The sequence below is a fragment of the Aptenodytes patagonicus genome, chromosome 14 (genome assembly GCF_965638725.1).
Source record: "Aptenodytes patagonicus chromosome 14, bAptPat1.pri.cur, whole genome shotgun sequence".
NCBI classification, from domain to species: Eukaryota; Metazoa; Chordata; class Aves; order Sphenisciformes; family Spheniscidae; genus Aptenodytes; species Aptenodytes patagonicus.
In genome coordinates, this window is record NC_134962.1 from 6,033,928 (window position 1) to 6,177,728 (window position 143,801).

The 143,801-nt window shown below is 40.4% G+C and overlaps 6 protein-coding genes across 8 annotated transcripts in view; 3 read left to right on the top strand and 3 right to left on the bottom strand.

Moving 5' to 3' along the window:
- The first annotated feature begins 678 nt into the window (after window positions 1-678).
- On the top strand, window positions 679-20,542 carry APCDD1L (APC down-regulated 1 like). Its single transcript, XM_076352356.1, has 4 exons — window positions 679-741; window positions 13,748-13,877; window positions 14,461-15,019; window positions 17,379-20,542. Exons 1-4 carry the CDS (start codon window positions 705-707, stop codon window positions 18,141-18,143), a joined length of 1,491 nt encoding a protein of 496 aa, XP_076208471.1. The 5' UTR covers window positions 679-704; the 3' UTR covers window positions 18,144-20,542.
- Window positions 20,543-25,729: 5,187 nt separating this feature from the next.
- VAPB (VAMP associated protein B and C) lies at window positions 25,730-60,156 on the bottom strand. Of its 2 annotated transcripts, none has more exons than XM_076352358.1 (6): window positions 60,012-60,156; window positions 43,694-43,846; window positions 35,731-35,834; window positions 33,394-33,474; window positions 32,176-32,229; window positions 25,730-29,758 (listed from the first exon to the last, which is right to left on the bottom strand). In XM_076352358.1, the coding sequence occupies exons 1-6, from the start codon at window positions 60,067-60,069 to the stop codon at window positions 29,600-29,602; spliced, it is 609 nt and encodes a 202-aa protein (XP_076208473.1). In that variant the 5' UTR covers window positions 60,070-60,156; the 3' UTR covers window positions 25,730-29,599. The 2 variants fall into 2 exon arrangements, with proteins under 2 accessions (XP_076208473.1, XP_076208472.1); XM_076352357.1 differs by lacking the exon at window positions 32,176-32,229 and adding an exon at window positions 31,944-32,120 and having other exon boundaries at window positions 60,012-60,155.
- Window positions 60,157-64,460: 4,304 nt separating this feature from the next.
- Window positions 64,461-86,662, bottom strand: RAB22A (RAB22A, member RAS oncogene family). Its single transcript, XM_076352127.1, has 7 exons — window positions 86,296-86,662; window positions 84,351-84,430; window positions 79,356-79,437; window positions 75,218-75,289; window positions 75,000-75,106; window positions 73,047-73,156; window positions 64,461-71,668 (listed from the first exon to the last, which is right to left on the bottom strand). The coding sequence occupies exons 1-7, from the start codon at window positions 86,329-86,331 to the stop codon at window positions 71,571-71,573; spliced, it is 585 nt and encodes a 194-aa protein (XP_076208242.1). The 5' UTR covers window positions 86,332-86,662; the 3' UTR covers window positions 64,461-71,570.
- Window positions 86,663-86,668: 6 nt separating this feature from the next.
- LOC143167077 (serine/threonine-protein phosphatase 4 regulatory subunit 1-like) lies at window positions 86,669-114,683 on the top strand. Of its 2 annotated transcripts, XM_076352124.1 has the most exons (20): window positions 86,669-86,731; window positions 86,852-86,896; window positions 94,421-94,553; window positions 94,916-95,022; window positions 95,666-95,808; window positions 96,340-96,486; window positions 98,895-99,002; window positions 100,187-100,252; window positions 100,836-100,994; window positions 101,522-101,715; window positions 102,077-102,513; window positions 104,390-104,625; window positions 105,690-105,782; window positions 106,310-106,495; window positions 106,787-106,948; window positions 107,564-107,664; window positions 108,827-108,947; window positions 109,653-109,787; window positions 110,349-110,490; window positions 111,479-114,683. In XM_076352124.1, exons 1-20 carry the CDS (start codon window positions 86,725-86,727, stop codon window positions 111,631-111,633), a joined length of 2,877 nt encoding a protein of 958 aa, XP_076208239.1. In that variant the 5' UTR covers window positions 86,669-86,724; the 3' UTR covers window positions 111,634-114,683. The 2 variants fall into 2 exon arrangements, with proteins under 2 accessions (XP_076208239.1, XP_076208241.1); XM_076352126.1 differs by lacking the exon at window positions 86,852-86,896 and having other exon boundaries at window positions 86,678-86,731.
- A 1,246-nt stretch (window positions 114,684-115,929) lies between these two features.
- Window positions 115,930-120,382, top strand: ANKRD60 (ankyrin repeat domain 60). The gene is made up of 4 exons (XM_076352406.1): window positions 115,930-116,104; window positions 116,951-117,081; window positions 119,014-119,179; window positions 120,099-120,382. Exons 1-4 carry the CDS (start codon window positions 115,930-115,932, stop codon window positions 120,380-120,382), a joined length of 756 nt encoding a protein of 251 aa, XP_076208521.1.
- A 21,047-nt stretch (window positions 120,383-141,429) lies between these two features.
- CIMIP1 (ciliary microtubule inner protein 1) overlaps window positions 141,430-143,801 on the bottom strand; it is a 4,635-nt gene continuing 2,263 nt past the window's right edge. Inside the window, exon 4 of the mRNA XM_076352218.1 lies at window positions 141,430-141,585. Within this exon, the coding sequence (XP_076208333.1) occupies window positions 141,430-141,585 (156 nt within the window). The remainder of the gene's footprint in view (window positions 141,586-143,801) is intronic.

Here is a 143,801-nt window from a genome sequence, read left to right on the forward strand (position 1 = left end):
GCCGGGGCAGCCCCACCCCCTCTGGTGGAGGTGCCACCGCCTTGGCCCTTCGCCGGGGGCTCCTGAGGCACAGAGCGGCACGCTGCAGCCGTGGCGCCCCGTGGCCAGGGCGGCCGTCGGGGCTGGTCCCTGAGGGAGAAGTGCCGGTCCCTGAGGGAGAAGTGCCGGTCCCTGAGGGGAAAGTGCCGGTCCCCGAGGCGGGGGTGGCGGCCCCGTGGCGGGAGTGCCGGTCCCGGTCGGGGGTGCCGGCCCCGCTCGGCCGGCGGCGGCGCGGCGGGGCAGCCCTCCTCCTCCCCCGCGTGTGCGATGCGCGGCCGCATGTGGGGCGCAGGCGGCGGAGTCTCCACCTCTTCTGGCAACTTGAACCTGTGGCTGCCAAGCTCCATTAAAGCTATCAGCAGTCGGGGGACGCGCTCCACAGCGAAGGCGGGGTGGGTTGTGGTGTTTTATTTTAAAATATATATTTTTTTTTTCTGCCTTCGCAAGGCTTGGGGCTGAGCAGGACGACTGCTCCGGAGCCTGCCCCGCCGCGCTCAGTCTCCCGCCGGCGGGCTGAAGCCGGGGTCCCGCCGCCGCGGGCACCGGAGCGCCGGAGGCGGCCCATGGCTGCACCGCCGGGCGCCGCGCCCCGCTGAGCTCCGCGGGCACCGGCGGCGATCGCGCCTCTCCTGCCGCCGGCTCGGCGAGGAAACAGAGCGGCCACCATGGTCCGGTCCTGGTGGCTCGCCGGGCTGCTCGTAGGTAGGTGGCACCGGCGGTCGCTGCCATTCTGGGGCGGGGGGAGGGCAAGGGGAGCGGGTGCCGGAGTCAGGGTCGTCCCTTCGGGGGGGTCTCAGCCACCTCCCTCCCCCCCGGGTTCTGCGATGGGGCAGGGGATTGCTAGGAGGGTGCAAGGAATTAGGGTGCAAGGGGATTGTATGGAGAGTGCAAAGAAATAGCAAGGAGTGTACAAGGAGTGTGCAAGAAGGGTGCAAGGAGAGCGCAACGAAATAGCAAGGAGGATGCAAGAAAGCTGTAAGGAGAGTGCAAGGAGATTGCAAAGAGGGTGCAAAGAAATGGCAAGGAGGGTGCGAGAGGGCTGCAAGGAGTGTGCGAAGAGGGTGCGGGAAGATTGCAAGGAGGGCGCAAGGAAGTTGCAAGGCGGGTCTTCGTGGGGCCGGCTCTGGGACGGGGGTCCCCCGGGGTGCCCCTGCTGCCCCGGGCCGTGCTGGCGGCGGGGCAGGAGGCACCTGGCGCCCGAAGCTCCGCTCGCTCGCTCCGTGCCCGGCTCTCCCCTCGGATGCCCGCCCGGCCCGGGGAGGGTTTCTCCGCCGTGCGCACCCTCGGCGTCGGGCCGGAGCGTCCGCGGAGGAGCCAGGGCAGCGTCCCCGAGCGTGCTCCGCGCTGCCCTGCACCATCTACCGCCGTTTGCCCGGGGAGGGGACGGGCGAGGAGAGCCCCGGAGGGAGCCTGGAGCCCCGGCGATGCTGCCGAGCTGTGGGGCCGGGGAGGAGGGACAGCCCCCCCGCCGAGGGGCTTCCCTGAAGCCTTTCCCGTCCCCCCCCCCCCCCTCTGAGCGGCGTGGGGAGATGCCAGAAGGGCTGGAGGTCCGGTGCTGAGCTGCCCAGGGCGGTGCTGGGCTGGGACTCAGCCTCTGCCTCCCACCCGAGGCTCCCAGAGTGGTGGGGATTGCTATCCCCGCCCCACAGAAACCCCTGTCCGGCTTCCCCTGTGCCATTGCAGCTTGCTCCTGCCCGGAGTGCGGAGCACGGTGAGTGCTTGAGCTGAGTTTAGATCCAGGAAGGGCTCAGAGGTGGTTCTTAGTGGTGTTTCACTGGGAATTGGGAATTATCCCTGGGAGGATCCAGCACCTGCCCTAGCAAGGGACAACTTCACAGGTAGTCTCCTGCTCCAGGGACATGCCACCAAGCCCCAGATGCGCAGGCAGACCCTCAGAGCAGCGCAGGCTGCATCTTTGCGGCTCCATTTCAGAAAGGCATCTTTCAACCCCACAGTTCTTGGAGCAGTTTCAGAAGAAAAGGTTCTGGCTTAAGAGACCATATGGGAGAACAAAGACAACTGTGCTGTGAAAAAAGGCAAAATGATTTCTGTTTATGACAAGGAGCAGAGCCTGAGGGAGGGTCCTCCGTCCTTGGACAGAGTATTTTCCTAGGAAATGCAAGGGAGACCCTTGCTTGAGATTCTGCACCCCTGAACAGAAGGGGCAGGTGAAAGGAAGGGTGGGAGGTGCCCCTGAGGCCCCTGTGCAGTCTGGACACTGAAAATCCAGACACCTGGGTATCCTGCTGCTAGTTTCCTTTCTACCACTTAGTTTACTCATCTGGGGTTTTGGGCAGCAAAATATCACACTGACTTGCCTCTCCAGCTCAGGGCTTAGTTTAGTGATCATTGCAAAAGAATTGTGTAGTGACAGCTATTGGACATTATTTGCATTAAGTGTAAAGGACCAGACTATAGAAAGAAATCTCAAGCAAGGTACTTCTATAGGGTTACTTTTTTGTTCTCCTTATGTGGGGTCTTTGTCATATGTTGTTCCCCAAAGATAAGGCTAAACAGGTTAAGAAATACATATTTTCCTTCTCTATATATTTTATTAGCTCAAGTTGCTCTGCTCAGAGATGTGTTATACTGCATTATGTAAGATTCATAGAATCATAGAATCATAGAATGGTTTGGGTTGGAAGGGACCTTAAAGTATCATCTAGTTCCAACCCCCCTGCCATGGGCAGGGACACCTTCCACTAGACCAGGTTGCTCAAAGCCCCATCCAACCTGCCCTTGAGCACTTCCAGGGATGGGGCACCCACAGCTTCTTTGGGGAACCTGTGCCAGGGCCTCACCACCCTCATAGTGAGATTACTCACTTAGGTCTAATTAGAATACTTCTTTCTTAAATCTTCATACAATTTATTTTAGTCCAGTCTAATTTAAACCCTGTGCTTCTTCCATCTGATGTCAGTGAGAGAATTTCCATTGATTTCAGTAAGAACAGAAGCTGGACCTTAAAACATGTATTTAAATAGCTAAGTCAGATCCAGAACTCATTAAAATCAAAGCAAGGTTTGCCAGTGACTTCACTGTGAGCAAGACTAGCATTCTGTATTTTGCATAAAACTGAACATCGGCATTAGCATGACACCAGTGCATAACTAGTTGAAAAAGCACTTTAGTTAGGTAACTGAATCTGATTTTGGAGTCTCCTCCAGCAAAGAATCACTCATTCCTGGAAATGTCCCCAGAGACTTGCTGAGTTTTACTTAAGCTTTCATTAAAGTTTTTACATTCCAATAACACCATGCTGATATTTTTCATGTGTAGCTTCTTCTACATGGCTTTAACATAAAAGATCTATTCTTGCTGTCAATGTTTATTTTAAAGTTTGAAAATTACAGTGTTGGGGTAAGATAAGATCAGCAGTTGCATTCAATTATGAGATTAGGAAGAGAATCCCATAAATGATAGTAGTACATTCAATATAGATATGTGTGTGTGTATATTTACACGTGCATATATATGTACTTACTATTAAATTAATATCACTGTCTTTGGTTCAAATATGTGATTAGGTAATGTTTACTTAGCTAATTTGTTTTTACCAAGTTGGTGGTTTTTATTCTTCATTTCTCAAGCTGGCCAAAAAATCAACAACTAATGTATTATGCCGGATCGTGTGATATGACTCTATTTGTTCTTTCCATAATTATAGGTTAGCCATGTTTCAAAGTATATGGATATAGATAAAAACAGGGCTGAGATGTAAAAAAAGCACAAGTGAAAAAAATATCGTGTGGTTTCTATATTTTCCCCACAAGCACAAATTGTTGAGTAAGGAGATTTTCAAAAGCCAGAAATTGCTATGAAGAAAACCGAAGCTGGAATCCAATGCTAGGGGAGGCTGCATCTGGCAGAACAAAGTTTGGAAAGAGATTTTGCTTTCAATGGGATCCTGTGTTTCCCCACAACATAGCATATGTCGTCTATAAAGACAACGCTTTCATGCATGAGATACAATCACTGCTAAAATCAACCTCAAAATTAGGAAGCACCTATACAATGCTGTTATGCAATTCCTTTGGTTTTCTTATTTATTTGCTGAGATAAAGCTATGAAAAAAGAGGATTCCTAACTTCATGATTTTAAGATGGTGCATCTCAGATATAAGAATACCGAGAAACTGACAGTGAGAATGTGAGAATTTTAATGTGTAACCCTTCTTCTGTAGGCTAAGAGTGCTGCCAGAAACTGAAAATATGATTCATAGAACAGCTCCTTCTCTACCTAGTTTAAATGGCGTAAGATCTGAGGGGTTAGTAATCTGCAATCTGTGGGGTTTTTTTCTTTAAGGAGTTAAAAGGTCTCATGCTCTAAAATGCAAAATTAGGGAAGTTCTGTTTCTGTGTATTAGGGATGAAACTCTGACGTCTATTTGAAATGCCAAAGCTCCAGAGTGTTAAGTGATAAGAGGGTTGAAATCCGTCATTATTTTTAAGTTTAGCAGGGTGATGGTGTGATAATCATGTCTTTCATAGTGATGTTTTCTCATTTTCAGTGAATAGCTTATTAAATCATCACAGTTTGAATTCAGCTGAAACTGAGAATGCCGCAATGAAGCTCAGCTCCTGTGGCACTGTTAGATAGACATTTGGATCAGCGCAGCAACAGCTCTCGACTTACAACTGGTGTGATGGTACATAAATCAACAGGAGAAGTCTCACCACTGAGTGTTTGTAGAGATTTGCTTGAGTTTAGTTTTTAAAATAATGCTTTAAACTTGAGTGTAACCCTTTGGTCGATCACTGAAAAAGTCCCCTGTGGTTTCTACTGGGTTAATAAGAAACACTGACAAACGTGTGACATTTTGGCCTTGGCTAAGTCGAAGACAGAGATTCTTGGAAGCGGGCTTTCACCCCGTACTCTGAGATCGATGTATACACCAAGCTCCCCACTGAGACAATTGGATTCACCTTGTTCACACTCTTACTAAATCCACAATGCGGGACACTAGCAGGTCATGGCTTTTAAGTGTCTCTTCTCCCCTGTTGATACAAAAACACAGTGACAGGTTATTTTTAAAGCTTTTCAGAGAAGCTTTTTCAGAGAAAAAATCCGTTTTTCCCAGTTAGACTCCCTGGAAAAGACGGATGAAAATATAAATGACAGCAAAGATTTGCTGCAGAAAAGCTCCTAAGTTTTGTTAGTTTTGAGTAGTGCGAGTCCCGTTATTAGATTATGCAGCACGTAGGTTGAATGTCAACTTTGATTTTAGCGTCTGTCGGCAGTGTTTAAGAGAACTGGAACACATCAAAACTTGGCTAATGTTGACAGGCAAAACAGTAGACTGAAATTTCAGGCTATCTAGAAACCACACCCAGACCCCAAAACACATGTTAGAAGTAACTTTAATTCTGTGCTTCAGCTGAACAAGTAACCTTTTTCTGTGGTCACTTGTGATTCTAAGTTAAACATGTGTGCGTATTTCTGGTGTGGGCTATGTATCAATTTTCCACCTTTCTGCAGAGCTTTTTTTCTGAGGATACCTTCCGCTATAACTGCTTTTGAATGCCCTTCTCATCCTTGGCTTTGCAGGAGCAAATAAGCGTCAGACTATTAGATCCTATTAGATCCTATTTTTATTACTATAAACAGTATCCTTGCAGGAGTGCCAAGAATCCTGTTGTGTTAGGTGCTAAATAAGGAGAGAACAAAAGGATCGTTCTTGCTTTAGTGGGTTTAGAGTCTAATTTCCTGAACTTAGATTTCCAACGTTGAGTACTTGACATTGCAGGGACCTACTGGGATTCCCAGCTGCGTCCAGCAGTTTAATATCTATTGCAGTCACTTATGTCTTCACGCACCTAAATGCCTTTGTGCATCTGGCCCGTATTTCTAGTCCCATGAAGGCCGAGCAGTGATTTCGATGAGCAAGACGGCGAACAATGTGCTTACACAGGAGAGCAGCTGTCTCCCGTGGGAGCAGGGAACTGGGATGGCTCCATGGCAGCGGGAGACTGAAAGGCCACTCAGAGTGTCCCGCCAACTCCCTGCCAAGAGGGGGTTATTCCCTGCTGTACTAATGCTTTGTTCAATCCCTCAAAATCCTGCCAAGCAAGTGGACTTGCGCTGCCTACTAGATTGTGCCTCAAGAAGTTCACCCTGATATACAAAACACATTTTTTCCTCTCTTCATTCACTCCCAACAGAACCTCTTTATTCACTGCAAGGAATTCCTTCCCTTCCTTGGTGTTTATGCTTTGTGAATATTTATAGGCTGTTATCATGTCCATCTTGCCCCAGCCATCACTCAGCCAGGCTACATGTACTCTGCTCTTTTAATCTTGCTTCGTAACTCAATCCCTCCCACCCCCTAATCGTTTTTTGTTGTTCTATTCTCAACTCCCGCCAGTTCCAGTTGCTCATTTTGCTTTGGGTAAACGCTATATTTATGTTAATACTATGTGGTGGGTGGTCCTCTCTGCGCTCATGGTCCATGTGAGTGATTTAGACGTTCGAAATGAGGTTGGCATTTCATAGCCAAGCCATGGCCTGATTACCGGTTCCGCTCTTCAGAGCACTCTGGGAAGAAATATGCTTAGCCATCACTATTAAAAATGGCTACGATAGCCACTAATAAAGCGTCTGTGCAGGGATTCAAGGGAATTGCCAAAATTGCATGGGTGCTCTATACATTTGAAATGATGGTGTGCCATTAATTTTAAAATCATATGCTGTATTTTCTAATGAGTTTCCAGCTCATCTAAATTAAGGAAGATAGATGTAATATTTCCCATTTGGTAAGAATATGAATTCCAGTTAGAATTTAACTGAGTCACGATTGTACCCCCGGGGTATTGTTCAGCCTTGGACTGAGTTGGTTTGCTTTCAGTTTTGAAAATAAATGCTTTCCCCCATGTATTCTCGCCAATCTCTCACTGTCTAGGTACCCAGGGGATTAGAGATCATCTCACTATGGTCTCACCTGTCTCCCCAAAATAAAACTTAAACTTTCACCAGTGTTCAAGGAAAAAAGCTCTAGCATCGCCCTTCTTTCCTTCGGTTTCTTTTGCTTTTTGGTTACATATTTCTCTGTGCCAAACTTCTGCGGCAGTACTGACCAGAGTTTAACACAGGTTAAACGATGTGTTAGCGTAGCCTGAACCCATTTGCTTTCTTCAGTGCTTACCGATGCCGAAAAAAGAAGGCACATAGCAATTATCCCATTAGTTCTTACCTCTCCTGACTAACCATCCCTCTCCCTGCAGACTCTGTCCTGTAGGTTCATGTGGAGGTAGTGAATTCTTGCAGGGGAGCCCTGTGATTTCTCTGATTTTGGCTCACAGCAAGACCCTGTTCTTGGCACTCTTGTCTGCTCTCCTGGACCTCCCAGCTGGGCTGCCCGGCACGGGGCTGGCAGCAGGACAGGACTCTGAGCTAAGGGCCGGCTACCGCTGAGCTGACCACAATGGTTGGGCCAACTGGGGCCGTCAGGCCGTATGGAATTGCTCAGCTGTTCTCCAGTATATCTTTTGACATTGACCAATTTAGCTGTGGAAGAAGCACATGACGCCTCTTTCTGAGCCTGCGCAATATCTTTTGGGAGGTGGGAGGGAGAAACACAAAGTGAAATGGCTCCTGTATCTGTCAGGACAGCAAGTATGTGGTGAGTGAAGCTCTGTTGTGGAATTGGAAAGCGTAGCGCTTTGATTAACATTAACTGTAGGAGATCTCTTGGGAAGATGTACTCGCATCCGCCTCTAGTGCTTTTATTTGTCATCACAAGTCCTCTATGCCAACTCTGACATGTCTTGCTTAGTTCACTCCATTTGAGAATATCCCATATCCCGTTTCTCCTTTGTATCCCTTCGTTCTCCAGATGGAGTGTTGACTGTCAGTTTATGGGGATGGGCATTTTCTGAATAAGGTGCTGATGCTGTGTTGGTACGGTCATGGGATCTTTCCTGTTTATGGACTCCAATGAAACTGGGCTCAAGCCCCACAATCCCATTTACAGTGTTAGGTCTGGTTCTCTTCTTTGAGGTAAGCAGCTAGAGAGGGCAATTTTAAGAAGCCATTTTATTTAAACGTAGTTTATACTGAAGAAGACCTTTGAGGTGCAGAAGAGAATACCTTCTCCCTTCTCCCCTTCCCTACCACAAATCCCATCTGTCTTGTCATCTATCGCTAGACATGACACTTATAGGAGAAATAAATGATTCCGTGATTCCAAGAGCCAAATGTTTTCTTCTCTAGTGCCTTAAAAACCTCCAGTCAACTCACCACAAGTGCTTCACTATTTTAATTGTGGACATGAGACAAATTAGGCAATGATCACATCCTCAGAATAAAGCTAGGCTAAAAGCCATAGAATATGGTGTCTGAACCTGTTTGCCAATGTGTTGAAAGTATGTGGTGAAAGTATGTTTTGAAAATTTCTCTGAAATCCTGAGCTGCTTGGGAATTCTGAGTCGGCTGAGCTCCCTCTTAGGATCTGCAGAATTTCATATATGATTATGCTGTGTTATGCACAGGCAACTCAAGGTGATGCTCTACAGTCATAGCTAACGTAATACATTTATCGTGCCATCACTCATCTAGTGAATTCGAAGCATTTTACAAATAGCATGAACTGAGCATCAGACTGGTGAAACAGCTATATGTAATTATACCTGTTTTACAGACAAATAAGAGAAGGGATGAATAATAGAAATACTTTTCCAGAAGCCAAACAGTACTCCAGTGGAAGCACTGGCATCCTCCCTCAACCACTTGACCACATTCTGGCTTCAATTCAGGGAGGCATTACTAATCAGGAAAAATGCTCATGCATTGGCTTAATTTCAAGCACATGCTTAAGTTTCACTGAAACCAATTAGACTTAAGCATATGCTTAAGTCCTGTCCTGAACTGGGTTCAGTTTGCAGATAGGCAAAATGCAAAGTTCTGCTGTGATACAGTTTTCCACCCCCAGTGGGTTATATTTAAGTTTTATAACTTCATAATATCATAATATAAAATGTATCTCTTCCCACAGAGTTGTCCTCTTGGGAATGCCTTGTTCTGAGTGAATTAAAAGCACCACTAACTTAACCTCCACACAAATGCAAGAAAAATTGATTTGCTAAATACAAACATTTTCTTTGCTTTTAAAAGAACGCTTATTCCCTTAGTGGCTAACCCAAAATCCATTCTGCGTGCTCTCAGGAGAGAAAAATGCTAAGGAAACACTATTTTGCTCTGTTAATGAAGTCTGTGTGGATAAGTATAATTCGCTTATGCAGAATCTATTGATATGTTTCTTATCGTCCATTTCATTCCAGTCTGAACATTCCTCAGAAAATATCAAAGGTTTTATGTCATCTCTAAATGAAGAAATGTGTAATGCTCCATGACTTCAGGCACTGATCTTATCCCTGTGAATGGGTGACTAACTGAAACATTAGAATTATAAATGGGAATAATAAATTCTGGCCATAGGAGGCAATAACATGTAACAGATTAAGCAGTCTAGCTCTGGAGAAGAGTTGATCTACAGTAACTAATTTGGTGCAAACTGTAATGTATGCATTTTCTCCTCCATTTATAAAGAAACAGATGTATGACTCAACTTTGCTTTTTTCCAAAGTCAATCCGCTTGGAGGAACACAAACAAGATTTGTTTCCAATGAGGCATATTACAGTATTTCTCTCCTGGTTGGTATTTTTTTCCTTTAAAAGTGAGAAGTGGGTCTGAATCTGGAGCATGCAGCAGTTATGTAGCACAACCCCACTGGCAGGCTGTCATGTTCAGGCTTGGCCATTGCCTAGGAAGCTTTTGTCTTAATTTTACCAACAATTTACTTTGTGAAGAATTTCCAGTTCTGCCTTTCTATCATTTGATGCTGTGGGTCTGATTTTTCTGAAAGTCGCTTATACAAGTAAGCGTATGGAATAGTTGGTCAGTATTTGCTACTGCTGTTGTCTCAAGGCTTGATCCAGTTTCTGCTGATGCCAGTGATCAGTTGCCGTTCCCGGTTGCTGGCATTCCTGATTGCCTGAGTGCTTGTGCAGCCCCATTGCTCGGAGACTTTGGGCCAGTACTTTGGATGCAGCACGCACCAGAAAGCTGGCAAAAGATACCGTTTTGTCTAGCTGCTGTACCGAGGAGCTCTCTGGAAACGCTTGTGGTTAATTGATACAGACAGACGGGATAATGAATGAGTGGAAGAGATCACGGATGGGCATTTTTTTTAGATTTTCCTATGAATGAGTATTTTTGTTTTGAAGATGAATTGTGAATAATTCCTTCCTCCAGCCCAAGAACTCTATAAAGCAGTTAATTTGTGTCTCTCTCAAGATGGAGAGTGGAGCTGCTCTGATGTGCTTCACCAGGGGCTGAGTGAGAGAGTGACGTATGAGTGACAGCCACTCTAAGCTGCTCTTGGAATAGAGATGTGCCCTAACTACAGATTTTAGGTCTGGAACTGAACTTTTCAAGCTTGAAAGGATGTTTGGATCTGGTGGGGCTGGGCTGGAGTATTTGAGAGAGAAAGGCAGCCACAAAATTTGGACACAAGCCAATAGCTTTTGGTTTGAGGATGCATCCAGCTTAGAGTCCTGTGTACAGTTAAGTAAGACAAAATCCCTAGGAATTCCCATCATGTCAAATATTTACGTTCAGGGGGCTTTTTCTTTTTTTTTTTCCCCATGGAGTTTGATCCTGATTATAAAAATTCCCTTTTCTATTGAACGTGTCAAAATGTAGTGATTGCGTTGCCAAAGTGTCTGTGCTCTCAAACAATGTAGACTTTTAGAGTTTCTGCCAAAAGTAGCAGTAAGGGTTTAGTCAAATATTGAAGCTTCTGCTGCAGTAAACACACACAGAGCACAGTTAGCGAGTTGAGAATGGGGCTATATTCCATGCTTTGATTTCGGTATAGCTATAGACTACACCGACACCTCTGGAGTCTTTCTGTGGTTATGAGCAAGAGCAAATTTGACCCTTATAGTCCATTAGCTCTAATACAAATACAGTTATTTTTTAGTTTACCATATTCTCTAGGATAATGATTTCATGTTTGTTTTAAGTGTAATTCAGTTTGGACTATCCTTGTACTGAAGACTCTCCAAAAGCTTTGCCAGTAATTAGGCCTCTTGATAGGTCAGTCAGATGAAACTTGGCATATTTTGCAGGTGAGTAGAAAACGACACAGGAGTAAGGAACACACAGGAGTAAATTTGCCCAAGGCTACAGAGCAAAGTCACGGCAGAACCGGGATGAGGATGCAGAGCGCCAGCTCCTAATGGGCTCTGCTAACTGGGCACCCATGGGGCAGCCTGCATGGGTGCTGCAGCTGCCAAATTAAAGGCTTAACTAATAGCAATGGGTTTTGTCATCCAGTATTTTCCCCTTTTCGTACGAGGACTCACAGGAACTGCTTTTTAGGAAGCATTAGTGCAGGCAGTTGTGAAGGAGCTGGCTATCCCTGCTCGCCACATCCAGCCCTTAAAGATGATAAAAACAGTACAATTGTGAGTCTGCTCCAAAAAGAACCCTTAACGCTAATAATGCGCCTTTCCAGCTAGTTTATGCACTCCAGCGTATAGTGAGGTAACAGAAAATCCGAGGCCGTTTTCACTGGCCTTTAGGTAGGTAGGCTGCTTCTGTTATTGCTCTCCTGCTTCGCTGGGGGCTTCACTTGCCATGTGTTTATTCCCTTTGTGGTAGTTTCAGGGTTTGCGTGCTTAAATCTACACAAACACATTTCAAGGACCCTGTTACTGTGACATGTAGAGCCTTTGGAAACGGCAGTGCCACAGTGAAGTGACTCCGAATTTGTCCATCAGACGTAAGTCTAAGTTAAATATTACCAGATTAGTAATAAAATACTATTTGAGTGGAAATCTCTCTGCTTTGCCACATGTTCAGGAGCCTCTGACTTGCACAGCAGACGTTTAATTACCGAGTTCCCATTTGACTTGGTCTAGGGCTTGTATTTGTGGCAAACTTGGATGCTGAAGATTTGTGACAGGGATTTAACTGGGGGTGGGGTGATGTGTTGATGCCAGGGATGAGAGGCTCCTATCTCGGAAGAAGTTGGCTGTGGGAATCGGGGGAGCCTCCCTGGCAGACCCCAGCTGTGAAGCTCACCCTGAGTGTTTATATTGGTGTTATATCCCGAGCTTGTGAGCCAGGGAATTTTGCTGACGTTGCTCAGCACCTTGTAGTCTTCCCCATGGTTTGCGGCAGATCCGTATGCGCTGGCTTCATCTGCAAACACATCTTGTTAGGAAGATGGTTGCACTCTCCAAGCCGCACTTGGGCCCTTCACAATCTCAGCTGTCACTTCTCTCACGCGCAGGCAGATGGTTGGGATTTCTCTTCCCAGTGAAGGGTCTGGTTTAGTCAGATCTCCCTATAAAGATCACGGGATGGTTCAGGTTATATAGAAATACATATGTGGCACATAGGGACTAGGAGGAGTGGTTGTGACTCTGTATCTTGATCTCCTTGACTGAGGCACAGGGTGTGCAAATGTTTAGCATCCTCACTCTGTGGGAAGGTAATAGGTATACGTTAGATCTTTCTTTCTGGCTGATAGGCAGGCTGGAAAGCAACCTGTGTCCTAACCATTGGTACGTAGTGAATAAAAGTTGGCTTGAAAATTTCCAGCACGCTACTAGGCAAATTGCAAAGTACAGCTAGAGCGAGCGAACCCCGGCTGGGCTCATAAACCCCAGGCAGCCCTGGGCTGGGCTGAACACCATCAGGCCGAGGGACCGGGCTCTGCCAGACGGGGCAGTTGTACGATAGCAGAAAATCGGTGGGGTTTCAGGAGGAGCTTCCCTGAGAGCTCATTTCGTAGTGCTATAAAGAGGCAAATCCCAAGTTTCTTACTGAAGCAAACTCACGATGAGTACAACAGAAGTTTGCCTAAGTAAAGAGTGACTAACATATAGGAATATACGTACGTATATGTGTGCATGCAAAGGTCTTCAGGATTTAGCTGAGTGTTCACACATTCCCTAAGCCAATAACATCCGTTGTTATGGGAAATGAGGTAAGTGACAGAATTACTGTCCTTATGGCGGGCGACAGGCGAGTCTAATGTTCCCATGCTGTAATTCCCTCTTTCACTTACTGCTTCAACAATAGCTTGAGAGAGAGAGAACACGAACAAAGAGCACTCAGTTTTATTTGAAGATTTCATCTAAAAAATAGTTGGATTCAGATGAGACTCAAGCTGGAAAACAGTAAAATAAAAAGTCTGTATCCTTAACTAAGAGCTTGCTGCTTAGCTAACCCATTTGGGGGTTTCATTCTCTTAACTAGCTCTTCTAGTTAATGCAGCCAAAGGAGTTTTTCTAGGCAATGGCGTTTCAGATGTTTTCTGTGTCAGTGAAGCGGTCAAGGAACGCAAGTGCCGAGGACTTGGCAGGACCCGAGCTGTACCTGCGGGTACCTGGCAGACCTCGCAGTCCTTCTAGCCTGGGACCGCAGCTCTCCGCCGGCACAGCCCCGGGGGCTTCCTAGGGCGCGTAACCCTCAACAGCCGGTGCCGGCCCCAAGAAGAGCCCCCGGGGGGGCTCCCCCCCGCCCCCGGAGCCGCGGGGCCCCGCAGCCGCGCAGGGCCGGAGGAACCTGCTGCCTGGGGGGGTGGGGGGGGGGTGTGGAGCGGGCGCAACCTCCGCGCTGCCCCGCGGTGCTGACGGCTTCCCCCTTCCCCTCCCTCCCTCCCTCTCTCTCTCTCTCTCCCCCCTCCCCCCCGCGCAGCCTGCGCGGCCGCGGAGCCGCCGCTGCGCTGGGAGCCGCGGTGCCGGCAGCAGCTCCACCACCTGCAGGACGGCGCCAGGATCGCGGCGCGGCTGCCGCCCCGCCTGGAGGGGCGCTGGGTCTCCACCGGGTAAGGCACCCCCCGCCCCTGGGAAGGCACCCCAAAGCCCCGGGCGACCCCCCCGCCCCAGCCCAGCCCCTCTGCACTGCTCCTGCCCCCCCCCCCCCCCTGTGCTGCCGAGCTGGGCTTGGCGGCACGGAGAAAGCAAATAGGTGAGCAGCAAAAAGAAAGCCTGTCCTCCTCCATCTCCGCCCCAAGCACCCACCCCCGTCTGGAGGGAGGCCTGAGGTCCCCCCTGCCCCCCGAGCACCCTTAGAGCCTCTTGCCTCTCTCCCCCATTAGGGTGCAGCTGACCAGCACACCCGGCTCAAATGGGCAGAGCAGCCTTGATCCCCCCCTGCCCTCCTCCCTGGGGATGTGGCACAAAGTGCAAGACCCTCTATCCGGCACCGTCACGTTTTGGTAGCAGATGCCCAGATCTTAAAATCATCCAAGGGTGGCCACCGGGTGTGGGAGGCTCCTGCCCGTGATGCTGCTCCCACCCATGCTCGCCCCTCTCCTCCCGCACCCCGGGTGCCCCTGGGGAGGGATTTCACCCAGTACACCCCCCGGCCATGCGCTGTGGGTGGCTCAGGACTGCCTTCCTCCCCAGGTGCGAGGTGCGGCCGGGACCCGAGTTCCTCACCCGATCCTACCTCTTCTACGCCAACCGCCTCTTCAAGGCTTACCAGTTCTACTACTGGGACCCCTCCTGCCGCGACCCCTCCTACTCGCTGGTCATCAAGGGCAAGCTCCGCCTGCGCCAGGCCTCCTGGATCACCCGCGGGGCCACTGAGGCCGACTACCACCTCCACAAAGTCGGTATCGTTTTCCACAGCCAGAAAGCCATGCGGGAGGTGGCCGCCTGGATCAACCAGACCTCCGGCGAGGGCTGCAGCGGGTTCCTGCCTCCGGGGCGCACCTGGGCTCCCGGAGCCCTCTACGAACTGCTGAGCGCCAAGACCGAGCGCGACTGCACTGCCGCCTTGGGCTTCGCCATGCACGAGCTGAGCCTGGTGCGGGTGGAGAAGCATTACCAGCCCTTGCTGCAGCCGCAGCAGAGCGGGAGCCGGCTGGTGGAGGAGCTGTACCTGGGGGACATTCACACGGAGTGGGTCGAGAGGCTCCACTACCGACCGACCGGTTATCAGCGACCTATGCAGAGCGCTGTGGTAAGGACGATGTCTTTACGCGGTCCCCTCATCGGTTCATGCCAAGCACGTGTTATTTCCGAGAGAGCGGGACTGAGGTGGGTGAAAGCTCAGCAAAACCAACATCAGAGACAAGCCTGTGTTGGCACGGGCCTGGAGTTAATGGCTTTTCTTTGGCTCTGTGTTTTCCTAGGAAATGCAGTTTCCTCGTTTCCCGCACCAAAGTCAGTGAAAGCTTCGGGCTGCACATCGTTAGAGGCCGCCTGCTCTGTCGTTTGTCTTCCTCCCCTCTCTTTCACTCTTTGTCGTGTCCTCCAGGTTGAGGAGAGGGGCGAGGAAGCAACATCTGCTATTAAATCATTACTCCTCGGTGTAATGCCATTAGAAGAGGAGCTTGCCCTGAATACAATTATGTTATTACACAGAAATCAAACTTTCACTTTGACGTAAATAAAACTGAGCAGGAGACATGGTTGCATTTTTTAAATTTTAATTTATTTATTTTATTTTATTTTGCAGCAGGTTAGTTTATTTCCAGGAAAGCACATTTCTATCTGAATCATAGCTAATCAATTCAGAAATGATTGAGCAGTGAGATGGGGTGAAAAAACCTCCCTGAACTTTACCAGAAGAATTGAATTAACTGAAAAAAAAATTATTTTGGGGGCAACATTTCCCCACACCCCAAACTAGACCAACTGAACTCTGAAAAACACAGAGCAACACCCCTCTCCCCCTCGAAAGTAACATTCTCAAATTGGTTAAACTTGTGTTATCTTGGGCCAAAACCATATATATGAGCAAAACCAGATGGTAAACATAAACACTTTTAAAAGTTAATTTAAAACCAAACCTAAAGATACTGAAATTCACTCTCTGAATATAGCACTGTAATTAATCAGCTAACAGCTCTCCAATGGACCAGCACATGATGTCACCACTTGGCACTAATTAGAAGCTGCCATACATTAGAAATAACTTCACACGACTGGTTTAAGCAAGTAAGATTTTTGGCTCCATGTCTGTAGTGATAATTTTATTGGGCACGGGATTTTTCTTTCTTTTCTTTTCCTGAACTAACATCCATTTGCTTGAGCTAGTGAGGGTTACACAGCTATGTTAGGAATTATTTTTTAACCCTCTTTGTGAAAATATCACTCTTTTCCCCTTAAATTTATATCTGTTTTAAAGAAACCCATTCTCCCCAAATTACCTTTCATTATCAAAGAATTTCCTGTCTAAGGAGAGCATATATATTTGCCAACTTCTGGGATTATTTAGCCATAATGTACTGTGTACTGTCAGCACTCATTAATGTGACAGTAGCAGTAAAGCAAGCTGAAAATGACTAAATTACAGTAGACTCCAATCAACTTGCATGTAAATTACCCACCCTACAGTTAACTACCGAGTTATTTAACCTTGTTGCGTACGACAGTTCAGTAGATTAGCTTGTGTTCTAGAAAATGATACAATGTTCAAACCCTGGTTATTTAAAAATAAATCAGTTGTGATATATGAAGTATAAGAAAAGGTTGCAAGCTGCACAAAAAAACCCTCCTGGCGTTGGATCAGCTGCAGGACTGGTTTGACTCAGAGCTCTGCACGAAGCGCAGGCAGAGAAGCAAAGGTCAGGTCCTCGTTTTGCAGTAGGTCTTTTTCTTCCCTGTCTCCGGTGCAATGCCCGTTCTGGCTGCTTTGCAAAGCCCCTGCCTCCCTCCCGAGCCGCCTCACCTGCCGCCCGGCCGGCGACCTGCAAACGCAGCCGCAGATGCGGGAGCGTGGGCAGGGGCTCTGTACGGCCGCGGTAGGAAGGGGGCGAGGGGGAAGCAGAATGCGCCGTGCTTTTGGCTGTGCTGGAGAGGCTGCCATCAGTGTGGTGTAGTACAGCCACAGAAGCCTGCCCACGGTAAAAGTTTCACAGCCTTTTTGATTGCCGAAAAGGCTGCATCGTTTTTTCTGGATCAGTGCAGAAGCACGGTGATGTAGCTGACGTCTCCCAGCACCCTCACCCTCACCCGTGGGTACGCGCAGCAGCTTGCAGTGGAAAACCTGTGGGGGAACAACCTGGATGGCCCGAGGGACCGTTCCCTGCCCTTACAGCAGCTCTGCCCTTGCTCTGTCCTCCTCCCCGCAGGCTATCCTTAGCGGCCCTGGCACAGGGCAGAGCGCAGCCTCAGGGCACAGACCTCTCCGTCCTTCCAGAACAGCAAAGAGCCAGGGCAGCGCTTTATCTCACTTGATCTGCTTGAACGTCTTGGGCCAGGTTCATTGCAGTTGAATACCCCGGTGCAGGAGAGGGGAGTTTCAGCTTTTAAAATATTCTGAAAGGGTTTTTTGCCTATCAGTTTACAAAATTGTTATTTTTTGTCTTCTGCAGCACCACGTGCATCCTTGCCCGGCCTGTGGGATTATATACAGAGCTGATGAACACCACCCACCCATACTACCCGTCAGAGCTCAGCTGCCAATGCAGCTCAGCGGCAGCTGGGTGAGCACCCACTGCGAGGTCCGACCTGCAGTGCTTTTCCTTACCAGGTACTTCATATTCCACGGTAGCAACCACACCTGGGAAGGTTACTACTATCACTACTCCGACCCACTCTGCAAACAGCCGACTTTCACCATCTACGCATCTGGGCATTACAGCCAAGGCATCCCCTCCTCCAAAGTGAGAGGTGGGACAGAGCTGGCTTTTAAAGTCACGCAGGCTCGGGTGACGCCAATGGACCAGGTGACGGTGATGATGCTGAACTCCTCAGAACCTGGAAGCTGTGGGCTGACAGGCTCCTGGAGTGCTGGGGTGGAGCAGGATATAACATCCACAAATGGATGTTTGGCTTTGGGCATCAAGCTGCCCCACACGGAGTACGAACTTTTCAAAACGGAGCAAGACGCGAAAGACCGCAGCCTGCTGTACATTGGCGAAAGGCCCACGGACGGATCCAGTCCCGACAGCCCAGACAAGCGACCCACGTCGTATCAGGCACCTCTGATTCAGTGTGCTGGAGCGTCGGAGGAATTCTCTAACTATGTTAGTCTAAAATACTTGGGAAAAAAGGATGCTAATGGGAATGAAGCGCTAAAACCTTTGCCTGTGGCCTTTTTATTGTTTATAGCACTTCTGTTTTTAAGATGGGACTAGTTATCTATTCAGGTACAGCACAGAATTCAGATAGTCTTGGTGCTAGCGTGACTTTTATAGCCTTCAAATGAGCACATCTGGAGTCAGTTTTACTCAGATTTGGAAACACTTTTTTAAAAACCCCAACAACAGTGAACGAAGCCAAGAAGATACGCCTGGCTACATACTGTTTGTCCTGTGGCATTATTGCCTAATCTCCCCTCTTCTTCGCGTACAAATTTAATGTAGTGACATGAATGCGCTCCACGTTGCAATAGATAATTTAGCAATATGAGGGGGGGGGGAAGCGACATCAATTACAATTGCTGCTTTGAGCTTTTGACATTGCTAAGATTTAATCAAGAGCTTGATTCAGATGTAATTCAAACATCCAAAGGGTCGGCTGCTGAGTTTCTTTGAGGTTAAGTTCCCTCCTATCATACTCCTTATTGCTGTTCTTGCAAATTTAATCTGCAGAGTCAGTCAGCAATAGATAAACAGTCAGCAAGTGCTCTTGGTAAGGGCACGGTTAATCATGCCTTTCTCAGTTTACAGACATTTTCTGCAGTTTTCGGGTGTACGTACGCACACAAAGATGCAACATACAATCTTCCACTTACATATGTACATAAAGCAGCCCTCACAAAGCATTACCTCGACAGACTGTTGTGCCTGACCCTGGTCATAAAAGAAGATACAGTAAATGGAAAAGGCTTCTGTGCACAACCGCTCCACCCCTCAGCATTACCTGGCTGCAGACGCTGCACCCTTGCTGCATTATTCTGGCTTCCCCAGTGCGGTACTGGCCTGCACTTTGGTACGTCAGCAATGGCCCCACGTCGCTGCCCGCCTTGCCCAGCAGGCAAAGGCACTGCCAGGCAATCGCGTCTCCCACTCACCGTGCACCGAGCGAAGCAAAAGATCGCTTACAAGTCTTCTCAGGCCATATATTTTCACTGTCTCCTCTTTAGTAAGTGCACTGGCATACCAGTTGTTAATCCAGCTCTCCGTTCAATCAAAATGTCACTTCCAGCCTCATTCCTGTACAGATGTTTTATAAATCTGCCTCTAGTGACCAGTGGGCTGAGGAGACACTCGAATCAGACAGCACAGTCAGGTCAGACTGATTTCTACTGACAAGAAGGGCAAACTAAGAAATTATATTCCCTGTCTGCTGCAGCTAAGAAGCATATAACTTACTTGGAGAAGACCTCCCAGTAGCTAAATCCTCTCCAAATAAGCCTATATATCTTACTCACAAAGGATATTTTCTTAAACCAGCTATGCAATAGCTACCTTCTTAATGCTGTATTTACGAACTTGCAGCTTGTACTTAGATAAATTATGGGTTTTATAACATAAAAATACCTTTGGGGGATCTGTACATTAACTAATAATTCAAATGAGATGCTTATTAAATGCATACAATTGTGACATAAATGTTGTGATCATGTTCGCATGTTCCAGGCATGATCAAATATTAATCATGCGCATACACTTCTAAGATGATACACAAAAAGGCCAAGCTTGGCTACCTCACCTTCGGTTCCCTCGACAATCAGTGGAGAATGAGGCTTCTCCGGGGTTAGTTCAGCAGGCAAAATACCTCCCTGTTTCTAAGGGTTGTTGTGTTTTGTTGCCTGCTACTGCGTGGAGATCCACGGGCAAACATTTGAAGAACTGGAAGCGCATCTTGGAGAATGTGGCGTCTCCTCTGGGACGTCCCCGTTGAGATGCTCTGAATCGGGGCAAGTCCAGGGTAGCCCAGCTGCATCTCAGCAAACCACACACGCGGCAGAACCTTTTCTTCAGCAGACCTCTTTCCCATCTCCATGCGAGAGCGGTCACTCACCACAGCCTACAGGAAAGGCTCCTGTGACTCAAATCAGCAACGCTACATGTTTCTGCAGGACCCAAGGATGTCCATGGCAAGATAGGGAACAGCCTTGTGCTGTCTTTGGAGGGTGGGTGGAAGAGGGGGAAGGCAATTCCTGCCCTACATTTACCCCCAAGAATAAGATTTGTGTGCAGATCCTTTTTTTTTCATTTACATAGTATGGAAATGTATTAAACTTAGCAAGCGTTCAGATATTGCATGGTGTAAAAGCTCCTCCAAGACCACAGATCCTTTCAAGGTGGTGATGGGATTAACATGATGTAAGAAGTTACAGGACAACACCACGTACTTATGCAACAACACTTGAGAAAGCTCCCACCTCCTCCCATAGCAGGTGAACCACCACCGGGGTCCGGCAGCACTGGATGTTTAGACACAGCTCCACAACTCTGCACGACGGACGGGCTATGCTGACTCAACTTCCCTGTGAAAGCCTCATCAGGAGCCTCTTTGTCCTCTGTTTCCCCCCCTTTAAGTATACTTCTGAAAGAAAAAAAAGCCATGAAAAAGCTATTTGCATAAATATCATAACGTTTATTGTTCTGTTCACAGTTTTTGGAGAAACATTCCTAAATTACACAGTTATTCTCTCTTAAGAATTTGTGCCTTTTTCCAATTTGAATTTGCCTGGCTTTGATTGCCAGCCAGTGATTCTTCTTGTGTTGCTCTTTTTAAGATCAGAGAGCTGCAGTGTTCAATATTTTCTCCCCGTGAAGGTACTTGTGCACTGTAATCAAGACATTCTCAATTTTGGTAGATAAACGCAGCCAACTGAGTTTCTCTCTCGCCCTCTCTAAGGCATTTTAACACTCCACCAGTAATTTTTGATCTTTTTTTGCATCCGTTCCAATTACTCAGCTTCTCTTTTAAAATGTAAATATCCAAATTGCATCCAAAATTCCCAACTCTCACAGCTGAGACATACAGAAGTATAATCACTTACTGCTAACGGTAATTAAAAACAAGAACACATTCTTACTCATTAGTCTTTCACCCCGGGACTGCACTGGGAACACGTGTGGAGCTCTTAGTCACTCGTCCTGGGTATGGATATTTTTGTCATGTTAACATTTTATCAGTAGTGGTTTTTTACCTATCATCTTCACCAGTGACCTGGAACGACTGAATCATATCGGGTCCCAGCAGAACCCTCCTATGAGCATCCCCATTTCATTATGGTTCTCTTTGAACGACCTTCTAAAGGGCCTGCGACTGTCAGAAAACACCAAGTTTTGCAGGGGCCCAGATATACTCAGTTCACTCTAATCCCCAAGAAAACTGAAAACCAGAGATAGAATGAAATGACTTGCATCACGCTCCTTCATTAACATTCAACTCCTTTTTCATCCCTTCCCTGGGGGCATCGGGCTAGTTAAGCACTTCACCCGGGGCCGTCCTGTCCTGTCTGCCATCCTTCTCATCAGCAGGTCAGAGACTGCCCCAGGCATCTCCCTTAGAAATACTGAGAGAAGGTTTCTAGACCTGAATTTTAAAATGTTGATTTTTAATATTAAGCACTGCTAATGAATGGCATCCAGTTCTCTTACATCATCCCCAGCAGTTTTACCACCTGCATCTAGTAATGGTCCTTATCCTACCGCAAAGATTTCCTCTGAACTTCAGCTCTCCGTCACCCTCTCCAAGCACTCCCACCCATACATTTTTCTTTTCCTTTGGCTATTGCTTTCCTTATTAATTTTCTACACTTCATAACTCTTATTTTGAGTTGATTGCTGTCAGCTTCCCTTTTTCTTATTTGTTTTGTATTACTTTACATCTAATTTTTCCCTTCATTTCATCACTGAAACAGGATGGGCAGTTAGCCAAAGTTGTCCCCCTTCTCAATTGCAAAATTGTTGGGGTTTTGGCCATTTAATAGCTTTCACTTAGAAACCTGCCAATTCTAATTCAGTTTTCCATCTAATTTCTTCTTCACTACCAGATTTGATACAAAATTTGCTCAGCTATGCCCTTTTGAAGCACCAATTACATTTATTAGCAGTTTGCGTGGCTGTATGCCTAACCTGAATGTAATCAGGATTCCACGGTAACCACCAACTTCTAGTTCTGCGACTCATTTATCTTGATCTGACGTAAACGAGACAAAACCAAATAACTGCGTGTTTCACGTCTAACACTGCATTAGAAAAACAGGTCTAGGACATAGACAACAAACATTAGTCCTGACTACTGGATTCCTTTCAACTGTAAAATAAATATATACCTTTTTATTGTACCTGTGAAGAAAAACCAGGCTAACAGATGCACTGGCAGGTTAGTACCAGCTGAAAGTCAATGGTAACAGGCACGTGTCTTGGAAAACTCTTCCCCGTTCACTTCTGACATAATACTTCTCAAAAGTTTAATCATTTTTTAAACACTCCAAAAAGCAGAGAAAAATAGTTTTCAAACACTCTGAATACATTTACGAGCTTCCTGCACTAAGTCTGAGCATGAAAGTCTTTCGTACCTTCTTTAATATCATATGCTACTCGGACAAGTTGCCTTTGCGATTTTCTGCCTCTCTAGCAGGCACAAAAATTTAAAGCCAGACAAACACAGTCATAGGTCTGATCTCCTCTTCACAGCTCAATTAACAGTGAGTTATTTTTCCAATTAGCCACCTTCATGCCCCCCCGTTTAAAATACCTTAGCATGGATTTTGCATTCTAGATTACCCAAACAATTCTTAAACTGAAACAAAACACACAAAAAAGTTTTAAAACACTTCTGGATATATTAACAGCATTGAGCTAGTGCTTCATTTGAAAAACAATCCACACTGAATATAAAAGCATGCTATTTACTATAAATAAACGTGCTGCATTGAAACAGCAGAAAAAGGCTGGAGACAGAAAGGAGATGGTAGGGAAGACTCATTGCTCCAAAATCTGTAGAGTGAAGAGGAAGAAGGAACGAATTTGATCAAAGAGGAAGCAGAAAGGTGAGTGGTTCCCTAGGATGGGAAGAGGCATCTGGGACCAGAGTTAGAGATGCCAAGGGAGCGCTCTGCCGGGAAGCCTGGGTGCAGCCACAGAGCGCTCCCGTGGGCCCGAAGGCAGTCTGGAGTCAGGCGGTCAGGGAAGAGCAAGACTGGAAGGGCGATGGGAAGAAAGAGACCGAGATGGAAAATAAATAGGCAGCAGAGAAGAAAAGCCATTTAAAGACACTGGGCTGAACATCAGTTTCTTTGCTAAGGAGCAGTGAAGGAACAAGGATGACTTGGATTGAACCAAAGGGCCGAGGGAGGGAATGGAGCGAGATTTGACAGCTTGGGCAGATTAGACCGGGGAAGCAATTGGCAGTTGGGCTGGAGAGTCTGCAGCCTTCACAGAAACGCTCCTTTGGGCTCAGAACTGAAGCAAAAATTCCTGGCTCCAATCGCACTTGTGTGCAGCCTGCCAGTGAACTGTGAAAACAAAACCTGCTGCTTCAGCTCAGAGTTACTCACCGCTACATCGGATGCTTAGGTCAAGAACGGGTGTCCATAGGCCGAACATAAAGGATTCAATCCTGACACACACGTGGATTACACATAATACCATGATGCCATTTCTTAAGTTCAACTTTTAAAAACCCAATTATACGTATCTTAAGAGACGTTAAGATTGTGTAAGGTCAGGTACACAAAGTTGGGCAGTTTTAGGCACCTTCTGGGCAGCCTTAGCTCACTTTCTGACCAGGTACTGAAGGCTTGATCAGATACTGCAACGTACTCACAAAAAGCGGCCAAACTAACAGTCCACAAACTTGGTTTTGCCATTTCCTAGCTTCCAAGTGCTTGACTTTGCACAGCATTAATAAAGGTCTTTTAAAAGTAGTTGTGTGTGGATAATGGTGCATGGGAATTTTGCCAACTCGGACATGAGGGAGTTCAAGAGGCTTTTCTAATGTTGCGAGTTTACCCACTGAAGAAAAAGATTTTATTAAAAAAAAAAGGAAGTACAGCTAAACTGGGAACAATACTTTACTACAGGCTGTTCTTCAGTTCTTCACAGGCACTTCGAAATCTTGAAAAAAAAAAAATCACAAAATTTAGAACTTACTAAATAGGAATGAAATGTACTGATGCAGAAACATAAACAGAAATGCCAGATGTATAATGTCTCCTTGTAATATGTGGCTTCAATTAATTCTTCTTAATTCATTTGTTTTCTTAACTTCTTTTGTTTTGCCATCTGGAAAAGGCCATTTTCTAATGACAGATCATAGGAGGAAAGATCCAAAGTTCAAGTTTGCTTCAAGGAAAAGCAGCCTCTTTTCTGTACTCGTAGACTCAGTGTTCCTTTTTGTAGTTTTCACTCACGCAGAAGCTTCAGGACAAACTTAGGCCTGGACCGGGAGGCAAAAAGATCTACATAGAAGTTTAGTAAAGTTTTCAAAAGTTTTACTCTTCAAAGTACAAATGTGAAAGCAGTTCTGTAAAAGGAAATGAAGGCACAGGAAACGGCGGAGTAAATGACAGGTATATAGTCATTTTGGAAGCGTGCAAGTGCATGCTTATTAGAATATTACATGTAAGAGATTTCTGGCTGGCTCTTACTTGTGTTATTTTAAAAAATAATCTACGTTTATCCAGTAAAAAAAAAATCAACCCATTAATAAAACAAACAAATTTTATAGTTAGGCACATTTGAGTAGTGGAAACACACAATTACTTTGTCCTCTGAAGCTAATCAAAATAAAAGTTAGTAACAGCATAATGAGTAACGTCACTTTTGCACTGACACCCATTAGACAAAGTGATTCAGTATACATGAAGCTGTCAGCGTAAGAAATCTTAATGGGGCATGGTCGAAGGATCAGCATTGCCCTGCTTGAACAATAAATCCCACTATTTATCTAACTGTAACAGATGATTTATACTAGCATTGTATCCCATTGTCATCTTTTAATGAAGTGTATCTGGAGAACTGCTAGGTTTCACTGTATGAGCAAGCAGCCTTGCCCAGTAGCTGCTTTTCTTTCTAAAATGCCTAAACATTGGTTTATACAAATATTTTCTAATTGGTAAATTAAATTTGTAGACATGTATCTGATTACAAAGAATAGTAACTTCCACATAGGGTATTGAACTAATCTCACTCCTGTACAGATTACTTTCTTCTTTTTATATTAGTGCTTCTGACTCAAAAAAAAAAAAATCTCAAATATGTACACTGAAATTCACTCACCACCTGTCCCTTCTCAACTTGCTCACTTGAGGGATTTGAGTAATGGATGCTAACCCATTTTCAAACAATGAAAGAGTGGCTCTCCAACCCCAAGCTGCTCTAGTGCTGCTGTGAAGTACTATTGCAGCTGTAACACAGCCACAACAAACATGAAGTTCAGAGTGCTTGTTTTACATGTTCTTTAATTTCAAACAGGGATTTTTTGGTTGTGTTTTTTTCTCAGTTACTTTATATAGAAAACAGGACTCAGGATATGGCATTTCAGGACATCGTGTAGAGCAACAAAAGTATAGTTTCAAAAACTTAGAATACTACAGTGAAGTCACTATTGTGCCCAAGAATTAAGGAAGCATTCCCATTAACAGATGAAAGTGTCATACACATTTTCTAAGGAAAAGGGATGACAGTTTTCTTTCATTAGGCAACTGCAACATCAAGTGTCTTAAGACACTAACAATCCGTTTTTGTGTGCACACCACTATGTAAATATGCTGACTGCTAAGTCAAGATTATAATAAGAATTGCAAGTTTACATGTGCAGTGAATAGAAACCCTTTATATTTTATTGGTGAGAAGAAACTCTAGTGATTTGCAAAGTGAGGTTCCAACTTTATCCCACTAACAGCATTTCAGGACAAAAAAGTAACATGGAATACCACTATCAAGCTATTACAATCCTGTATTTTTAGAAAATTACATCATGGTACATCAATCCCTCTCAACATGACACACGTGGTATTATCTTGCTCTTCAATCCCCAAGGCTATTCAACAGTAATTTGAAACTGGTGCCTAGCTTGCATATGCAATTGTTCCAGTTGTGCATTCACAGCTGACAACTGCCAGTGCAGAGCAATAGTTACCATCGTTCATGCACGGAGTATTTGCTTTAAGATGTGGATAACTACACGAAAATAGCAGAAACCATTTTCCATTCATTTCCCAGTACTAGGCTTCAAGACATTTTAGATATCTATTTATACCAAATTTGCCCAAAGAGTGCAGACAGGAGTGTAAAGCTCCACAAAACGAAGACTACCTAAGCAGCCTCTACTGACTCTTACAAAAATTAACAATAAATGTATATGCAAGCGGGCATCTTAAAATAACAGTGAGGACAATAATTAGATTAAGTAATAACTTGATTTCTACTATCATGTATGAATTACAGTTTTCTAATATCTGGTGTTGTGCGAGGACACCAGACAATAATCTTATTTAGAAACTCTATGTTTCATGCATAACTTCCTAAGATATACAATGCCCTCCAGAATAATTCACTTTCTATGAATACTTCATGAAAACATTTGCTCTGGTGTCATCATGTAAGGAACAACTTACAAAAGATCCACGCGGCTTAAGAACATCTATCCAATATATTTTTGCAATGTATCTACAGACCGGCCTTTTTGGAACCTTGGAAGAAAAAACATTCTTAGATTTCTTTCTACTGCATGTGAAAAGAAGGGTCCGGTCAAATAGACAGGTAATAAGGATTCCACTGATCAGTCATTTTATTGTAAGCTCAGCAAAAGCAAAGCATTACCCAGACAATTGAGCGCTACCGTCTGTTCAGGCTGTTCTCAGAAATGGTTAGGAGATACCTCAGAATTTTGTTAAGTTCCAAAATGTAAGCAGTTAATTTAACAGCCTTGTTCAGGACTGATGGTGTGGGCCAGCCCCAGCTGCAGGCTACAGTCGTTACCAACAGATCCTTAACTAACTACGGTCCTCTGTTTGTTAGTCTCCTTGATCACGCGTTTGTAAGGCATCTAGCAAAGCATGAGAGTGTTTTCTGGGACCTCTTTATAATCCTGGAGTGCAAACAACAGGAACAACTTTGCTCACAAATAATTTAAAGTTCCAAGTTGTCACGGATCACTAAGAAGTGACAACTGAACACTGGAAGGAGGACAGACATTCTGCTGGCTTTCACCTTCATCTGGGAGCTGCCTGTGCCAGCAAAGTCAACTGTGGTAGCTAACAGTGTGTGTAAAATTTGCCTGGAACATTATTACAGATATACTCACAAGAGACCAGTTTAAAGCTTCGATCCTCCCCCTTTACCCTGCAAAGACAGCGATTTTTATTTTTTTTTAAACAAACTTTTTTGAGGCTGTTTTTCAACAGAACAAAGGGGCTGTCAAAAAAAGTTAATTTTTTTTTTTAAAAGCAAATTAGGAATTCAGCTCTTCTGATAACACATTTTTAGTGAGATCAAGATATTTACAGCCTCTTAAAAAAATACTGCATAGCTCAGTCTCCCTTCAGTAAAGGTCTTCTCAATTATATTCTTCGAAGCCATGAAAACTAATTTTGCAACATCACTTACAACCTTGTCTTTGTGAAAAGGTTTTTAAAACATTTCATGTATAAGTTTTCTTTAGCTTCTACTGCCCGGAAAGTATCTTTTTCTTGATCAGTTCTGCCCAATTTGTCACACTGAACTCACTGCTTCGTTCTTTCCAGCTCATCTCCCATCTTCTCTGCCCTTTACAGGCATACTTTAATAGCTTTGTCACTTCCATCCTGAGCAGACAAGGCACTAGCATTTTGAAATGCTAAAGATACACTTCTCATTTCTGTTGAATCCTCTAGAAGTACTTCCAGAGTTGTGTTCATAAGCTGAACACACCAGTTAAGATTTTTTCCTCCTATTTTCTTATTAAACCTCACATAAAATTTGACTTATTTGCACTCACAAAGCAGGAAACCCTTGAGACACAAGTGGAACAAATACAAAGGTCAACGAGTGTAGTAGGCTGCAGCCCCAACAGCTTTCTCAAGAAATCACAGGAATAATAAAGGAATGAAAGAAGTCACTTTTAAAAGACGTATCTTAATCCTGAAAGGTGTTACAAAAACTTTTATCACCGATGGTTTTTGGACCTACCATCTAAGAATATATGGGAATTTACCTGCTCAAAAGCTATTTCATCTACTGAAGTTCAACATGTTAAAACACATTGAGTTTATGTATTTTGTACTAAAAGTATGCTTAGAAACAAAATTACCTTAACCTTACTTTCAACATGCTATCAAGCGTCTTAACTACTGAACCCAACTAAACTGAAAAACGGGAAATTACCTTGTACCTCAGCAGTCAGCATGGTTACTTTGAACAACACTTATGTATATCAGGCTCACGATGGGGTTGTTTGGATTGATTTTAAAATTAGACTGGGAAAAAAAAAATTCATCCTGAAACAAGGCTGCAAGTTTCCTTATGCCATAAACAAACTAAGTTGATAGAGAATACTGTTTCCTCCCCCCCCTCTAAAACTGTGAGAGCATGACAAAAGTAACAAAGGAAACATTAATTTGGGGGCTTTATTTAATTTTTCTTTTCTTTTTTTTTCTTTTTTTTAAGATGCTACATAGTCAAACAGGATTGGTCTTTTACGGCATAGGACTAGTTTACTACTAATATTTTTTCCCCTAGATAGACTTATTTACATACAAAAACAGTTTCCTGACCACTGTTTATCCAATGCTCAGATGATCAAAACTCCCAACAATTGTGTAGTGCCCAAAACACCAGGAGGCAGAAGAATCTCGCATCACTACAGCAGCAAATTTTTAGTTCTAGTCACTGGCTTTAAACAGGTGCCTTTTCATACCATATAGTATTAGTCAATTTTGTGACAATAAGGAAACATGAGATGAAATACATTAAATAAGTTAAATATGCATTAAACATCTCTGAATAACATTTTAATTCAACTAAATGAACCAACAGCAATGTAGCTTGGTCCCTTTATGAGAACAAGGCATTGACCTTTAGTCCAAATGAGCGTCATACCAGTCAATATATGCCTCTTAATGATGCCTAGCACATTCAGCATTGCCACATACAATTCTTTTCAGCTTCTCACTATTCATTTAAGTGCCAAGAAATTGGTAACTTGCACAGAGTTGAAGACACTGACAGAAACTGTTAAATTTATGAGCAGAATGGTGGATTAACGTATTTTACAGAAGTTATCAACACCTCCTGCCTAACCCAGCTCCAAACATCCAATAGGGCCAGCTCCAGCAGTGGAGGAATATTTTTTCTATTTTTCCTTTTTTTTTTTTCTTTTTTTTTCTAAAAAGAGGTAATCCAGCAACATGTACCAGGGTCTAAGAATGTTTAAAATGACATATACAATATTCCATGGTAGTGTTAAATCATGATTTTCTCCCCCCCTTCATCACTGAAGCATATTCTCTTTCGTTCATTCACTCATTGTACATTTTAAACTTTCTAGATTATGTTACATAGTATTTGTGCAGGGGTAATTTAAAGGCAAGACCTGTGAGATGTCATACATTAATTTTTTTTTTTTTAAACATTGTTATGAATAAATTTAATCCAATGATATGGCAGAACCATCAAACCAATTTACAATTTCCAGCATGCTGCCTCTACAAGGCTATTTTTCCTATAATTACACCAAAGACAAAGAACAAAACCACCAAAGCAAGTAGTCTGGAGCTGAGCCCTTCGTCCTTGACAGCAGCTGCAGAAGCAGATATTGGGTTGTTTGTCTGGGGTGCCTTCCTCATCCGCAGTCCATCTTCTTCCTAAAGGAAGATATATTGATTACTTCTACTGAAAAAAAGCTTTAAATATTCACCCTTATCATATTTATTTTAGGTGGGCATAATAAAATGGGCGAAAGCTAATTTACAGCTAATTTAGAGCTCTATTTCCTAGATAATCCTGAGAAGGAAAGGGTAGTGAGGTAGGAGAGGAATTCTGTATCTACTTGATGAGCAGAGCAAAACCACATGCTCTTGGAAGTTTTCTCCTGCTGACTAAGGTAATAGGGGAAGCAATGAGGAAGCCTGCAAGAACGCTTGTCCAGGGTCTGGAGACAGCTCCAGAACTTCAAAAACAGTGACGGAGGGAATGACATGAAGATGCTTTTCTTGCTCTGTAAGCAAATATGGTACTGTTGGGGAAAATGCTTTTCAATATAACTAAGAGAGGTTGTGAAAAATACACAACTTTAAGGCAATTATACTCATCATTCCCCTAGTTAGATGTCACAAGCAAATTTTACCAGCATTTGAAGGGAAATCTATTTCCCTCATCATATTAATGCTGACATTTTGACATGAAACTAATGGCAATAATTAGGATATTTTCTTGGTATGAGTTTGACAGCTCTCTTGATATAAAGATGTATGAGACAACAGATAAAACAACATCATAACACCAGATATTACCATTTCAAGTGGAGATGATGTTCCCCACATCTTGATCTAAACTGTTGTGCAGCACAGCTGTGTGTTAGCACACTCCATTCCACACACAGAGCACTTTAGGAGAGGGTAAAGTGAGCCTTTTGTGACCTAACTTGTATACAGCTGAAGCTGTTAGACTTTATGTGATACAGTATTATAGTGCAGAAGTGTAAGATACTGAAGCAAAAGCCTCCAGTCTATACGTAAATAAAATACTCAAGAAATAAAATTGTAATAAAAATTACTGCAGCCTTAAAAATTGTCAGGTAAGTGAAATTCAAAAGGCTCAGTGTATGTCAGTGTTTCTCACTTTTGAATTTAAAGGGGCACCTAACATTCTGGAGGAAATTTTTTTTTTTTTTAAATTATTATTTATTCATTAAAAGTTACAGACTACCTGATACCTCACTACTGCTACAAGTCTGGATGGGGACAACTGACTTTTGCAAACAATAAAATGTTGTTTACCTATATAGTAATTTTACTGCTAGAAGCAACACATTTTCATTTTAAATATTTTAACTTCCTTTTGACAGCGACTCTAGCCTGACACTGACAGCACCTGGTGGCTGGCAGTAATTTAACATTGTTTTCTGATGTTTTACAGATGTTTCTAACACTCCACAAAGGGAACAAACAGCTCACTGTTTTAAGACGTTACTGTAAGACATCAGCTCAATTCTAGATAACTCCTGTAGAGTGTTTATTCAAGACTGATTTGCAAAAAAATAAAATCATATAGTACTTATAGTACTGTGAAACGCTGGCAAAACAAGAACACAAGGAGAAGTTAGGGTCGTGTCTCAGCTATATACATGTTATTTCTATGTGCAAAACAAAACTGGTTTACAAATGTTTAAAGAATTTCTTCATGCATCAGCCAGCCAAGCAGCATCCGAGCTGACAGAACAGAGTTCCTTTCATTGGGCTCCAATAGTCACAAATTCTAAATTTTCATTGCTGCTGTTCTCTATGAAACTAGACATTTACAACAAATGAAACTACTGTAAAAAGAGTTTTTCAGCATGGTGATAAAGGCTTCTCAATTACTTGATTTCACAGTGATGTGCTGGATATGACAGGAAGCATATTTCCTATTAATCTGTCTTACTCTGGTCATTTTAACTGCATATTATAGGTGCAATTACTAAAACACTCAGTATTTGCATGACACTGCCCTCAAGCTCCCATCAGTTTGAGAGAACAGGACCAAATCCAACACTGAATGCTTAATTCAGGCTGAGAAAATTAGGTGAGAAAAGAAAAAAAGAGAGGGAATTCATTACTTTGGGTTCCTATCCAATCAGTTTCTCTGACTGCATGACTTGTACGCTCCTTTCAAAGGAAGCGCCGATTTCAACACTTTTTCGCAGCTTATAGAAAAGAAACCTAAATTATCTTTTAATTTATAGACAATATTAAAATATTGTGCCAAGGTCAGGTAACCAAACTTCTAAGTCGGAAGCTTCTTTTTCAGGAAAGGGGTAAATCTGGAAAAAAAAAAAAAAAGTACCTTTACCTTAAACTGTTTATTCTCCTCTCGTAACCTCTGAACTTCTACTTGAAGCCTCTTATAGTCTTCCATTACTTTCTTAACTTCAGTATCATCCAAGGAAGAACTTATTGATTTAGACATTACAGAGGAATCTGTCTTTGTTGCAGTTGTGGATACAATTTTATTTATTTCTATGTCATGCTGTTAAAAAAGGATAGAGTGATTGTTGGTTAGTTATTAACACCACACCACACACCTGATATTTAGGAAGAGAATCAGGTAAAATTGTCTGTGCACACCTGAAATGTGCCTGTAACAGAAGAAATAAACAACATTTTTCCTTCTGTAACCTTTACTTCCCCTTTCTGTTTCACAGAAAACACCAGATCAGCAGCAATAAGTGCAGACAGAATGACCTCGACTTTTCAGTCCCTGCATATATAGAAAAGGAAATATCCTTAGACCATGTCCCACAATATGAATGGGAACTTACTTGCTCACAGCCTGCTTTTGGAGTATTAGTGCTCTCCTCACCTCTCACTCCCCAAGCACAACACGAGCAGCTACCCCAGGACCCAGGGTATTGCTAGGAACTACCCACCTGCTCTGCCGCAGTTCCCTCCCTCTTCGGTCCCCACAGCTGGCTATCACCTCTCCATCCTTCTGCATTTCTGTGGTGATGGAGGAACTTGCAACCCAAGTTAGGAAACAAGCTGCAAACCTCCAAACCCTCCTCCCTTTCCTGCCTTTGGATCCTCTCCATGTTCTGCACTTTAGAAGGCAAAGGGCCTGGCTCTCATAAAAACCAAACCACTCTCTCTCCACCCAAACTGCTACCAAAGTCTTAACATGAAGATTTTCTCTGTATGAATAAAGTAATAGGATCTTGTTACTACTTGTGTTTTGTTTTGCCCTAATGAATTTTATGGATTACAGAAAAAATTACAACTAAATAGAAGTTTATACATTATAATATACAATATTATAGCTGCTAATTGCAATATAATCCCTAACTGCATTTGTGTCTTCCTTACTAGCTTTCTACCAATTTACTTGCTAAAATCAGTGTTGTATCAAGGAAGCAAAGGGGAGTGTTGGACAGGCAAATTTATATTGCTGACGGTTATAACTGCTTCAGTAAAAACTCTGAGCTTTATGACCACTATCCAGCATCTTTCAATTTTTTTTTAAATATTCTTTATCCTGTGATCTTTCACTAAATGAAAACAGGTCAACCCAAAGATTTCTTTGTGCTTGTGTTGTACTTACATTGTTCAAATTGGCTGCTAGTTACATTAAGCATCACTAAGATTTGAAATAGTTTATATTGCGTTTTCAAAGGGTGATGCCACCCAGGCAGTGAAACAGAGGGTTCTGTCTTTTGCTTATATAGCTGTCTGTGTAAACATGCCATTTCACATGATTTACTGTGGTATTAGGTTAAAACACTCAATATGAATCTGAAAATACTCACAGGCTTATCATTTTCCGCTGGTAGCTCAAACACACACCTAAGTTTCGAATCCATGAGTTCTTCAGGTTTTGCTTCTTTCCACTGGAATAATTTAATATTAATTAAATATTAAACATATTAGTATAATAAGGCAGATAGAAAATGCAGTGTATTATGTAAACAAATCACACCATCTTACTCAGGAAAAACTCCACAGGTGTTTATCACATTACCATTAACCACATACATGATGAAAAATGAAACCAAATACGTAACTGAGTGGTACCGTAAAGAAAGACCAGATACTATGAAGTAAACCATTCTAAATAGTCTGAAACTTACACAGGTAATTTATGAGAGAACTGGGAATTGTGTAAGAGTAATTAGCATAGATAGGGGGAGCTATGGTCCTGATTTAAAAAAAAAAAAAAAAAAAAGGAGGAGTGCATTCAAAGGAAGGGAAAGATAACGAAAACCCAAATCAGTAACAGTGCCAGTTCTGAATTCTTTGTTCAGCGGAGTTCCGAGGTTTTCTTCCTGACTGGTATGAACTACAGGACTGCTCTTCCCCCCTCCTTGTTTTCCACCTCCTTATTTTTCAGCATCAATGTCTAAACAATAACAGATGTGCTACATATAGAAAGGGATAGCTTCCTCTCTCATCCTTCTCTCCCCTTCAGCTAGGGAGTCTACCATAAAAAAGTTTCCTTCCATTTTTTTTAATAGGGATTAACAGTTATAATCTTTGCTCGATATCAGCTGTTACCCAAACTGAAAAGATTGATTCATAGTAGTGACATACAGCAAGAAGTGTCCACATTTATGTCCTGGAGTTCCCACATGCTTCTCTTCACTTTGACCATATTTCTGGTAACATGGTATTGCTCAGCGTATCTCAAGTAGGTGTCAAATTATGGCTAATCCCTGTGCAACCTGAAGTAGTATTTAACCCATCCTAAAGACCTGAATCGTACTTCAGCTCTTCTGTGGCTGAAGTCAGAATTCTATTTCGAGCTCACTGGCTGCCTGTGAAGTGTTGAAAGCTTTATAGTACTCTAGTAATTTGTCTCACCTGTTTATCCCGAATAGGAAGAGATTTGGAGAGTGGTAACAAAACTGAGAACTGATCAAGTGTTATAGGAAAAGAAATCATATTGGTCTGGACAGCTCTGGAAAACTGAAAGGGCCATCTAGGTCCTAAAAAACATTCTTTGCTAGCAAAATAACATTTTTCACAGTATAAAGTAACTCATAAAAATTAAAGCGTTAGAAAGAAAGGCAGACTGGCTTATCTTTCTAGTGATGCAATCATTTTATTACTATTGCTGTTTCTTCCACTAGATCTTATTTTGAGGCCATTAAACAAATATAGTTCCATGAATCTCTTTCAGAAGGGAAATCCTTAACCCCTGCAGAGTGCCACAGCTTAAAAAAGCTATTCAGAAGAAGATACATATTGTAAAGACTACTGTAAAAAAGCCATCATATGTACTCCGAGGTTTTTTGGGGTTGGCTGTTTTCGTTTTAAGTAATATGCATACATACAAACACATACAAGCCCCACACTTTAGAGTAATGGCCTTTTTTCTTTTTTATGTCCTCAATACCTACTGAGTATTCTCCCAAGCTAACAAAAGCTAGACTAGAAAAAGCTTCCTTGTGCCTTCTTGCAGTAGCAAATCTTGCTGTTATAGGAAAGCCACCAGTTGACATACTGGTTTGTTCCTTTCCAAGTTGTCTTAATGTAGCCCGACACATTATTTCTACATCTTTTGTCCTTCTTTGCTTCAGCACCTACATGCTTCTGTTACTCTTATTTGTAATCCACAGGACAAAAATCTATGAAGGCCTTTCATTTACCTAAGCCACAACAGACATAGGTAGGGATAAAGAAAAATACAATACTTGTAAATCACCCTCCTGGTTCTTGCTGGGAAAAGGAGCTTCTCAAGGGAAGACTCAAGACTGGGAGTAGAGGCATAAAATATAGAAGATGCCACAGACTTAGAATATATTCTATATATTCTTAGAATATATAGTTCAAGTTGGTCTTTCTAAAAAAATAATACATTGAAAAAAATTACAACTACTTAACATTTGTTTCATGGCTTGGTATCCCATTACTGACAGCAGCGTCCTAAAGAAGCAACCACAGACACCAACTGTGTCTTTCAGTGCAAGACTCCTGGGACTTGAAATAAACAGAAAACACCTTGCCATGCACAGAGATGGAAATCTGGCAAAGCTTTCAAGGATCATTCCAGTGTGGCTTGACAACAGCCCTTAAGAATGCAGTATAAGGTCTTATAAAATTATACAATCAGAAACAAGTCCATTTTAATTAATTTCAATACTTACTACTGCTTCCATATCTGAAGTATCAGCTGGAGCAAACATAGACTGAACCATAAACTTGTGTTTACTTTTCTCATTAGGGTCATAGTCAAAAGGCTGTAGCATCACTGCAAGAAAAACCCCAAAACACATTATGTTAACATTGCTCTGATGCACAGTCATGCACTGATGATACAGTTACCAGATTTGAGAAATACAAACATTAAAATGGTTTCAAGTTGTATGTCCGTTATGACCAAAGCAGCAGCTGAGATCAGGAACCTCACTTTAAAACAAAATTTTAAAAGAGGATAAGAGAAACAGACTTCTTCAGTATGTCTAGATTTTTGGCTGAGAATCTTGGAAATGCTGATCACTGTACAATATTCCGTACACAATTATGGCAAGATAATAATAGTAATTTATAGTAAATAGGATCATTTACATATCTTCTGGGACAGAGGGAAAGATTCTCAAAGAAAGCATGTTTTTTTCTTCCTCCATCCTTGGAGCAGAAGTAACAAGCTGGCATTTTGATTAGTTGTACACACAGTATTGCTGATGGTTCCCAAGAAAAGCTACAGAGGCGAAGTCCAACATTTTAAATCTTGAGGTTCAAGTCTCAGGATGGAAATTTCCTCTACAAAGTTTAAGAGTCTCATGGTGTTTGTTTTATCAAGTACAAGTATTTCTCTTCCAAAAATAAGTTGCTGAAATTTTGTTACCAATTTATAACTGGAAGTTTATGGTTAAATGCTATATAAACTTCGCCTCTGAAAGGTATACAAGAAATGTATTTCTCTCCATTCAAAAATCACAAACATTCCAGAAATTACTTATGCAGAAAATGACTGTGTTCAGGACGCAAAGAGCAAGGAACGGCAGGTTGGGGCTATGGGTGTGCTTTTTTTAAAATTTTATTTTATTTATTTAATACTAGGAATTTCCATGTCTCTTCTTTTTCGGTAAAGAACTAACATGTTAAAGTAACTTGCAGAGGAAGAGTTATGTATTTCATTTACATGGAATATTCTTTAATCACGGCGGTCACTTAGAACCCCTACATTTTGCAAATGACACCTAGATACATGCCGACATTAGCTAGTGTGACATTAACAAACATGGGTTTGGCTTCAACATGAGACAGAACATATGTGAAAATAAGCAAAGCAGTTTACACAAACATGTTTTTAGATACTGCAAAAAGCTACCACCCCCTCAAATTTAAAACGAAGCTTGCATATACTGGAATTACTGCTAAGACAAAAAAAGGTGTAAGGTTTAAAAATTCACATTTTACGACCCATGAGGCTACTTCAGTCCCTCAATTCACTCACTAAGAAGAGAAGCAGTTCAAGAATTAGGATTACTTTCAGGTATTAGTGCTATTAACATTATGTACCCAAATTCATATGCACTAATTGCAGGAGTTTATTGTATAAAAGCGATATCCAAAGATCCCATTTATTGCAAATGAAGGCAAGTCAAACCAATTTGCCTCCTTCAATGAGCAGAATATGTTATGGCTGTGCCATCTTTCTTATGCACACAATCTGTGGCTATCAACAACCACATGCCTTTTAAAGCCAGAAGAGAAGGAAGACAGCAAATTCTCTCAGATGAGGTGCTTTAAGAGTTATTATACATTTTTAACTCACCTTGCAGTAATCAAATATTAGTCCAAAATAAATGTTTGCAAATTAACAGGCTACTTTTAAAACTGTTTTTCCAAACAGAAGTGACTGCACTGTGAAAGCACACATATTTCAACATTGCATGATACATCACTGAAAAGCAGCAGCGTAATTTTTTCTCCCCTGTAGTAGACACCTAACTTATTTCAAATCTACAAAATGTATAAGATCCAACTGGGTAGTCAAAACTATCCACTGTTTATGGAACTTCTCCAGATCTGCACTTTTATCAGTTTGCTTTGCTGAGTGCAACTATAAGCTCATTTGAAAATCATTATTTCCTAAGTGATAGTGCTGAAGCCATTCTCAAACGCTAAACGATCGCTACTCTGAATTCCATTCACTGAATCATAAGAGCAAGCAGCTAGAGAGGGCTTGACAGTACAAATGTTGTTAGCACTTGTATTTTTAGATCAATACATGAAAGCCACATTTGCTGAATAATTTGTGTCAATGTCTTGTAAGCCAGATGGGAAGCTCAAAAATATGTACTTTGTTCAAGAGGAAGCCAAACCATTTCAACATTTATTCACATACTATTGGGGGTTTCTGTGAAAGATCAGTTCCATGTAACTGCCCTAATTGCTGGAGTATTTGCTGCTGTGAATGTGGCTCCTTTGTTTTGACTGGAAATTAGAGACCTTATGCAAGAACTACATGAAAAGCGTATGTTCCTACAAAATGCCTTATCAAATCAGTCATCTCATCTGGTCAAAAGTTTCTGACTGGCTTTCATCAGAACCCAGAGCTCTAAGAAACAAAATGATTAACATGATCTTCAAGTTTACTAGCACCAGCATCCATTAGGCAGAGATACGTATTTCAATCACTTTCTAAATTGATCACCCTACAGCTAAAGCACCAGAAGTATTCTACCACAAGCAAAAACTGCAAAGTCATTGAGAGATCAATGGAATGAGGAGTAACGCAAGTTGTATTTGTCAGCCCACTTGTCTCTCTCAAAATTCAAACATGAAGAACTGACCTTACGTACATCCTGTTCTGAAGTGTTTCCAAAGAAATGGATACCAGTTTTCTCACACATTCCTGCTATACCCCCCATATTTTACACAAGGCCCCCTATAGATAGCAAAGGAGAGGCGGTGACCACATAATACGTTCTTTCCTTTTCCTAGAACAGTTTACTGGCAAAGTTAACAACAATTGCAGAAGCCTTAAACTCTTCTGGTTTTCCTAAAGTAAATCTGCTTTTTCAAGGAACAGAGGAAATCTGAAGCAAGGAACGTGGAAGGAGGCAAAACTCTAACCCTAACACCTGCTAGGATCTAGCACTCCCTTCGAAGAGCAGAAGGAACAGAAAAGTCTCCCTGCTCAACTAGTCAGGGACTAATACTGCCCTTACGCTTAAATATCAAAGAAGGGGAAGAGTTATTTACTTCTGGTGCACTCCAAGACATCAATCACAGTAACTCCTGGCCTTCTGGTAAACTAAATAAGCCAGACTCGGGGGTCCTCTCCGGGCCAGGCTCCCCATTCATTCTCTGCACCTGTTCTGGCTTGAACTCCTCTATATGAGCTACTCTAATTATACATCCAGGAAATTTTGCTAGTGCCTTGGACAATAGCATTTATACCTTCTTATCCCTTCCGTTATCCAGCCTGTTTGCACATTCTACATTTGTCTTATTCACAGCCACATTATGTCAGCATCTTGGTCACCCTTTCCAGCCCCCTTCATTTAACAAGTTTGTGATTATAGCAGGAGTATTTTATTCTCCAAGTATGCAATTTTGCAGTTTTTCTGATGAAACTCATCCTCTGTTTCTCTTACTGTAGCCTTCAAGGACACCCAGTTCTGCTGCGTATCTTCAGCCTCCCAACTTTACATCATCATTGGGGGTTTCTGTGTACTCTTTTTGTGCCAGAATTGCTTATAAAAGCATTAAACAAGATTAGTACCAAGAATCATTCTCAAGAAACGTCACTAGTAACTTCCTGCTATTACATTTCCATCCACCACATCACTGTTTACTCTTTAAGTAGCCCATTCAATAGTCTGTGAATCTATTTCCCTTTTCTAGCTTTATTGATAATTTTCCCAAATGGCACTGCATGAAATTCTTTATGGTCTGGATAGATCAAATCTACTACACTTACATCACCTCTACATAAAATACCCCAACCAGCTACAGGGGCAAGCCTCAAGATCATTGTGCAATTTGATCAGCTCTGCTAGAGGTGAGCAAAGGACATTCGCGTCTACAGAAACAGGCAGAATCCACTGCACCACTTCACATTTGTTCCATGTTTACATAGTTCTTACTGTAAATATTTCAATAACACTAAAAAATGAATCTGTGAAGCTCAAGATAGATTCTTCTAAAGCAAGCAGACAAAACCAAACCAAAACTTGGCAGTCGCTACGCAGTCCTGGGATGCCTGGAGGAACAGCATGCAGCAGCGAGGCTGCCTCAGGAGAGTCAGGGGCTGCAGCAGTGGACGGGACACAATCGGTGTCTTAGCGAAAGGGGCAGACCCACTGCAACCGAAGAGAACAGCAGCTGCAGAAGCCCCCTCCTGAAGGCAATGCAAACTGCCTTTTCAAAGTCAGGCAAGTTGACATAAGACTAAAAATCCCCCCCAAGGATATTCACCAGCAACCTAAGGATAACGTCAGCTTCTCCACATTTTTAGGAAGCATGTTCAGACTGCTCTCTTCAGCGGGACACTGTGCACAGATGGTACCATCTGTACTTCCTCTCTCCCCCCATTATACACCTATCTGCAGACTCATCAGCATCTGCTTATATTTTTTCACTTTTCCTTTGTAATCCATTCATGCCTTTTATTTAGATTTCAACCTCTCGGAAGGCACAAAATCAGATATCTTTGTTGGAATAAGACATGTTTAACAAAAATGGAATGTGTGCAAATACCCTTCTTTTCAAAGTATTTAAGACCAAATGCAATGAAATCAGATGACAGCGCACACATACACTTCCCGACAGTTACATAAACTCAGCTGTTAAAATTACATGCCATTATATAACAGGTGAAAACACGGGCTACAAACCTGACATCACAGCAAGCAGCGCATGCTGACAGGGCCTTAAATGCAGATATTTAAGAAAAGCTGTGGTATGGCATAAGAAGTCAGCATTTGACACTCCACTAGAAAAAAGCAAGCTTTACTTTTCTAGCGTTTTATACATTTTAAATGACCCATCATACTAGTATGAAATAAAGTGGAATAATGTTCTGATTGCTGCCTCTATCTTAGGGCAGAACATCTTCTCATACACTTAACATCGAAATATTACAGACAATTTCACAGGAGTTTAAGAAAGGTCTCTGGTTTCTACAGCCCAGGGATGATAAGCCTGCCCCAAACTCAGCTTCAGTCAGTAAAATTCTGAAGAAACTTATAAATTGTTCCAGAGCTTCATGCCACTATACTTAGGCACTGATTTTTTTGAGAGATTTTTGGAGACAAAAGGAGCAGTACCAATGCAGTGCTACCAAGCAGCTGTGTTAAAGCCAGTCAGCAATTCTCAAGAGGACAGATTGCATATAGTAAATACAGCCCAATTAGTTTAAATGTCCAGAAGTTATCACTGAATTAACTACATTCTAATAATTTCTCATCAGTAGTATTTTCACTAGGTTTGGAGGAATTCAAGTCCTATTTTTATGCCCTGTGCAAGACTTTAATTACATGACTGAAAAATAACCAATTCGGAGGCAAAGAAACAGTTTCTATTTATTTTTCACTTCATTAACTCCAAAATCAGCCCTCTGTTCTTCAGCAACATTACTCCAAAGCGAAGGTTAAACACATCTCCCCCCATTCTGTGAATCTGAAGACAATTCTGTTCTGTACATTAATGGAAGTTCCCTCTTTGATCCCCCCTATCCAAAAGATCCCTTCTGCTAATCAGAACCAAAGACTGCCATCTTCAAGCCCAAAATTAGGTCCCATGCATGGTTTAAAGGAGCTACCAGGAGTGCAATACATACAGCTCTATTAAAGAGAAATTCAACCACAGCACACGATAAAGACAGCTTCGGTTTAGAATGTTTTAGGAAATAAGGAATTAACATTTATAACCCCAGAATTCTGTAACACATCTACTTATAAATTTACCTTCATATATTACCTAAAGAACAATGAATGTGTACTACTTGCATTTTAAAATATAGTATTAATGTAAGGACCAGCAATTTAGGATTGTTATTTATTATTACTAAGTTATTATCAGCATGAAAATATGTAGAACACAAATGTGAGCTTGTGATTAAATATACCATAGCCATTTGCAAAACTAACTGAATCATAAATCACTATAAGTAAAGTTATCAGAAAAGGGAAATTTTTCAAAGCTATGTAAGCAAGAGCAAAGCATAGCTTAGGGTTAGCACAGCAATCCCTCATAATGGGATACTTTAAGTCAAGTTTTGGACTAGATCCATATTCTATCTGGCATGTCGCTTAGAATAGTCGGGCTGGAAAAGCAAGTAAGATGTAGGCATGCTGGTAGCATAATGTAAGATGGTTCATACAACACTAGCCTATACTATATTCTGCTCAAGGTACAGCGAAGGGTCATCATAAGCAGAAGTTTAAGAAAACACTCAAATGTTGAGATCAAGATGACATTTAAAAAAGCATGGTATGTGCCAGCAAAGGAAGCGGGCTTTCAATTTTGGAATTTCATCTAAAAGATGAAAAGAATCCACATCTTTATAGCATGAAGATAATTTGTAGCTAGAAACCATGCTAATTTTCATTATCACTTCATTGATTTCTAAGCATTTAATATGCTTGCCTGCAGCTAGTGTAGATGACAGACATTTTACTTGGGAATTGTCCCGAGTTTTAAAAATCTCAATTTCTCTCTAGAGAGCTTTTTCATTTACATATTAGTAGTTTCAGAGCTTACGGGATACATTCTAGCCTTCTCCTGAAGCAGAAGTGCTTTGCCTGCCCGACCTGTAGCTACCACGTTGCACCGGTTATGTCCTCACTGTGACATTCCCCAGAGATTAACTGCAAGCGAGGCACAATTCTGCAATCATATGCACGCTCAATTTGACACAATAGAAATCCCAAAGACAACAGATCAATGGGTGTGCAAATGTAGGCACGCACAAGAAGACTTACAGGATTAGAGTTTCTTAATGTAACAGTGCAAAGTATTTTTGTGATCAATTTTTGTTTTGCTGAAGGAAGCTCTCCAAGGGTGAGGTGTTTAAATATTTTACATTTTATTAAGTAGAAAACTCAAGTCTTCATTTTTACATTTTGATTTTTTTCAAGTAAAAAACAGTAGTTTTAGCTCCCAAAATTTTTTATTCCAGACTAGAAAAGTTTGGTAAGAGACTAACAGCAAATTGTATAACCTATCAGTAAGTAATTTTTCTTACCATGCCAATACTAAAATTTATTAAAAATAGTAAAACAAATCTGAATGTTTATATAAATAATTTTCTTAACTAAAAAGTCAGACTTTATTCATGCAGTATGCCACTACTACATGCTTTGATAGAATTCTTTATTAAAAACATGGATTGGAGAAGTCATTGAGAAAATACATTGCTTTCAAGCATGTATCATCAGCAAGTAAATAATATACAGACATTCTGTTTATGGGAAATACTCAACTCTATGCTTTCAAAGTAAGCCACTTCTTTGCTTTTCCATTACCAAACTTAGGCAAGTAAAGAGCTACTGACTCATTAGAGAAAATCACTAACTTTTCCTATGGAACAGCAAAGATTTAGTCACTTGACATTTCTAACACCAAAGCATATTGCATCTTCAAGGAACACAAAACAAGCATGGTTTGAAAGTAAATGTTTTCATTATTGGTTGTATTAGGCAGTTTGGCAACATCCCACATCAGTCTAAACAGTGTGGCTGCAGTCTACCTAGTTTTATCCCTACCTTGATGTGCCTGTCCAAGCATTTGTTTGACCCTGCGGTGAGCTGGTTCAGGAAGTTAAGCTGGCGAAAAACTAACCGTACAAAAATAATCCCACAGGGAGGGCAGGGCTGATTTAGATAGGTTGGCTAAGACTGTTATTGAACTATATAAATAATTTATGTATTTCTCCCCTGCCCCTCCCCAAACAAGATGTAAAAACAAATCTATTACTGCTAGACCAGGAAAAACGGAAGTAAAGATATATGAAATGGCTGCTTCTCCATGAAATCACAACCTCTTGCTTTTACAAACATTCAACAAAATACTTTCAGATTGCAAAGCATTCCAAAAAATAGTTGATTAGAAGAAGCTATTTTCAATCACCAAAAACCCGCTTGAATGACTCACCAGAAACATTAATTGATGTTCCTGCATCAATAATTCCACTGTTAGGCCTTACACAGTATCTACGTGGTGCTGTGGTCTTAACTTTGAAGCACACATTTCTGTCTGTAGGATTGCCGAGTTTCAGGTTTGTAGTGACAACATCTGTGAAAGGACCTGAGGAGGAGAGCAAAAGCAGACTTGAAATCACATATAAAGTACTTTCAAGCAGAGGCTAAGCAGGCTCTAAATCTCTGTTCACAAATCTTATAAAGTAATTAGATGTTCAATTTCCATCTATGGCACATACAGATAATTGTGCACACAAAGCTGAGGATGCAGTGAGGCCTCTGAGCATTCTGATGCACAGCATGCTCCAACACTCACAGCGCAACAGCTGAAGTTGATCATTAACAGCAAAACAAAAAGGGGGAAATCATTTATACGTGGTGCCAACACAATAACATGGCATTCAAATGATGCCAAATTCTCTGCTGTATCACAGTTACTCCATTCCAACTACTGAATCCCAGTAAATCCAGGCTTACAGAGAGATACCATATATACCTATGTTATAAATGATAAACAGGGGAGTACAGTACAGTAACTAGAAAGGGAATGATAAAGTGGCTACTACAGATTCACCTGCATATGCAAGCTGTACCTCCACAGAAGCAGGATTCCACCAGGTATTCAGAAATGCTGTACCATAACCAGCAAGATAAGCATTCGGTGTGCATCCAAGTTTTTTTTTTTTTAATAATTCTCTTGACTACTAGAAATGATAAACCAGAAGAAATCTTCATAAAACAGCCTACCTCACCCAAGACAGGAAACAACCATGTGGAAATAGGAAAATTCTTGGACGCTGAGAGCAGTGGCAAAGATTTCTATATTAGCAAAGCCAGAATCAAACCATTGTCAAGTTCTGCAACACCAAGTGCAGGCAAATCAATCTCTCACAGGCTCACTACCTAGTTGAAACTGCCCAAATCCCTCAGGTTAGAGGAAAGGCTAGTTACTGGTCTCCTACAAGACAACAATAAATCAGACAGGTAGCATGCAACTGCAGTGCTTGCTCAGATGGTAAAGACGTAAAATTGAAAGAAATATAACCACACTTCGATCAACTGTCTTCTGCATAGAAGTAATTCATTTGATGCCTGAATAAAATATCTTCATCTATCCTCAGGAGCAAAAGCAAACTGGTCAGAAAAAGCACTGAACATTTCCTTGCAGAAATGACAGCCCGAAAATTTAAAAAGGGTGAATGATGATATTAAAAATACTAGTGGCAACATTCCACCATCCTCCTCCTGCAGCACGGCTGGCTTAAAGTAATTTATGTTTGCTTTCTTTTCTACAAATTCATCACACAAATTTGTCTCCTAAGATGATATTTAATACAGCTGTAAAAGTATTACAGTCCTGCAACCTTTATCCTTGATCCATTTTGGTTTACATAATTAGAAGGGGAAAAAACCCCAAAGCAATCACACACACGAAAAACCCCAACCAGACAACAATGTAGCACCATTTTTGCCTGCACTCTGAACAAGCCAGCTTTGCATTTACAATGCAACCTGGTAGCAAAAAAATTGAAGCAATAAAATCTTCAGATCACATGACAAAGATTTCACTAAACCTGTGCCTGGTGAAACACTGAGATGTGAAAGAGAATGAAACACAGCTGTCAAGTTTTCTCTGTGTTCTGCATGCAGAGAGAGACTTTAAGCCTAATGGAAAATAACTGGGCAGAAGCAGCCGTGAGCTGTTAAAGAAGTTAAACAAGCCAAACTATCAGAAAAATCCAGCAACCATTTAGGTGTGTAAAGACAGCAGCAGATTTTCAAGATAGTTCTAACTGGGAGAAGTCTAACATTTCAGAAGAAATTACTTGATGCCTAAGCATTAAGGATGTGCCTTTACTAAAAAATTACAGCTCGAGCTATTCCAACACAGAGGGAGGGTCATCTGTACAAAGCCCTACATATGCAGCTGCATCCTCAATAGTGCTTTACTAGTCTGCATGCTGAGATAGATTTCCTGTGGGAAATACCATGTTTTTACTTGGCTGATCCACGAATGCGTGCGGGATTTGCGCGCCCCAGCATAGAGCTGCTGTTTGTAATAGTAATACAACAACAATTCTGTGTGTAAAATAATTTCCAAATGGAGTTACTTATTGCTAACATAGATCATACCAAAATATTTGGCAGCAAAACCTTTCAGCAGACCAAATTCATTTCTTCTTGTCTGCTTGACATTTCCTCTTCTTTTCTGTCTGCTAAACTTTAAACGGTTTCTTTAGATACATTTTCGCCAAATTACAGGTCAGCCAGCACAACTGTACTAGAAGGCTGACATCTGCTTTCAGCAAACTTGTGTGCTGGCATACTCCTTATGGCATTACTGTTAAAATACTGTAGCAAAGCAAAACAGAGCAGACAAATACAGGATTAAAGTGCCATTATAGGTGTTTTGAAGTGTGCAAAAAAATAGACAACCGAGTATTACTTAGGGTAGTTAGGGCATGGCAGTGAATTATTATCAGCCTGGTTGGCCTGCCTTTTAAGAGCAAGGCCTATGGACTGCCAACTCGGGCTGAAATGAAACCTTGATAACCTGTTGTTAGATTACTATAGCCGAGGTTAGACGTTTTTGAGGGAGGTTGGGGTATGTGGGGGAACTGATCCCAGAATAAACACAAGCTAATTCTGTACTGGAGATACACCTTTGCTTTCTAACATCTGGATTTGTGCACTGCAGGTAAGGTTGGCTTGGGTATTAAGAGTTGTCTGAGACACACATCTACCCTGGAGCTTCATTTTTCAATGCAAGGCATTAGGACTTCTGGAATCATAGCCACAGACACAGTAAGATAAAATGCTCTACACTTCTTTCCAATGCCTTTGTCCTCACTGCAAGTGGATGGACTATTTATACAAGTATATGCAACACTTGGATAATGCCTATACCCTTAAGGTGGGCTGTAAGCACAATAACAATCAGTCAGGTTGGTGCATCTGGATGGTACTTGGGTTAAACGCAACAAGTTGACTCTGTAGTGAAGCCTGACTCTTACTGTGTGCCTAAACAGAAGCTGCACTCTTAAAAACCACAACCTTTATTTCATAACATTCAAAACAAAATAATGTATTTTTGATTGCTCTTAATATTTCTAGATAAGGGAAACTTATAGTAAGGCAGGATGCTTTCCAAATGACAATTCGCACTTCTTAAAAAAAAAAAAGGAACTATTTTTCTCCCGTGTTTTTAAAGATCATGAGAAAAATGACACTGGTGTCATCCCAAGGACAAAGTTATGGGAAACTCAGGGTCTGTACATGCATCATCTGACATTGGGTTGTCATGGGAACAAGCTGTCTAGAAGGAAGAATGTAGTTGTCTAGAAGGAAGAATGCAGTAAATTAAATTTGGCGGTGAAAGTTTGGAATATTCCACAAGGGCTTGATGACTTTCTCCTGCCAGTTAGAATAAAGTCAACTTGTGTTAATGCAAACTGGGCATCTAGTGATATGCAAACTAGCAGTACTACTTAAAGAAAAGAAAACATCACCCCATATACTCATGCAACAACAAACAGTAAGAGGTATCGTGGTTTTTCATAGTGTCACTTTTCAGCAGGGTTAGTTTCAAACTGCAGCTGTGGCTTTCCAGGAGCTATGCATACAACCCTTCACATTTGAAGATCAGAGCATTATCTCAGAATTTGCCACGCTCCATTTCCTATTCAAACACCAGTGCTGTATCAATCTTTCCTAAGTGTGCCATTCTGCAGTGTACTGCATTATAATATCCCAGATCATTTTAGTAATAATACAAAAGCCTGAGAATTAGGTCAAAAGAACATGATGTCAACTCTATTTAAATTTTAAATAAAACTCATTGCAATAAAAATTGCCCATAATCGTACCAGCAAATCCAGGCTGGTAACTTTTTGATCAGCACAGTACTTGCTGTTTCTTGCCACTCGTTACTCACAGTAACCATGTTATACAGCTACATTGTCTGTACCGAACCTTAATATGATTATTCCCACCTTAACCAAAATTCTGTGCTTTAGCATGGCAAATAAACAATCCTCATACACATGTACTTTCAATGCAGCAAGAACACTGCTGTAGCACTGTTTGGCCTGTGAAAGAAGTTAGCACAAGTATCAGCAGAGGTAAAGCTTTGATGGCACAGGCTTGGGCAGGAACGTTCAAACCAAACAGGCACAGTCCTCTGCAGATTTGTATATGCAAATACTACTACATCTTTATAATTAGCTACACACATTAGTTGGGCTACAGTCCCAGGGTTGCTTTATTCCTGCATCAGTCCATCTCACTGCTGAAAGGGGAGGTGGTCTGACCTCTCATCTCCACCAACTGCTTGTGCTAGCTGCACAGTATTCATCTGGTTGCACAGAGAGCTGAGCCAGGGAGCTGCTCGGGCTGAAAATTAATCCACTTACAAGACAGGGAGTGAGGGAGGGGGCAGTGGGGAAGAGAAAAAGGAGAATCAGTTTTCAGCCAGATCAAGCAGCACTCAGACACAGCATCAGGGAAACTGCATCTGTCTGCGCAGCATTCTGCCAAATTAAGGCAACAAGTTCTCATATTTAGTAGGTTAAAGCTAGCACATCTAGGCATACACTCTGCAGTCACACTTTTTCTTGTAGAGTTGGCATAGCTGTTGAAAGTAATTAAGGAACATGCCTAATTTTTCTGTGCTTAAATCTAATGCAAATTATCATCTGCTTAAAGCCAGGCATCCTCTAAAAAAAATTTATTGAACTGGTGCTTTTCAGAGCAAAAGCACTGCAGTAGCACTTGATACAATCGTAGTTGGGTCACGTTAAACTGGCAATCGTTGATTAACAAGACTAACAATAAATTCTTATCAAGCTGCCCATATTATTCCCAGAATATTTTAGATGCACTTTCATCATCTTTCCGTAAACAACAATTTTTGCCACCCCAACTCAGCACCACAGACACGTATCCAAAAGCAAGGTAATTAGAAACAGGCAGAAATACAGGCAGAGCTTCTAGTGAGACAACCCCTCTTGTACTTCCTTTGTGAAAAGCAGCAGAATGCAACAATAGGAGGGGAAGGACGTATTTCACCATGGTTTAATCCCATCGATGTGTCAGATGAAAGTCATTAATCACCTGACATATTAATCAGCCACAGAAAGGTAACCAAGGAATCTTTAATAAGGGAGATGGTGGAAAGCAGTAAAGGGGAAACTTAAATTGTTTTGTGGCTATTCTCAGGAGCCCAAATCCTACACATTGATTTGTCCTGATTAGTAGATGTCCACATGGAGCAATAATTCATCCATGACAGAGACACATTGACCCTGCATGTATGAGTGGAGAGGGTGGGGGTTGAACATGATACTTCAGGCTCCATTGCCCATCACACACACCACACTAGCTCATGCTTCCATGGCATGAAGCGCCTCCCCACCAGCTTGGTCAGCCCCTCAAACTGGAGATGCACCTCGCCCTGCTCTAGCATGTATGAACCTACTGCAGGAGTCCTAAGCAAGAGTATATTAGCACCACCGACAAAACAACCACCACCCAAGAACACAGTCGTCTCACCATCTGAGTTTTGGCCTTTCTACTTATAACTTTTCTTATCATCATATCTGAGCTGTTTCTCAGTTCCTTTACTATGCCTCTGACAGTACCAAGTGATTTCATTTTATTTCCACAATTTCTCCCATTTTATTTTTGGGGGTGTCTATCAGCAATAGAGACATAGTCAAAATAAAAACACTAGCAATGAGCAAGAGGGCTCAATAACAGGTGTAGAACTTGACTTACTGTACACTTCTTTTTAAAGTTTATATATAAAGTTGATGACCTTTGAAGATAAACACTAAAATGAAAAAAGCTGAAATGTCAAGCAAGACATCTTGAGCTATCAGCCAGGTGCCTGTGAATCAAGAACACCCAAGATCCAATCAAATTCTCCCACCATCTTACTTGTCTTTAGACAAATCACTTAAGGGCTTGATCTTCTGCTATTAAGAGCCTTAAGAGTTGATAGCAACTCCAAAACAGAAGCAGGTTTGGACCCTTATAGTTTTCCTCTCTGTGAAGTCAGGAGAATACTTATCTAATTACAGAGAATCTTGTGAAGATTAATGTTTTAAAAAGTACTGTATGCCAAGTTTTAATCATCATCTGGCTCTGGAGGCATTCATAATTAAGTGAGCATCCGCAACTTTTTAAATCAAAGAAGCTGAAGAATGAGAAACAAGAAGTGCCTGTGTTGCATAAACATCTGATTTCATAAGTAACTTACTGAGAGGACCCAACAACCCCAAATTTGGTAATTATTTTTAAGAAAAACTTCGGCCTCTCTTAATCCTCATGTAAACCACTCATAAACCTTTCAATCTCAGCTCAGATTTTAAATGAAGTAGCTAGAAAACCCCACCCCCGTGGAATCAATTCCTTTACTCTTACCACAACTATCCTCACCCAAAAGAGCCCTTGAAGCAAAGTGATGGGAGGGAAGTGGTCATTTCCACTTCTGTTGTGTCAAGCAGTAGAAGCCTTGATGAAAAACCTACTACAAAAATAGAAGTGCCATCCAATCACTCCCCCTGCAATAGCTGGTGCAGTGGAGTAATTAAAAAAAAAGTAATCAATAAAATGATCTAAAAGAACAAAAAAGAAGATGTAGAAAACCAACAAAATTACATGATTCAGATGCCAAAGTTGGAGCAAGGTTGGCAGTAAATGTCTTAATTTATCTTGGATTAATCAGTGTCCTTCTCTGGCCTATTTTGGCAGAAACTATTTTTGCCAGAGCATGCCTCATGCTTAATGGGAAAAAAAATGAGAGAAAACAAATATGAGACTGAAGACTATTTTCAGGGAATCTATTAGTATGTAATTTTTGTCACCTTTTATTCCTCAGAGGATCATTAACAGTTTGACTTCACAGTTGTAAGAACGGTGAGGCCACACATAAGCTTGCCAAGAGAAATGGAAGAATATGCCCTTTAAATAATTTTGGTACAAGTGTCATTTATTTTTTCCAACTGATCTTTTCAGAGTTTTATTACACCCAAACATTCCATACAGCAATCTTCAGCAACAAAATCACACAACATGAAGTATTTTCTTTGCATCCTAAACTTAAAGCAGTTTTCCACACGCAACTGCATAAACAAGAGACTGATAGCAGAGTTGGCTAGCTTTTAGAGGTGTATCTCTGTTTCAGCTGTGCTTTCATATCCTTTTAGAACCGAATACCAAACATACCGTATTACTTTGTTCATTCCACTCACAAATATCACATGTACAAACTATCTCCAGGTACAAAAACAGCTCAGAAAATAGTGGCATACTCTCTTTTGATAGTGGGATAGTAGCTACATCTCCTTCAATAAGCATGACATAGTAAGACCTACTTATAATAAGACACCTGTTTATTCTACATGGCTAGAAGCCTCATTCATGGGGGTTGCTGGGTGGGTATTGAAAGGATGCTGAAACAAAGCACAGGTCCCCAGGGAGAAGTGGGGATGCAGCAGCAGAGAGCAGAGGCCATGATGATGATGGCCTGATGTGCAAGCTTCCCTGGCAAAAACAGTGCTAAAGACTGAAGACATTGTAAAGTATCTCCCTGGAAGAAGCATCGTGATTTTAATCACCATCCCAAACTACCCTTTCTCTTGTACTTCTTGTAAAGTAATTTTTCCTGGTCTAATTTCATCACTAATTTCCATTTCAGATGCACATTAAAATGGTAGGGAAGGAAGAACTCAACTACTCTAATTTCATGCTCATATATACTCTTCAAATAGACAAATTTGATGTGTAACTTAAATAGCAACTGAGCAAATATTTTAAGTGCAAAACTATGCATAAATTGCAAATACCAGAAGAAACGAGCAAAATTAGAGATTTTGGGATGCACAATGAGTAGCTGCTTTTCCAGTAAGTTAAAAAAAATTAAATAGGCAGTAAGAAACTAATTATAGCTACAAATAAGGAAGGAATCCCGAATTTAGCAAGATACACTTCTGGGCAACCACTTGAAAACTAGCCTATTAACTGTGCTTTCAGAATCAAAGGCAAAAAAACCACACCAAACCAAAACCAAATCAGAAATTTAGTCAGAAGCAGTGAGAAAACTTAATAAGGAAAAAAATACCTGACAGCTTGTCTGGCACAGAACAAGATACAAATGTGAAGTTGCATTCTCCAAACCTAAGCTTCTGTAAGCATTATCTGCACCACCGTATGACGCCAGTAAGCAGTGTAAAAACAGCTATACAAAAAAAAGAAGGAAAAAAAAAAATCTTACTGCCATTACACTTTTGCTCCTAGTCTGTTAAATGTAGGAAGGCCGGAAGAGGAAACATTACAAACCAGAGGAAATTATGCATGCAAATATTTTGAGAAGATGCAAAATACATTGTTAATTCACATATCACAGGCAGCAGCAGTTGCAAACATAAACAGACAACAGTGGCAGTCCAAACATGAAACTGCATCGGGGAGGGCTGAACTCCTGCTTGTGAGAAACATTAGAAGCACCAGTAACTGGTGCATCTAACCAGTAACTGGTTAGATGAAAAGGAACAGTCATGGGAAAAACAAAAAAGTGCAATTTTTTTTTCTTAAAGAATTACATAGTCATTTGACATGCCTCCCCCTTCTCTATTTTTTCCACCCCTCGTGGAAACCAACCAAGAAAATAGGATTAAATTTAGAACAATAAAATCTTTAATCCGTAGCACCGTGGTATGAGGGACTTCGTTTACAGCTCAGAGAACTTGACACTAAAGTAGTTTAGTAAAGAGATTATTTTCGTAAAGTATTTATAATAATGTGGGATAAAGTACTGCAGGCAGCAGCAGTACCCAATTTGTACAAATGTTTTTGAGGCCAGAATTACAGTTGAAGTAAGTAATTTTCAGAACAGCTATAATACAGAAAGGATAGACTCAGTCAACTCTCAGTCTGGATTGTCTTGCTAGTGTAAACACTCAATCACTTCAATCCATGTGCTTTTTAATCCTGCACTGAATTAAACATGGAAAGGGTGATTCGCTTTGCATACATTTTCAATGACAGCAAGATTGTGACAGCTGTTCCAGACTGATGGCACAAATCCCTCTTTATGAAAGGTTGCCTAGCAGACCAAGTTTTAAATTCAACAACATCCCAGACATATCAGAAAATATCTTCTATGTCTCTACAGACATCTCAGTCTACAAAGCAGGTATGAAAGGATTTATATATTGAATAAATATTGGGTCAAACACCACAGGAAGAGACTTGGCATGAGTCTGGCCCCTAGTTTAGATAAACTGGTATTTAATATTCATATATTTGTGTAAAATAGGCTTCCTTTCTGCCTCTGGTCATCACACAGGAAGACAATGAAAGGAGGCTTCAATGTTACTTGTGGTAGGAACTGCCACACCAGTGCCAGAGTCCCTCAATTCAGGAGAGAGAGAGGTCTAACTGGGAAAGAGCTCCTGACCAAACCAGATTCTCACTTTAATCAGTGAGGATTTACTTGGAGGGGAAAAAACGGCTTGCAGCAGCATGATGATAAAATTAAAGATCACATTCCCTACAAATACAAAGATTAAATTTAAAGTCTGAAACAACAGCTGTTACTACAAACAAAACTGTTGCAAACATCAATAAAGCTTTCAAAGCCAACCAACTACACTGACAGAAAAAAGTAAAAAGGCTGTTATTGTACCAACTATGAAATGCATTCAGTAGTTATTAGTTGATCCCTGCAGGGAGCAAACATAAGACCAATATGGTAACAAGACAGTAGAAAATGAGTGTGACTGCAAGATATGGGCAGAATTAGCAAGGGTCATTTGATTCCTGCATTGTCTCCAGCTAGGCAGAAAGCTATGTTTAGAGGCACTCTAAAAGCAAGAAACAATACAAACCCTCGGTCACCCAGTTTTCTACAAAAATTGCATTATAACACATGTAGAAGTTGCTCATTTGATTCAAAACTCATTTGAAGCAATCAATACCTTCCAGAGCTGGGTGCATACAACAAATTAAGCTTCTTTTAAAACTGGGTATTTGTTCATAGATGTAAGCTGTCCTGAGCTCATAAAGTTGGATCATTCGCTATGGTGATGATGCCTTTTTTCCAGTTGAGTTTCAAAACAGATCTGACAATCTATTTAAGGGTTTGTACTTTAATTTTTACAACCCTAATTCCAAATTAGAGTGCAATTAAACAAAATTCAGCCTTGTATTCAAAGGTAGCTAACCTATTTTAAAAGAAATAAAGCATTGCATGACTACTGATAAGTTTTTAATTTATAAAACCTGTGAAGTGAGGAAAAAGGTGGCAATAATTTCATTTCCAATGAGAAGAAACTATCAGAAACTCCTGTGCAAATTTCTACTCCATATTTCTCTTTCACGGGTGGTAAGACATTGCACATGGCATGCAGGGTAGCAGCTGGTAAATACAATTTACTGCTAAGCATCTGTGTGAACCTGCACCCACTATGATACATTACCCATGTCTTTATTTTGACATGTTAGCCATGCTCCTAGGACTTCAGACAGCCACCCCTTACCTTACATATTTACATATGTATTTTCAATATAATTTGTTATCAGATATATTTTCTGAAGTGATGAATAGAGGACACATCCCATCAACCAAATCAGACTGGCAGTCCACCACCCTGATGAGCTTTAAATAACAAACTTGACAAACTTTTTCACGTATCATTGCAATGGTTCCATAGCTCAAAGTGAGCTGAAAATTGGTGCACAAACATGAGATTCCCAAGGAACAGGAAACCATGAATGTATGTGTTCCATCCCTTACAATAAAGGCAAGCAGTTGATCTTATTAAAACCACAAAATCCCACAAAACTAAGAGAAGTAACCGCCAAATAACAGTTGCTCATGCTGATTTTACCACTGCATTAGGACCGTCCTTGAAATAGTAATACTTTGATCCCATTAATGCTCATTACTTCAACTGCAATTCTTAAAATCTATGCAGTACAAAATCATTCAAAAGCCCTTAACCCAAAAATCACATTGGCCAAAGCCTTCAAGCAGACTGTCAGGTTTTTGGAAATAGTCTTGGGAGACCTAAATACATTAATTAAATTTAACAGAAAATGCAGCTAAACCTCCTTGACTGCTTCACACATCTCAAATAATTGTTATTTGGCTCTCTAACCATCCTATCCAAAGTTTCAAATTTCTGTTAGCCCACACACGTACAATTTCTCCCCCCTTTCCCAGTGGAGCTGTTAGTGTCATGTCTCTAGTGCACAAGACACCAGCAGATTAAGGAAGCTCAACAGAAGCACTACCTTCAACTTATTCCACCTTTCAAAAAACATGTCATGAAACACTCACAATGCATCACTATCTTGCTTTTATCTCCAGTTCTTTCCCTCCAAGCACTGCTCTTTTAAGTGAAGTTAAGTCTATGCAAAGTGATGAAGTAATTATAAAACTAATGGTGCACGTGAAATTAGAATAATTCAGTGAGATGCAGCAATTCTGTGCAACTATAACGAACACTAAATAGTTAGAATAAGCTATTTATTTAGCTAAGTTGCAAGAATAGCAAGCACAACATGAACTGCAAATATTTAAGCATCACCGGAAAATGACTAATTTTGTTTGATAGTTGGGCTATCTACTTAGATTTAGGAAGCCTGCCTGTTATTGAAATACTGTGTCCTCTTTTAAGTGTGTAACTTGATAATCAAATTCAAATATGTACAGAGATGTGAAGGTTTACTCATATTTAATGCAGTAACAATGATTTTACTAGGAATCAGGTTAAAAATGGGAAGCATGGACTGGTACATTTTCCAGCAGAAAAGTAGATAGCCATCAACAGAGCAGCCTTCAAAGAGTAAAGAAATCCTAGTACTGACTGCCATTATGCTGTGAATACCAGGAGGGCTCTAATAGTTTAAAGAAAACAGCATGTAAATTTTCAGCTTAAAAGATGCTTATTAATTATACTAAACGGGCAACTTCTCACAACACTTTCAGTATTTTACATTCTTAAACACAGCCTGTTCCAGTGGCAATGACTAGAAATCCCTATTTATCCAACACAGAACAGAACAAGCACAGAGTCAACCCCCCCCCAAATACCTTCAGTGCAGGAGTGCTTCAATCATTACGGACAGATCATGGCAGGGACAGAGATGTAATTATATAGTTTAGTTGCAATGTCTGACTAAGTCCTTAACCTCCCTTCTTAGACTTGACAACTGCAGGTTCAGTGAAGACTAATCTTATGTCCCAAACGTTACTGAACTGTTGAAGAGCCTTAGCCTGGTATCTGATAAGAACTGGATATTCATGTCAGATACAGGAGGTATTGCACACCTACACTGCAATGCACAGATCTGACTACAGTTTACACTGACTTACCTGAAAGAGCTCAAACTATCTTATTTGGGAGTGGCAGCCACCTAACCACAGTAATGCAGGTTATACAAGCTACATGGGACTGTGGCTAAACACTAAAATACTTCACTCACAGCACTGCAGATACACTGTTGGACGGAGCACATCTATACGGGTTGAGGCCACACCTTTGGACTGCAGCTCTGATGTACCCAGGGGATCACTTGAGCCAGTGGCAGGTGATAGCTTGGAAACAACACTGCTAGGCCTCAGGCCAGGTCTGAATCAGTACTATTAGGACTGGAGAGTATTGGCTATTCTGGTTTATTATTGCGCCCTTTGCAGAAAGCAAAGTTACACGGTGACATATTGCATACATGCAGGTGCAAAATCACATACTGGGAACAGGAAACAGCATTTCCAATTGGCAGCAACTTACACAGTTTTGCGAGGAATTAATCCTGCATTTGGCAATACTGCTATCTGCCACTTGGGGAGCACTGCAACAGAATGCTGAGTCATAAGTCTAGCCTAACCTGTAGCAAACCTCTAAAAACGTTGCTGAAACGTACCTCAGCCTATGCCACCTCTGTTTTTGTGTGTGTCCCCTACTAAACACCACTCCTCGTGACACTCTGCATCTGCAAAGAATGCAGAAGCATTTCAAACACCTGAAAACCCAGGCAAGTTCTAAAATAAGTTATATTGTAACAAAATTTTACTTGCTGATGTTAAACAAATGATCTCTATTCCAGATGGGCACACTATGCTGAAATGACAGATCGGCCTCACTGGGTAGCCGTACTGTGAAGTGCATGAGGCAGTGCCCTATAGCACAAGTGTGGCACTGTAATTAACAACTGTATCAAAACACATCTAACAAAAGGGGCCAGAATTACACATCCTCGTGTAAATGTAAATTTTATAATTCCTAAAGTCAGGCCCTTGAATATTGTAATATAACTAATTCTTGGCAGACTGTTGGATGTTATCTCCTAGATTAAAAAAAAAAGGAAAAAAGGAAAAGGAAACATAAATGGAAATGTTGTCATGTGTAACAACAATGGCCTTTTTCACCATTCATTATCAATAAAGTCTGAACAATAAACCTTTAGTTCGATGCTTTCTCACCTAGGCTGCAAGTCTACACCAACCAAGAAGTGGAAGATGTCACTGGCAAGACAGTAAAGCTCCTATTTCACATGGCATCAAAGACCAGGGCAGGGAAATGGGCACCTCCGGCCACATCACGGTGGGCAGAGGAGAGTGTCCTGCCTCCCACTATTCACAGCTGCATTTCAGCACAGCACATGCTGATGCTATTTTGGAGCATGTGTGTTAATGGTGTAGGAGATGCGAGGCGGGGAGGAAAGACAATCCCTGCTCATGTTCACACGCTGTGAAAAATTCCAGCATGAAAAACTCCTTTGATATTTTTGCAAACAAGCAACAAACACAGTATTTTGAAACAGAGCACTGAATGAATTTAGAAGATTCACCGCAAACCAAGGGGCTGCAAAAGCTTCTTAAAAAAGGTCTTCAAATCCTTTACAAGTGAAAGTGCTGGCTAAGAGAGAGATGTCTGCAACCCCACAGTGACTGGGACACATTACAGAAGAAATCCTCACTTCGGTATCTTACTCTCTGCATCTTTTTGCAAACATCATACCTCTCTCTAGATTTTATATTTGAGAACTATACAGAGCACTTCAACAGCATCAGAGCTAACTATTTTCTGCTTCTTCTACCTGCCTGCATTTTGACTAAGACCTTTATCCATTCCAGTGTTTGTGAAACTTGGTTTACAGCTCTACCTCACTGACATTGCTGCTCTACATTAAGCATCAGATCTTTCGGCGCACACCAGCGAGGAAGCACAACCGTACCAGTTAGCAGCGCTACTGACCTCTGTCAGTTTGTATCTACTCCTATGGTGCAAAGCAACGCTCTGGAAATAAATGCAACTATTTACAAAGGTGAAAAAACCATTACTGCCATATTGCCAGGCAATATGCCATCACAAAACCAGTAGGACAAGAAACGCTTAGAGCAGAATTTACTTTATGAATACTTCAAATTGGCCTTTCCTGAATGAAGGACAGTGGTCAGCTCTGCTTGCTAGAAAGGACCGTAAGACAGAATTTATTGCCAAGGCATACGAATGCTATCCATAGCATTAAGTCTGTTTGAACATTAATATTTAAGCATACTTTTAAACTAAGCCATTTATTAGCTGCAGTTAGTCAAGTAACATTTTATGTTGTGAGGAGTATACATTGCCGGCTAGAGATCTGGCAACCAAAATCTATACGGTTAGTTGATTTAACTTCAACGGTTACTGATTATTTAGCCTAGAACCTCAACTGAAGGACAGGCAGCCTGACAAGTTATCTTTATTTCAACAAAAATCAGAGTTTGGCTGGGTTTACACCTACCTGTGATGAAGTGGGAAAAAAAAAAACCAACAAAAAACCCTGAATCACAATTATGTCTCATTGGCAAGTCAGTCCCAATTAAGGCCCCACTTTTTGCGCACCTGAGTTTGGATTCGCTTGCTCATTGAAAGCAGTATTATTCAGAACAAGAGCTGATTTTCATCTAATCATACTTAACATAAAGAATGCTAAAACAACAAGTTTCCTTCTTAAGCATGTTTGATACTGCTGCCATAACAACATGCAAGTACTTCAGCTCGCAACAAAGATATATTCATTCCACCCAGTGTTTATTACCATGCTTTTTGATAAGCCCACTTTATACTATTACTTCTAATATATTTACTAATAAAAACAGGTAAAGACTTCCCCCACGTTTGAAAATGTACATGAAAGCTTTTTAAAGGAGTATTATTTGTAACAGAAGCCAGTAAATAAATCACTATTTTTTAAAAAAGCATATTTGCCAGATACTCAAACGAAGCTATAAAGCACCTCTGACTCTGGTGGCATAAATAAACTTGCTGAATGCTTATTTGTAATCCCAGAATATTGTATTACAGTAGTCCTATCTGTCAGGCTACAAGACAGGAATTTCAACGCTAGCGAAAATTCAAACACATTCAAGATTTTTATTTAAAGAAAGGGTGGATTTTCGCACAGGCAGAGTATTCACGATTCATTTATCTAAATGGCTTGTCAAATTGTAATAACAATACGAAAAACCCACGAAACGCTGCCCAGCACCCGGCCAGAGGCCCTGTGCTTTCTGTCCAGGCCCGGCTGAGCCGCACACACGCGTTTCGCGTGCCCCACGCCCCGGCTGCGTGACAGCCCGGGGAGGCCTCGCCTCCCCCCGCCTCGGGGCCGGGGGTCTCGGAGCCGCCGAGCGCCTGCCTCGACGTCAGCTGAAAAAACCGTCCCCTTCTCCTGCCGCCGCACCTCCGCGGAGGCCGAGAGCTCCTCCCGCCGCCTCGGACATTCCCCCCTCCCGGGCTGAGCCCGCGGGGATCGGGCGCTGCCCACGCCCGGCGGCCCCTCCGCCGCGGCGGGGGAAGGTCAGCCCGGGGGATAAACAGGCTTTCCGGGGCCAGCCGGGGCGCGCTGCCCCGCCGCCGGCTGGAGAAGGCGGCGGCCGGGACCCCCCCGCGCGCTCTCCCCTCAGGCCGCCCTCGGCCCTGCAGCAGCCGCCCGCGGCGCGGGTGGGGGCGGGCGGCGCAGCCGCGGCGGGGGCAAGCCCGGCGGGGACCCCCGCGCCCCGCTGCGGCCCCAAGGGGCTGGAGGGGGCGCTTCCCCGCCCCGCGGCAGGCGGGAGAGGCCCGCCAAGGCGGGGGGCGGCGGCGCTGAAGGACATTTTAGCGGCTGGTGCCCAGCCCCGGCCCCCGGAAAATGGCTGCCGCTGGAACGGGGCCTGAGGGCGGCCGCGCCGCCGGCCCGGCGCGGGGAGGCAGCGGGGGGTAGCGGCGGCCGCCTCGTACCTTTGAATTTGAGCTCGTGCTGCGGTTCGAGGCTGAGGACCTGCTCCGCTTTCGCCATGTTCCTCCTCCTCGGCGGTGGCGGCACCAGGCGGAGAGAGGAAGGGACGGGGAGGGAGGGGAAGGAAAGGGGGAAGGAGGGGAGGAGGGAAGGCAGGCAGGCGGGGAGGGGGGGGGGGGCGCGCCCGGCTGGCTTATTCGTCCCCCGCCAAGCGTCCCCGGAGCGGCGAAGGGAGAGGCGCTGCGGGCGGCGGAGCGGGGACGGGTCGGGGAGGGCGGGCGGCGGCTCGGCGGCTCCCAGCGCGCACGCTGCCCTGGCAGGGACGCGGGGAGAGGGCGGGAGGCGGAACGGAGGCGGGATGATGCAGCACGGAGGGGCCCAGAGAGAGGCTGCGGCTGACGTCTGCCGCCGGCACCGCCGCCCGCCTCCCGCCGCGGCTGAGGGGGCCGGCCCGGCCCGGCCGCCCTTCGGCTCCCTGCGCGGCGCGGCCCGCCCTGGCTGCCGGCAGAGGCAGGGCCGGGGGCTGGGCGGGCGGGGAGGCTCCTCATCTCCTCTTTGGGTGCGCGTTTGGCTCGAGCTACCTCCCTACAGCTGTAACGTTATGGGAGAGAAAGAGGTCTAATTATTAATACTAATGAAGCTTAATCATCGCTGAAAATCACGATTTGTAATAAACGCCTTATTATCTAGTAACAGCCTGTTATTTTAGGCCTTGATTCCGTAAAGCGAGGTCGGTATCGCCTTCGGGCCGCCGCCGGTCTGCCCGCGGCAGGGAAGGGGCAGCCCCTCCCCGCAGAGGCAGCCCGTGACTCGGCCGCGCACCGCCTGCCTGCCGCCGGGACCGGCCGCCCCTTCCCGTGCTCCCAGCACCCCCGGGCACCTTTCGGCTAGAAACGGGGAAGGGAAACGCGTCCGGGACAAGGAGGGATTCCCGGAGCGTCAAATAGCCGCTCCGTACAGAACGACATCCTAAGACAATTACGTTTTCACTGCAAGGCTGAAGAACGGAGCGTTACAGTACCAGGAAAATCCTGGTTAACTGTCATCAAGCTAGAAGAAAGACTAACTTTTTAACAAATAAAACCAGACTTTCAGGCCATCTTAGTGATTTTCAGACATTCCCTCGCCCCTTTCTTAAGTAAACCGTAACCAAAGTTTTGAGGTTGTGTTGTTTTGGGGTGGGTTTGCATTGGTGTTGGGTTTGGGGTTGGCTGTTTCTTAATTTTTTGTTGTTTTTTTTACTCCAAATAGCACGATTTAAAATATTTTTAAAATTTACAGGTTGTTCTAGTATGAAGTACTGCTTTATTGATAGCCTTAGGCCAGTGTAGTTACAATAGTGCTACACTTTTTTTTTTCCTCCACTCTCTCCTCAGGTTGTTTTCAACATTCTAAAAGTTTGTAAGAATTTATAAAGCATTGCTGTAACCTGTCAAATTCAGCAGGGGGTAACAATGAAGCAGGAGTTTGGGATGTCCATGTTAGCAGCAGAAACATGCTGGTCTTCAAAATTACCAGTTTTTATACACCAAAAATTATTCATTAGGCAACTGGACTTTAGACATACAGGACTTTGGGGGGAGATACCATCTGCAGAGATAGAAAGCAAGTGTATTGACATTGATCAACTTCCAAAGAACAGCAACTCAAAGCATACGGTTATGTTAAATCCTAATCAGGGATGATTAGCAAACAGCTAAGAGGTGAATAAAAACATGGTGATAGTAAAACATTGTATTGGTGTGATAAAATGAATTTTCACAATGTGTGATGGAGTGTACCTCACCTCCACACAAGTTCTTTGTATCACGAATATTGTTTTACTTCATAATTGCCAAAAATGCATAAGGTAGCTAAAAAGATCTGGAATTTGTAACAAGAGGGTTGTCCTCATTTCCGGCAATAAAAGCAATGGCAAATGACAGATGTGTATGTTAAAATTAACACCACTAAATGGGATGGTAGCATTCAATGCTCTAAGCACATCTGCAGTATTTATACCACACCTCAACACTTCAGCTGTTCTTGTCCATGATAATCCTTGTTTTTCAGCTCGTCTGCTTAACCACCTCTGATCCTGTTTTGTCTTTTTTGTTCTAAGATGTCTTTCATTCCATGCCAAAACAAACCAAACCCATATATGTGTTTAGTATAACTCTTGGTTTTGCAGAACGCAAATGAAACCTGCTAACTCCTTCTAGCCAATACATCAGGACTAATTTTTAGAAGCTTCAGCAATGTATGGCAACACGCTCAAATAACGTCCTGCTGTTCTGCCTTAAATTCCTTCTCTGTTGGAGGAAAGATGGTCACATAATGTCATAAAGGGGTGCATTTTCTTTTCCAGGTCCCTGCTATTCTACTTTGCTTAGTTAATTAGATTTGGCGCCTAGGACATTCTCAGCTTATTATTTTTGCTACTTGTGGGAGTTTAATTCATAGCATAAACTACAGATTATATCTTAGCATTTTACTAGATCTCAAATCAGGAGAGAATTGAGTTCATTTATGCTTTGGAGTAGTGCTTTCTTTGGCTGATATTCTGGAAAGGTTATCTTCTTTCACGTAATCTCTTAGGTTTTATTTTTATAAACAGATTCTCTCACTGAGCTAGGCATTCTCAGTCCAGTAATTAGCAGAAAAGACAAGCTTTATACGTATTTTCAAGTTAACTGGAAACTAACGGTGAGGAATAAGACAGAGGAAAGTTCATAGAACATATAGTCACATACATAATAAGAGACCCTAAACAACCGTTCAGTGTTGCTGCCCAGTCCTTTCCAAGTTCTACTTTTCCTGAAAGAAGTACAAAGTACATCCTTTAGCATTTGATGATCCACATCTTAAAGGGTTTGCCAAGTTGTATGATCTTACCGCAACCAGCAGCTCTGAACTTACCTGCTTCTATTTGAAGGACTCACCCACATTTCTATCCAGGCTGAAGTTTTTATAAAGCACAGCATTGTTTACTCTTAAGTTGAAAATTTATGAAGTCTAATGAATGTAGGTTGCCAGGTTTTTGTTGTATGTAAGTAATGTGTGTACATTTAATATTGTGCAGCTCAGATTCATTGAAATGGGCATGTGTGAAGGCCACCTGCTATACTACATCCTTATCAATTACACAAAACAACCCTCACTTTATTAACAATTCAGCCACGACAAGACTGGAAGGCAACTTGTTGCCCAGGTGGGTTTTTGATTAACAGGAGAAAATAGGGATGACCACTACAGGGAAAGTCTTAAGAGCACCTGAAAGCTTTGTACTGGAACAATTTTAAAGAACAGTTTCATCTGTTACAAAACTTTTACCTTAAAAGCTATGAAAGACTTGATCCAAGTAAAACATACTCTCATATTGTGTGTGTGTGCAAATTAGGTGGTTTGCATTTAGTTATCTAGATTCCCTATGCAAACACATGTAAATGTGTTTTTCTCTCTAGTCTAGCACATTCCTGGTGTTTACCCTTCTTATGCTCTCTCCGATGCACGGTCACACCCTCTTATACAAACATATTTTACACTCTTCAAAAGCAGTTTACACACATCTAAGAGGATAACTTAAAAAGAGCAGATACTGAACAATAAATTTAAGTTATTCCAGGTCTCTGCTAAAAAGATGACAGTATGTGTTCCCTGCATATAAACCGCAGTTTAGTAGAAACTTGTATCCAACATTTTCAGGTGAAATAGCAGTATCAGAAACGGGACTTTTTTTTTTTTTTGCTTATTTACACTTTTGAAGGCTGCTATTAACTGAACATGTTACCCTTGCATCACACATTGAAACAAGAAAACTACATCTTTTAAGCATCACATAAGACAAGTAAGGTAACCGTAGCCAACTCCGTATTTTTGTGCTCTACATAACCAGCAAAGCAGTGGTTTAAAAAAAGCAAGCTACCAACCAGCTGGCTGTATTAACAAATAAGAAAGGATCCCTTCCCAGCACGACAGGCCCCCCCAACACTGTGCGGATATTAAAAGCACTTTACAGTTTTGATTGACAGAAACCTGGCCTAAGCAGTCAAAAATTTTACATTTCATGCAGTCTAAGCTAAAAGCAATGTATTAAATAACTTGACCCTGATAGAATTTGTCAGGCCTTGCACTGGCTGACAAGACTGTGTGTGGCCTGCAGTTTCTGAGACGACATGCTGCAAAGAAAGGAAGCACTGCACAAAAGCTGCATTCTCTCTGCCGTTTTTCCCCATCCCTTCTTTGTACAAGCTCGTTTTCTGCCTTTGTCTGTGTATACATGAACCAGGGAAAAGCTACAGTTTCTGAATGACCAGTAGTCAGTACTTTTGGAAAACAGCTATTCGAATCATGACTTAGATTCACCTCTGCCATGGTATTGCTTACATTCCTCTTCTATAATTCGTTTACTACAGAGACTACTTTTTAAGATGTTGAGAATTTTGGAACCATTTATAAACAAAGCCAGCACATTTATAAACAAAGCTTTTTATTAATAAAATGTTTACACCTTTTTTTTTGCACAATACATCAGACTGGTAGTGATTTAACATGTTATTACACTATAAAAGTTTATTATGAATGCTTAAGCTGAAAAGGCTGTTTACATTATGCCAAATCAACATTTCTTTACTTGCATTCTATGCACTATATGGGAGTGTAACAATTCAAACAAAAAGGAGAGAACAAAAGCCTGGTTTTCCTCATTAGCATCTACAAACCAACAATACAGACAAACCTGTACACACTCTCAGGACCAGCCCAAGAGAAGACTGAAAAAGTCTCAAAACATTCATAAGCTTGGGAATTCATCACTACAATATTTCATCACTAGTAATCTGACTACATTTCATGCAGTGAAGCAATGGTTGTAAATTTGTGCAGTTTACAGTGCTGCAAATGCTCTGTAACTTTGAGCGGCTTAAGTTTGTTTTAATAAGAGATACTATAATAAGAAGGCACAGACCTTTCAACCTTTGTAACAGGTTAACCCAATCCTATAATGAAAAGGCAGAACGTTCTTAAGAGGGACAAGAATTGCTGGATACAAAGGTTAACCTTCATGCTTAATTTTACAGGCAAACATTTATTACACTGCAAGAGCTATATGCATCAGGTTATTTTTGTGCCCTGAATACACAAATGCAAAGTTTTTGTTTAGAATAAGCCTTCAGAATGATTTCTTTTTTTCTTCATCATACTGGGGGTGGGAGGTACAAGGGGGAAGATTGCCAGGAAGTCCTAAATGTCTTACAGCTACAGAAATGTGATCCATTTCTGCATCTTAAATCAATTCACTGTGTCACAATTTCAATGTTGGATACACAGTATTCAGGAATAGGAAGTACAAAAAAGGCAGTTAAAATAGAGAAGCGTTTACATCGTGTTACTAGAGCCTTACAATAATTTGCTCCCCCAGGTCAATGTGCTTTTAGCCTTCGTTATGTGGTGTAATACAGTAGTGGGACATGTCTCAGCTGCTATGTTTTCGTAACAGTTTCATAAGGCTGTAGGAATGAATAACCATTTTGTTTACAAATATCTGCCACTGTGACAGATACTTCTAGAACCTTTGAGGAGAAAGAGACACTCACCACCTATTCTTGGCTAAATCCCATAAGGAAACAAAGAACAAATTGTCAAGAAAACATAATAGATTTAATAGGATATACATACTGTAACATGAGTAAAAGTGAGGCAAGAAAGTAGCAGTGAACCTATCTAGGTGTCAGAGTTACAGCATATCCAAGTGCAACAACTGCATGGAGTATCACACTCACACAGATGAAAAGCATGATAGAAAGAGTGGTCTGTATCCTTCAGCATTTGAAGAAGTAGCAGTTGGTTTGTTCAATAGTACATACGTGAAAAAATTAACAGAAATGAAGTAAAGAAGAACCCAACCTTCTTAAAAGAAGAGTACCTTTACAAAGGTAATCAGCTCCTTGAAAAAAATTCATTGTTAGTGTTTAAACAAAAATTTAAGAACCCTAACTTGCAGAATGATGTAATGGGAAAAGCAAAATTGTTTCTTCTAAGAAGTCTTTATTCTAGAACGAAAGCAGTTTCAGCAAATGCTGTACCAATTTTTCAGGGACAAATCATCCTACTGCCTTGGATTTTTCTATGTAAAATAGAAAGCATCAGATAACTCTAAGCCACTAGAACTTTTCTCAGTATTTTTAAATAGCTGTTTATAGCACATACACTCTGACAACACTATGTTAAAAATCCAGGGTGGGGTGGGGGGAAATGGGAGGGGGAAGGAAGAAAAAGCTGACCCTAGGATCATTTTGACATGTCAGAGACTAAGCCCATCAGTACTCTTGCGTTTCAGGATAGTCTTATATCCCTTGAAAGATTTGTTATCTGTGACACTTTATGGATAAAGTTTGGTAAGGCTTGTTTGATTTTTTCCAAGTCATGCATTTTCATTCTAGCTGACCAAGAAAGGGTTTGCATTCAAACTTTTGAGACCTCCAAAATATCAGAAGGGATTTTTCAGAAACGAGCATTGGTATCAGAAGGCCAATAATTTTAGGGAACTATGTTTTGGCACCTGAATTCTTCTACGAGAAACAAAGATGTGGTTTCAAGCATATTTCTTTTGACAAGCTGGAGCCACATGACTCTGAAAAGGACAGCTGACATGACTTTTTTATACTAGAACCTGTATTTCTATCTTAGATTGGTAATTCACACCAACATCTTATTTCTATAAATCTTCTGTCACCTACCATTACTAAGGCTGTGATCTATTATTAGGAATGTGATCTGAACATAAAATTTTAAGTTTTCTTTAGAGAATTTTGTGCAGATTTTTTTAGAAGCTTAGTTCCAAGCACACAATTCTCCTTCAAGTAACTGACTCGTAGCATACAAACAGTCTCAGGTCACTGTAAAACAACTTCCTGCTAAAAAAGTTAAGAAAGTTTGTCCTTGTCTCTTGTCCATGAACAGAAGAGGCTCTTTTTTGAGAGGTTTAAAGATACATGAAGCTTTTTAGAAAATGAATAGGCAGTATAGAAGTCTAAATCAGTGAATTATTCAGATTCTCCTCATGTTTGAGATCATTTCTTCTATGTAGCTATTGCTGCTTGTAAGTGAGGTTTGCTACAGGGTGACTAGCTACACAGTTCAGACAGCTTCTGTCCTGTAAATCATCAATTCCCAAGATAGTCTTTGCAGATTGCTGACATAGCACACCACAAATAGACTACACCGTCCTTAACAAACACTAAAGACTTTCACAAGAAAGTAATTCAAATATCACTGATAAAGCTTCCTTTTCCAGCTAATACTCAATATGTTATACTGGAAATTAACAGTAATGTTACGGAATAATTCAGGATTTACATTGTAACAAAAATCTTACTGAGGCCAACTTTTAAACCATTCAAGATATTCAGCCTGAATTATTTTTTGATAATTAAAATGAAGCTTTAACCATGAATGTAGAGAACTCCCAATGAATCCCACACCTCTCAACCAGGTTAATGAATTAGACTTCCAAATCAGTAAGTAGGCATTGTCTCCTCTCCTCTTACTCTCTTCCCAAGCATGTAAATAATCTTTCTTGAGCAGGTTGGTAGCATTAAATTGGTATTATGTACACCAACACATCAAAGACTCAAGTCTGCATAAAACGCCCCTCTATAAACTATTAACTGTCTGACCCTGTACCACTTAGAGGAAGGGTCTCACTGATGTCAGTAGGGATTTGAAGTGCAATGATTTGTTTTATTTCAACACGGATCTAGTAACATAAATGAAGCCTTTACCTTCTTGACAACAGCAAAAGTTGTTAGAATTGTCTTAGAACTTTTCAAAGCACCTATTACAATTTTCAGTAGTTTGACCACTAGATGCTTCTGTTATTAAACATAAGCTTCCAGATTTCACCTACTTAGGCATTTAGTATGCCAGTTTTCAGCATGTATTTAAAATATACTACAAAACTACCTGCAGCACAGATCAAGAGCCTGGCAAGTCATCTAAGAGACTGTTGTAATTTAGAGGGTTGGATGAAGACACCCTCCAAAACATGGGGAACACATTTAAGTTGCTCCAAAGCTTAGGAACTAAACATTTGTCAAATTATATTTTTGTACAAATCTGTAACTTTCGTGAGAAAGAACTGGTATTGTTTAGAAGTTGAAATAGTCATATTTTGTCAGTTAAAAAATGCTCTGGATCAATGATGTAATGAGGTGCATGTCGTATTTTTACATACATGATACTTCACCCTTCCAAACTTGCTTTGCAGCAATTAATTCCTTTTGAGAGTATCTGTCTATGATGAGCTCCATTCATTAAACAGAAAGGCATAGAGGAATAAAACTTCAGTCCTGAGCTTCTTCAACAACTTCTTAACAGAAAAGAAAGTTATTAAAAATTTAGCTGGAATGGCGGATAATCAGCACTCCAAACACTCAAAGGCTAATGTATCTCCAAATAGAGAAGCTATGTTAAGACAAAATATAATCAATTTCAGCAAGCCTAGTGCAAGATGAAAGCAGATGGCCTAACAAATTATTAATACAGAAGAAACCATTTTTCTCCAACAAAAATGAAACAATGAACATGTGCATCTCATCCAGGAAGACTGCATTCCGGCTTTCAGCTGCGGCCAACTGATCAATAAACAGTTATCTTGGTTCAAAAGAACTTACATCAACAGTCTGTCATTTTAAATAGGCATGTGTTAAAAAGCAGCCTCACTTCAGTGTTTGTAGTTTGGACAATCTGAAACACCAGCTATTTCCATGTTTTCATTAACTGCAGTAATTGAAGATCAGAACTGCAAAAAGGATATGAAGTATGCTGGCATTCCACTCAGATTGGTAACAAAACAAAAGGAGACTGAGGCATTAAGACTTAGCTACATTTGGGAAGGGCCAGATTGTTGCTGCTGCTTTAGTGGTTTGGGGTAGGCATTTTTTGTTCGTTTGTTTTTAAAGTCTAATTTTGGTGTAGCAAGTAAGTGAGGATAGATCAGAAAGCAGTTCATAAGGATTTGCTAAGATATATGGATCTCTCCCCGACTGGAGAAAACTACAATAATCTCAATACTAGCCTAGCTCTCAGTCTTGCCTAGAGTCCAATATTTTCTTCTCAAGTCAATAAATCTTGGATAAATGCTACTAAACAATTTTTGTTATCTCACTGAAAAACAGATTTAAACTCCATTTTTACCACATGCTAGCAGGCAATAACAATAATTTAGAAAGTCTGAAATTCCTTTTTCTACTAATCTACATGAAAGATATTCCCAATATCTGAGACTTTCCTTCTCCTACTATGATCTTTCCAAGTTCAAGAATTTCCAGATTTATTACTAACCAACTTTAATATAAGCAGTATTTTCTGTATCACAGTTAAGATACTAAAGCACCTGGTATCTTGGTATAGAATAGACTTCTGAAGCACTGTGAACACAAAATGTTTTAAAAACCTAGTTGAATTAGATAACCACACAATTTATTTTTTAAAAATTTGCCAGGAGTAAGAATTGAGATATTTCAAAGAAATTAGGGACTTCCATGACTGCCACTGTGAAAGTTCTACATTTAATTGCTAACCTGCTTTTTTATAATTAAAAAAATACCCAAGAGCAGGCTTACTCTGTTCTTTCTTCACTAATTATCTTTCCATCAAGCGTTTTGTAGGAGTACTAAAGTTTTCTGTTCGTAATTTGAGTGACTTAAAAAAATATATCATACATCAAGCTGAACACCAAACACAAATCTGTCTCTACTATGAGATGCTTTGTTAAGGACCAATGTTTCAAAGGGGCTTCAAACAGCCTTCATTTGATGAAGATATACTTCTTGGGCTCTCTATAAGCATGTAGCCTGTACAACTGTGGCAAGGAAGGCACAATTGACAATGCAGGGTAAGTAAAAGGTGTGATAGAAATGTAGTCACCAAATTTCATGAAAACATACTGACCCATTCAAAATCTCACTGTAATAGCTCACCTGTTTTGCTCCAGAATAGCTCTACAAGAACTTTCACTAAGTTTCTTACAAGCTTTTCTACATTTCCTTCAGAAAAAATACTTGAGATGATAGAAAACCAGATTGCAAAGAAAGAATAAGCATCATCAACATGACCTCATTTTGATACTAAACCTAAACAGCGTTTTTTAGTATATACTCAAGTCTATTAAGCTCTTTTTCTTCGAAAGTATAAAGTTTCTCACTAGTGCTGGTAGGAAACAAAAAGTAAAAATAAATAAAATAGCATAAATGGGTAGGTCAACCTATAGTTTAATTGGAAGCATACTAAAACCAACACAGAATAAGCTAAACGCTGATTCACTAAAAACCCTCACAGATGAAAAAGCCCAGGAACCAAGAGGTAATGATCTACATTACCACATGTCTTAAGGTTACTTCCTACTTGTATTTTTGTGCCCAAAACAGGAAAGACTGGGTGCATCACAGATGAAAACTTGTTCAGCAGACAGACCTCATGCTGCACCAACAGCATTCTCTATTGGCCCTTTCAAATGTGATTGAAAGAGAAAGAATTTCAGTCTGCCTCTGGATGAACTCACAGTGACGATACCTAAAACGCAGGAAAAATCCTGATGGACATTCCCCAGGAGTTTATCCATAGGTGTGGAATGGAAGGAGTGTATAAGATTGCATTATTTTTTACTGTTTTTACATAATTTATAATACTTTAAACACTGGTCTCATAAATATAATATGAACACTTTACACATGCCAAGCAATTAAAAGCTTTCCCCAAAAACTTTTAGGTCTTATCAGAACCACTGGCAGCATCTGTTTACAGCATCTGTTTTTAGTCAGTAACCACTTAATTTAGTCAGAACTACAACTAGGTTTTCTTCAACCAACATCTTAATACTAAAAACCTTGTAGGAACAAAAAGATGCCTATAAGCGTATCAGTTTGCCTTAAAGTGATTAAAGTCAGCATGAAAAAAAGATTGTCTGTGGTTTAAGATCCGTTGCCTGTGTCCCCACCCCCGGTGCATATCATCCTTAAATAAAAAGTGCAAATGGGATTTGGGGACTGGATGGACTGATTTGCCTATTATTTGTCTTCAGTCGCTTATTCTGTAGCCACTTCACATCAACTGTCCCATCATACTTTGGATTAGCTACAATCAAATTTAAAATAAGGCTGACTGAAGAAAAGGAAGAAGTGACGTCTAACTTCCAGACTCCTCCCACCCCTAAGTCCCACAAAAGTGCTCATTTCCCTTTTTACAAAAAAAACCTCCTAAAATCTTGATTACAAAACTATTAAACATTTCAGTTCTACCATCCATATAGCCACCTTCCTTTCAAGCAAGGCCAAAAAAGTGATGATGGATTCCCTTTGAATGCAAGAGATACTACACTTTTTGTAAGTAAACAGGCTGACATTACGATTGCAGTCTTTTCTGCGAGTGTACAGATGTCAGATCAACTGGTCCATTTTTGTGGGACCTCGGGTGTATGAACACCAGCAGATAAAGATCTAAGACTGATAATATAAACCCAACGTGAACTATTAACTTCCAAGACCACCTACTGTATAAACAAGTCTGATTTTCTAAGGGATCAGTCAACAGCAGCTGCGCTTTGTCACCGATGGCTGTCTTCTAAGTTTGAAGCCCTTACCACTAGACGGGGGGTTGGTGTCAGTTGATGGAATTCTGCGACCTACAAGGAGGCAGAAAAAAAAATTTATAGCAAACATTATACTTGAAACTAATTCTAAGCATTCAGTGTATGTTTTGTATACAAAAAATGTGTCTTCAATTACTCATATGTCATTAATGGTAACATTCCTGCATAAGAGAAGGACGGCAGTTAACAGTCTATACTATGCCTGTAAGAGGTATGGTTCCACAAAAGAAGAGCAGAAGCAGTTTTTAAGCTAATTTTGCAGCGTTTACACCTCAGGCTAATCTAGATTTGGAGAGCTAAACTATAAAAGCACCCAGAGAATATACTCTGCAGGGTCCAATACCACCTGGAATATCTGCATTGAGAACTACCATCTTGACCTGTATTTCCACAGCAGATCACCTGCATCAGGCTTAGCACAGAAGTGCTTGTAAAGACAGCTGCTTTAGTCATCTAATCAGTCTTTAAAATTGACTGTTCCTGGTTGAGTATTCCTTTCTGAGGAGGATTTATGATTTTTTTTTTTTGATAGTTTATTCAAGATCAATTTTAGAGAGCAACTATTAAGTCAGTAAATCAGGAAGCTAATCTACAGCACATACTTTTTACATCAGCTTATAAAGGAGCCTTTTTTTTTTCTTAAGTCTAATGCTTCTGTAGTTATTCAAAGCTAAACTGCAGTGTGCACACACACACAAATGGATTGCTGTTTGTCCTCTTTTCACAAACAGGCTGACATACCTGCACATTGGTGCTGCTGCCTGAAACATATCCTGCAAATATTATTACATGGAATTCACTTTGGAATACTGTCTGCTTTTCATTCACACAAAAAAATTGTCATTGTCGTCCCCGCCATGAATGAGACAGAAAACATTTGCAATTTAATTAAAAAACCCCAAGGTATCAGAAAAATATTTGTGGAAAATCTACACACAATAATTGCTATTTCCTAGGCAGTAATCTGGCATTTATAAATTCCTGTATTTTTGAAAATGCACTGTTTTATACTAAGTACAAACACTAAGAGTGAGAACTTAATTCCTTTTCTCAGCTGCATGAAGTTTGGATCTTCCTCGTGCCATTTCCTTTCGCTTCCATAACCTTGGAAGTACTAATTGAAACATTCAATAACAGATACAGTAAGATGACACCGACTTCTGACATGAGTGCCCTGCTTGCTATTTATCCAGCAGCATCACAGTAGGCTTAAAAACTCTAGAAGGAATATTTAGAGGTCATTAGGTGACCAAAAATTTATACAGTTCATTCTGTAGTTTGTATTCATATCTGATTGTAACAAATTTAAGTCAGTATACTCTCACCTAAATAGCACAAAAACTAATACAGTAATCAAATTTCTACTTGAACTTCTTTCAGAAGAAAGCACGTTAACTGTTTAAATACTTACTAATTTCTATAAAGAGTTCATTAATGTTTATTGCATTTTTCGCACTTGTCTCTACAAATATTGCATGAATGGAATCTGCATAGTCTTTAGCATCTTTTTCCATGACTTCTCTGGAAAAACAAAGCAAAGAAAAAACTGTGAATGCAAAAACCCCACATTATTCAAAATCGTAAGTGACAGATTAAGCTTTTAAGTGTCTCATTAAATCAGTATTTTGTATTTTACCTGTTTGGGATCACAGTTCTCCCTCATCCTGAAGTTGATGCTCATTCTTTACTCTATGCTGCCTCCCTGCCTTGAGGTATGAGCATCACTGAAGCACAATCAGAAACTAAACAAGGCCTTAATCCATCTGACAACATTACAGTGGAGTTTGTTTCTTGAGTGCTCTAAGTGTAAGTCTGCAATCAATCATTAGGGGGTGCTTTATTCTTCACACACAGAACAGTTTTAGATGTACTGAAAAGATCCTAAAGCATTAGTTCCACTAATCCAGCAGATTTCCTACAGCTGTTTACAAAACCAAGTATCTCACAACACTGCACAGATCATTAGGGTAGCATTTACTTTACATGAAGCATGAAGACATAGCTATGAACAGAAACATATTTAGACACAACAACAGAGCCAAAAAGTGAAAAAGTTATTCTGCACCTCTAAGTAGGCAAGTTGGTAATGAAGCACGTTTCCTTAAACAACGTGGAAAAACTAAACCCCAACAGGTGGAGAGAGGACTGGACTATACATTGATCACTTCACATACAATTTCTAGAAAACAGGCTACTTTCAGTAACAAGGGACTTAAGATATCAAAAGCACAGACTTTGGATCAGTGACTCAAATATTGCCTCTGACTAAAGTACAAGGAATCTTGCTCATTAGCTTGAATAGCAATGTTTACGTAACTTATGATGCCACCTAAGCACCAAGAAATAAGCGTGAGACTTAATACTGCATGCCTTATATTTGTCTTCTAAGTAATTTTATGCCGTATTTCCTTCAAGACATATGCTACTTCTAACAAAAGTTATTAGAGCTCACTAGATAACTGCTATATATTAACAATTTGTAAAACCATACTAAGAACCAACTTTGCAGTGGTTCTTTAAACACATAACCATCTGCCTCGTTTGAGACATCAGCTGCGGTACCTTTTCCAATGAAATCTAAAAACAAGAAGTTTGCACACACCTTGTTTCTGAATTTTGGCTTATTTAACCAGGACATCAATAAAAAAAAGGCTTCTTTTGTTTTTAGTACATGCCTTCTTGAAAGTTTGGCGGTTCATAAAGTTTCTCAAGAACTTTTCCCGCTCCCTACAACTATTTCAGCCACAGCCAATTCCACCCCGATGTTTAAGCAGGGAAGGAAGGCACCTGAACAAGCAAGTCAGAAAAACCTACACAATGCTTTCCAACAGGCTTGATGTTTTTCCTAACAAAATGAGGTGCTGCAGACTGACAGGGGTACTTCTTATAAAGCGAGGTAAACAGCTTGTATTACACTGTAGTTTCACAGGCAGTTTAGGCTTGTGTAACTTGGCACTACCACCAGAGAAGGTAATCCTGTCTCCCTGTAAACTGCTCATTCCTAACCCTGCTATCCCACCTCCGTCATGCCAGCAAGTGTTCATGGTGTGAGCAAGATAAATACACTTGGATCAGTTTTCCTTTTTTTAAATGGTTAGTTTTAATCTGGATCCATTTTACTGCCCGATTTACTGCCCAATCACACACGTACTTACACCAACACAGGGGAGGAAGTGGGCAAGACTGTGCAAGAGCAGACTAACCAAATCTTCTGACAGTAGAAACAGCTCAGACCCCTTATGAAACTACAATGCTAGTACAAGACAGCTTAAATTGCTCTATACCTTTCACCTGCTCTGAAATCTTAAAATATTTAGCAGTATAAGCTTAAGTGAAAACCTCCAAACTGTCAACGGTTATTTACCTTACATCATTAAGATCACACTTATTTCCTGCAATAGCTACAACAATGTTTGGAGGTCCATGTTGTCGAAGCTCTTTAACCCAGTTCTTTAATGTTGAGAAAGTTTCCTGATGTGGGAAAAAAGAAAAAAAACACAGAAGGAATTAAGAGTCAGAACTGGCCCATCACACAAAAAAAACCCAGAAATCGTAATGCTGGGTCAAGATCAAATTTCTTACCTCTTTTGTGATGTCATACACTATAATGGCTGCTGCTGACCCTCTGTAATACATTGGGGCTAAAGCACGAAACTGAAAGAAAGACACCATACATTATGAATCTGATCTTCCACTGACCTCCACGATTCCCTTATTATTATTACTGAAGAAAGTGAAAACTAGCTTTAAAGTTCACATTAGTGGAAAACTTTTCTTTACAATTACAGAGAGGCTGTGCAGTACAGTACATAAACTTCCATGAAAGTATTGTTTTACAAAGGCCAACCAATAAATAGTTTAGGGATCAGCAGCACACTTACTGCAAAAAGCAGGAAGCCAAACTTAACCTTATTTTGACTAGATTAGAATCATTTAAAAGACCGTAGATTATACACAGACACAAACCCACAGCATATATGCTCAAATTTAAACACTGAGCAAGGGGAAAATAGCTAAAATTGAACTCGCTTCTTCCTCTTTAAGACACTCATGCTTTTGGACAACAAGTAATTTCAAGAAAACTAGCATATATTACTGCTGATCTGAAATGTTCAGAAGTTGGCGTCAACCTCTAGCCCCATGGATCAGTCATGGCACTCCTAAATGCTAGAATTGTTGGTTTCTTTGCAATCTAACTTACGGCTTTAGGGATTTCACTTAAGTTTTTCCTCAAAAGTTAGAAGCGTGTTTAAAACTAAAAACTGCAAAAGCCCACAACTACGTGACCTGTTGCAAACAGAGCTTTAAGGAACATGCTAGATAGTAAAAGGCTATGGTAATTTTATTGCAATTTTCAGAATTAAATCTACAGCAGGCATATTTGGTTGGTACTGCATTTGCAGGGTATAAACCAGGCCTGTACCTTTGCACGGGCAAGGTGTTATGAATCCAGGACTGAAAAGAGTGATAGAGCACACGATTAAGTTGCATCAAAAATATCAATCAAGCATTCTTAAAAACAGTGTGATATTCTGCTAACTTAAAAAGAACCAGACAACTAATCTAGCAACCAAAACTCTCGGTCAAAGCACACGGTAAACTGCATGTACTGCTTTGATGTAAGCATATGTGATTTAGAGCTTTTGTACATCTTATCACTCAGGGTAAAAATCATGAATAGAATACAGTTTTTCATAAAGGCTTATTTGGTTCTAATAAAATACCAATTTCCTTTTGCTTAGTACAGTTCAACTGAGAGCAATATTATAAATCATAAAAATCTTGCTATAAAGCAGAATTCCAGACCATTTACATTTGGCTCTCAAATTCTGTTTTGAAAACAGGATTTTGAACACAAAGTTCAGAATATAAAAATATTTAATAGTGGGAAAGGGAAACATGGGCAGGCATTCAGTTCATGTTGGGACATAATCCCTCTCTTCCTCCTAAGTACTAAAATGTAAAGGGAAACGTATTTGGTAAACCACCACTTGGACTGGTTGCAACCTGGCTTTCTGATTATTTGACTATTTACATTGGGAATAAACCAACTTTCACTTGCTGATTTTGTATTACTCTCATTTCCTGCCTGCTAACACTTAGATACTTTTTTCCACCTAAGAGCAGTCAGAAGATAAAATACATTAACAAAACAGATGTTACCAGAAACACTGAATTTTCCTTTTGCTATTTTTCCAAAGACTTCAGCTTGCCCTCCAGCCTCCGATTTGTGTTTTGACAGAATTATTAAGAAGACGTAATGTAATTATGCAGAGAAACTGTCACAATTGTTAGGTAAGAAGTAATCTCCTATCAACTTTACTCAGTGTAGAAGAAATGAGAGAAGAAATAAGGCATATGTGTGTAGGGAAATGAGCTACGTGAAGTGAATTAGTGCACATTTCCACCTTTGGAGTGAAGCTAGCCAGCCACTCCCTGAAGCCAGTTAGAACAAGGGGTTGCCCAGTGCAGTGCAGAACTATTCGCTGCTGGGCTTTTGAAGTGGAAAATAGCAAATGCTCCTCAAGAAGCCAGGACTACCAATTCTGTGCATTACACATCATAGCTCAGCACAGACATTTTAGTTTCAAGAATGGCGTGGACATTTTTGGTATTCCAGATCACCAGGGATAGGATCCCTTCAATAATTTATTGTCAGATGTTTTGCACGACCGGAAAACCGTGCTACAGATTTCAGGGCAAGGCAGGTATACAGACCATTTGTGGCTAGCAGTAAGTGACAGTGCTGTTCTGTTTTGGAGAAAGAAACATCTATGAAGATACTGGCATCATTTCAAAGTAAACATCCTTGCTCCCATTTCACTGGTTTCCTGGGATATACTGGGGCCTCACAGTGACTTCTCTCAGGTGTGGGACATAAGCTTCACAGATATCACAGCTCTTGGGTCAGAGCCCAGGTAAGACATCTTTCCTTTTTTGATTTCAATAAAAGATATCATGCAACTTGTATGGAAGAAAATTAAAGGTGTGTCGCTCAAAGTCTAAAAACAGAAAGACAAGGAACACGCTAGTCATGTACAGAGATGCTTCCTCAGATTGTAGTGCGCTGAATCCGAATTAGGGCGTTCTCCCATTGCTTGCAAACACAGTTAAAGCGAACAGGATGGAATGCTAATATGTAATGGATGTTTCCTGCCAAGTTGTGGCAGGCATGTTTATAAAGCTTTCTATTTAAGAGAACCAGCCTCTTAAAATTCATACTCTACCTCTCAGAAGACTCACATTCCACCATTAACGTTTCAGAATGGGCTACGACATTCACTTAAGACAAATTACAGCAGATGCTGACTGACTGCTAGTAATGGAAGGACTCGGATATTTCTGATAATATGGATACAACTGGACATATCCCTGACAACATAAGTTTGCTTTATATGGTGCTGCTGGAAGGAAATAAATTGTCATTCAAAATCTAGAGCAGTGAAATGCAATACAAATACAGTTGAGTTACTTTCTAGCCATCAAGGCTGTTATCAAGCTAAAAAGCTAGCAAGTCAGTTCCACTAGGACTCCAAAAGGTCAAGTGCCTCTATGCAGGGATGACCGAGCCTTTACAAGGTTGGGGGTTTTTTTGTTTGTTTGTTTTTGTTGGTAGCGGTGGGAGGTTTTGTTTGGTTTTTTTTTTCCTTGGGCTGTTTCTTGAGCCAATCCTGAAAAATAGTACAGCCGCATTTGCCAGTTATTATCCTAAAGTAATAACCCAACCTGATCAAACTGACTCTTACTGGAGACAGCCCTGGTGTCTACTTTTGTTACAGTTAGCTCACATCCTAAATAAACTCATCATGAGTAACTGACAGTTGCCAGTAGTTAACAGTGAAGAAACTGCAAGAATAAGCACTGTTAATATAGCTACTATAATCTCTATCACTGTTACTAGTAATCCATAAACAAGCAAGTTAACTAGCAAAGTTTTCCTTTTAAATTCTAAGTAAAAATCATGCCAATTGTGACTTCATTTGACTAGTCATTTTCTTGAAAGCTTTTGTTGCCTCCCCTCAGAACTATGCATGCTGCAGAGATCAAACCCCCAAACTACCAAATTAAAATTTAAATTTCAAAATAGATTTCTTGACATGGCTTCTAATACTATCGGATTTGAGAAGTAAAACTTTACAAAAAAATGAAAGATCAGTTATCACCCATAACAGTGCTTGAAACACTGCTTTTGAATGCCTAAGCCCACATCCTACTCACATTAGTAACTTTAACACTGAAGCTAACAGAATGCGTTAGCAGTTGTATATTTTTCCAGAGCCAGGGCCTTACTTGTACTATGAAACATGATCATTCATTTCACTTGGATTCTCATGTTGCCAGTTGCACTGTCTGCAAACACTGCAGCTGAATGTTTAAAACTCAACTATAGAAATGGTGCTAGAGACAGCTGCTGGCTTCCCCCCCCCCGGCCTTGTTTTCTTTTGAAATAGCACTCCCTTTCAGTGACTCGAAACCCAGTCTTTTGTTTTATAAGCTCCTCTTCTTAGGTAATCATCCTTAACTTTGTACTTTAACCATGATAACAATGAAAAATGAAAACATATTTACAGCACCCATATCTTGATAGAAACCTCCACAGAAACAAACATTCTAACAGATAATTCGTAAAACCAGATCCCATTGTGACTTTCAGGGGTGGGGCTGAAAAGCAACCCAAACTCTAGCCAGAACTATCACCACAGATACTGATTCTACTTACCCGCTCCTGTCCAGCTGTATCCCAAATTAGGAATTTATGCAGCTCATTTTGATACTGTACAGTCTTGGTCATAAATGAGGCTCTGGAAAAAAATTACAGCTTATGCTTTCAGAATATAAATAAGTTCTTAGAACATTACCACCATGAACTTTTAAAAAGGTTTACATTCCAGTAAAAGGGCTTTCACACATACACAAAACTGATAAAGATTTTCATACATAAAGGCTGAAATTAGTAATAATTCGATAATAATTGAATAATAATAAAATTCAATAATAATTGAATAAAGGCAAAGGGCCTCAGAAGATGAAATTTCCTTTCAGAGGATGAAATTCAACGAACAAAATAGAAGGAACACGAACGCAAATTATAAGCTTTTATTGTTCATAAGCTTTTGATAAAAATAAAGGATGTATGACCAAAAAAATCAGAAAGATCAGCCTTTTTAACAACATTCTTCCTAAGTGAAGGAATCATCACAGCAAATCACTTAAGTGTATACTGGAAACTTCCAGAGGGAAAGAGATCAAATCCTTTTTCCCTTTGCATCAGCTTTTTCTATCTCTGTACTAACATTCAGATAAACGCTGGTAAGTCCATACTTGGGAATAAAATGTGGGAGATTCGTATCACTATTGGCAGGTGTTAAGAGGACAGAAATCAATAATGAGTAACTTGCTTGTTGACTGCATTCTGTACAGCTCCCAAATCTTGCCTGTCATTATATACTTCAGTCTGCAGTGGCTCTTGCACTTCCAGAAGACAAACAAAATCCTTTCCTATGCTCCAGCTGCCCCCCCCAAACTTTTAGATGTATTACAGTTAAATATTGCAAAATATTGTAAAGTACTTCTGTGCTTTACTTGATCTGCTTTACATGAATCAGTGTATTTCCGACAAGAACAGGATTTCAGAGACCTAATCTTTTACAAGAGGGAGTTCTTTGCTATATCTATTACCTATAGGCACATTTTTCACTAGAAAAGCCACACACTGAATTCAAATCCTTGTAGAATAGGAACTATAGATGCCATAATTATTTTAAGCATATGAGATCCTACGTTATGATCTTGAACACCTTTTGTATGCTTATTTCCTGTCACTTGAAAATACCACAGCCTTCCAAACTTGTTCTACTGTCAGTTTTGGACAGGATGCAGGATAGGATCCTGGAGGTGGCCTGTACTGGAGCTTCTTACAGTACACTAAGCTTGCTGTAGATTCAAAGTCAGAGAACAACAGTCTTTCAGCATGATCAACAACATTAAATACCAGAGTCCAAGACTCTGAACTTCAGTTTATTTTGGCTCTTAAGTACCACCAGGGCATAGATTTTAATGATGTCCATGACACTTTTGTAATTAATGTAACTGGAGTCTTTGGACATGTTTCAATGTTACAGGAGGACAAAACAAAATCTACATTCAAAATAAAGAAAGGGAGCAATTACACAACGCTTTCCACTATTAAGAGGTAACCTTCTCCCCATTCCTTAAGCTCAGATGGTTTGCCAAATAATACGTCAATCTCCAAAGTTTATTACACTTAAGAAGCCAAATATAAGGTTGCAGCATCCCTAAAAAGAAAGAGCGTAACTGCAATGCATTTCAACAGAGTTAACTAGATAATGTATTTTAGCAATGAGTAACAGAAAATAAAGCAATAGGAGTATTTGTTGTAAAGCACAGCAAAGACTTCCACTTCCTTAAGACTGCTGCAAATTAAGCATCAATTCTGAATTCTCTGGCCAATATGGAAACAATTTCCTAAATCATAGATTCTCACTGAAAATTTGTCTTACTTGGTTCTATAAACCAAAACATTCCTGTACAGTCATTTGAACTGAACAGCTGTGTTGCTCTAATTCACATCACAACTAAACATACCAAATGGTAGCTGACAATAGAGGTTAAATGCTACTTGAAATTCTTTGACAAAGAAAAGCTTTCATTGTGACAGACATCAATTTTAAAAAAAAAAAAAAAAGAGAACAAACAGCTCAAAGACAAACCACCTTTGGGTCAACAAAATCCTCCAAACTAGAGCTATCCTCCACAACTTCTATTAAGAAAACAGGCGTTATACCTACTAAATTTCCTAGCTGCTTCTCCCAGCCAAGCAAGCTCTATAACTACATGAACAAGATGCACCTGAAAGTAGTTTATACTCATTCATAATTTCTTTTTGACGCTATAATGAAAGACTAGATATTATGTGGTACCTAGGGATATATGCTAGTCAGGCAAAGCAGAATGTGTCCTAGCATTCTGAGAGGACAAAAGTTGCAGAATTCTAACAGGGTTTCTACAGCTGCCCATATTTGAACCTGAACGATGAACATTCATGACAACAAAGTATGATTGCTCAGATAATTCTAAGAGTAATGGAAACAGGACAGGTAACATGAGGTTGTGTCTCATTAACTCAAAACCCCAGGAGTAAATGTAGAAACGTTCTCAGCTTTAGTTTTGTAAGATGCTCAAAACTCCTCTCTAATCCTTACTTTGTTCTTTCCACCTCCTAGAGAGGTGGAAATTTCTATTTCAATTAGAAAATAAAAACAAGGTCTAGAAAAAGTTTCAAAAATTTGCTTAAAATTTTGGGACTGTATCTTATTGGAGCCTCACACAATCCCTGCATTTGGGCAAGTTTTGATTCATTTATACTACTATAGCGAACTACCAAGATACCAAGTCCTCAGACCAATGAATGATTTTGTTAAGACTGCTAAAAGATACAGATTTTTAGTCTGTCACTTCAAGAAAGTATACTAATCCCAGTACTGTCATTAAACCCATGAAGACAAATTCTGTTCTACACATTAGCCTCATTACCACAATGGCTAGCATCTTCTAACAGCACCTTAAGTTACTACACAGTATCTGTTACCGACGTTCCCCTGGGAAGACATGTGCACGTGATCTCTTTGGGTTCCTGCCCTCAAACAGATAGGTGCTACATTGGAGGAAGAAGAAGAAAAAAAAAAAGAAAAAAAAGAAATCAACCCACACACCACAGAGTCGGAAAACTACCAGATTAAAACAAACTGACTTTGGAGGGAAGACAACAAGATTTGATGAAGTTCATTCCAGTCTCAGCCCTTCCCTGGGAGGAAAGGAAAAAAAAAAAAAAGAAAACCACCACCACAAAACCCACTCCTGAGTTTTCTCCAGATTATAGAAAATTCTACTTTGCCAGGAAAGAAGCATCACAGATCACAATCTTTGCTCTGCAGCTTTAGACAGTCTTGCAGACATGCAGAGCCTAAAACCATCAAGCACAGTATTTTAGAATTTAGAATCTGAAAGCAGACTTGAGGAGGCTGCAGTTCACATGATTGGAGACATAATGCAAATTCCATACTGGGTTACTCAAACATTTAACTCGTAGTCTAGATGTGTGGTGACATATGTCTAACTATAGAACAGAGCATCCCAGCTAAATAAATAGGCACCTCTCACCTTAGGTTTGCAAAACCTAAGTCTGTGTTACCACACCTGGTAACCTACTAGTTAAGCAGACTTTAATATCTTTTTTTTTTCTTCCCCTCCCCCAGGAACTGCATGCATGAACATGATGGCTAACTTTGGGCCACTGTAGATACTACCCTTATTAGCCAACTATTTAACAGACTCTGTTTTTAAAGTATCTGGATGACCAGAAATGAAGACGGATAACCAATTTCTCAAACACCTCAGGTAATAAGAAAAACAACTGGATCTTTCAATAGTGTCCACCTGAATAAGAAGTTTTGCTTACACTTGATATCACTATGGGCAGTAGGTCTGAACTTTCTATACAACCTGAACTTAAATATTTAAGACAGCTTGCTCCCCTACTTAAGCAAACAGCAATATGACTACTATCCACACATCAGTTTCGTGGTCCTCCAAAAAAGAACGTCTACTGTAGGTAATCTGACAGTAACTAAGAATGTTCAACCCTTGAAGATCTAAGGAAACTACTTAGCAATCTGTCTCAAAGGCTACCTTTGTTAACAGGGAAATTTAAACAAAAGCATATTTCCTGCAGAATATCTTGCAATTTGATACCAGTATTTACACTCAAAAAAAGAGGCAGGGGGTATAGGGGGGAAGAGAGAGAGATCTCATAGGAACCACATTTTTTTAGAAGGACAGGATGAGACACAGCTGATCTTTATCAGCAGGATCTTTTCTGGTCAAAGCTGTAGTAGAGCCTCTGTGACACCTGAGACAGGAAGTTGCATTGACACCCCCCACACACTCCTCAGCATCAAGTGAAGTCATGTCCTCCTGTAAGTAAAGAATTACCTCCAAGCAAAGCAGCCCATAAAATACTTGCAAAGCAAAAAAGACAGCAAAAGAAATAAAAAGATCCAATCACTCCCAAGAATTCCTGATGCTTGCCCTTCCTTCTATCCATTTGAAGATTTGAGCTCAGTAACATTGCTACTCTGAGGGGAGACCAATTGCATTAACAATTTCATCAGTTACTTACGCATGTGTGTATTGCATATAGATGTATAACATTAGAACTAATTCATGAGGAGAACTACAACCTGAATTAGTATTAACTACCTTCAAAAACCTAGAAGACTTCTTCTGTACTTGACTCTTTAAAAAAAAACCTTAAAAAAATAATCATGTAGTTGCATAATAATTAGACTTTGAAATTTAAGAGTAGTGCATGAGAAAATCATGTTGTTCCTTCAACAGAAGCATCTATAGTGTAATTTATTCATAACCCAAGACTCCTAGCAGGATTTTGTTAGTTTAGATTAACAATACAAAATGGGTCCAGATCTTACACATGAAAATGGAAGCTGCAGGAGTGCCAAATACACTCCTACGTTTCCTAAGGTAGCTCATGAGCTAATTAAGGCTACAGTCATGTTTATTACCACATTTAGCTGCCACACATGAAGAATCCTCAAGTGATCTATTCAGGAGGTACAAATATATATTCATAAAATTTGGGTTTATTCTTGATAAGTCACTTTATTTAGTTTCTTACCCTATTGTTGGGTTGATGTTGGGATCAAAGCTATCTTCTACAAATCTCCACACGATACTTGATTTGCCCACACCAGTGTCCTAAAAAAAGAACAGAAACAGTTGAAAGACATTACTTACTATCAACCGATGATTCTTTTTGTCCACAAATCTTGCAATACACTGTGCATGAATAACACGTTCCTGCAGAGAATCTCAGAGAAGTTAGATTCTGAAATACTTCAGGTATTATATTAATTTAGTAGAAAAATGAAAGGTCTCTGGTAAGTTACAGTTTTCTAAACAAAATTGTTAAGATGTTTTTATGAAGGACTATAAAAATCTGCATTCGTGCTTATTATCAGGTATTCAAATTTCTTTTTTCCCCCAAAGCTAGGCACAAATTGCATTTGAACAGGAGTAGGGAAAGACCGTCTACCACTTTTAGTAAAATATACAGCAATTGAGTATGGTACTCCATCTTTGCAAGCCAATGGAGCACATTAAATTATACAAGTGTGACACATGCACTTCAGCCTCTGACTAATACTGTCCCACCCTGCTTAATGAAAGACTTGAAATTTCTTCTGTGACACACCTGAAACATGTTTCTAATGCAACTCTACAGAGCTATAAATGGTAAAAGAGGAAATGTAACATGAGAATTCTGGGCCATGTATGTATTTGCACCACTGAGTCCATAGTTTAAAAAAAAATATATAGAAGGCATATTTAGGAGTGAAATAACTCCACAAACTATTAACAGTAAAACTGTTCTCAACAGCAACTGGACATTTTAAATGGTTATTTAATTAAGACAGGTGAAGACAAACTTTTTGCTTTACATCTCCAGAGTCATTAACATTTTAAGGAAAAAAAAACCTGAGGAACTGCTTCATTGAAAATGAAGTTTTACGCCATTCATGCATTTTCTTGAATCTTCTGAATACTGTAGTAAAGTTGGGTACAGTATGTATGCTTGTGTTTATCTTTTCAAGCTGTTTTCCTCTCAAGGAAAAGCGTATTATCTCAGTTCTGTATTTTATAATGTTTGCAGTCTCAATAAGCAGAGCAAATCTTAAAAAGAGAAACATAGATGCAGTTCCTGGCTCCGGGAGTTCAAGGGCCAGTTTTCCTGGGTGCTTATTCTCCTTTTCTTACACGACGAAAGGTTTCTTGGGTGAACGCAAACAGTAGCTAGTAGTTACCCCAAATGCCTTCATAACACGAGGAGCACAGAAACACATAACTTTCCCTCTGAAGGGCCATACGGCCATTTAGAAGCAGAAAACAATTCTGCCTGTCATACTCCGCACAACACAAGATTTAGATACAGGTGGAGACAACTCCACCTATTCAACGCAAGGCTCTCCAGTGAAGCCCTCAGACCAAACCAAGCCCACACACAGCTTTATAGCCTTGATTTTTTTTTTAACTTCTACTTCAGTTTGCTTGATGTCTCCTTCTTCCATCACCTGCAACACTTCGGGCACTTTCAAAGCCTACATATGTTGTTAAAAAAAGTTCAGGCCCCTCCCCCTCTCCCGCGAGTTTGATTTCAGGTGCTTTTACTTATTTATTTTGTGAACGCCAAGCCCGAAACAGCTTGCGAGGAGGAGGGAAGCATACACTGGATGTTCGTGCTGCCTCTCTTTTCTTTTTAAAAGGAAAACACCGAAAAAAAGGAGCAATATTTACCTCTGGAAAACGCCTCCCCCCACGGAGGGGAAGGCCCTTCCGACCGCCCGGTCGCCTCAGGGGGACGGGGCCGGACAGCCAGGGCGCGCCGGCAGCTCCGGCGGGGGTGAGGCCCACCCTTTGCCCGGAGAGAGAACCCCCACACTCAAAGCCTCTCTGGGGCTTATGGAGAGCCTTTCAAGCCAACCCTTCAGCAGGCTTGCTTCCTCCCTCCCGCCGCCCCCGGCCCGCGCCGGGGCCCCGCGGAGGGTCGGCCACAGAGCACTTACCCCCAGAAGGCAAACTTTCAGCTCCCTCAGAGCCATGGCCGGGCAGGCTGCGCCTTTAACGAGTACCTGAGACGCAGCCCAGAACGATCATAGCCCTTCCCGAGGCGTGCGTACACCCGAGGCCCGCGGGGGCAGCCCCCCGCCTCCCCCACGCCGTGGTTACCAGTAAACCTTCCTCCTCAGGCTCCGCGGACGCGACGCCATCTTGGGCGGCCCGCCGGAGTCACCTGACTACACCCCCCGCCCGCCGCGGCGGCGGTTTTCTTCCCTCTCAGGAGGCGACGGCGGGTGCTGAGGGGCGATTCGCCCCCCGGCCGTGGCTGTTTATTAAACCGGTGGCGTTTCAGCTGCCCGGGGGCAGGAAGTACCGGCGGCTCCTCCCTTTGCCCTCCCGCTCCCCTCCTCCTCCTCGCCCATGTCCATTCCAAGATGGCCGGTAAGTGGGGCCGGCGGGCGGGCGGGGGGTGCTGGGGCGGCTCATCCGCGGCTGCCGCCGTCCTCGCCGTAGCCCTCCGAAACCAACCCCCCGGTATCTCTCTTCTGTTTTTGTTTGTAGGGATCCCTTTGTATTTTGTGGATTTGCAGGATGACTTAGATGATTGTGAGTAACTGTTTTTTTATTTTTCTGCTCCCTATTTAGGCCCTCCCCCGCTCTCCCACCCCGGGGTTCTTCTGTCGCCCTCCTTCCCCCTCCCCATTTTTATCCAGGCTAGGGTGAAGGGAGAATTTTGAGGCTGTTTGTACTTGTAGGTGAAGGCTTATAGGATGATAGGGCTCACGAATTACGAGCGTATTTGTGTGTCCGCAGGAGCGCGGTGCTGACAGGGGAAGCGGGCTCGCTCCCTCCCTCAGCTGCGGGCCCTCGCCTCACCTGGCGTGTTTCATTAGCCTTTTAAGTGCTGGCTGCCGGGTCGAGCCGTCGAAGGACGGGCAGGCTTTTGAAGCGAGGTTTTGGGGGGGCAGCCGCCGTCCCGCCGGGGAAGGAGGACCCGCGGGCGGGAGGCAGGCCCGGGGCGGCGTCTGGAAACCGGCCTTCCGAGAGACCATCCTCGCTGTTTCCAATGGCCGCTGAACTGTTGAATTCAGTGTAAACAGCACCTCCAGCAATGGCTGGCGATGACCCTCTAGGAAAGGAAAACGGGTCCGGCCGGCGGTGGTTCAGGGCATTAGCTCCGCTGTTGTTGTCGGTGGAAATTAGCCTAGAGTAGCCGAGGGATTTCCTAGCTGCGATAGCTCAAACGGGTGAGGCTTTTAAATGCTGTCGAGGCTGCTGAGGACGCCGTGTGTTTTGCTGTTCCTGCATCCCTGCGGCACAGGCGCTCAGCAGGACGTTGCTGCGGTGGCTGCGTGTGCACCTCGGAAGCGGGAATAAAAGAAAAACCGCTGTTGTACTCTGGTTGGCTAATACAAGCCAGTGGTTGTAGGCTAAATACCGTGTCGTGGGTCCTAGAGCAGGCAACAGCTCCTCCTCAAGCCGGTATAGTCCAGGGCTGTGTTACAGGATTAGAGCTGAACACCTGTTGGACAGCTTGGAAAGAGGTGTTACTTGAGGAGATAAATCGTTGACCAATAATTCTATGAACTTGTATTGCTTTAGAAAGCAGCTGTATATGTGGGGTGGTTTCACTGGCACTTTGGGTGCTGGATTGACTTTTCTATTTAAAAAAAAAAAAGAAAACTGATACTTGAATTTGTTTCTTGTGAGAGACTATTTGTTTACTACAAAACCATTATTGTTTAATAGTACTTAAAAATTGAAAATGTGTAATAGGTGGATTTCACACACACATCACCACCACCCATTCTAGCATGAATAAGCTAATTTAGGGAGAAGGTGGTCTTCAGGAACACCAGGGGAAATGTTAGAATGTAAGTGAGATCTAAAGTATTCCATTGGAAAGATGCGCGGGGACATCGCCTCTGTGGGCGGGAGGTCATTCTGTGGGATTTTGTTAGTTGCTGCTCTTAGGTGTTGCTGCTCTCAGTCTTTGAGGTTTCAGCATTTCACTAGTAGGTAGCAGAAAAAAAATTATGTCGTTTGTATTTTGATTAAGTTTTAGAAGGAAAAGTTTGGGATCTTTTGGCACGTAAGTGATGTATAAATGGTGAGATTAATTGAGTATGTAAGAGTTCTTGGTTTGTTTTATGTTTGTATTTTTGTGTATTGCAAAGTATCTTTAATGTTTCTCTTATGCAGATAAATTGTAACTCTGTGAGTCTTAATGAATTTAAAACTGTAGTTAAAAAGCATCCTCCTTCCTTAATACAGTTATCTATTTGAAAAGCTACAAATCTAAAAAAATGTAGTAAATGTGGAGGATAGTACTTGAAATACACGTATTTAATACATAAGGATTTAAAATTTTGATAACACTATAAGAAGTTGCTTAAAAAGAGGTGCAAAACGTTATTGATTGCTGCAGTAAGTGTATCACCTTAGATGACAAGAAGCATGTATGTATTGAATAGGATTTAAGTGAGAAGGAAATTAGCTGGTACATTTCAATGTGCTTATGCTGATTTGTGGTGAGCACCACACAGCTGCTTGCTCACTCTTCCCGCCCTTCCCCCACGGTGGGATGAGGGAGAGAATTGGAAGAGTAAAAGTGAGAAAACTCGTGGGTTGAGATAAGAACAGTTTAATAATTGAAGTAAAATAGTAATAATAATAATAAAAGAATATACAAAGCAAGTGATGCACAATGCAGTTGCTCACCACCCGCTGACCAATGCCCAGCCAGTCCCTGAGCAGTGCCCCCCCCCACCCCCACCCCCCCCAGCCAGCTTTCCCCCAGTTTCTATACTGAGCATGACGTCCCATGGTATGGAATATCCCTTTGGCCAGTTGGGGTCAGCTCTCCTGGCTGTGCCCCCTCCCAGGTTCTTGTGCACCCCCAGCCTTCTCAGTCGGTAGAACGTGGGAAGCTGAAAAGTCCTTGACTAGTGTAAGCACTGCTTAGCAACACCTAAAACATCGGTGTGTTATCAACATTATTCTCATCCTAAATCCAAAACACAGCACTGTACGAGCCACTAGGAAGGAAATTAACTCTATCCCAGCCACAACCAGGACGTGATTTAAAGACTGTTTTGCAGTGAGTTCCTCTAGCGGAAGAGCTGCAACAGTTGTTGCTGTAGTACCTTATTTAAGAGTTGAAAATATCTTTCTCTCTCTGCCCTAATTTAAAACCAAAAAAACCCAAACAACAAAAAACAACAAAAACCAACAAAACCCCCCAACAAATGAAACACTTGATAGTGCTAATGAATGCTTAGCTATTTGAGTTGATTGGGTCTTTCTGAATTGCTCCCAGTTCCCTTTCCAATTTTCTTCTCTCTGTGTTAAGAAAAAAAAACAAACCCAAAACTAGTGTGTAGTTTGAGTTCTGTTTGCTGAGTGTGTAAAGTACAAGCAGCGGAAATAAATGCAGACTTCCTGTTCTGTTATGGGTCTTGGCCTGGAACCAGGGGTGACCATCACTATGAGTTAGGTGTTCGTTCTCCATTAGTGTTCAGTCGTTGGCTGTTCTGTTGAGACTGTGAGTAATGGGTTTGTCTGTTAAGTCGATTAAGAAGTTTGACGCTTGTAAGCAAAACTCTAGTTTGAGTCATGAAGTTAATAAAAGTGTTCAGATAAAGGAAGTTCTGCCATAAGCGGTAATTAATAAGCTTTTTATATGGGTCACTTTAAATTTGTGTAAAAGAAATTATCAGCATGTAAATAAAGGGATGTGCATTTTAGAGCACTATTGAAATCTTATTTTATGATTTAAAAATATTCTTTGATTAAGTTGATTAATTTGACAATGCAGTTAGAATTATGGCATTGGAAGCTGTCTTCTGTTTGTGTTGCAGCAGAGTTCAGACATCCCGTCTAGACTGAGATGCTGTTGTGCTAATCCAATGACTAGTCTAGCAAAGAGTTCATGGTGCGTTTTAGGAAAATCTCAGTGAAATAAATCACTGGAACTGGATTTTTACTTTCTTAACTAAATTGGTGAAATAGTGTTATGCACATTGAAGATCAATTCCACTGAAACAAACAGAGAGACTGGGGGATTCCTTTGAATTTGGGTGAAAGCTGTAGTAAAATGTACCTAAATTCATCAAGTACGATTTGAAACTTGCTTTTTGTAAGGTGAGATATTAGATCAGCTGGAAAAATAATTAGCTTAATTATGCCCTTTGTACAATAAAGAAAATGTATTTTAAAAATTGTTTTTCCTTCTAAAAACAGCATGAGAGAAGACCTCTTTGAGCTCATGAAATCATTGCACTCTGCACTAGTATTTACTGTTTTGCCTTGGCAACAGTGGATAGTGATGCTAGCTAATGACATTGAATTGCATAGTTAAATCCTGTGACCCTGTAGATGTTTCTTATAGGCTCTAAGCAGCTTTTGAGTCTAGGCCAAACTAAGGCATGGTGAACTCAATTTCAGCTGTGAATACTGTCACATTTATTCTTGTTTATAGGTGGACAGATTTCAAGCTTGCTTGTTTGATATTGTTAGAGCGAAAAATACTGTATGTTTGATTCACCTATGAAAGAACATTAGATAAGAAATACTAGTTCATTATTTTTCTGTAATTTACTTTCTAGTATTCTGGTGTATTCTGAAACTTTTAAGTACCTATGGCTTCTTATTTTACGGAAAAAGAAAATTAAAATTCTTGAGAGAAGACAAAATGGATTCTGCCATGATTATTCCTTACTTATGTGTACTGAGTGTGTGGAAAAAATTTCAGGTATTTAACTCTCTTGATCCTTGGCATAAGTAGTTTGCTCTGTTTTCCCTCTGGTCCTAGAAGCACTGGTGTGTGCTTAGCTATTTTAAGTGAATAATAGAACTACTGCAAGTAGTGAAATTAAGCAAAATTAGTCCCAGGTGTAGTATTGTAGTCAAACTTAGAATTGAGATTTACTTCGATTTACTTCATTGTCATTTGAATTGGTAGGAATTCTGAAATATTTGAAGTGAACTGATGACAGCCTTCATTTTTAAACTGTTTCTTAATTCAAGAACAAGTGGGCACTAGATAAAGTTAGTGGCAAGTATATTGATTTTTTTTTTAAGCCCTAATAAATCTTCCTTTGTATAACAGGTGGCTAGCCTCAAAAATTGGTTAAAGAGTGTCCAGTCTGTGTGGATTTTAAAATATATATGTAATTGCATAGATATAAGGATGGTCAGAGTTGGGTTTGGATACGGAGAGTTTGTTGCAACCTCAGAAAGGAAATCCACGATCCTACATAGGCTGTATAACTTCCTGTGAGCTTTCAGTGATACAGTAGGTTTCTTTTGAAGCAGGAGATACTGGATGCCACCTCTTCAGATACCATGCTTGGTGGGAAAGCTAGCCCTAGAGCATGTGGACGGATCAATCCCAGGCAGATCTGTGCAATGTAAATTATGTACACTTGTGTATAAGTGTTTTGAACCTGACAGAACTTATATAAAGAGCAGCTACTAGAAATAATAATGACCAGTTGAATGGAAATAAGGGTGTCAGTACAATATGTAGTCATTATAAAAAGCCATGAAAAATTAGCATATGTTTCTGATCATGTAGTTGTGGGTTCACTTGTAGTATCTGTGTATACATTTGAAATGTGAACATTTAGTCTAATCCCATAGTTTTCTTCTGTTTGAATCCCATTGAACTTGTTGGTCAGAGCATATTGTCTGCAAGAATTGCATTCAGAATTGCTCTAGCCTTTTAATTCAACTGGATTCCTTGGAGACTGTGCTTTCTTAAACCAGTCTGCTTTTTATTTTTTTTTCCCTGAAGACCCAGGTATAACATTTTGGTCCAAGTATGTTCAGATTATTTCCTTTTTTAATAAGCTGTATTTCTGAGAATGTTTTGGCTTGTGTTAAATAGTTGTAAAGCAGAGTTTTATATGTGAAACAGGAATTTTTCTGTAGGAAAAAAGCTGAGGCTTGGTACCTCTTGGTAATAGAGGGGGTTTTAATATAAAAAGTGATTTATAATGGGTATTAGTTTAGAGGCAAAGTTCATTGTGCTGGGTCTCAGAATAAGGGATTCTTTAGGGAAGAGTGTTTGTAATATAAAACTGGTAAAGTAAGAGTGAGGGTAGAGCTGAAGGTTAATTATCCTGATTAAGGTACAGCCACTTCAATCCTGAAGAAATTGTTATATCGGAGATTGTGGAATTACATATACACATAATTTAACCCACTGGCAGTTTCAGAGTACATTATGAAATTACACAGACTTTCCTTTAAGATGTGCAAAAGCTTTGTACTGATTGGGATGACATATAGGGAAGGACTGTAATTTTTTTAATTAAACCAGAATACTGAAGACAGGGATTATATAGTACTTTACATACACATTTCTTAATCTTCAAAGTGCGTCAGTGGGAGAGGGTATTCCTGTTCTTCCCATTTTACAAACAGGGGAAACTGGTGCTATAAATGAAACTATTCCTGGTTTGCTTTTAGTTAATTAGCCAAAGCTCTGCTGTTTTTTGATATGGAGGCACCATGTAAGTTCCACTGCCTGAAGACAGGAGGTCTCTGCCTGTTAGAGGCATAACCTAGAATGCCTAGATTATAGTCTCATAGGCACAGTTTCAAATACAACCTATTTGGCTTGTCATTGTGCTTTCAAGTTGTTACCAGTTTTGTGGTTTCTTTACTGATTTAAATACCTAATAATGTGTCCTGCCAAGTCAGAAACTGGCTTGTTGTCTTCAGTGGTTGTCACTTTCAGCACATATGCTGGTTTGAGAGACTACTACTTGCATCTGAGAAGCAGTATTGACTCAATTTGCATGTGGTTAAGTATGATCACAGTTGCTATATTATTTATATTAACGAAGTATGCATAATTCTAGGAGTGCTTGGCTGGGAAAGTTGTAAACCCAGAGCAGGAATATCAGCTGCTCTAGTGCAACTCTTCCTGTGGATTTGGTTGCTGTATGTTTTCTCATATCGATTGCTGAAATGAGAGAATTTGTGTTGCAGGCAGGTTATTTCACTGCCTTTATTTTAAGGGTGAAGGATTAAAAAAAAATTTGGCAGAAAAGTTATCCTATTCCCTCTGCTTTTCACAGTCTTAGTTTTTGCCTGTAATCTGTAATCAAGTGCATGTTACTGGATTAGGTGACTGTAAGACTTGGTGGGGCAAATTTTAACAGTTGGTATGGTAATACTTGGTTAAAAGTCTCAAGCCGCAAATACAAAAAAGATTTAGAAAAGAGTAGGTTTGCATGGGAAAGTCTGTAGTTGATAGGTCTGCAGTAGTGTTGTGGTTTAACCCCAGTCAGCAGCCAAGCCCCACACACAGCTGCTCGCTCACCCTCCCTGCCCACCCACCCCCCCCCCACCCCACCCCCCGGTGGGATGGGGTAGAGAATTGGAAGAGCAAAAGTAAGAAAACTCGTGGGTTGAGATAAGAACAGTTTATTATTACTCTGTTATTTCAAGTATTAATAATAAATTGTAATGGAAAGTAAAACAACGGGAGAGAGAAAAAAACAAAACCCCAGGGAAAGCCGAAACCAGGACAAGTAGAAAGCTCCCAGTATGTTCACAAGTAAGGTAAAGTTGAAGTTTTTCCCAAAGTTACCAATCTGACTTAGATGTATGGGACCCAGTAACTACAGCAAGAAAAATGTACCTTGGTAACTTCAAAATACACCCAAGAATTTGCTGTTTTAGAGCAATACCGTTTGGGATTTTCTGTCATTTGTTAAAAATTCAGTTTCTTTTAATGGGACTGATTTTCCTTTTGAATTTGTCTGTCAGGTTGTGGCATGCAATTTTGTCAGCTGAGCTCTCTTAACTCATAGTGCATGTGGATAGTCCACTGAAATTGTGAAGTAAAATGTGTTAAAAGCCAAGGATTTTATGGCAGTTGAAATGAATTAAATTTCAAAGCTTGAATTTACAGGTTTATATGCAAGTCTTGCTCTTGACTTCATTAGGTACAACTTAAGATCTTTTTGTAAGCCATTTCCAGTGATGTACAGTTACTTTTCCTTTGAAGAATAGCTCTAAAAAGAAATAGACTTATTGGTATAGTGTATTTTACACTGTAACATCTCTTGCTGACTCTTGGAAATTTTTTTTTGTTTACTCTTCTTGTCTTTCAAGTTGGGTTTGAAGATTATGGACCAGACTGTGATAGCATGAGGATAACGGCATTCTTGGATATTCCTGGACAGGACAATTTAACTCCACTGGCTCGTCTAGAAAAATACGCCTTCAGTGATAACATATTTAACAGGTAAGGGTACAACAGCTACACTGATGATAACCCGAGTGTGATAGCATTGTGGATATTAAGGTGTTACAACTTCTGTTATCATTCTCCTAAGCACGTGACTAATATTATTTCTGTTTGAATAACTTTTATATAATATTTCCATAAAAAGAGGTTTTCATTCCTGGTCATCTGAATAAGATTTCTTAACTCCATCTTTGTTTTGTTGGGATGTGGAGAAACTGTATAACTGATATGTCTGAATGTTCAGAGAAGAGCTTGATCTTTTCTAAGGTGCCCATCTACATTTGATAAGTTCCCCTTGCATCCCATCTGCATGTTGTTGGCAGGATATTAAGGCAATTAATATGTTGTTCATTCCACAGGCAAATTATTGCCAGAGGTCTTTTGGATATCTTTCGAGATTTCAGTAATAATGAAGAAGACTTCCTGACTGTAATGGAAATAGTGGTCAGGCTCTCTGAAGATGCAGGTTTGAAAGTTTTTGTGTTTTGTTTTGTTGGGGTTTTTGTTTGTGGGGTGTTTTGTTTGTTTGTTTTTTAATTTTTGTAACTTATTTTACATAAGCTGCAATATAGAAGGCAATAACATTCGATTTTGAGAAGGCAATGAGTGAACTAAAGAAATGAAATCATCTAACAGCAATATCTGTCAGTGAAAAGGAGATTAATTTTTTTTCTCTGTTTTTGAAGTATTTTGTATGGTAGGTGTATAAATGAAAGCCTCTTACTTAGTATAAAGCCCAAAGTAGTATTTTCAAGGAGTTCAGTACATCTGAATGTGTGGTGTATGTGGCACAGAGCAGTTGTATGCTTTAATACTTCATGTGTACACATTCATGGTGATTGGGTTTTCTAGCTAGTGCTCTCATTTTATCTGATTTATTTGGGAGCTGATCCCAAGTCTCTGGACTGTGATGATGTATGTAAGGCTGTCCTATTTTATTCAGCTTTCCTTTAAGAACAGGCAATCTCAGTGGTGATATTTCTTATGTTTTGAGTCTTTTCATTTTCTTCTGTTGTGAAACATTAAACAAAAAAAATTGCTACTTTTTTCTTAAGGTACTTGATCTTAATTTGGTATTTACTGATGTAGTTTTGGCTTTTTATTGCTAGAACCAACTGTACGTACAGAGCTGATGGAACAAATACCTCCTATTGCCATTTTTCTGCAAGAAAGTCGACCAAAATTCCCAACGGCGTTTTTTGAGTACCTTATGCCCATAGTAGTGAGATACCTCACGGATGTTAACAATCAGGTAGGAAAAACAGACTACATGAGTTGAATCGTTGGAAAATTCTGGGTGGTTCTGTGAATTTGAGGCATGAGGAAGAGAAAATAGGAAAGTCCATGTTGATTGATACCTAGCTTTCATGTAGTGCTTTGTGTTTATTGGTTTCAGCACACTTTGCTAGGGAGGTCTGAATATATATATATACACACACATATATATACTTTTTTAAATACTTTCCTTAGCAGATAATGGGAAACTTACAGGATTTACCTAGCAGTGTATTGACATAGTCTGTTACAGGAGTCATGACTTAAGTCCTGTCTTCTACTTCATCTTTTGTCTTTTCCTCAGAATTTGATGAAAGGGCATCTAACTATTATATTAAACTTTAGTATTTATTATTAATTCCTTATGTTGTTAAAACTGAGAGGTTTTTTCTATTTTTTTTTAACTCGTGCCTGTGTGTTCATTGAAAACGTACCTTATGTGGTTCTTGTATCAGTAAAAGTTTTTACGATGATGTACTTTTTTGTTTTTGTTTGTTCATATTAATAGGTTAGAAAGGCAGGTCAGGAAGCACTGCTTATACTGCTAGAACAAGATCTTGTTGCTCAGAGTGACATTGAAAATAAGGTGTGTCCAATTCTGTTGGACCTCTCTGCTCCTGACAGTGATGATGAGTACAAGGTGGAAGCTGTGAATGTAAGTGAATTTGGAAGAAATCTTTTATCTTTACTTTTTTTTCTTTTTCAATTGCTTTTGTTCTCTTATCTTCTGGCAGTGCTACTATAAAGCTCTTTTAGAATATAACAACTTTGAGTGAGATTTTCATGAGCATAAAACCGAGAAAATAAAAATTGTATTTGCATTGTTAGTGTCCCGAGAGCTTTACATTAATCATTGAACTTAAACTTTCTATACCATTACTATTTGAGTTTGTTTTATTCCTTCTCTATTTGTTAGTTGCCCTGTCATGAATTGAGAAAGCGCTGTTGTGGTACAGTTGAAGCTTAAGTGTGCTAAGCTGTTAAGCCTTGCATCTGTAGGTTTCTTAGTCATTTTTAGTGTTGAGCACCATTGAAACAATGTGAATTCTCAAAGAATTGGAACAGGGTCAGGACTTCGTGCGCCATACTGAGAGGTTAAAAATGATCTGAACTGAATTCAGGAAGGCGGCAAGGTTGTCCTGAGTACTATTTACTAATGCCTTTGGCTAAGTGTAGAGGTACTTTGGGTAAGCTTTCTCTAGGTCCTATACCTTTTACGTGATGAAGAAATCTGGGCTTCTGTGTCAATGAAGTGCTTGAGGAATCTTTTTGAAATAGTGCTTCTTGAGAATTGAGCTATACAGTACAGTAATTGGGAACAAAACGTTATCGTATGCTTAAAAATGTAAATATCAGATCTTCAAACTCAGGAGAAGTTATTTTCCCAAAATGATGAGGGGCTTTTTCCTATAGATGATTGATGTATTGAGTATTAACAAGAACTACCACTCCTTTTCATTTATAACAGTAGTTAAGATGAGGTCCGGGAATAGTGCTGACATTAAATAAGCAATCACACCTTTTGTGTTTATTCATTAACATATTTGATTTTTTTAGTTTAACACAACAGATCTTTAATTTTTATTCTGAATTTTTGAAAAGATCAGGTTTAAAGAGACCATATTTATAATTCAGGATGCTAAATGATTGTCAAAATGGTAGCCAAACAACTTTAAAATGCAGTTGGTTCTTGGCAGCCTTGTTTTAATTCTTAAGATCGTTATGTTCCCCAACAGTTTCCTTACATTTGCTCTACCAGGTTTCACAGTAATGTTGTAAAAGTATGAATGATGACCTGATCTTAGTTCTTAAGCATTTTGAAAAAAATATTTCCTGTTCACTTTCAGGAAATCAGTTGACTCCACAGAAAAGTGCTGGTGTGTAATTACATTTCAGCATGGATATCTGATACTTGACCTGTAAAATGGTTTTACCAGTTAGATTTTCCTCTTCCTTGTTTGGGAGTTGGGTATTGCTTAGGCAGTTTTCCAGGGTGACATCTGAGCACCAGATGCCTTTTAGGAGTTTGAAAATTTGTAGGAAAGTCCTTGAACAGTGTCTTAGTTCTTATTTAGCATTCTATTACAAAGGCAAACGTTTCTAGGAGTAAAGCTTATTTTTGTGGAGGTAGAAAGCTTCGATAATTTTGGAAAAATAAAAGTAGAAAGATGAGTACTGTTAATCTGACAACACTTGTCTAAGCATTAAACTCCTGGTGCTGCAGGCAGAACAGCTGAGTAGAAAGGTGCATGGGAGCCCCTTCCTTTTTACTGTTGCAAATAGAAGAATTACAGCAAGTTATCCCACAAAGTGGGAGCTGAAAAACATACAATCCAAAGCATGGGATTTTCACAGCAGAAGCATGGTTGGTAATGGTAGTTGAAATTGACAGTTCCTCAGAGGAGGCTAAATTAATGTGCATGTTACTAACTTTCTTTAATTATGCTTGATGTTAACTCCTAAAATTTCTGAGGGTGATTCCTGTAAAGTGTGTGTTAGCTCACATACGTAACTAGTTTGTCTTACTCTCCCTTTTCTCTCCTGTCGTATGGCAGACTTTCATTTTACCATGTTGTCTGAGCCTATAAAGAGCTGGGGCTGTGCTTGGTTTTAAGTATCTGAACAGTCCTGTTAAAGCCAAGGGCTTACTTGCATGCTTAAGCTTGAGATATTTCTAATATGCTTAAAGAGTGTGATTTTGTGTGCTGGCTAGTGCAATGGAACTTTTGTCTTCTCCATACGAATTATCAGGGTATGCCACATTGTAAAACACCTTGAAAATGCATTTATTAATAAAGATCTATTTAACCGGATAAAAAAGACAATGAATTATGTGCAGAAATGTTGTGTTCAGGCACAGTGGCGTAGAATGATTTTAAATAAAAACTGTATTTGTGCTTCACATAAAACAGGTGTATGAAAATACGAATAATGTATAGCAGTTAAATCTATTTGGTAGTTGCTCTCTTGCTCTTGGAAGTAACTTTTAGGAGGAATATTTGGCCATGCTTACAAGCTTTATAATTTTCTTTTCCTTACACATACCCTCTTCTTGATTTTTAGATAATCTGTAAAATGGCTTCTATGTTGAGCAGAACAACAGTTGAGCACATGCTGCTTCCTCGTTTCTGTGAACTGTGCAGTGATGGGAAGTTGTTTCAAGTCCGAAAGGTTGGTGTGTTTTCAACCCTAAACCACTTAAAAATGAATTTGTATGTTGCTGTTCAAATGCCTTCCTGAATAATGTAGTCATAACTTTAGCTGATGAACTTTGAAAGAGTCTGGAAGAGCAGTTTTAATTTATTGACATGGTTATAGTTTCTGTAGTTCAGTAAAGAAATAGATAACAGTCCTTGCTGAATAGCTTTGGTGTAGCAGTTAAACTTATCTTGCACATTTAATAGTTTTGCACAACCTTTTTTTTTTTTAAGCCACCATGCTTGGTTATAGAATACAAACCTATAGTTTGTAAACCAAAAGTTACCTCATCTCCACCATCTTATTTCAAAGCCAGAAATTCAAAAGTAATAGATATTTGAGACATCCTTCCTTTTAAAAAAAAAAAAAAAAAAAAAAAATCTGGTATTCTTGAAAGGAGAAATCACAAAAGTGTAAGACTTACTTTAATTCATGGTTGAGTACAAAAGGAAACTTGTAGCATAAGAAGTCTTAAAATATTTGAGTAGACATAAGGGTCATGCAGAGCTTCAGGTTGGTCCTTAACATAAGCTGCCCTTGTTGGAATTTGGGCTGTGTTATAGCCTTCTAAATAAGCATATAGAATGAATAAATCATATGTTAACACAGTCCTGTCTTAATTGATTTCAGATTTTGATAACATCTTTTTCCAGCATGGGGGAATGTCCCTTTTGCCTTAATTTTAGCATTTGTAATGTACTGTAAATGGCACTAACTTGAGACCTTGATTAAACTTTGCTTCAGCAAGGTACTGAAGCCAGTCTCAGCCATAGCAAAGATAGTTCTGTAAGTACGCCTAAGTCCTGACCCTCGTATCATATTTTAGTCTGCTTTGGTTTTGACAGCTGCTGTTCAAAGTAATTTAAACTTTCAAGTAGGCTTATTGTCCCTTCTAGTGATGACTGAAGTAGAGTATGCTCTTCGTGCAGAAACCTTTATTACTATTGATTTCAAAGGCATGTGGCTTATGGACGCTTGCTCTAATGAGTCTTTTTAGGGATGAGTTAGTATTACAGGATGTAGTTACATGGCTGAAATTTGAATAGTCAAACGTGCAGTTGTTACATGGGATAAATAATGCATGGTGAAGTCGTTAATAAAAACTAATGCACTTGAAAGAGCCAGAATGTTATACATTACATTTTTTTATTTCTTAGATTTGTGCAGCTAATTTTGGTGACATTTGTAATGCAGTTGGGCAAGAAGCCACAGAAAGACTGCTGGTACGTAAAAATCAAAATCAATTTACAAGACTTGTATTTTCTCAGTTCAAAATGTTTAATAATGAGTTCTTTTATTATCTTCTCTGTAAATTAATCAGTGTGCATGCATTTTTTTTTTAAATTGATTTGGCTAAGGCTTTGGTTGCAATTATACAGCAAAACTGGGAAAGAATAGAAATACAAAGTTCTTATTTTGCAAAACGCTTTTAAAAATGTAATTGGCAGCATATATGTATATATACACACACTTTAGAATTACCAACTCTTTCTTTTTTCCCTGAACTGGATGATCAGTCAAGTTACAATTTCAGGAAAAATAGGCCATTAATAATTCTTTCTATGCTTTCCTAGTGCATATAGTTATACATAAAATCCTAATGAAGTAAGTGGGAGACAGACAGTTTTTTCCAGTTTCTTCAATTAATACATGTTTTTAACCTGTCCCCGTTTCTTGTATTCTTCACTTATTTTATTCTCTCTTGAGTTATCATTGGCTCCAGTTGCCAAACAAATACCTTGATAGTAAGTTGCTGCGGTCTTTGTTTAGTCTTTAATTAGTCTTGGTTTTGCGTATTTTTGGCAGATTCCCAAGTTCTTTGAACTCTGTTCTGATAGCGTCTGGGGAATGAGAAAAGCTTGTGCTGAATGCTTTATGGCAGTGTCTTACACCACATCCCCAGAAGTTCGCAGAAGCAAATTATCCCCACTGTTTATCAGTCTTATTAGTGATACTTGCAGATGGGTAAGTAACTCACTCTATAGTTGATGCATCTTCCCAGGCAGAACATACACGAATAATGGGCAAGTCAGAAGTGTGCTGTAAAAGTTCTCTAAACTGAATTTGCTGAGAATTAGACTCTAATCTACTAAAATCTAATCTCCTCTAATAAGATTGTATCTTATTTTTCCTCTCTCTCTTACTACTTAGAAATTCTATCAACAGGTTTTTTTACAAGTGTAAACACTCTTCTGAGAATAGGTTGCTTGTGTTAAAGGTATTAGTTGAAGCAGACAGTGATGTCCTTCAAATGTATAACTTTTAAAAGATTTCCTTACTATGATTGTAGATATATGCTGAATATTCTAACACTCTTTGCTTAGGTGTCGCTTATTTGGTACTTGATAATTGATTATATTTGGTATTAAATGAAGCTGTTATAGTAAGAACCAATTGATTCTTACTAAAAAAATTGAACCAAATTTTTAGTTTTCTGCATTAACTCTGTGGGAGTTGCATGAATCCTGACTGTTGTCTTTATACTATCACAGGTTCGTCAGGCTGCTTTTCAGTCTCTTGGCCCGTTTATTTCTACCTTTGCAAACCCTTCAAGTGCTGGTCTTTACATTCGAGAAGATGGGACACTGAGTATCCGACCATCAACGCAAGACATGAATTCCAATTCCTGTCAGCCGAGCAACAATATAACTTTAATGTCCTCCAGTACAAATGCTACATTATCCAGGTAAAATCATGGGAAAGATGTGGTGTAGTGGAAAGGGGAAGAAAGAAGATAATTATTCTACTTGCTCTTCAGGGCTAAAAATCTCAACTTGAGAATATAGTTCCAGAAAAGGTATGAAGAGTGAGGTCATGCGTGTGTCTATTTGAGTGTAGCCACATTATTGAAAGATTCACTTTGATGGCTTCACAGGAGGGTAAAGGGAAAACTGGTGAAGTAAAGCATAGTGGTAACAAATTCTGTCTTTCTGCAGAGAAAATAAGCTTCTGTAGTTGATGCTCTCTTCTATTAAGTATTTCACTGAAAAGTGTTATTACAGAGTACTTGAAGTTTTATTTGGATAACTGTGTGTGTCTGTTACCAGTTCAGAACAACCAATGGAAATCAAACCAGAATCATCGACTGAGGAGACTTCAGCTGAAGTTAATACAAAGCTCTCAGTTGAGAACCTAAATAAAGATACACGGGAAGAAAGTTCAGATTATTGTACCAATCCTGGAGAAGATGTGTCTCGATTGTCTCAGGGTGACAAAGTTGCTGCTGGTGTCGTAGAAGTCACTAAGGACAGCAATTTTCCTGGAACGAACTCAAGGCTACAGTCTGCTGAGGACGTATTTAATACTTTTCTATACTGGCGCCCTCCTCTGCCTGATATAAGTCAGGATCTGGAGCTGCTTCAGTTCAAGACTGAAAAGCACAAAGATAGCTGCTCTGTGCCATGTAATAACTGTGTTGCTAGTAGTGAAATAAAAAAAGTTCTAGAAAGCTTACAGGAACACATAGATGATCCAGATGTTCAAGGTGAGGCTCTGTAACAGTGAAATCATGTTTTCTCTGAGCAGGTTTTCTCCTGGCCTTTACAAAAACCCTTCACTGCATTTGAATTGGCTTGGTATTCATAAGGTGATGAGACTTCCTTGAGTAGTAAATTATAGTAGAAAGTTATGCAACAGCCTTTTTCACAAGACCTGAGTTACGTCTAGAACAGCTGGGGAAGTGTTCCTAGCTCCTGTTTACATGAGAAGTAAATTGGATCTAACTACAAAAGGGAAAAGAGCTTGCTGAAATTTGTTAAAACTGTCTTTAAGTATTGTAACTAAGTACTGTGGTTTTAGGGACAGAGCTTACCTGTTATAAGCTGAATTCATCTAATACTTGGTTGAGTGGGAATAGCCCTAATTTCAAGTCATCTTTCCTTAGCCTCCCCATACAAGCCCATCGATGAACATATTGAAGAGATGATAGCCTGATAGTGGGATGTGTATGTGTTTCCTGGGGCAAGTCCCTCTTGACAAGCCTGTCACCCATAGTCAACGCAGTTTCTTGTTCTACTAAATCTCTTGAGTACTCTAGTGAATTAACAGTTTTCATCTGCCTGTTTATTCATTCCTTCTCTGCATGCAAAGTCATATCTACAGGACCTGCAGCATCATTTGGATTCCTTGCTGTAGTAGTAGTTAGCAGCAAGTCGACTGGCAGCGTGGCATATTTAGGTGGCTCCCCATGGCCATTCAGAAAGGTACCAGGAAAATAAAAAATTCTTCACATGTGAGAGGCAAAGGATCAGAAAGAAAGGGAAAGATTTAAAAGAGGAAGAGGTGAAAAAATTAAAATTTAAAGCAGTAAAGGAAAAAGTGGAAATTGAAATGAATGAATGAAGGAGAAAAAAGCATGAATGAGTTTCAGAAAGAGAAGACAGTAAAAGCAAAAGGAAGAGAGAAAAAGAAATTATGTAGAACTAAGGCAAATGGAGAGATGTTAGCTTGACAGCTATACAGTGAGAAATGAGGGGTGTGGAGAGGCATAGGAGAAAATGAAGAAGATTTCCACCCCACCCACCCCCTCCCCCTCTTTATTATGACTTTAGCCGAACAGTCTTGCTTCCTTTCTCAGAATAAGGAGATGTGGATGTTAGAGCAGGAGGAAAACAAACTGCTCGTAAATATGCCTGTAATCCATTCTTCTGCCTTTAAGTTGCCTGTTCCCCTTATTTCCATAGTATTCTAGTATTCTTCACCTTTAAAGTATGCTCTAATGTTTCATCTTAAGACTGTACTTGCTGTAGGCTTGTGCAGATGTAGCTATCTAGTTTCTGCATTCTGAACTCCTAGTAACTTCACGTTCCTAGCAGCAATGTAGCGAAATGTGCAAATACAGTTTGTCCTAACTTTATTGGTGATGCAGTGGTAAACCCGACCTTTTGTTTTCTATCTGCTTCTGCAAAACGGTCAGAGGTGGTTTGACTAATTCCCTGCTCCAGATAAAGTTTTTCTCAGAAATGTTTTAAATGCACATTGATGCCTTTTCCAAGCAGTTGAATCAATTAATATAACAAAAGAATTTGTATTAAAATGTTTGACAGTATGAAGAAGGGGAAGTGAGCCAGTATGCTGTGATACCTCATTACAGGGGATTATTAGAAATATCTTTCAGTATTAGAAATTGGTAGAATGCTTCTGCTGAAAATGTTAATACATCCAAATCATTACTCTTAATTTGTGATGGTTTTGTGGAAGAGTAATGGGCCTTTCCTTTCAAAGAGCAAATGTTTTGCTAACATACCATTTCTGTGCAGCTCAGACTGGGCTTCTTTTTATCTTTTCGGATTAACTAATTACAAGTTTAATGCTTTTAAGTGCAGAAGGGAGACTAAATAGTCTTCTTTTGCTTTATACAGCTCAGGTCCAAGTGTTGTCTGCTGCTCTCAGAGCTGCTCAGTTTGATTCTGTTGGTGACTATGAGACCAAAAAAATGAAAGAAAGCAGTGGCAAAATTCAGAACAGAACTATTTCAGATGAACCAGCTGTTTCAGGTGCTACCTGTGACCAGGTGGAGGAAGATGATCTTTCATCCCCTGCCTCCCAGGATGATAACATCAGTGACCAGTCTACAACCAGTGTACTGAAAAGCATAGTAAGTATGCATTGTGCTCCATGTCCGAAATGAATTCTTACCAGCTGAAGTACTGTGTGTGTTCGTGTGGTCCCTGGCGTAATTGACCCACTTCTGATCTAAAGCCTTTGAACATTACTACACCATAACTATCGTATACTACTTAATTAAAAAAGAAAAAGAAAAGCTATTGAGGGCTATTATTTCTGTTTGCACACAGATTACCTAAGAGTTAAAGTTTTGCAGTAGTCTTGTAGGTTTTTTTCAGATGAAATGTACCAAGTACAGTTTCACCTCTTCCTGTAATGAATCTAAAATTAGTCTTTTATCTCCAGACAGGAGGCTGAATCAGGTGGTGACACATACACAGTTCCTGGTTCCTATTTCTTGATTATAATGTACAGATAGGAGTAAAAAGAATTGTTTGCACAGTATTTAATGTTGCTGGAGCTAATTGTGAAATAGAAAGAAAAACTCTCCTTGTCTATGAACAAAAATTGCTTGTAAAACGTGTATGAACAAAAATGTAAAATACTATGTGAACTTTTGAGCTTTGTATGTTTTTGGTCTTTCAAACCTTTTAATTCTTTTGAAGTTTTTTGTTGATACTTGGGGAGAGGTGTATGCTTCATAATTTGATAGGCTTGGGAATTTCCAGCAGTATGTTCTAAAATAAGTAAGCTTTTGTCATGTTATTGACTGACTTGGAGCAACTGCTAAGTTGTCTTGTTTAATGTAATTTAAATTCATGCCAAGAATAAAGACTATTTAAGAGTATAGTAAAAGTAACCATCCAAAATCTGTATGAATGTTGGGTTTATTGTGTTAAATTAGATTGCTTTTTTTAGAAGTAAATCTAACTACTGTTCCCCTTCTTGCTGCTACTGTCTTAATAGTGTTTGCCTTAGTGTACAACTCTGTCTTTTTGTACTTGTATAAACACACTGAATAAGGCTTTGCCTGTACAAGGCTTTGTAAAAGGCTATTCTGTATCTGAATTGCGTTGTTCTGTAGTGTGATGCTTTGAAATATCCCAAACTGCAGTAAGCCTAATTCATTTCACTAGCTAGTATGTCCTTTTACAGGACTCAGAGGAACAACACAGAGGAACCAGTGTGTTTTTAAAGAAAGAGCAAGAAAATAATCCACCATTTGAAGATGACAAGTCAAAATTACAGGTGATTTAAAATAGCATCTAACTGCTTTACTGGAGTACTGGATACAGTTCATCTTATCCTTAATACAGTGATAGCTTTTGCAATTGATCAGTTGCAGAATGTGAAGAAATGCTCTGGGCATTTGAGGAGAACCCTATTTTAAATCAGAAAGCTAGAAAAATTCTGTTGCCTTTTTGGCACCTTAGAGGCGATCTGTGCAACCAAGGTAGGCCCTGACTGTACTGTTTTGTCATTGGATTTACTGTTTGTCTGCAGCAAAGAAGGAATTTTCAGTTTGGTTTGATGCAACGTGTTGATAAAGTAATAATTACTGTTCATTGCTGACTGCTCTATCCTAATGAGAGGACAAATAACTGTAGGGGTCATTTATGCTTTGTAAAGCTAGCCCACAAAACGGGCGTCTTGCAACTGTTTATGTTTTGCTGCCAGCTGGTTGGTAGCAAGAGAATACTGTAGCACAACAGGTGTATTTTCTTTCTGATTTTAAATTAAAGCGTGTGTTGCTGATGTACTGTCTCCATCTATAGGATATCATACCTCAACCTTTATTAGACCAGTACTTGTCAATGACCGACCCGGCTCGAGCCCAGACTGTTGATACTGAAATAGCCAAACACTGTGCATATAGTCTTCCTGGGGTGGCCTTAACACTGGGCAGGCAGAACTGGCACTGCCTGAAAGATACATACGAGACACTGGCCTCAGATGTACAGGTAAAGGGAAAAAAAAAAAAGTTTTTTAATGATAAATCAGAATTTTGAGTAGCTTTTCTGTTCAGTTTGTTGCACTGAAGTTATAAGATCATATACTTTCTTATAAGGGATTCAATGTGCTCTAAAAATATAAAATTCAAGATTTAAATCAGACTTCATAAATATGATTGTTTTCTGCTGCTGTGTAACTAGCCATGTTCTGCTCTCTCAATTCTCACATAAGTGTAGTTCAAAAGCTTCTTTATTTTAGCTGCGGTGCCTAATCTAGTTCACTTCTTAAACTGTTTGCAGTGGAAGGTACGTCGGACGCTAGCTTTCTCCATACATGAACTAGCAGTTATTCTGGGGGATCAGCTAACAGCTGCTGATCTGGTGCCAATTTTCAATGGATTCTTGAAAGATCTGGATGAAGTGCGTATTGGTGTCCTTAAACATCTGTATGACTTTCTAAAGGTAGGAAAGTGTAACTTAATTTCTCAAGATAAAATTTTTTCTGACTCTGTTATATTAAGAGTTTTTTAATGAGATGTGCAGGTATCAATATCTAATTACAAGTTTAGTTTTGTGCAATACTGCCATTTTGTGTGTGTCTACTGCTTTTTTTAAGGTCACTCACTCTTCTTCTGTCTCATATCCCAACAAAATATCAAAACTGAAAACCGTTGTAAATGCTCCTAGCTGTTGTAAAGGAATTAGTACTTTGTGCAGTCCAGCTAGAAAGTTGGACCATTAACAGTTTGTGTTTGGGGCTGGGAGAGAAGAGAACAGATCCCGGTGGGCTGCTGCATAATAAACACAAATCCTTAGTTTTTGATTGCTCAGACTTATGCCCAGAGATGGTGTTTTGACGGGCATCCTTGCAGAAGTGATAGCTTAATGTACTTTTTTGGATGTCAGTCTTGTGTGTCCAGGCACTCACCTGGCTGTGCGCAATTTTTAGTAAGCATCTTGTGAATGATCACTTGCTTTCAAGTAGGAAAATGCACATAGGTGTGAATAGAGTAATACACCAGAGAACTGCAAGTATTGAATTTTATCAGTTTTATACTAGTAATGTTTTTCCTTTAGTTACTTCATGCAGACAAAAGGCGAGAGTATCTTTACCAACTTCAAGAATTTGTGGTGACTGATAACAGCAGGAACTGGAGGTTTCGTTATGAGCTGGCAGAGTATGTACTTCTGTTAACTTATGATTTTTAATCTACATTACTAATTTGGAAATAGATAATTACATTCAGAAGTTAGTGAACACTAATGAGAAGCTAAAAGATGACGACCATTCTCTATTAAGGAGCTGAACTTAAAAGCTGCTGGCTGTTGGGTTTGGGGTTTTTGGGGTTTTGAGGTTGGCAAGTTGTGTCGTAATCAAGCATGACTGAGACTTCAATGTCTGTGATTATACAAAAATGGAGATCTGATTCGCTTGCAGCTTATGAAATGTGACAATCTGATAGATACTATTCAGTGAGGTTTCAGATTTTACTCAGTTCTAGACTACCTTGTAAAAATCAGTGAAATGTATGTACAAGGTAATTTTTCTAATGTGTATGAAAGAAAAACCAGTTCTCAAAAAATTAGTTTATTAATTTGGTATTTCCATAGGACTGGGTGTGTAATGGAGATAGAGTAACATCCCATGATTCTTTTTCTACAAGTCCTGTTGATATTTGAAGCACCCAAAGAATGTTCACAAGCGTAGTTTGCAGCTAAAAATCTGACCTTCATGTTTATCTCATTGCTTTGATTGGGCTATTGAGAATTTATTCTCCCTTTGTAGTTTGGCACGACAAACTAAATCTCACTCTGGTGCAAGAAAGTTGTACAGCAGTTCCCTGACATCTAGTGGAGAGCTGTCACTTTGTGGTTGGTTTGTGCATGGCTGCTGGTAACATGCTGGCAGTGTGGCTAGAATGAGTTCTGTGCAGTTCTGAGATATAAATAATTTTCTGAAATGCAGTTTTCTACACTGAAGTAAATCTTTTCGTTTTTACTTTGCAAGAATGTGCAGGATATTGGTCTGAAGTTGCAAAGAAACTTCTCATTGTACTTCGGTTTGTAGCTTTTGTTATTGTTCGGGATAATTTTGATTCATTGGTACATCTAGTTTGGATAAAAGTTTCTCTTGGACTCCTTGATGGATTAAAGTATGTACCTCTTTAATACTCACGTGCACCTTTATAAAGTAACGAGAAGAACAAACTGTTCAAGTGCTTTGTAATAACCATGGTATTTTCGAGTCTCCAAATGATCCTTCCCTGTGTTTAACAGATGGTGTAATCGGAGCAGGTTAGTGTTGCACTGCTAGAGTTAATCACTTTCTTTGTGTTTCAGGCAGCTGATCCTGATACTGGAACTCTACAATCCCAATGATGTCTATGACTACTTAAGACATATTGCACTAACTCTCTGCTCCGATAAAGTTTCAGAAGTTCGGTGGATCTCCTTCAAACTGGTAGGGGATTTAGTTCACTTCCTGGCAGGAGAGGAGGAAAATGATCCTCGAGAGGGATACCTGAAATCGCTTTGCTTTCTTTCAGACCAGTAGGGTGAATACAGACATGTTTTGATAAACATGGTAAACAATATGGAAAAAAGCTAAATGAAAACTTTATAAAGTATTTTGAGTTGTCAGACTTCCACAGATATTAAAATCTTTCTGTATTGGTTGTATGTGAATGACAAATATTTTCAACTGGATGAAAACCAGGATATAGAAGATTTGGGAGACCTTCCCCCAGTTCTGGGAGGGGGGAAAAAAAGTTATTGATCTCTCCTCAAAGTTGATTTAATTTATGAACTTCATGATAATGCCATCATCCCATAGATGTCCTGAATGAGTAGAAAGATTCCTCCAATTTCTTCTTTTTCTTCACGGCACCGTGGAAAGGGGCATTACTTTAATGGTGGTTTTAATTTCTTTTAGTGTTTTTTGTTTCACCTGAACAAACAGCTCTTTTAAAGCTTATGCTTTCTCTTCTCCAGAATAAGCACAGTAACTTACTCAATTCTGCAAGCACACCTGATTACACTGAATACAGTTTTTGGTGTCCCTTTGTAGGATTCAAATGAAATGATGCTTTTTTTAAACTTTCTAAGGGCTACAAGTTAAGTCTCATCTCTTCCTTTTTTTCCCCTTCCCCCTTCCTTTACTTCACAGGTTGTAGCAATACTACAGAAGTTCTACGCAAACAATGCAAATGCACTGGGATTAAATTTCATTAATGAACTTGTAGTGCGGTTTCGTCACTGCTCCAAGTGGGTTGGAAGACAAGCTTTTGCCTTCATTTGTCAGGTTGGAATGTTCTCTCTGTGTTTCTATGTGTACATTTAATTTGCAGCCAGTTTGGGGCTTTTCAGCAGTGTGGGCAAAACTGAAATGAATTAAGTCGTATTTTGTAATACTTGGACATGCCAGGATAAAGGTTCACAAGAGCTCTTCAAAGTACCAGTGGGTGCTAGATGCCAGGAACTATTTCCTCCTTTATTTCCACTTACCCACACCCCTCCAAACCAAAAATGCTTACTTCACCAGCAATGAGGAGCAAAGGTTGAATGTTGAAAGGCAAAAGGATGATGTTGGGCAAGAGACAGTATTTCCTAAAATATAGTTGAGAATTAGTTATCTGCTCTTGTTGGGTCATCTTCAGATGAACTTTAGAATGGTAGGACATGTTCTCATAACAGTATTTCAAAGGCCGTACTTATTTCACCAACATAGGGTGTATTTGTTCAGAGTTAAACAGTGACTTCTATTAATAGGCAGGCCAAATTAAGGACAAGATGGAAAGGAATGGCAAATTAGTGTATTTTTCACATAAATCTTGCTTTCTCATGTTCTGTGTTTATCCTGTAGGCTGTAGTAGAAGAAGAATGTATGCCTGTCGACCAATTTGTTGAACACTTACTCCCCAGTCTTTTAAGTCTTGCTTCAGATCCTGTGCCAAATGTAAGGGTTCTGCTTGCCAAGGCTCTGAGGCAGACGTTATTGGAGAAAGGTGTGGTCATTAATTTCCTTTGAAAGAACTAATGTCTCACAAATGCTCTTTCCTCTGCCAGTGCAGTTCTTTATAAATTGGTTCAACTGGTAAAAGGCTGTTTGGTTCTGTTTATACTGAAAACAGGATCATACACTGTAATCTGGGATGCTGCATTTAAATGCAGATTTAGGAATGTATACTGCAGGGGCTTTTCTGTCTTAGAATATTTGATCATCATCCCTAAAGGGCCTGAAACTGGCATCGATCACCTGACAAACGTATTATTTCATCCGCTAGAGGGCAGTTCCGTCCTTGTTTTATAGCAAGAACTACTGCAATTGCTGGATGTTGCTGCAGGTGGTTATTATTTTTGGTATCCACGATGTGTATGGCAAATACATTTTCCTTAAGCATCACATTAGATTATTTTGATATATTTCAAACCTTCATGTTAATGAAGTAGTTGTCTTTTGGGATCCTTCAGATGAAGTGTTATACCTTCTTCTGAAATGGTTTGCTTTGTCACTTTAGTCTTAAGCTAACAGTTTTACTAGGAAAGAATGTAATTTTGTGTGCTGCTACAATTTCCTGTATTACAATCCCTTAAAAACAAAAAAATCAGCCGATCTCTGATTATTCAAAGGAAGATGCACAGAAATGTCCTCTCCTATCTTTTTTCAGAATAAAGTATGGAGAACGTTTTGTAAAACACTGTACAGTGGCAGCTTCCTGAGCTTGCTTTTACTTGTTGATACGTTTCTATTTAGGGCTCAGCAAAAAGAGTTTATCTTAGAAATACTTAAGTACCTGGTAAGATGAGTAGAAAGCAGCGTATTTCTCTTTCTCTGTCAGCTTCCTTAGCTTGCTGTAGTTTTTCTAAGGAGCCTATAAATTGGATGAGCTATCCCAGATGTTTTTGGCTTCCCCTGTATTTCTGCAGTACTTACGCCCTAGGGTTTATTCTTTTGGCTTTGATTAAAATTGTCTTTTTCTCCCCGTATTCTAGCTTATTTTAAAAGTGTTGGCAATCCTCATCTAGAAGCTGCAGAAGAGACCATTCTAGCCCTACAGTCTGACCGAGATCAAGATGTGTCCTTCTTTGCCACCATAAAACTAAAACAGGGTAACATGGACAGTACTACCGTTGAAAAACAAAACTAATGTGTTCTCCTGCAGTAAGCACTGAACATCAAAATGTTTTTTCACCTTATGTTTGCGGTTAGCATGAATAATGTGGACAAATAAGAAGGTTTTTGTTACCTACTCGAGCTGGAAAGGGTCTATTGAGAAATGTTCATTACGTGACTACCTTTCATCCACAGCTGTGTGTTTCTCTTCTGATGTGCATGAGTAATTCCTTTTGGTTTTTTCTTTGTAAATGTGGGTGATAACTCTGATCTCGCCTGCAGTGAAGTATTGTATGTAAAGTCTTACACCATACGCAGTATTTCAGTGTACTTGGAACTCATATTACATTTTTCAACAAAACATTTCCAGTAGTAGAGCAGTCTGCTATAGCTTAAAATGGTTTCTAGATCTTAAAACCTGATTATAGCAAACTTACATGAAGGTATTCTTTCCTCACTTTTCTTGTAGCTTTTGTATTGTTTCAAGTATTGCATTTTAACTGAAAAAAGTGTATATATGTGAATAATTTTGAATTTTAACAAAAATTATGAAGAACTTAATTCTGTATTGGTGGAAAAAAGCTCAAAAATCATTTCATTTTATAAAGTAGTTAGTCTGCTAGAATCAAGGCACGGTTCATTTTTATTTAATATAATGTGATATTTTTCAAAGCACAGAGAGCTCAAGATTCTTTGTCTATTGTGACTTTTCTATTAATCTTTTATTTCTGAGCTATACCCTTACAGGTGTTAACATGTCTGTTTTCATTACTGCTGGCTCTGGTAGTGGTAGGTAGACTGTAAATTTCCCAAACTGAAAATTACTCATTCTGCCCTAGCAAAGTTCACCTCGTGTAAGGGATTCGGTTCCTGCAACACGTGCTGTATCTGTAGAAGGGTATTGCAGAATTTTACAAGTTTTTGTTTGTTTGTTCGTTTTACATACACACCTCCCTTAAAAAACACCTTTTAACTGGTCCAACGTTCAAATCCCGAACAGCCCGCTACTTTGTTCCGAAGAAACGAAGGACCTCTAAATTCTGAAAAAGCCCAAATAACAAATGTTCAGGGGAAAGGTGGTGACGCGGTTTGCTCTACAACTTCTGTTGATTGTATGGTAAGGTTTGGGGCAAACAACCAATGAAGGTTACCGAGATCCTTAAGCTTAAGTAGGACGTCTTCTGTGTGCTTAAACAGGTGTTTCGGAGGAAAGAAAGAATATACAGATAGAATGCAGTTCTGTTAATGAAATTGCAGCGCTTCTGACCGGTTTGAAAAATTACAAAGCCAGTATTTTTTGGTGGATCCTGTCTTCTGTTGTGTCCCAAATCTGCAGATAATGTGGGGCCTGGAAAATAAATAGTCTTACTTCTTTAGATTGTGGATTGGAACTTTGTCCTGTTGAAAAACTAATGCTTAAATACTAAAGAAATGGTTTCATGTAATAACAGTTACTTTCTCTCTGTGAACACAATACTTTATCGTAAATAGACCTGTGTAAATATTTCCCCTTATTTCATTATTATACTAGTAAGTCGTTCACGTGGGTGAAGGCTTTTACAGATACTACTTTTTTCTTTTTTGTTTTGTTTTAAATCTGGCTCGTCTGCAATACAGCAAGTAGGTTCCTCAGCTGGGTTCTGTATTTTTGGAGGGCTCAGTTTTGTACAAGTTTGTTTAACTAGTCTTGTATTATAATATGTACAGTATTTGTAACAAGTTGTTTTCTTGTGAGAGCACAAAATGCTTTTTGGAAGTTGCAGGCAGGAATATACCACTGCTATCACTGCTATCACAGCAAACAGTATAAACTCTGTAAACTCTGCAACATTCTATGTTTAATTTTTTACAATTTTTTTATAATTTAAAAAAATGCTTCCTCAGTACAGACTTTTTATGATTGCAATTTCTTAACGAAAAGACCTCTCAAGTTAATTTTTTCTAGTTCTAATATCTTTTTCTAATGCTGGCATTATACTGGTATTTTCTAACAGTTCACATTTTCTAAGGCCTTTCTGACAAGGTTTTACTTCTGTTTTTTATTATCAGTTCATTAAATTCCGCAGCACCGAACAAATTTTTTTAAGTGTGTGTATATGTAAGTATGTTTGAAATGTACTGTATATAAATTAAATACTTTGAGCATTAACCCCACCCAGGTTTCTGTTTGTCAGATAATCTTGAATCGTTACCTTTACTTGCAATAACCCCCTGGAAAACACAAGCTTCCATATGTTTTAGCATGTTTGGTTGGTGTTCACTAGGAGTTTTTAATTAGGATATGCGTAAACAGTAAGCCAGCAGCTATAAAAGTTCACTAAAAGGCTAAACAAAGTTTTGTTTTTAACGATATTTTGGTACCTCTCTGGCTCCAGAAATCATGTCTGTTTTAAATGACGTGATTTCAGTAGAGCATTTAAAGACTTTTGTTAAAACTCCGCAGTTGCATGCACTAATGGGGGACGTCATAGTTCTGGGGTGGTTTGTTTTTTTTGTAGACAATGTGCAGGTCTATTAAACAGATGTACCCTCTACAAGGTTTGTCTTTTAGTTTTAAACCAGAAGTGATTTCAGCATGACTAAAGACCGCACTTTACGTCTTGTACTAGACAAATGTATGCAATGATGAGTAAAGCGGTGTGTTCACGTACAATTCTCTGGGTTGTTTAAATTATGCAAAAATATGTATTTTAAAAGCCAGATGGAGCAAAGTTAGGTGGTCGATCCACTTTCACAGCAGCAGTAAGTATATCACTTTTAAACACTTCTAGCTAAGGAACATGAAAATAACGTTAGTGGGTGCAATATTGCTTGGATGCTGTAGGAAATTATCAAGCACTTGTAATCCAAAGCATGTTAGTCATGTTGCTTAGAATTCAGACGCGCTGGTATCTCGTGTATGACGTACACTTGGCATCTGTCAGGATGCCGCCCTAGTGGCGGTTCTGTCTGTACACAGTCTTGTTTAGAACCCAGTTAAGTGGGGACACTCTGGAAGTGTCATTCATTTGTCAGAATAGAGAATCTATGTGACTTTCTATTTGTATTTATCTCAATAAATCCTGTGACTGTTTTATAAACCAACTTGTGGTAACTGACTTTTGTTGTAAGTGGGATGTGAATGTGTTCTTTCGGATAATGAAACATCTGCCTAGCATAAGCACTGTCATCTGTCAAACCAGGGTTGAGTGCGGAATTCATCATACTGTGTAGTAAAAAAAAATCCATTAGATGTCCAGAGATTTGAAGTAGCTCTTCCTGCACTTTTTCCTTGAAGTGAGCGTGCCAAAAGTGCTTCGAAACTAAAATTGTCCTGTCAGAACTGAAACTCTGACAAGATGTATTTTAAATGAAGAGAACTTGTGTGTGCTGGGTGAGACTGGCATTCAAATCTTAAATCCTTCCCTCTCCAAACTGCAGCCTGGAAGGACGGTCTGGGCTGTTTTTTCAGTGTGGTGTTGCTCTCAGACATCCTACACTAATGAAGTCCGTAGTTGTTAGACCTTGGGGAGTTGGGGGCGGGGGGGATAAATAATCAACACTTGGCTGGTTGGTTTTGCTTCTAACCTCAGGAGTCTTCTGTATCTTCTGCTGCTGCAGTCACCCTTTTGGCTGTTTCAGGCACTCACTGGCTGCCCCATCCTGTGCTCTAGAGCTTCTGCCAACTGCTGCAAAAGAATATCTGACCTCCCCTCTCTCTTTGCTGGATTTCAGCTGATGCAAAAGTGAGGAGAATAAACAGTCCCCTGCACCCCCCGGTAAAGCCTACCCACACGCTTTGAGTTAGGGCACAAGACCCCTGTGTAGTAAACTGGAAACACAAATTAAACAGCCATATGCTCTTTTTATTACATGTTAGACTAAACATGTAGATTGAGATCTAGATGTTAACAAAGAAAACAGGAACATAAAATATGGGCAATGTTGGCTATTTCCGAGTTACTACTTTGTTTCTCTGCTGCTTGTCTTCCAAGTAAGTTTCTGTCATCCTAGTGAAAATCAAAAGATGGGCAGGAACAAAAATCCTTCTGTAATCGCTCTGGTGTGTTACTTTCTGTGGTGGTCTCTGGTAAGTTCAGATAGACTATTACATCACATGTGCAGACTGTACTTCTGTGATGTCAGTTTATGCAGCTTGGATACTGTAATGTGCTTACGATACACAGGAGGATCTATACGTGGAGGGCTTTGATGATACAAGGGGAATCTCTAGGGGAGGGAGGAATTACTACTGCTATCAGATCTAGACCCCTGTCCTTATAACGATGCCAAGCTTTTTCTAAGAGACAAGTCTCACGAACTTTTCCTGGTCAGGAACCACTTCATCTCCATGCCTTCCCGGCCCCTGCGGACCTTTAGTGTCCAGCTCCATCTAGCTGAAACTAATGAGATCTTCTCACTGCCTCGATGCCAAAATGACCTGACTCTGAAGAAGCTTAAGTCCCATTTAGAATTGTTGACTGGGATCCCCCTTCATTTCCAGCGGCTTCAGTACCTGGATGAAGGTGAGAACCTGTAACCTCCGGGGTTGTTGGAGGTTATTCGTACTATCTCTTTACCTGCTAGTTATTGGCTACGTTTACGTTCTGGATGAAGGTCAGGGTTCCCCTTTCCTCTTTGGACTGTACTGCACTTGGATTTCAGCTCTGGACTTAACGCCTAACTTTGCTTCCTACTCCTTAAAGAGAATGGCCTACTCAACAGGGTCTCTTTAGGTTAGAGATTGCAAATGCTGACCTCTAAATTCCTGCTTAGCCCTGTCAACAGCCAATGCCAGTACCTGGCTGATTCACCTCGGCCTAGAACAGCTCTAGCACGGCTCTGGCTGACCTCTCCACAGTTAGAATTGCGTGGAGCAGTGGTGTTTTTCCCATGAGAACGTGTGGTGTTGGAGTACTTGGCTTTGGAGGTAGCAAGCAGAGATGGCCAGTAAAACTTGTTTCAACCTGCTATTTAAAACAATTCTTCCTGCTATTCGCTTTCTCAGATCAAACAAACTTGGTGTTTGCTTTTTCAAATAAAGACACCATGTGTGCGTGGATACGCAAGTATTTTTCTCCTACAGTTTTGGTACTTAACATGTTAACTGTAGCTTTCTGTGGGTTACAACCATATTATCCCAAGAGCACTGTATCGCAGCCTTTTCTAGGCTGGGAGTGTATCTGTTTTCACAGCTTTAGCACAACGGAACCCAAGGAGTCCTTGATGTATTATGACAGTAAAATTGGAGAACACCAGCATGGCTAAAAAAATTCAGCCACCATCTAACCTTTTTTTTTTTTTAAGCTGGTCGTTGTCTTCTCTGAGGATACGTTGACTTGCTTTTCCTTTCTTTTTATAACTCCCTACAGTAGATCTGCCAGATGAGTCTACATTTAAGGACAATGATATTGTCCCTGGTGGAACGATTACAATGCGCATCTGGCGACAAGATGGCTGGGGGCATCTGGTGGCAGCTGCTGCAAAAGGAGAGACTATGAAGGTTGATTCCATTACTTCTGTGAATGGGTGGGGTACCGTATGCGGAAAAGCTAAAAGCCTATTGCTCTTATAAAGCAAGACTTCACAGAGCAAACAGTGGGGAAGTCAATCCCTAACGCAGTCTTCAGTTTAGAAATCTAAGACTTCTTTTTGCTGTTACTAGCAAAAAAGCACATACGCTTGGAGTGCAAGTTCCTGTCACTGTTTTGTAACTGTAGCACTGATGTGAGTATACTTTCAGGTTACTTTTCTTGTCCCTGCTTATCCTGATGTCCAAAAAAGTTTGCTTTTTGTATTCAGCTGCCTGCCGTTTTACCCTTCTGATGTGTTATCAACAAAAGATACTTAATCCCAGGGTTTTTCATATAGATAGTATGTAAATAATACCTTATTTCTCCTAGGTATTAGTTATCTTAAAACATCATTAGAAGATTGAGATTATCTGTTCTTGGGTATTCCGGTGAGGCTGAATTGTCTGTTGTTATGAGAATCAGAGGCAGAAACTCTGTTTCATAGTCCATCCTCCTCTAGCCATGCTGACTCCAGAGTAAGAATGGGACTCGGTACGTGGCAGTACCAAAATCAAGAATCGGAAGACATTCCCTGTCTCATCTGCTTTATCTGGTGCTATCTTACGGGCCATCTTGAGTTTGCGATCCTGTCGAGTCTGATTAGTAAGAAAGCTTTGATTTTTATAGAACAAATAGTTGCTGTGGTGCTTTGATAGAGGGCATGCTGCTTTCTTGATGTAGGACTGAAATGTTGTCTCAGCAGAAACACAAGGTACTGATTTGTACTGTAAACCTTCAGGCCTGAACAGATGTGGTCATGAAATATCCTTTGGCACCTTTCATAAAGAACCATTATCTCCGCTTCCCTGGCCAAATTCCAACCTGGCTAATCGCGTTCTGTTCCTCTGCGTTTCCCCAGCCGCTGCAAATGGATACCGCAGGGTTCCTCACTTCCTTTCGTTAACTGTTGTGTAGTGTTGCAGTTCACTGGCAAGCAGCTGTTCTGCCTCATGCCACAAATGGCTTGCGTTTTGGTATTAGGCAAATCGGGGTTTGGGGTTTTTGGTTTTGGTTTTTTCGCCATGTTTTCTTCCTACTCAGTGTAGAGCAGGAAACAGAAGGATGTGCCACAAAGGCAAATGGTCTCCTTTGAAATGAAAGGTGTGTTGGCATAAGAGCCCCACAGAAAGCTTGTTGACACTGATTTTTTCAAATGAAAAAAAATTTCAAGAAATAACTGTACAGCTGTTGTAATGACGTGCTTCCACTTACTAGATGAGAAAACCATGGTGCACTGTGGAAGATGTGGCCCAACATGGAAATGGTTTCTCAGGAAGAACAGCAGCATGAGGCACCTGAAAATTGTTCCTAAGAGGTCTCTTAGCAACACTTTAGAACCGATGTGTTTGGCTTTATTACAAAAAAAAAAAAAGCTCCTTCTGGAAAAGAACGTGATACAGGGCTGTCTCGTGAGGCAACTTAGGTTTGTGAGTTGTCTGCTGGAATTAAGGCCCAAAGTCTCACCTAGCTCCTAAGGAACCTGGGCTTACGTGGCCAGTCCTGTCTGTCTTTGTCTTCTTTCCCCAGAAACTTGGGTCGGTTTCCAACAAATTTAAGAGAAGGACAGGGATTACAAAGAGAAACAGTTTCTGTAAGATTTTGTGGTGCTTAATAACTACATGCGAAAGGAAAACCTGAATTAATGTTCCCGCCAAAGGATGGCTATGAATAAACATCATTTGATAGTAGAGAATCAAGATGGGGCAGAAGAATAAGAAACAAGCAGGTATTATTTAGCTGATCTTGGAGTGATTTATGCAGTGTGCAAGCACCCCCTAAGTACGGATATGAGACTTTGTTGATATCTAAAAAGGATCAGACTACTCTTTCGAACGAGACTAAAAGCTTTGTGTTTGTTGCAGCTAGCCCGTCTGGGAGTTACGGAGGACTTTGCAGGCACCACGCCGCATGCAGAGTTACTGGGACCAGAGCAGAAAAAGGAATGGGTAGCACACCGAGCTTTCGTGGCACTGTTTGTTGCCAGCCACAGAGGTCGTGTTGAAACTGCCAAGTTTCTTCTGAGACATGGTAATATTCTTATATAGAACAATTCTTATCTGGCTGTAACCGCACAGCATACCACCTTCCTGCTTACCCAGACCGTAGAATTTTACCCAAATGGCCTCGCATATTTTGTATTTGAGGTGGAGAATGTATTCAGCCCATCAGTTCTGATGTAGACTTGGAGACAATAAAAACTGCCGTTCTTGCTAAGTGTAATGATATTTGGTGTTAGAGAAATTCATACTGAGAAACAAGATTTCTGATTTTTACTTCTCTCTTTGAGTCTCTTCTATTGCTATTTTCTTTTATTATCTAGAAATGCTTATTTTTTTATCAGTCCTGTGCAGTGCTTTACCAACCACTGAAATACAAGAAGCGTTGTGAGCACAAGTTCTATGGCTCTGACGTTTGGGCTTTTTTGTTGCTTTGCAACTAAATAAGCCTTCTTTCCCCAGAAATCTGCATTTGCACAATGGACAGTCCTTTGGGTCAGCTGAGCTCACTTGATTGTCCTGAATGAAACGACATTTGTTAATCACTTTTTTTTAGCATTGAAAGTGAGCGCTGAGGAGGAAATCCCACCTTGTCTGAGGTGCTCCCTTCAATCCCGGTTCTTGAGCCTGGCCTCCTCAAAGTTCGTCCCTGTTAAAGGACATTGTCATCTCCCGATAAGTGAGAGCTCCCAGTACAAAAGCAATGGCAATGCCTAGCTGCGGCAAAGCTAGCAATGTTCCCCTGAGCGGAACAAAGAATATCCAGTTGTGTGTGAGCTAAGGGCAGGAGCATTTGTTCACTAGACAGGTTTGTTAATTCCACTGATTTGATGTGAGTAAAAAGAACTGCATCTGCCTTCAGAAAAAAAAAATGTGCGTTGTGGCCCGCAGGTGGCATTGCCTCCTTTCGTATGCCTTGTCACGCTTGGACTATGTATGATTTTTTGCAGGTGTGGATTTGCATTCTAAAACCCCGCTAGGAAGGACTGCCCTTCACGTCGCCGCTGTCGCGGGCCAGTGTGACTGCATTGAACTGCTCCTTAGCTATGGGGCACGAGCTCTTGGCCCAGACAGCGAGGGACAAACTGCGGTGAGCCTTGCCCGCCTGTGGGGCCAGGAGCAGAGTGAACGCACCATGGTTTGCTTCCAGTGGAGGAAGAGATCCCCTGGTGCTGGGCCACCCGCCAGCGCTGTGAGTCGGGCCTTGCAGCAGACGTCTGGTCCCTCGTCCTAAAATACATATGGACCAGCTTGGTTCTGGCAAATTTCAAGGGACAGTCGGTAACTTCCCCAGAGGCCCACACTTCAAATATAGGTCACTGGGTGGGATTTGCAGGTTTTAGTTAAGAAATAAGCTCCTGTACTGGTGATGCTGCAGCTGACAACTAGCTTGACAGCACAGCTCTCCAACACGCTCTTGATTTGTAGCTCAAGTATTTATAACATTGTTCCCTAGCCAAACCGGCCATTTATTTAATACGGTTTGTAGGAGAGCTCGAGCCTGTCTTGCAAGTTCTCTTTGGAATGCTCCTTGCTAGGGTAATTTCCTAATAGCTGGCAACAGACCAGGGCGATATAGTTTAATGGGTATTTCAGGGGACTGGAAATCCCTAGATCTTTAATCCAGTTCTGGCCCTGACCGGCTTTGTTGCCTCTGGCAGATCAATTAAGGGTTATTTTATAAGCAGGGCAGTTTGTCTGCCATGGGAGGGTGCGGGCAAAATTTACGTGCATGTAAGTGGCTAATTATGATTGCCTAGTGCTTGCTTAGTGTCCCCAACATTTTGAGCCTCAGGACTTTGAAGGTTGGGGTTTCCTGAAGCCAGTGATGGGGTGCAGGGAGTTGCCCATCTGCTTTCAAAGTTCCTTAGTATTCCAGATTCCTTAGATGCTTTAAAAATAAAAATATAACTTCTGGTCTCTTTATGCCTCTGTGACCAGTAGAAGGAAGCTGAGCTTCTGGTCTGTTTCCTGAGGGCTTATTAAGGACTCAGTGCTCAATCTTGCACAGTTTCCGTTGCTTTGCTTAAAGAGACATTTTTCCAAAGAGCTCGGCACTTAACTTCCAATTAACCACAGAAGAGGTGGTTCTCAGCGGGAACTGAGCACTCCTGAGAACTTGGCCCACTGCCTTTTTGCTTGCAAAGCCCCATGCGTAGCCGGGAGACTCTACAAATAACTAACCTGAGTTGTTCTTGTTTCCTTGTGTCAGAGCATTTTCTTTAACCGATACCAGGATTGCTACATAAATATCCAGGTAATGAGTGAATTTTGGCCTCAATACTTAAGTTTGTGTTCCAGATCAGTGCCTGGGAGTAGCCATATCCAGAATGTGATAAAAATCAGCGTCCTGTGGTGCAGCATTCTTTTATGAATAGGTGAAATGAGGATCAGAAAGATGCTGGCTGCGAACTTGGATACCTTTAGTTTATACCCCTTAAGGGAGAGATTGTGGCTAATGATGTGGACTAAGAATTGATTTGAATGCTCTGCTCCCAGCTTTGCTTTGTGTGCATCGAATGAACGGAGGCAAGTTACATAGACCTAGTCCTGTAGGAAGGGCTGCAAAGCAGGACATGGTAGTACCTAAGCAAAGGTGCCCTATATTCCAGGAAAAAAAAGAGGGGATCGGAATAATGTTCCCACGTATGTTTCCTGTCAGGTAGCCCCAGACAGAAATATGGAGTGTTGCTCAGGGTAAGCACAGCAAGTGTGACATGGCGGGTATCCAGGCGTGTGGCTGCCTAGCTCAGAGACAGATAGTGTAGTCTGTCCAGGGAATTGTTTCCCCTGGGCTCACAATCCTCAGCTTCCTGGAAGTAAGTCCCTAAGCCTAGTTTCCATGTTAGTAAAGTTAAAATACTAACCTGGAGTGCTTTAGAAATGCAGCTGCATCCCCTAAACACTCGCCTGCCTCATTCAGGGTGGAGGGTTGGATGGATGCCTAGCCTGAAAGCAGGGCTTCGCGGCCAGCAGGAGAAGGCGCTCCGGGAGTGGGGCCGTGCATGCGGTGGGAGCGGGGCCATAGCACCTCTGGAGTGATCTGCAGGACGTGTGTGTCCTCTCTCATCCTAGGGTCTGTGTCGTGTTCACTATTCCCATATGAAAAATCCCTGTTTACTTTTCCTGAGCCACATCTTCTCAGTTGCATCCAGTTGTGAAGATAGTCTACCCGGTCTTTCAAAGGCAGCAGCCCTGTATTCCTTCTGAATTGATATTTGTACTTAAAGTCTCTCAAATCTAAGATGATAAATACCTCATCTTTCAATTCCTTATTTTAATCACATAATAAAGCAAGGTCCAGAACTTCAGGCTACGGGAAGTACCACTTCTGAAGCCAGTTACTGTGATTCCGGAGGACACGTAGCAATGCTTACACATGCCGACATCAGTCTGAACAAATGAGCGCAGAATTCCTTTGGTTTGAGGGGACACATTCATAGTATCATTTCAACAATGTTCTCTCAAACAGGTTTTACGCTGATTAGTAATTCTATGTGACTTAAATACATAGTTGTTAAATAACTGCTTAGGAGAATGAGAAGATGACAAATTTTATCAAAGTGATCAGTAGACAAGATATAAAAAGATGGTGCTTCTGGCACTTTGCTAAGCAGTTGAATACTGCAAGCAGGATTATACAGAAAAGTCCTTAGAAATCCTTTATTCTTTCTTCCTATTGTCTGTCTAGACTGTCTAATCTGTACTGGAGCTTCTAGAAATGGGGAGAGGATTTGTAGTTGCTTTTAGACATTATGCAGCATGCTGCATAGTTCTGGGAAAGAACAGCGAATGTCACGTGGGGAGAACTGGGTGACCTCAGGACAAGGATGCTAGAATGGCAGGAGATTATGTAGTATGTGATTATGTAGTTAGGGACAAATACCAAGTATTTTTTGCTGGAAGCTGGAGACTCATCCTTTGGAAAGAACAGAACAGAAGTCAGCAAAGTGTTGCAGCTGGGAAACGGATTGGTGTGCACCAGTCCAAAATTGTACTGGGGTAAATTAGAAGAGAATTAATGTCTGGGTGAGACAAGCCTTGGAACAGTGTGTGCTGTTCTGGTTAGGTGAGAAAGGGGAACTCAAGCTAGTAGAGACCCCTAAAATAACCAGGGATTAAGAGTTCCTCTTCCTGAGAGGGCCAGGAGAGTAGGGCGCAGCTGATAGAAAGGACCATGCAAGGATGGTGAAACATTGGAACGGGCTGCCCAGGGAAGTGGTGGAGTCCCCATCCCTGGAGGTATTTAAAAGACGTGTAGATGAGGCACTTAGGGACATGGTTTAGTGGGCATGGTGGTGTTGGGTCGACGGTTGGACTCGATGATCTTAGAGGTCTTTTCCAACCTCTATGATTCTATGATAGTATTGCTGCTTATCTAAGACGATAAATGCCAGGGAGGTAAATAAGCAAGGAAACTGCTGAGATAATGAGACCAGAAATCAGAATATCTTTTGCAGCTCTTGTTAGGGAGGAGTGGGGCAAAGAGACCTAACCAAAGGTGTGCGCCTTATAAGAACGCTGTTGTGTGATGTAACAGTCTGGAAAACTGTTTGGGCTGGATGCTGGTTGTATTTGTTGCAACACTGTATTTGTTGCTTAACCTTTCTATTCTAAGGAATAAAAATCAGATATAGACAAAGCAGATAATATTGCCTGTCTTAAAGTAACCAGCTATGCTGTAGTGTGCACCAGAAATAAACATCGGGAGACAGCAGGCTGAGGTGCTGAGCTCAGAGGGAAATGTGACTGTTGAAGAGACTGAGGCTCTGGATTCCTGAAGTCCATGCTCAGCTCTGCCGCTGCGTCATATATGATCTTGAGAACTTGATTTCTGTCTTATATAGTATCAGGAATCCCTGCAAACATTGTTTCTCTATTGCACTGGTGTGTAAAAGTCTGTTTCTAGAAGGGAAGCTGCAATAACAACCTTTTTCAAAGAAAGGAAACAAACAGGCAACCAAAAGATTTGTGCATTTTTGCATTGCAACCATTACTTTCTCTTCTCTATGCTACAGCACAGGGAAAGGATCAGTCTCCAGAAGACTTCAGTGAGGATTTGTTAATGAACTTTGGGTTCCTCAGATAAAGAAACAGGGAGATCATTATGGAGAAGAAAATGCACTGAAAATGCCTTGAGTTTAATTATGCCCAGGGCAGGACAAATGTCACAACTGTCTCCTAATATTAAGAAAGCCAAAGCAACTCTTTTGGAAGGACTGTGGTTCCCCTGGATGCAAAAGGCAGTAACTTAAATAAAGATGACAAGCACGGGAATAATTCATCACACTTTCTTATCATTATCAGCTCATCCCCTTTCCTTGCCTGGGCAGGCTCCCAGTATTGCTCACAGCCATCATGCTGACTGCTGTTCCCCCAGAGCCTTGAGAAAGCTAAGGCTCAGCAAGCCTGAAACAGTGACTGCTGCTATTTAGAAATAGTCACTGTAGCCGGGGAGAGCCTTGGATGTCTCAGAACTGTCACCTTTGATACTTTCAAACACTAGTGGAATGTTCCCCAAACATTTCCCCTTTCTCTAGAAACGTTTCTAATTTCACCGGAGTTACACCCCACACTTGCTTAGGTTTACTTTGTCCCTCTGAGCTCCTCCCATATGGATGCTGCAGAAGAGAAAGGCTTGGTGCTGTTGCCGAAAGTGAGATGCTACGAGGACGTGCCTAGTGGTGAAGGGATGCATCTATAAAGGAGTAGAAGTGTAGCAGAGTCTATGTTGCAGCATTAGTTTTCAGGCATTTTGCTGCTTCGTGCCCCCAGGTGAATGATGTGCCTCCCTGTGTAGTGTGTGGATCCCACCCACCGGACCAAGAGCTGTGCTTCGCTTTAGGCAGCAGACAAGCCTCTCCCTCTGCTCCCAGTTCACAGCCCTGAAACTTATTTGGTATTAAAGCCCCTTTCAATGAAGACAGAGAGGTCATTCCTTTTAAAATGAGCCATTTATTGATGGAACTTCCATACCTGTGGGGATATGGGCCCCTCTAGACTCAGGCAACACCTGAGTAGAGTTTTGTACTCGTGTTTTATGAACACTCCTGGAAGCCTAACACCACTGTTGATCTAGTCCTACTTGTGAAATGTAGCTTAGCAGACACCCTTGTGGAAACTGACTGTTGAAACTCGAGAGCAAAGACCTGTGATTACTTTGGCATTGCACAAATAACTTGTTAGCTCAGTGAATTTTTAAATAGAAAAAAGAGCAAGCTTGTTGTTATACCTGTTCCATATTTATCAATAGACAACAGTAGTGCAGAACACTGTGGCAATCATTACATTCATTTCTTAAAGTGAATGAAATGAACAGAAATTATTAAATGCCAGAGTACAATATAGCTTATAAAACCCAAGAGACATCAGGAAACTTGTACTGATTGGGCTCTTAGATGTTGTTTTCCTCTTGCTTAGGAAAGAGAATTGTAGTCAGCTTGCAATCTCCCCGACATTGTTCATGAAGGAAGCAGACAAAAAGTACCAATGAAACAGAAGGGCTGCAATTTAGTTAATTTTATGCAAAACACAATCAGCATTCAAACTGGGAGTTACCAAGCAGAAATGTATTGATAGAGAAGCCAAAATATTCTCTGTGCATAAATGGTGAAATATGAAAACAAAATTTCAAAGAGACTCCTGGGACTCATGTAACTATAGGCCAGAGAAGATGCAAGGGTGAAGTTTGATGCTATCAAAGTCAAGAGGACTTCAGTGAGGCCGTGATTTAATCCCTGACACCTTAGGCCATGCCTCTATATGGTATGAACCAGTGCAGCTCTGCTGTGACGGAAGACCTTGTATCAGTAAGGAAAAAGAGTTAACAACTTTTTCAGAAGAGCGATTAGAAGAGAGATGGTTGCAAAGGATCTTCTCTAGGGAGAGGATGGAGCGGGAAGAGCAATTAAGAAGGGTAGTAAAGTACAAAGAGAAATGGAAAGAACTGCAGATCAGCTGGAGAATCTAATCGTAAAGGTGACAGCTATGCAGGGATCTGCTTTCTAGTCCTGGAGACCCCCAAAGTGATGATGGTGGACATAGATGTCTCTTTTTGCGTTTTACTTGGCATGATAGACTCCTGTTAGCATTGACGTTAACTAAGCAGACACAAAATATTTTTGTACAGAACGTGCACTCCTCTTTCCCAAACTTCATGCACCCCACTGAAATTTTCTGATTAATCAGTCTGTGCCCCAAATCCCTGAAAGCTCCAGTCCAGTGTGCATAGTCTATCTCTACCTATAGCAGAACCTGCGTATGCACGCTTTCTCTGCCTTCATTTTTTTGAACTTGCAGTGTTCCTTGAGTTGTACGCACCAACTGTGTTCAGAGACAACCAGAAGTCGGTTGTGAACCATGTCTGAGGATCGTGCTGACCATTAACATTTAGAAAGGATAGTGGTTTGCAGAGGGAAGCCAAAAGCTATTCACTTTCTAGTATGCTTCCAGCATACCGTTTAGGTTGGTTTAATGCCTAACCTAGGCTGCAATTGAGGTTAGTGCTTTGGTTTTCCTTCAAGTTCCAGTTCTCCATACGCTGTTCTGTTTGCAACATTTGCTTGACATGACTGTCTGGTATGGTTTGATGGTGTTTTGCTAGAATTCCTGTGTGTACAGAAGCTAATAAAGGAACTGTCAACTCAGAAAGCCCATCTTAAAATATGGCCCTACTGGCTTGGGATAAGAAACGCAGAGATTCCTTGTCCAAGCCTCTTCCGTGGAATTTGTGACGCTATTTCAATTCCTTTGGTTTCCAGTAACCAAATAACCATTGGGGTCAAGCAGAAGTCAAGGTATAAAAATTCATTGCTATGAGCCTCCTTACCTATAAGCTGGCCATATGTTAGAGGAATGATCTGGACTATAGCAGTTGTCTTATATCTCTTGATGAGTGTTTGTATGCATAATCCAAATGTGTGCATGTGTTTGAATTCCAGCTTGTATTGATTGAATTGGTCTCTGATAATAAACAGTATACGTAAATCAGATGGGAGTTAAAGCATTGATGTGCTGTATGGGGAGGGAAATTAAATTCAGTGCAGTGACCTTGAGCAGAATGTAATTTCAAAAGTGCCTTAAATATGCTGATGACATAAAATAAGGCTGAGGAAGTTGGAGGGGCAGGAGGGTAGGGGACAGAGGAACAAAACAAACTCATTCAAAATTATTTGGATTTATCAGGATTACAGGCAGGTAAGTGACTTATGCCGTTTATTGAAGGGAACTGTGAGGTAATGAGGCCAGGGACCGAAAGTAATCAGACTCCAGTCGGAGTAAGAGTGGAATACAGATCAGAGCATGGCAAAAAGGGCACATGCAGCACTGGGGGAAGCCTTGTCTAAGGTGAATAGCTGTCTTGACGCTTCTCTTCTTACAGAGCTCAGCTCTACAGCTGCGCTCACTGCATGGCTGAGAAATGGCTGGTCCTGCTAAAGAGGTTCCTGTTCAGCACTGTCAATCCACGAACTGGCTTGTAAATGAAAGCCAGGTTTAAAATGATCTTTCTCTTTGAAGATCTCCAAATACAGTTGTACCTCTTTCTGGGAGCAAACCAAGTGAAGCAAAGAGGAAGACGGAAGGAATATAGCCATGCCAGCATGAATCAGAGGGACAGAGTCAGGCCTTGTCTGTTGGTGTAAAAACACGCAGGAATCCTTTCATGCTGGTTTGACGAGGCAAAAGTCCGTCAGGGGCTATAAGATGTGTGTCTGCTAGTTGCAGATGAATAGAGGAGAATCCAGCTTTTGATGTTACAGGAAACATGAACTGTAACTGAGCTGCCTAATAGTCCATCACACTGACTTTAGACTAGAAAAATTTTAAAAATGTATTGTTTCAGACTAATGAGCACCCTGCTGGGCCACGGTAAAGGAAGGAGAAATTGGTGAATCTTTCAGTTGGCTAATCCGGAGGTAGATTCCATGGTTTTGAAAGTACCTGTTTTCTTCTGGTTTTCTTTCCTTCTTTTTAGTTCTAACGTCTATTCTCATTTTTTTAATGTTTCATTTGTCCCCTAAATTGTAAGCTTTAGATTTTTCTCAGTTGTGGCCAAGTAGCTTTTGAAACCCAATCAAAGGCAGAAATAATAAAAGGAGAGTTCTCTGCATTGAAGTCTGTTGATGTCCTCACAGCTGTCTTCATTCTGTTAGGTAACATATTAACCACCCCTGTTTAAAAGTGCTTTCTCAAACTTGACCTGTATCTCTAAACGTAATTTTTACCCTTATTTTTCACAGAACAAATTAGATATTTGACAATATAATCTTCCTGTCTTACTTTTTACTGCCCCAATTTCATTTATATTGAGAAAGATTCCCAATAGTTGATAATTTCCAGTATCTTAATACCTAGGGCATATCAATAACATAGAGACTTCTCTTTGAGTCTTCCTTACTTGGTGCTGCATTAGATGGAAATCCATTGTTGTCTAGAAGCCATAGCTGCATGTGTTATGTTTGCCATAGTCGAGTAAGGCAGCGAGGAGCTACAGGGAAAACTGAACTGTAAAGGACAGAAGCTCAGGCAAGTCACAAATGATAACCTGATCTCCTATCTTGACTGTCGTGGTTTAACCTCAGCCAGCAACTGAGCCCCACACAGCTGCTCACTCACTGCGGCCCCCCCCCCCCCCCCCCCCCCCCCCCCCCGGTGGGATGGGGGAGAGAACTGGAAGAGTAAAAGTGAGAAGACTCGTGGGTTGAGATAAGAACAGTTTAATAATTGAAGTAAAATAGTAATAATAATACACAAAGCAAGTGATGCACAATGCAGTTGCTCACCACCCGCCGACCGATGCCCAGCCAGTCCCCGAGCAGCGGCCCCCTCCAGCCAGCTTTCCCCCAGTTTCTATACTGAGCATGACGTCCCATGGTATGGAATGTCCCTTTGGCCAGTTGGGGTCAGCTGTCCTGGCTGTGCCCCCTCCCAGCTTCTTGTGCCCCTCCAGCCTTCTCAGTCCATAGAGCATGGGAAGCTGAAAAGTCCTTGACTAGTGTCAGCACTGCTCAGCAACAACTAAAGCATCGGTGTGTTATCAACATTGTTCTCATCCTAAATCCAAAACACAGCACTGTACCAGCTACTAGGAAGGAAATTAACTCTATCCCTGCCGAAACCAGGACACTAACGCTTATGTCATATCAGAATTGAGCCATGAATGGGGAGTTGTGAAAGAATCCTTGGGGAAATAAGAGATGCACTTCGAATTTTTCCTTTTCTGAGTCTTTTCAGGCTTTCGTGGCCTCTGATTAACATGCTGCCCAGTTCAGTGTCCCTGCCTAGGATATTGGAAGCATGCTGGATGCGCTTTGAGATGTGGTCTACCCCACCCAGAGACGTACATCTTCCTGTGATTGCTTATGTTGTTGTAATAATAATAATGAAAGAAAGATGACCTCCATGTACTTGTACCCCATGTTACTGTTACCCATTGATTCTCCATGGCAAATGGTTAGTGTTAGTTAGAATCTGCATCCTTGGAGTTCTGTTGTCAGTTTGGGCTGTTGTCACACACTTAGCTAATACCCTCTAGTCATTTTATTTCTTATTCACATGCACACTTAATGTCCTTAGTCATTAGACTGAAAAATGTTAACCTTGTCATAGTTAGTGACTGGAAGCAGAAAAGTCCATTTAATTCTCAGGGGAATGAATTCTAATTTTCTGCTTGTCAGAAAGTGACATTTCACATATTTTTCTCTTTTTTTCCACCAGTTTAGTGCTAAATTTAAATGTGTGTGTCATAGGAATAGACCTTTTGTCTGTGCTAAACACCCCAAAAGCCTTGGCAGGTATCCAGTGTATGAGACTCTTGACCAATAGCTGCTGCTAGAGCTCATTTCATGCACTGAAGAAAATGAGAGGTGAGAATGAAAAGTTAGAGATAAGAGGTCATTGCAGAGGGCACATTAGCATTGCACGTCAGAATGCATATTTTTTCCCGTAGAAAATATGGATGAAAAGCAGCTCATCTGGAATAAAATATCCAATGAAGAAACAAATTATGTTAATCAAGCAGGCTAGTACTAATATTTGTCGTTAAGATGTGACATCTATTTAATGTCACAAACTACTGGGAGCTTTTGAAAAATGTACTGGTTGGAAGGCAAGTTGTCTGCAGATATTGAGTTCACTGTTCTATGAAAGGGAATAACTTGTGTCTTGAAAAATAGATGGCATTTATGGCAAAGAGAAATAATCCTCCCACAGATTACAGCTGTTCACTGCATTGTTGTGCTGGTGGTCTTATCTCATCAGTGGATATTTTATAAGGGTGGTTTTTTTTTTTTTTTTGAAACATTTCCATAAGGCTGTTCTGAGGAGGACATTGTGTGCTGGGAGCTGGATGTATTTTGAGAAGGAGACACTGCTACAAAGAACTCTGAGTCTAAATTGCAAAGATGGATGAAGTAAAAATGAGGGATGGTTATTTTGCTTTTTACAGATGGGGACTGAAGCAGGGGAAGAGTGACTGTTGTGGCCAAAGTCACCCTGGGAGTCTGTGGAATTGCATCCTGATCTTTGAAGTCCAATTCCAGTATCTTTACCATATATTGTCCTTCTGTTCCCTTGCTGAATATAGATTTAATATGCACATGTGTAATGAGCCAAACATGTTCTGCATATGTTTAGCCAAATTCTGACCTTAGGGACATGAGGCAAGCTCTCCCTTATGTAGTTAGGAGTGCTTTCAGGGCTGGGCTCAACCCAAGGAGTGCAAAACAGTGTTGGCATTTAGTTTATGAAACATCCCCCTCCTGGGCTTGAAGTTCAATTCATCTGCCTGTTTGGTGTTTTAACAAATTCGAGCTCCTCTGTGAGTTCTGGAGAAGAGATGGCAGGCCAGTGGGTAATAAACTGCATGGCTGATTGTCTGACCTCTTGTATTGTCTGCGCACCAGATGCTGATTAATGATTAGCATGTAACAAATTAATAAATCAATACCACAAACAAAGAAACCATCCATTACAGTGGCCTGTCAAGACTCTCTCCTCTGGGAGAGGAGAGAGTGAGTTGCAGGCATTACATTCTTCACTGTATGCAAATGCCTCTGGACTATGTGCTATCTCAACACCTTGCAGATACAAAGTACAGATGAGATTAATTATATTCCATTGGTAATTTGATATGTCCTGAAAAAAACGTGAAGTTTTTTGCTTAGTTTTGTTATATGCAGATGTTCTTGAAGGGAAGGGTGAGTGGTCGGCACAGTAAATGGGGGCTCCGGAGGAACAAGTTCAATATGCTGTCTTCCTGTACAGCCCGGGCGTCTTGCCTTGCAGGGGTCATCCACACTGACTAATTTCAGACAACTACTTTTGAAGTCTAAAGATAGGACCTTATTGCCCAAGCTCCCTCTGTAGCTTTGTGGAGAAGGCAAGGATGCTGTAGTGTATCATTTAAAGTCCTGAATCATGATCAGAGAAGTTTAAAATTAATCCGTTTGAAATATCAGAATCACTGACCTTAGTGTCTCTGAGCCAGAATCAAGCAACAAATTGAGTTACTGTGTTGTCATCAGTAGGCTGTTAGAAGCACAAAAACTTTTGTGCATCTGGCCTTGTTTTTCAGAAATAAAAAACACTTAAAGTTGTTGTGATACATTATGGAATACAGCTAATTAATGCCCTTGTAACAATCAAAGAGGGATTCAGACAGAATTCAGAGGTGGTTTCTGAATCTGTGCAAACACCTCCAAATCCAGAATGGGACAGGGGAGTAAATAAATTCCTGATTGGCCTGATTTTTCCATTCTCCTTACACAGGAAGTGTATATGTACTTCTGTGCAGTTCTTTGGGCATGATTTATATATTCTAATAAATGACAAGTATATGTGTGCATAATTAGAAGGGACAATAAAGAAAAGCAGTTGATGAAATTGAATTATGCATAATAAAGCTGTAATTTTATAGAGAAGTCTGTAGTCATCAGGAGAGAAAGTGAAGCTTGCTTGTTTTATTAGTGTTGTGAGAGACCTGAGGTGGAACTACAGTCTTATAAGCTTTAATATTTTATGATGTCTTACAAAGAACTTATTTTCTAACTCTTTATTTCACCCATTTGTGAGCCTTTCCTAAAGTAGCATATCCTGCCCTGCACTCTAATCTTACTGGCTTCCTATGCTTTTATGCTATTCTGGCTCTGCAGGCCCTGGGTCAGCTGTTGTCTAGGCTTAATTTAAGGAGCATTTGTGATTAAATATGGCTGTAAATCTATTCTCTGCATTTTGGACAAGTGGCGACTTGATTAGAGGATCTGGGAGTCAGCTGAAGTCTAAATTCAGAACTGTTTCTTAGAAGCAACAGACCTGGGGAGGTTCACAATCTAGTCCAGCGCTGCCAGGTAGTCGGTCTGATGTATTTTATGTCAGGTATCCAAAACCCACGGGGTTTAGGTGAGACTAGATGAACAAAACAACCTTTTGGAACCTGAGATATAGGACAAACTCTACAAACTGGCTGTCACCTGGCCTTATGGGGACCATTCAGTAGGCATAGGCTTACAAGGCAACAGTGTGTATTTATCTACTTTTTCACATTAAAAAATGTGAAAATCATCAGTACAAAGCCCTTCTTCAAAACAGAAAGAGATTTGGCTCACTAGGTTTGAAGACCCTTTCTCATATTCGGATGCTTTTATCACATCCATGACTACTATCTGCATGTGCGTTATTCAGCTCCAAAACAACTATAGCAACACTGCCAAATGCACGCATGAAATGAATATAAAATACATTCCAAATAATTGCAGCTTTTATGTAATTTGGTGTCTTCCGTGTTCCCCAAAACCTCAACAGCTTGTTAACTCCAGCAGAACCAGTAAGCTGATAGGTGCACACAGCAGTAGAGAGTCTGGCTCCCCAGCAGAAAACAGTATGAGCAGAACCAGCCTGGTAATGCGTCACTATTGACAGTTAATGACTGATTAGCAATGACTCCAACAGTGCAAATGAAAGGAGAATTAAAAGCAGATTTAGGCAATCCTTTCTCCTTCTTGAGTCCTTTAAGTGTAAAATACTGCACAAATGCATGAGGGACATTTTAATTGTGATTTGCTGAGTATGAAGATCGTTCCCTCTCAAGTTAAATAGCACTGACCCAAGGTGAAGAAGTTAGTCTCGAGCTGTCCATTGCTAGCGACTATTCCATTAAAATGCTTATCTTCTCAGCACTCCTACATTAAACAAATAGAAGGACAAGCAAACGTGGTGAAAAACCTGTTTTGGTCAAAACTATGGTGAGAGCTGGTGAAACTTTTCTCATTTGCATGTAAGTAACTCATATTGTTAAGGGGACAGCTTCCAGGAGAACAAAAACATTAATAGCGCTCCTTGAGAGCCAAGTTATTGTCTAGTTTGTACTGCAATGTGCTCCCTTTACCCTGGCACTGTGCCCTGGTCAGAGCTGGCTCAAGACCCCCCAGACGTGTAGGCTAAAGTGAATTTTCCTACCTGAAAGATTCAGGGCCCATCTCCTAGTGCTCTGCGCTCCAGGGAAAGAGCAGGGGGTGTCAGAGCTCTCCCTCCTCCCAGTCCCTGGCCCAGCAGCACCACTGCTCATACACCCTCATTTTTCCTGTGATAGAAGCAGCACAGCCAGCCTGACTTCTCAGGACTTGCGCTTAAGCAAGAAGGGCTGTTTTGTTGCCCCTAAGGATGTGTTGCCACAGAGAGCTCCCAACTTTGCCTGTGACTACAGCCAGGAAGGAAATGAGGTGGGGGACAACACCGCTCTGCCCAAGTGAACCAATAAACAACGTCCCTCCCCGCTTTCTCTCCAGCCTGCCAGCTGTATCTTGGCTTCTACTATGAGACTATAAATATGTGGCTTTTGTTCATTAAGCAAGTACAATGCTAAGATGGAAGCTGTAATGCACATGATGGGGCGCACAAGAAATTACTACAGCTTTCATTTAAACAAAGGGCATGACTGTGCTCTGGCAATAACAGCATAATGGCTGCTTAATTTTTCCAGACAGGGACTGTAGCTCACTAGGGTTTTTTGGGCTCTTGGTTTTTTTTTGTTTTTGCTCCAGCTTTTAAGGATGAGAATGTTGTGTCTGACGCATGTCAGCAAGCAAAGGAGATTCACTAGCATAGCTGGGTTCATCTTGCTCTCCGGTGAGGAATAAAAGCATTAACTGTCTCTCACTTCAGGAGGAGAAGGGGGGGGCTGTTTTCAGCCTGCAAGAAGTGAGAAGGCATTGTCAGGTTTAGGTCAGGCTGGAGCACAGGGCTGTGTGGTGCTCTCAGCAGGACAGATTAGCTGGGTGTCACACGGCAGCCTGGAGGCATCGTTCGGAAAAAGCAAGAGACAGAAGCGCAGGGTGTGTGGGGGTGAAGGCTGCCATGTCTTGTTTTGGTGCAAGGCTGTTCTCTACAACAGTGATCTTTCTGGAAAGCAGACTCAGAAAAATAGATTGAATAAAGAGCCTTTATCAAACAAGCAGAGAGAGAAAATGGCCACTTCTACACTCCCTACATTAGAACTCTAAATAATGCTGTTATCGGAGCTGTTAAAAACATCGCTTAACAAGAGTCCTGCCCAGCCACGTTTAATCTCAATCTGGTACCTGCAAGGCCTGATCCTTCAGTCAATTGCACCCAGTGAAGCTGGTGTCAGCAGAGCAACCTAACTGAAAAGGACTGGGGGGAGGAATAAGGATTCTTTCTCTCCTATTTATTTCTTCATGGTTGCATCTATTTTTGTGCTTTGAAGTTCTCAGGTTTATTTCAATCACAGCTTCTTTAGTGAAGGAGGTAAAGCACAGAGGGGGAAAATACGAGGGGAAGGGCCAAATTCAAAGTTGAGTCAAACTTGGGCAACATATGCAACCTGAGACCATAAGGTGTAATTTACATTAATAAAAACACATTGTACTGACTAATCACGTCAAAATTCTGCCAGATTTCAACATAGCTATGTAACTGCACCTCACTTAAAACAGGATGCATAAGGTTATCCCATGATAAAGAAACAGTAAAGCTTGGAATAGAGACCTGGTGAGCTGCCTCACAATAAAAATGGTAAGACTGGATCTTCATTATTATCATTCATTTCCTGGACTCCAGGTTTACTGATGTAATCCCTTCTCTCCATTCCAAAACAATTAAATTAATTAATAAATGCAAACTTGAAAATCCCTAAAACAGTAGCTTGCCTCATTATTGCAATAAGTGCACAATGGCCATTGAATGGCAATAGAGTTAAGATCCTTTGACTTAGAGTGAATTCAGAGCAAGCCTTAGCAGCTTCAGTTGGGTAAACGTAGTGTTTGCCTGTGTCTGATCTAAAGTTTGGATAGGCATCCAAGTATTCAAAGGTTTGGGTGCCATGGGGCTTTAGATATGCTTCAATACAGTGTGTAGTGCAACACTGAAAATGCCTGAGGAGCATGTAAGGAACCGTGGGATGCTGCTATCTTCTGGGTCTTACAGAGACATAGGAAAGTAGGACTGGAAGGAATTTCAAACGACCTTCCATTTTAGCCCTCTGCCTCTGGCAGCATCAGCTTACACCTGTACCATGTGATATCTTTATGCTGATTATTTTTAAAAGGAAACCTAGTATTTGAAATTTATTTATTTATTATGGATCATTTTAAATTGTGGAGAAACGAAGCAAAAACTTGAACAGAGTTTTCTTAGTTTGTTTCCAGGAAATTAAGAACTTAATATTTACTGATATGAAAAAAGAAACGCACCACTTTTGTGTGAAACATGATTACCTTTTTCTTAGCTATCCGTAAAATCCTGAGCTTTTTGTTACTGACACAAGTCAGGAGTAATAAATTATATAAAAGATATGACAGGTAATTATCCTCCAAGATACTCTCTAAAAAAGATATTTTAATGTATTGTACTATAATGTACCTAGCACATCTCTTCCACAAAATGTAACCTCTATTATGCATTTCCAAAGAGTAGGAAGTGTGCTTATTCTAAGCTCAGATTTTTCGTATGCTCTCGTCTCTTAAAAAAGAAAAAAAAAACCACCAAGAAGTAACAACCAGACTTTGATCTATAATTTCCTGTGCTGTTGCTAAATACACAGTGAAATTTTTGTACTTTTAGAAGGTTTGCTAAGGCTGTGTAATGTTACTTTTGAGATCAGTGTACTGATTTAAGAATAACTAAAGCATTAAAGGCTGGAAAAATCTTACACTGGGGATCAGACATAATGATGCTTACTGCTAACCTGCTTTACAACCTTTTGAAGTGATGTTGTTCTGAAGAATATGTTGCCTCGTGTTCAGCCAGAATTTTGCATGTTATAGTAAATACAGCTGCATTTGCTTAATGATAAGGAATTAAATTAACTTGCTATGTTTACTTTTATACTTATCAGATGGTCTGACCCCATCTTATCCTTCTTCTCTGCACATCTGGTGAACTGCCTCCCTAAATGCTGACATACTGTCCCTAAGCTACAGCGTTGCGTGGTGGCCATCTGAAGCCATGGCAGTTTGTGGATGGTGCAGAGGAAAATGCAGATGCTTCAGAACACCCTTCCTGAACACAACCTCCACTTTCTCTGCAAGCCTTGTGCTAGTTGTCCAGTGCTTACCACCATCCTGGGATGTTTTTGGACATTTCATACTCTGTTAGAGCCTGTAAAACCCCGTGCTCAGTCTGATAAGTGTGTCTTACTTCAAAGGTGGCAACACTACATCTTTCTGCCCTGAGATGAAAAGCTGCCCTGTGGTACTCTTCAGGTTGTATCAGAGAATTTCCGGTTGGAAATCCTTATGGAAATAAATCCACCACTGAGGCACACAGGAAAGAGCATGCTTTTAATCTCTTTGACCTGTTCTCCGTGTAACAGAGCAAGTCTCGAGACGTGTGAGCAGCCTGAAACACTAAGGTCAAAATTAATCTGACAAAAATAATGACCCTTTCCAGTGTTTTGTTTCACTGGTGCAACATGAATCAGATTTGTGTTTTTTCACAAAGTTTCTGGTTTTGTTTTGAATTTATTTCTCAATACTGCTGGTCTTTTCCATGTATGATAGAGCAGACTGAAGGGGCAATGTTTTGTTCACTGGCAATGTGATCAGTTTCACAGCACAATGGTATCATTTTCCAGTACATATTACACTACGGTCCTATGAAATGGCTTGACATGCTATGTGAAAACCACAGGAGTCAGGAAGAAGTTAATAGTCTGTGAGTGGGTCTTATCTGTCTTGCTACACTGACACAGTTTCAAGGGGAACTAAATACAACACATTTAGGAACCTAATGCAAGAAGTGACCTGGGCTGGGCTTCACATGGGAGTCGAGATTTCTGGTCTGGTTGCCAGTGGCTATGTTAGACTAGCGTTTGTCGCTTTGGTATTTTGTAGAATGTGGAAGAAACCACAAAGAATCCTTCACTAAAGAGGGTAATTATGTGTGTGAATGGGGAGCCTTAAGTCTCTGAAAAGAAAAAAAATAATTTACCTCCTCTGTTTTGTAAGGCAAACGATCTCAGAATTAAAGTTAATTCAGGCTCACAGAGTAGCCAACAGCAGGAACTGGAGACAGTCATTTTTGCACAAACTTAGGACTGCAGTGGGTATCCATTAGGATAGTCACAGCATGTAACTTTGTAGAAATGTCTCATGCAGAATAGTGATTAAATTTATTCCCTAAGTGGCCACCTTTTACAGTAGCTAGATCAATTGGCTATGCACATGCTGTGGTTGCTTTTCATTTTGCTTCTTTCAAAATGTACAGCAACACTTGTATGGTGACTGCAATTTGAGTACTGCTACTTATTCAGAATCACCATTACACTATCATTTAATAAAAAATCTTTATTCTCTGATGAAAAATGCATTTTAAATAAATAATAATCTTTCAACTCTGAGCTCCCTGTAAAATCTCTTAATGAAATTATAAATAGCAAGTGCCAGTTCTATGCCAGTTCTAACAGCACAGAAAAGAACACATTGTGAAGGAAAACACACCAGGTTTTTGTCACCCAATTTTGTTGTTTATAAAGCAAGTGCTTGTGAGAAAGATAATTCTGATTTCATAGTTCTTCAACTTAAATACAACTGTCATTTAAGCCTCTGCTATTATTTCATCACATACCCAGGAAAGTATATGCAGGCATACATCCATGATGGCAGTAGATGTATGGCTGACTTATTTTCATGTCTTGCTGTGGTGACTGTGTATCAAATACAGTAAAATTTTTGCATATGCAATTCTGAAAGCATCATCCATAATTCCTTTTTAAAATGAGCCTGTTACCAAAGAACTAGTTTATCTGAAAACAAGTCAAAAGACAAGATGGCTTCATGATATGCATGCCACTTTGCTAACATGAACCTTAGACCACCAAAAGTTTTTCGAAAGACTACACCAAATGAAATTTAGATTGAAGCATAGAAGACATCTAAATACACTTGCACCTTGTTTTCAAACTTTGGTTAAAAATAAACTGCTTAACTTTTTATATATGTTTAGAAACATCCCATTCTGTTCTGACTTGCACAGAAGCACAGGTCTAAGACTTTTATACAGAATTAAAATTGTCTTGACTTCTGCTGCATTTTTGAAGTGATTTAATTTTGCTTTGAAGCATTTCCCCAGCATGTGCACTTAGTTTACTAACACTGTCCTGACCTTGGAGATGGTGTGATATTTTACGGTGCGCAGTGACATTTATGTGCCCAACTTGGCTCCAATAAATAGGTTAATTTCTGCAAATTAAATGCCAGGTTTGAAACATTACAAGGCGATTTAATAATTCTGTATCGGCCTTTTGGATTCACAATTGGGGCAGTTGACTGGGCAGTCCTTTGTCAGCTGCAAATCCACAACTGCTGCACAATTTTTTCAGGTATAAAGGGTCAAACTGAAAGTGTTGGGAAAAGAAATACGTTTATAGTTTCACATATTCTTGAACACCAAAACCCCAAATACATGGATCAATTAACAACTGACAGATTTATGCTAGAGGAATTAGTTCAAATTTTAGACAATACTCCTTACACATCCCAAATTAGGCTATATCAAAGTATCTCCTGAAGTAAAGGTACCTTAAATGATGGAAAGCATAAATAAAAAACCTGTTAGTACAGAGTTAATATTTAGACATTGGGAATAAGATTCAGAAATGTCCAACTGTAGATGCTGGACAAAGAGTTTATTTTGGTTTTCAAAATCAAACCATGACTCATATGGATTTGGATTTCACTTCATACAAACATCTACTGGATATTAGGTGCCAGCTTTGGTTCTTTAATACAACATTTTTTAAAAAACAGTGGTCTTGAAGCTCCCCTTTCATTTGGCCTGAATTCATGTAATTTTGTTGCTACTAAATTACATATTAATCTTTACTATACCTGTTTATATAAATCAAACAAGAATAAGAGCATCTATACATGACCTTAAAATAAACTGGAGAACCACGTGATTAAAATAGAGATACAAACCTAGCAATGACAAGAAAGCACACTGATTTAAAATATTGTTCTTACAATTACCTTGCTTGTTCAAAGAACAGTTCATACATGTTATAGTTAGTAGCTAAACTGCAATTTAGCTTAAATTTCCAGAGTCTGACTCCAAGTTATTCTTTATTCTGGTTTTTAAGTAATGTGTCTGAAGTTACTTCTGCTATGTATTCTCATTCTTGGGTAATCTTTCCAAAGGATATGAGTCACTTCTCCCTTATTTGTAAAGAATATGGAAAAAGTAAAATATTATTATTTTGTGGGCATTTGGAATTAGATGTAAAAAAAATAGGTGGGATGTTGATCATTGTGAGTCATTTCTTGGGAAGAAGGAAAGAACAAACACTAGCTGCTGACCTACTGCTATGAAAGCCAAGGACTTACTGCTGACTCAAGAAGTAGATATTGATAGCTGCAGAATACAAAGGAGATCTTGCAGCAGGATTAAAGAGGAAAGCCTTTCCTCTTTCATAAGGAGTTATATGGAGCTGCATGTGTTGATTTCTTGGAGGTTGTTGTTTGTTTAAACAATCTTCTGGTTTAAACACGTTAGCCAACTAGAACTATATCCTGCAAATAGTTGCTACAACTAAATGAGTCTCCTTCTGAGTTTCCAAAAGTCCTAGCAAATCTTCAGGTAGGTAATGAAGTGCAAGACTGAACTCCATAGCACTGAGGTAGCTACACCAGTAACTCCCAGCGCAATCCCCTACTGTTTCCTAGTCTTTCACCAGTCCTGGTTGGTATAAATATTGGTATAAACAAAACTGAAGCAACATAAATACTTTGTAACACATTTGCATTCTGATCAACTCATTGAAAAAAAAATGGTTTGGTTCCAAAACTTATTTTTGAAAGTGACTTCATTTTGCTAAATGGCCCTTGTATGCTTTATTTATACCAATCAAGCAGCTGCACTGGGAACTACTCAGTTACTTATGTGTGTAACTACACAAACTACCTGTAAAGTACGCACAACACAAAAGACAATGCATTTAACAATTAAGACTTAACTATACTTATGATTTGCCTGTTTTTTTTAAGCTGCAGTGGACACACTATGATGAAGCCTGATAATTATCTTTTCTGCAGGTGTTTTTTGTTTGTTTGTTGTGTTGTGTTTTGTTGTTTTAACGAGGAAAGCTTCTTTCCAAATGTCAGGATGCAGTTCCATGGCAGCTTGAGCCAATTTAAGTCATGCCTGCTACTCTTCTCTGTCTCTTCTCAGCCCCTTTCTGTACAAAAGAGATGTTTTTGTGCTAGCATGGGTGCTTGAGCAGCTCAATAGTGAGCCAGTTCAGAGTGCTGATTGAAAACTAATTCTAAACACAGATTTCAATACTGGTAAGTGATGAATTGGGAATGAGCAGCGGGGTAGGATTGTCAGGAACATGGCAGTCTGTATTTATGTTTGAAAAAGCTGCTGTGAAACTGAGTCTGAATGGAGGCTTTCATGGAGAAACAATTATAAAACTTTGCTCTGTCATTACAAAATACGTTTTTTAAAAGACTTCGAATAAATATTTTAAAATCATAGTCTTACTAATGCTAATAAAAGTAGTACCTGCTCTGTGATCTTTATATGAGTTTATTCATTGTTACTTCTAAGTAAACCTGAAACAGTGTTAACAGCTTAGATGCCATAGATTTCAAAAAATCAGTAACAAGTAAAATGCTACATTAAAATGTTTGCACTTTACCAAAATGATTGTGGATGTTTACATAAATGATTTTTAAAGCATAAATGTTTAACAGTCCAACAGTCCACTATAGAATGTTAACTTAGGGGTGCAGATGGATCTATGTGCCTAACTGTTATTTCTTAGTGTCAGTCAGAGGGCTCACATGGCCACTTCAAATCCTTAAAAAAGGTACCTTTGCAGCTTTGGATTTGAAAATCACGTTCAAGTTCCAACCCTGGAACAGCTGCTCTCCAGCCAATAAATCCCTGGGTAGTCTTAGGTACTGGAGGAGATGGAATCACCTAGAATAAAAGTAACATATAGAATTCAATGATTAAAAGGTTTTTGACTGTAATTTCTGTCATGCAACATCCTCTTTTGTGCTCTAGTGTGGATGGAAATGAGAACTTATCAAAAATAGTGGTTTTAAATGCAATCTGATGAATTAATATCCTGAACACACACTGACATTAATGGAAGGAAATAAGAACTTTGAAAGATAGCCCAGTTGCATGCAAGTTTGATTTATAATAAAGAATAGTTTATAATTTAAAAAGTCATTAGAATAATTTAGGTCCCATTCTATAGCAAGGCACAGGGAAAGAGAGAAGTAAAATGAAGTAACTAATTTTCATTTACCACCCTTCTAAAAAAAAAAATCTTTTAGTGCCTAAATTGGTATGTATAACAGGAAATCAAAAAGCAAAGTTATTGTTTAGTAGTGTATGTTAGCATGCTTTTTTTTTTTTTTTAAGTTTTGCTCAATACCTTTCTAAGGGCTTTACGTTATTAGGAGAAGAATTTTATCTTCAGCTTTAGCTTTTTTCCTTACAGAATAATAATAATAATAACCATAATCATAATAATATTTAAAACTAGTTAACTTCTTTAAAGAGGAGAAATAGCATTTTATACTTGCTATAATGTATTTGGTAGCAATGCAGCTACGGAATAATAGTTTTGTGGCCAAATGCTAAAGATATTACTGACCAAGCTGGCTTTTGCATCATGAACTACTTATTTGTTCCACCTTCTTTCTACTTTAAAAGATGGGTAAGCATCAAGTTAATCTGCAACTAATCTAGCTAAAAAGGAAACCAAACAAAAGCCAACAGCCTCTGTTCACTGACTGCTGTGCTTACTTTGGCTGAATCATCTCAATTGGGCACGTTACATCATTTTAGCATCTGGGGACTTAGCAGAGAAATACACAGCAAGAGAACAATGTTTCAGTTCTCTTGCCAGAGTTGCTTCACTTTGTTCTTTGGCCAAGATTAGAAAATGTTTATGATATTTAGGTGGAGCAGTTCCTCTGAAAAGATAATTTTTATGGCCAAAAGTGCCACCCACTGAGCAGGATAATGAAGGAAATCATGTCCCACTTATTATCTGGGGGAAGGGACTATGAAGAAGCAATTATTAATCTAACCTAGAGAGAAGAACATATATGGTGACTGTTACCATGAAGGTAAATGTGCGGAAAGACACATAGTTCTGAATAAGGACTTAAGAAACTTCACCCTGAATATGTAAAGGGTGACCTAAATCACAGCTAACCCTTATCTTCCTTAGCAAATAAAGATTCTGAGGTGAAATTGAAACTATGATTCCTGTTTTGTATGCACCAGGCTATGCATGCTACTTTAGCAGCTGATAACTCTCTGCGTGATTTGTTAACACACATACACCCTCACTGTGCTGAAGCAGAGGTAAACTTGACTGAAATTGGAGGCTTGAGACAAAACTGAAGAACAAGTAGCACTAATGGCAGAAATGCTGCCATTTCATTTCTCTGCCACACTAAGCACTAGCTCTTAATTTTTGTTTCAATTTAATCTCAGTAAAAGCTTTTACTACTTCCTCACCTTATCTCACCACCCTTGGAATCCTTTGAAAGCAAGCTAGTTCAGCAAGGAGGAATTTCCAATCTCTTTTGTTTCCTTAATCTTCTGTAAGTGGACTAACCTTCCTTTTTGTTAGCATGTTCTGCTTCCCCTTTTATGAATATGTTCCTCTCCCAATGTCACTGATTTAGCTGCCTGTATAGTTATCCTGTTCATTGGTGATTCTGACACTGTATATTTATAAATCAAACCATCAGTCACATTCCATTCTCATTTCCAGCTGTTTGACAACTTTTAGACTCTGAATATGTGAATATAAATCATATAATATAAAATCAAATAGTTATGAATTGGCTCGGTAGAACTGGCTTCTTCTTGCTAATCTAATTTGTGCCACTAAAGAGGACAGTGGCATTGTCTCTGCCAAAAAGACGACTGTCTTAAATAAAGCTAGAAAAATGACTGCTTCTTAACCAATAGTTAAAACTGAGAGTTAAGGTTATGATAAGCCTTGAAGTAAGACATGTATGTGCATATTTGAGCAATGAATGGTCAGCAGTCATAAATGGCTCTGTGAGCACTCTTCTGTACTAAGCTGTACAGCTGACTGTTCTGTTACTAGATGTCACAGAGGAGTGCATGGGGGAGGTGCTTTACAGAAAGATGATTATGTA

Coding starts and splice junctions, on each gene's coding strand:
- APCDD1L (XM_076352356.1), top strand. CDS start 705: ATGGTCCGGTCCTGGTGGCTCGCCGGGCTGCTCGTAG. Junction 742..13,747: donor GCTCGCCGGGCTGCTCGTAG/GTAGGTGGCACC, acceptor CCCCCCGCGCAG/CCTGCGCGGCCGCGGAGCCG. Junction 15,020..17,378: donor GACCTATGCAGAGCGCTGTG/GTAAGGACGATG, acceptor TGTCTTCTGCAG/CACCACGTGCATCCTTGCCC.
- VAPB (XM_076352357.1), bottom strand. CDS start 60,069: ATGGCGAAAGCGGAGCAGGTCCTCAGCCTCGAACCGCAGCACGAGCTC. Junction 35,835..43,693: donor AACATCAATTAATGTTTCTG/GTGAGTCATTCA, acceptor TTTTTCTTGCAG/TGATGCTACAGCCTTTTGAC. Junction 29,759..31,943: donor AGGAGAATAAACAGTTTAAG/GTAAAGGTACTT, acceptor ATCTTCCTTTAG/GAAGAAGATGGACTGCGGAT.
- RAB22A (XM_076352127.1), bottom strand. CDS start 86,331: ATGGCTCTGAGGGAGCTGAAAGTTTGCCTTCTGGGG. Junction 79,438..84,350: donor AACATCAACCCAACAATAGG/GTAAGAAACTAA, acceptor ATTTTTTTCCAG/AGCCTCATTTATGACCAAGA. Junction 75,290..79,355: donor ATACAGCTGGACAGGAGCGG/GTAAGTAGAATC, acceptor TCTTTCTTTCAG/TTTCGTGCTTTAGCCCCAAT.
- LOC143167077 (XM_076352124.1), top strand. Junction 99,003..100,186: donor AGTTGTTTCAAGTCCGAAAG/GTTGGTGTGTTT, acceptor TTTATTTCTTAG/ATTTGTGCAGCTAATTTTGG. Junction 102,514..104,389: donor AGATGATCCAGATGTTCAAG/GTGAGGCTCTGT, acceptor TGCTTTATACAG/CTCAGGTCCAAGTGTTGTCT.
- ANKRD60 (XM_076352406.1), top strand. CDS start 115,930: ATGCCTTCCCGGCCCCTGCGGACCTTTAGTGTCCAGCTCCATCTAGCT. Junction 117,082..119,013: donor CAAAAGGAGAGACTATGAAG/GTTGATTCCATT, acceptor TGTTTGTTGCAG/CTAGCCCGTCTGGGAGTTAC. Junction 119,180..120,098: donor CAAGTTTCTTCTGAGACATG/GTAATATTCTTA, acceptor GATTTTTTGCAG/GTGTGGATTTGCATTCTAAA.